The 144179-nt window shown below is 41.0% G+C and overlaps 1 protein-coding gene, 19 pseudogenes and 3 gene segments (V, D, J or C); 8 read left to right on the forward strand and 15 right to left on the reverse strand.

Annotated features, from left to right (window-relative positions):
- Positions 1-5140: 5140 nt before the first annotated feature.
- LOC144542942 (Ig kappa-b4 chain C region pseudogene) lies at positions 5141-5521 on the reverse strand (annotated as a pseudogene).
- Positions 5522-12290: 6769 nt separating this feature from the next.
- On the reverse strand, positions 12291-14182 carry LOC144542844 (Ig kappa-b4 chain C region pseudogene; annotated as a pseudogene).
- Positions 14183-14609: 427 nt separating this feature from the next.
- On the forward strand, positions 14610-15103 carry LOC144542938 (Ig kappa chain V region 3547 pseudogene; annotated as a pseudogene).
- A 5920-nt stretch (positions 15104-21023) lies between these two features.
- LOC144542944 (Ig kappa-b4 chain C region pseudogene) lies at positions 21024-21299 on the reverse strand (annotated as a pseudogene).
- A 6039-nt stretch (positions 21300-27338) lies between these two features.
- LOC144542845 (Ig kappa-b4 chain C region pseudogene) lies at positions 27339-29868 on the reverse strand (annotated as a pseudogene).
- Positions 29869-36363: 6495 nt separating this feature from the next.
- On the reverse strand, positions 36364-38863 carry LOC144542846 (Ig kappa-b4 chain C region pseudogene; annotated as a pseudogene).
- On the forward strand, positions 38862-39221 carry LOC144542925 (immunoglobulin kappa variable 3-20 pseudogene; annotated as a pseudogene).
- A 2738-nt stretch (positions 39222-41959) lies between these two features.
- On the reverse strand, positions 41960-43671 carry LOC144542847 (Ig kappa-b4 chain C region pseudogene; annotated as a pseudogene).
- A 542-nt stretch (positions 43672-44213) lies between these two features.
- LOC144542848 (immunoglobulin kappa variable 3-20 pseudogene) lies at positions 44214-44582 on the forward strand (annotated as a pseudogene).
- A 6261-nt stretch (positions 44583-50843) lies between these two features.
- Positions 50844-51330, reverse strand: LOC144542849 (Ig kappa-b4 chain C region pseudogene; annotated as a pseudogene).
- Positions 51331-62405: 11075 nt separating this feature from the next.
- On the reverse strand, positions 62406-63875 carry LOC144542850 (Ig kappa-b4 chain C region-like). The segment is given in 3 exon segments: positions 62406-62860; positions 63711-63788; positions 63872-63875. Coding segments are annotated over 3 exon segments (411 nt in total).
- Positions 63876-64298: 423 nt separating this feature from the next.
- On the forward strand, positions 64299-64795 carry LOC144542851 (Ig kappa chain V region K16-167 pseudogene; annotated as a pseudogene).
- A 12859-nt stretch (positions 64796-77654) lies between these two features.
- Positions 77655-79717, reverse strand: LOC144542852 (Ig kappa-b4 chain C region pseudogene; annotated as a pseudogene).
- Positions 79718-80102: 385 nt separating this feature from the next.
- LOC144542904 (Ig kappa chain V region 3381 pseudogene) lies at positions 80103-80462 on the forward strand (annotated as a pseudogene).
- Positions 80463-84682: 4220 nt separating this feature from the next.
- Positions 84683-86396, reverse strand: LOC144542853 (Ig kappa-b4 chain C region pseudogene; annotated as a pseudogene).
- A 5940-nt stretch (positions 86397-92336) lies between these two features.
- On the reverse strand, positions 92337-92708 carry LOC144542815 (Ig kappa-b4 chain C region pseudogene; annotated as a pseudogene).
- A 1921-nt stretch (positions 92709-94629) lies between these two features.
- LOC144542854 (uncharacterized) lies at positions 94630-97386 on the forward strand. Its single transcript, XM_078290201.1, has 3 exons — positions 94630-94994; positions 96849-97138; positions 97349-97386. Exons 1-3 carry the CDS (start codon positions 94630-94632, stop codon positions 97384-97386), a joined length of 693 nt encoding a protein of 230 aa, XP_078146327.1.
- Positions 97387-98948: 1562 nt separating this feature from the next.
- On the forward strand, positions 98949-99317 carry LOC144542918 (Ig kappa chain V region 3547 pseudogene; annotated as a pseudogene).
- Positions 99318-103956: 4639 nt separating this feature from the next.
- LOC144542855 (Ig kappa-b4 chain C region pseudogene) lies at positions 103957-105950 on the reverse strand (annotated as a pseudogene).
- A 3653-nt stretch (positions 105951-109603) lies between these two features.
- On the reverse strand, positions 109604-112942 carry LOC144542856 (Ig kappa-b4 chain C region pseudogene; annotated as a pseudogene).
- Positions 112943-126612: 13670 nt separating this feature from the next.
- On the reverse strand, positions 126613-129190 carry LOC144542857 (Ig kappa-b4 chain C region pseudogene; annotated as a pseudogene).
- Positions 129191-132256: 3066 nt separating this feature from the next.
- Positions 132257-144179, reverse strand: part of LOC139909949 (Ig kappa chain V-III region MOPC 63-like) — a 28909-nt gene continuing 16986 nt past the window's right edge. Inside the window, 2 exon segments of the V gene segment in view lie at positions 132257-132588; positions 140522-140563. Coding sequence covers positions 132257-132588; positions 140522-140563 — 374 coding nt within the window.
- The window catches only part of LOC144542936 (Ig kappa chain V-III region MOPC 63-like), a 12923-nt gene continuing 2744 nt past the window's right edge, over positions 134001-144179 (forward strand). Inside the window, 2 exon segments of the V gene segment in view lie at positions 134001-134052; positions 134160-134475. Of these exon segments, the coding sequence occupies positions 134001-134052; positions 134160-134475 (368 nt within the window).

Here is a 144179-nt window from a genome sequence, read left to right on the forward strand (position 1 = left end):
TGACATTAAAAGTTGTGATTTTTTTTTTTTAAAAGTTAGCAAATTCCTCACATTTTGCATCAGAGGCTTGGCTTAAAATGTCAGAGACAGGGGCAGGATTCAGCAGTTGGTCAGTGGTGGAAAACAGTATTCTAGGATCACTCCCGCTCTCTGTAATGATCTTTGAAAAATAGACTTTTCTTGCAGCATGTACAGCATTGTTAAATGCAGTTAATAATAATAATAATAATAATAATAATAATAATGCATTAGACTTGTATAGCACTTTTCTAGGTACTCAAAGACGCTTCACATACAGGGTAAAATCATTTAATAGGTACATTTATAATAATAAAAAAATAAAAGACAAGAATAAAAGTAGGTTAAAAACTAGAGGAATCATGAGATGGAGGGAAGGGAGAGGAGGTTAACAGGTGAAAGCAAGCTTGAAGAGATGGGTTTTGAGGGCCTGTTTGAAAGATGGTAGGGTCTTAGCCTGTCGGATGTGGATGGAGAGGGCGTTCCAGAGGGAGGGTGCAGCAACTGAAAAGGCCCTGTCACCCCAGGTCCGGAGCTTGGTCCTGGTGGTCTTTACAGTGGTTGCGTCCGCGGACCTGAGGCATCGGGTAGGGGTGTGGCGGGGGATGAGGTCGGAGAGGTATGGAGGGGCCAGGTTGTGTATGGCTTTGTAGGTGGTGAGTAGTATTTTAAAGTCAATCCTATATTGAACCGGGAGCCAGTGGAGGTCGTGAAGGACAGGGGTGATGTGATCTCGGCGGCGGGTGGAGGTGAGCATGCGGGCAGCGGGGTTCTGGACATATTGAAGTTTATTAAGGGTTTTGTTAGGTAAGCCGTAGAGGATGCTATTGCAGTAATCGAGTCTGGAAGTTATGAGGGCATGGATAAGTGTTTCGGCAGCGGCAAAGGACAGGGAGGGCCGGAGGCGGGCAATGTTCCTGAGGTGGAAGAAAGCAGTTTTTGTGACCTGGTTGACATGAGGTAGAAATGAGAGGGTGGGATCAAGGATGATTCTGAGGTTGCGGACCTGGGTGGAGGGGGTGACGATGGAGCCATCGATGTTGAGTGAGAAGGTCTGGGCGGAGCGGGTGAGGGAGTTTGGGCCGATGATGAGGATTTCGGATTTATTGCAGTTGAGTTTGAGAAAGTTCCATTGCATCCATGATTTTATGTCTGCAAGGCAGGTGGTGAGGGTGGAGTGGGTGGTTGAGGTGATGGTCTTGGAGGAGAGGTAAAGTTGAGTGTCATCGGCGTAGCAGTGGAAACGGAGGCCATGTCGGCGGAGGATCTGTCCAAGAGGAAGGATGTACAGGATGAAGAGGAGGGGACCAAGCACTGAACCCTGGGGGACACCATGGGTGACTGGGGCGGTGGAGGATTTGCAGTTGTTTATGGAGATGTATTGATGTCTATCAGAGAGATATGAGGTAAGCCAGGAGAGGGCGGTGCCGGTTATGCCGAGGGAGTGTTGAAGGCGTGTGAGGAGGATGGAATGGTTGATGGTATCAAAGGCGCCGCTGAGGTCAAGGAGGATGAGGATGGTGAGGAAGCCAGAGTCAGCAGAGAGTATGTCGTTGGTGATTTTCAGTAGGGCAGTTTCAGTGCTGTGTTTGGAGCGGAAGCCAGATTGGAAAGGTTCATAGAGGTTATTGGAGTCGAGGTGGGATTTGATTTGAGCAGCGACAACTCGCTCAAGGATTTTGGACAGAAAGGGGAGTTTGGAGATGGGCCGGTAGTTGTTGGGGATGTCAGGGTCAAGACCAGGTTAAGGATTCTTTATAAATGCTACGATGGACCTCAAGTCCAGATTTTCTCCACTTCCTTTCTGCTGCTCTACATGTTCTCTTGAGCTCACGGACAGAGTTATTTATCCATGGTGATATTTTGCCACTTAAACTCTTTTTGACCTTGAGTGGGGCCACTTTGTTCAGTGTATTACTCAGATTGTTACTGAAAGCATCATCCATTTCATGTACTGACCCGTTTATATGACATGAGTCCAATTCTCTTACAAGCTCTGAGAACTCAAGTTCTGCTGTTGCATCTCGGGACCGCTTTTGAACAACAATTTCTTTCAGCCTGTTCATTTAGCCTGTTCCTAGTCAAAACAGGAATGGGGCCAGCAAGAACACGGGGTCCCGGCTTGATATGGGAGCAGTCACGGGTGCCATCTCTACAGCAGCAGGGACCCTAAACATATCAGTTATGTTTTCTGGGTTTGATATCAGCACTGTTGGCTCGACACACAGTACTTGATGCAGCCTGTGAGGATAAACGCCAGGGAAGAGGAAGTGGGGGGGGGGGAGGCTGTTGTGGTGGTGTCTTGACCGGGGGGAGAGATGGAGCTGGGGGGCACAGCTTTGAGTGTGGAAGGGTGCTACATAGGAAGGAGCGGGCAATGGGTCGGGGGGTGAGTTTGATCCCAGCATCAACGAGTTCTTCCATTTTGTCGGTAAACCCTAGATGAGCGCCGGTGGGAGAAAGGATTAGGAAAGGGGGGAGGATGATCTGGAGGACTGGAGAGACTGGGGCCGACAGTTGTTGTCCAACGGCTCTGGCAGGTCACATGGAATATCTTGGCTCTGAGAGTGCTGCTGATCTGTTTGTTGTGGATAGACAGGAGGCAACTCAGTGTGGTTGACCTTGGGCTGCTGATATCGGGACTTCAGCGCATTAGGGCGGCGGGCAGATGGGAAGATTCCCCATTAGTAGTTTCTTCCCAAATCTGTTTGGATGTAGGCCATCAGGTTTGAAAAGGTTTTTGCGTGAAATTATCAGTAATGTTCAGTCCTTTTGAACTGCACGATGTGGAAAGCCATGAGTTCAGTGCTAGGAGTCTGCTGAACTTGTTGATTCCTCTGTCCACTGTTGGTAGGGGACCACTGATAAATGATTGCATCTTTAGTGCCGACATGCCCTCATTTTCTAATTCATGCAGATATTGTAAAGGTTCAAACCTGTTCTCCAGTCAGAAGGTTGATAGTGACTGCAGTCTCTGATTTTTTGCATCTTTAGTTGTCTGTCTGCTGGTGCAGGTGCCCGGTGTCGAATGAGCTGGCTTCCTTAGCTGTGTTCCATGCTGGACTACGGTTCTGCTTTTATTCTTGGGCTTTGCGCCAAACTTGTGCCAGCAGTTAGTATTCTCTTTATTCTCAGAGGCTTCCCTTGTACTGGTTCACTTTTACCAAGCTTTGGAAAAGTTATAGTATCATTTATACACAATTCTTCATTTGGAGCCTGCTTAGCTGTGCTAGGTTGTATCAGCTCACCGATAGGAGACATTTGTAGTGTGTCATGAAGTTCTCCAGCTTTTTCCAATGCGAGAATCCTGGTTTCAAGTACAGCAATCTTCTGAAACAGTCGAAAGCAGTCCGTGCATCTTGAAGACTCTGATCCGAGGGGAGCCATGTGTTTTCCACACTGCAGTTAACTATCCGGAAAGAAAGTTTGAAAATAAGTGATCATGACCTCTGATCACTTTAATCCTGTAGAATTAGTCATTAACAGGAACCCCCACTCATAGTTTTGAGCAATATTGCCAAAAATAGATAAGCAGGCAAGGAGCAAAGCAGAGAGCGTCTGATCGGGCAGAAAGCAGAAAGCAGTCCTGCTTTGTACCAGCTATCTTTCAGTCAAATATACTCAACAAAATCAAACTCAGTGTAGAATTACACTACAATTACAATTAATTTAATCTTTTAACATCAAATAATTTAATGCATAATGTCATAAGAAAAATATTGATTTCTATATATACATTTGTTAGTCAAACGTACTGAGTATCTCATAGTTAAAAAAAACAACCAACTCACTCATCACAATTTCTCAAAAAAAATTAAGACAATTTAATCCTTTCAGCCTCAGGTCAGAAATGTGAACAACATTCTGTCAATGATGATGTTTCCTTTTAATTTATAGGGAAGACTTCATGAAATGGATATAATTACTACATCATGTCCCGCAGGCCTCAGTATTTACAAATGGGTTACAATCTTCTAGCTTTTACTTGGACAGGGGGAAACATCAAGGGTTTCCTTTGTCACCACATGTTTTTGCCTCAGTGCTTGAACCCTTTGCAGAGACAGAACACTGACATGTAAATATTTCAGGGGTCAAAACTGGAGATCACACTCATGTTATATCACTTTATGCTGATGATATCCTGCTTTTTATTTCTAATCCTGAAATTTCTTTTACTACTTTTGTAGATTTATTACAAAGATTCAGCATATTATCTGGATACAGTATAAACATGACAACATCCGAAGCCTTACCAATAGGACACTTTGGTAATGAAGGATTATTGGGTTAAAACATTGTATTGCCTATGTAGGTGTAACCATACAGAGAAATTTGCAAACAATAAATGAGAGCAATGATGAAAGTGGTCTCCTTTCATCCTTACATCCACACCTAGCTCCTGCCTATCTTTAGGAAACCACTGGTAAACACAGTCACTGTCATGTGGCACTCACAGAGTTAATGAATGTGTGACAATGCATTACATAACCCATCATTTATTTTTAAATCATCACCAGTAAATATAAAATCCTAGTCACCTTACCCTGAGACAAGCTCAGTCTGTGTATTTAATGGAACAACTGTTACCATTAAGACAGCATCAAAGGATATCTGATATTTTTATAATAATATCCATGGAAACACAACTGATTTGGTGAAAAAGTATTTATTGTCTTAACATATCAAGAACATTGGCATTACTGCGAGCAAGAAAACATTACTATTTAAAGATGTAATGACTCCCGAGAGAGAGAGAGAGAGAGAGAGAGAGAGAGAGAGAGAGAGAGAGAGAGAGAGAGAGAGAGAGAGAGAGAGAGACTACAGTGCTGAGTGCAGACTGAGAGCAGTAGCAGAGATATGTGAGAAGAGAATTACATAATCCCATCGTTTCCTTCTCAGATCATCACCAGCATTTATAAAATCGTAGCAAATTTACCCTGAGACGAGTTCAGTCTCTGAATGGAACCACTGTTACCATTAAGACAGTATCATAAGACATCTTTTATTTTTATAATAATATTCATGGAAACAACTGATTTGGTGAAAAGATCTTTATTGTCTTAACATATCAAGAATAGCGGCTTTACTGCAATCAAGAAAACAATACTATTTAAAGATGTAATGACTCTGGTGAGAGAGTGAGAGAGAGAGAGAGAGAGAGAGAGAGAGAGACTACAGTACTGAGTGCAGACTGAGAGCAGTAGCAGAGTAAAACCAGTAGCAGAAGTCCCAGTGAGTCAGGTCAGGACTGGGAACACTGGTCTCTCCTCAGTGTCTCCGAGAGCGGAGACTGGGAGCCCTGGGTGGCCTCACAGGTCACAGAGCCCACCTTCCTCCACTGCTCTGCAGGGAGCCTCAGGGTGCTGCTCCAGCTGTAGCGGCCGTCCTTCTCCAGCACCCCGGGGCTCCTGCTCTCCTCCCAGCTGCTGCTGCTGCTGCTGCTGCCGTCCACCTTCCAGGCCAGCCTCCAGTCTGAGGGGAAGCCCTTGTTGGCCAGGCACATGAGCGTGGCCTTCCCCTGCTGCAGCTCCACGCTGGAGGGGGGCAGCACCGTCAGGGTGGGACGGACATCACCTAGGAGACACCGATCAGCTTAGAGGACAGGAAGGCTGCGGCTGTCAATCAATCACCGGGCGGTTTGACACCTTTACTGTGTGAGAGTGGATTTTCCCCTTTAAGGACTTTCTGTCAGATGGTTTTTATGCTCCACCAGTCACTCACTCACACATTGTTTCACTTCCCTTTAAGAAGCCTCTCATGCATATCAGCACAGAAAGAGTCCTCATATGACCACGAATATATTAAACTACGTTGGAAATAAATTAACAAATTCAAATTAGTTTTGTTCACTCACTGTGAAAAAACCCCCAAACTGATCGAAATCAGCCTCAGTTTGTAAAACATTAGCTAGCTCATGTAATAACTAGCTAAACTTTCAATTCATGCCCCAAATTTACAAGATTAATAACATTTTGTTTGTGTTTGTGCTCTTTTTAAAAAAATTTACCTTACATAAATGCTTAGTCAAGAGTTTGTTAAATTGATTGATCCATTTAGAAACAGCATCATCAGAGTAATCCAAGTCCCTGTTGGAGTCAGTCAGAGCATTTCCATAGAGAGCCACTTTGCATCAGCAGCACCATGCTCCAGTGCTCTGGGAGAGTTTATAGTCCTGAGAGTTGAACACTGGATGACTGACAGCTGTCCTTCATGACAACAGAAGCCACAGAAATCCTCCTCATCAAAACATGACTTTGATCTCCATCCTCATCTGGACTCTCCTCTGCTCCACTCAGGGTGAGAAAAAAAATCGATCTTTTTTCTATATTGTGAAAATCATTTGGAGTGTAGCTGAGTTTCACCTCTCCATCTCATGTCCAATGTTTCTTCTCTCTCCTCAGGGTCTTTTGGTCAAAACATTGTCTTGACTCAGCCAGCAGCAAAATCAGTTCAGCTTGGTCAAACTGTCTCTATGGACTGTAAGGCCAGTCCAAAAGTTAACCAGTACTCTGGCTCAAAATATTACCTTGCTTGGTACCATCAGAAAACTGGAGAAGCTCCTAAACTTCTGATCTACAGAACATCAGAGAGATTTTCGGGAATCTCCTCCAGGTTCACTGGAAGTGGAGGAGGGAATGGAGTTGACTTCACTCTGACCATCAGTGGAGTCCAGGCTGAAGACACGGGAGTTTATTACTGTCAGAGTTACCACTATATCAACAGTCAGGATCTGTTCACACAGTGATAAAGCATCGTACAAAAACCTCCCTCAGTCAGACTGAACTAACTGCTGCAGCTGGAAGCTACTGCAGGAACTGATACAGTTCACTGAGCACACACACATACACACACACACACACACACACAATTGATAATTCATGATGTTGTTCATAGTGTCTCTACCAGTTTTCCTTCTGAAGTTAAAACAGCCCACCTCCCACCTCAACAACCTGAAAGTTCCCCCAAATGAAGAGGACACTTCCTGTGAAGAAGCCCAGTCAGACCCATTAAAAGCACAACAACATCTAGCAAAGTAAGCTGTCCTGATGCCGACCCCCAAACCACTGCTGAATGATCCAAACAGCTTATCCACGCTGGTCCTGGAATATCTGGACTGTCAGGATCCAAACAGATCAGGAGGATCATTCAGTCAACTGGATCAGGAAGTTAGGGTTGGTCATGCCTTTGTAGCTGCCACGCTCACTCCTACTGTCAGCCCTGCTGACTCAGTTTCGAGCACTGGTCCTCTCCCCCAGACACCCTCCACTTCTCCTTCCAGCCAGTGCAGGAGAATGAGGTGCTTGGGGAGCTGCTCAAACTGGATCCTTATAAATCAGCTGGGCTCGATGCTCTAGACCCTTTCTTCTTGAAGTTACTGGCTCATATTATCTCAACTCCCATCACCTGTCTGTTCAACCTCTCCCTGCAGACCTATGAATTCCCCCAGGACTGGAAATCTGCTGCTGTCATCCCACTCTTCAAGGGAGGTGACAAGTTAGACCTCAGTTGTTACAGGCCCATATCCATCTTGCCTTGCCTCTCCAAAGTCTTTGAGAAATTGGTCAACAAACAGCTCACCCACCACCTGGAGTCCCACAGTATTCTCACCATCATGCAGTCTGGCTTTAGAACCGGCTATGGGTGTGTCTCTGCAACACTTAAAGTGTTAAACGACATCATATGTGCCATCGACAGCAAAGAGTACTGTGTGGCTGCATTTATTGACCTGGCAAAGGCTTTTGATTCTGTGGACCACTGTATCCTGCTTGACAGGCTCAAGGACATAGGATTCACAGAGGAATGTCTGGCATGGTTCAACAGCTACTTCTCTGGTCGTGTACAGTCTGTGAGAGCTGAGGGTTTCCTGTCTGACACACTGTCCCTGTCCATGGGTGTCCCTCAGGGGTCCATTCTAGGTCCAACCCTATTCAAGATCTACATAAATAATGTTGCTCATGCTGCTGGCAGCTCTCACATCCACCTGTATGCTGACGACACCATTTTGTACACATCCAGCCCCTCCCTGAACACTGCCCTGACTTCCCTGCAGCACAGCTTCAACAGTATCCAATTTGCCTTCTCCAACCTTCACCTTCTGCTAAATACTAAAAAAACAAAATGCATGGTCTTCAACCGGAACCTACCCCAAGTCGCCTGCCCCCTCAAAATCTCCTCCCTGGATGGGTCAGAACTTGAATTCGTCAACTCCTATAAATACCTGGGTATCTGGCTCAACAGTTCACTCTCCTTTCAAACTCACATCAACACACTGCTCTCCAAAGTCAGAGCAAGAATTGGTTTCCTGTACCGTAATAAAGCATCTTTCACCCATTCTGCAAAGCACACCCTGGTTAAGATGACCATTCTCCCAATCCTGGATTATGGCAACTTAATCTACAGGATTGCCCCCAAAAACCTTCTCAGTAAACTGGACGTCATCTACCACACTGCCATCCGCTTTGTCACCGGTTGCTTTTGACTTCTGGTCCATAGTACATAGATTTTTGTTGTTGTATATACTGTATATATTGTGATGTCTTAAATTTGACTAATGTTGTTATGTACTTGCTGTATTTATGTGTTAATGTCTTGCACCGACTTGCCTTCTGTTTCTGCCTCTTGGCCAGGTCGTCATTGTAAATGAGAATTGGTTCTCAATTGACTTATCTGGTTAAATAAAGGTGAAGTCTTTTTCTTGAAGGAAGGGAATAGTTGGGTGAACACATGTATCTATTGTACAGACACTGAGTCAGGCCAGAAGAGGGGAATGTGGTGTCAGACTGTAGAAGGAAACCTTGGCATCAGAAAACAAGGCAACAGTAAACATGTCGTCCCACATGAATTACGAAGTCCCCACCTCGGCCAATCACCTTGTTTTGAGCTGTAATTGTTCTTTTGCCCTTGGGTCAATCAATGTACTTTTGAATGCTGGAGTGCAGCAGATAGATGCATTAGTTTCCCAAGTTTGATCAAAATCAAATCAGTGATATCTGCAATTTTGTGTGTGACACATGGATGAGTGAACAAACCAGGTAATGTGTTCCCCCTTCAGCTGATCAGTGTCATTTTGAAAATGTGAGAATGCAGTGGTCAGATGCATCATTCCCCCAAATTTCCCTCAAAAAGCAAAATCCAACAAGTAAACATTGTAATGCCCTCCTTACTCCAGCACAATGTGAAAAATTCCAGAATGTTGTAATGAGACGCATCATTCCTTTAAATTTCCTGAAATTCTGATCAGCAGCGTCTGAAATATTGTGCGTGACGTACAATTAAACTAAGTTTATAGTGCCCCCCTGAGGCTGACCAATGTAATTATGGAAATGCTGGAATGGAGCAATAACATGCATCATCAACTGAGGTTTCATCAAAAACCAATCAGTGGCATCTGAGATATTGTGCATGATGGACGGACGGTCAAATGTACCGTCCTTAGTCCTTCCTCCAATTTCATTTTGGGGAACCGTAAAGCCAAGCCACTGGATTTAAAGACTAACTCCAAAAACAGGGAAACTCCTGAAGACATGGGAAACTCATTTGAAAGCAGTTTTTAAATCAGAGTTGCCGACAAAATAAAAACAAATACAACCCATTAAGATAAACAATGAAGATGCCAGGTTTTAATTTAAAAAGGGATTGTAGAAGAATCATACAGTCAAATTAAAAGCCTGTGTGTAATAAATAGTGTTTCTATCCTGATGGGAGTGTGGGAGTGGTCTCTTCTAGGATGACAACGCTCTGACACTTTATTAAGACCTTCTATTAATCTCATGAACATGAGGATCATTTAAATAGTCAATGCTCCCAGCACTGAGGGGGAAACACCATGATATGCTCAGGACAGCTACAGTTCACTGACTCTGTGTGTGTGTGTGTGTGTGTGTGTTTGCATATCAGTCCTGCCTCTCTGCTCTCCACCCGTTAAGAGGCCAGTGTTGATCAGTGGCTGTCCAGGCCTTTCAGAGCCACTGACACGCCGGCAGCACAATGATGATGTCACAGATTCTACTGCTGGGCACCCTGGGGCTCCTTGTTCAGGGTGAGACTCTCTTCTGAAAACTTTGCTTCAGGATGCAACCAGGTTTCCCAGAATGATGTTCTGCTATGATGGAGAAACACTGAAACAACCAGCATTTACCTTCTTCCATCTATTCTCCATGTTAAAGAAATTATACTCTTCTGTTTTGATATTGATCATCTTTCTCCAAGCTGTATTTGTCTCAATAACCCTTCTCTTCTTTTTCATATTTTTCAGATTCAACAGGAGAAATCATTCTGACTCAGTCTCCTGAATCTCAGTCTGTTGAACCAGGACAGACTGTCTCTATCAGATGTAAAACCAGTTCAGCTGTTACCTACCTCAGCTGGTACCTTCAGAAACCTGGAGAAACTCCTAAACTTCTGATTCATACTGCTACAACCCGTCAGTCTGGGGTTTCAGATCGTTTTAGTGGTAGTAGATCTGGGACTGACTACACTCTGACCATCAGTGGAGTCCAGACTGAAGATACAGGAGTTTACTACTGTCAGCAGGGTCAGAGCTTCCCGTTCACACAGTGATACAACGTCGTACAAAAACCTCCCTCAGCTGGAGAGGAACTGATCTGACTCAACAGCTGCAGAGAAATGAAAACATTAGAGGTTTGACTAAAATACAGTTCATAATAGCATACAAAAATTACATTTTCATCATGAAAACACTGTATTTAATACAGTTTTAATTATTATATTGTTGATATAGGATTTGAAACAGGATCACTGTTACAGTGAGTCTAAGTTTACTCAAAGTCAAACACATTTTAAGTATATAATTTCAATTGTCATAAAGCTAGATATTTTAATACAAATTATGAGACAGTGATACTTAATTAGCAATTTCAATAATACATATTGTAGAGGATTTTCATTATTTAACTGTTATTTTCTACTTCAGAGTATTTTTCAGACAAACTCAACAATCTCAGTGCAAAGTTACATTAAATAATTTCATCTCATCAAATAATATAATTTAATGCATAGTGTTCATAAAATTAATTCTGATTTCAATATAGGATTTTTTTGTCAAATATATTGAGTATTGTTTATTCCAAAATCATTACAATTCTCCAACAAAAGTAAAATTTGAATACAAACATACTGAGAGTCCTTCAGTAAAACAATTCTCGCAAGCTCAGAGTTGAACAGATTCAATGTAAATGTTTTCCAGTGAGTCAGATCCAGCTCTGTTTTTGTTTCATCTCCCCATGCTGACCTCCAACCTGTTGAAAGTCAACTTCCCAACCATCAGCTGTTCCTTCTCCACCCTCCAAAACCAAGACTGGGAAGACTGGTTCAGTCCAAACACAAACACACACTAGTTTTGTGGAGTTGTGCTCCACTCAACCTCAGGTCAGAAAACTGAACAACCCTCTGTCAGTGATGATGCTTCCTTTTTCATGAGGGATAATTTTATAAAATGGATACAATTATGATATCATATTCCCCAGGCCTCAGCATTTACAAATGTGTTATAGTCACTTTTTGGACCCTTGGAAAGGGTCAAAGGTGTCCTTTGTCACCACTTTTATTTGCCTCAGTGCTCGAACCCTTTGGAGAGACCGAAAACTCACATGGAAATTTTTCAGGGGTCAAAACTGGAGATCACACTCATGTTATATCACTTTATGCTGATGATATCCTGCTTCTTATTTCTGATCCTAAAAATGTATCTTACTAATTTTGCTGATTTATTACAAAGATTCAGCATTTTCTCTGGATATAAACTTGGCAAAATCAGAGGCCTTGTCAATATGACACTTTGGTAATGAGAGATCATTGGGCGATTTTCCATTTAAATGGTTAAAACATTGGATTTGTTTGTAACCATACAGAGAAATTTGCTCCAGTCATGAAAGCAGTGAGAAGCGATGTTTAAAAATGAAAATAGCTTCCTTTCATCCTTACAGCCACACCTACCTCATGTCTATCTTTTGGATACCACTGGTAAACACAATCACTTTCATGTGGCACTGACGGAGTTAATGAATGTGTGACAATACGTTACATAATCCTATCATTTATTCTCAAATCATCACCAGTATTTATACGATCCTAGTCACTTTACCCTGAGATGAGCTCAGTCTCTGTGGATTTAACGGAACCACTGTTACCATTAAGACAGCATCATAAGACATTAGTTATTTTTATAATAATATCCATGGAAACACAACTGATTTGGTGAAACGATATTTATTGTTTTAACATATCAAGAATATTGGCATTACTGCGAGCATGAAAACATTACTATTTAAAGATGTAATGATTCTGGAGAGAGAGAGAGAGAGAGAGAGAGAGAGAGAGAGAGAGAGAGAGAGACTACAGTACTGAGTGCAGACTGAGAGCAGTAGCAGAGTAAAACCAGTAGCAGAAGTCCCAGTGAGTCAGGTCAGGACTGGGAACACTGGTCTCTCCTCAGTGTCTCTGAGAGCGGAGACTGGGAGCCCTGGGTGGCCTCACAGGTCACAGAGCCCACCTTCCTCCACTGCTCTGCAGGGAGCCTCAGGGTGCTGCTCCAGCTGTAGCGGCCGTCCTTCTCCAGCACCCCGGGGCTCCTGCTCTCCTCCCAGCTGCTGCTGCTGCTGCTGCTGCTGCCGTCCACCTTCCAGGCCAGCCTCCAGTCTGAGGGGAAGCCCTTGTTGGCCAGGCACATGAGCGTGGCCTTCCCCTGCTGCAGCTCCACGCTGGAGGGGGGCAGCACCGTCAGGGTGGGACGGACATCACCTAGGAGACACCGATCAGCTTAGAGGACAGGAAGGCTGCGGCTGTCAATCAATCACCAGGCGGTTTGACACCTTTACTGTGTGAGAGTGGATTTTCCCCTTTAAGGACTTTCTGTCAGATGCTTTTTATGCTCCACCAGTCACTCACTCACACATTGTTTCACTTCCCTTTAAGAAGCCTCTCATGCATATCAGCACAGAAAGAGTCCTCATATGACCACGAATATATCAAACTACATAATAAAAGGAGTACAGATTTGGAAACATTTTAAAATTTCTTTTCTAAATCAGCAAACATTTCTAACTGTATTTTAAATTAAACTAGAAACTGGAAAAATTGCAAACAAATTGGATTACAAATACATTTTTAAATAGGATTTTTTTCTTGAGGTTTGTTGAAACATAACTCTACGTTTCTGTAAAGTTTAAACCAAAAAAAAACATGACCATAAAATTAGAAAATGTCGAAATAGCTTTTGAAACCGTACGCCTACTTGAAGCGACAAAATGAGAGATTTTCCTACATTTTCAAATATTCACAAGTTGTCAACAATCATTTAAGTGAAAATTGAAGATTAAAAAGCAATTTTGGAAAGTAGTAATGTTTTTCATTTATCTTTTCTAAAGGTCAAGTTGTTGACTTTTCACAGTATGTCTACAATGTGTAAAAACAAAAGTGTAGTCAAGCAGCTGTAAGTTAGACTCCATGGTTAAGGAGAGAAACAGAGAAAAGAAAGCTAACTGTAAGTGATGTAAGTCAACACACTGGATATTTATATCTACTTCTAAAATTCAGACACAGGAATAAAAGCCTTAATAAATAATATGATGTTTAAAATTTGTGCAGAAACTTACTTCCAACATCCAGTCTGGTTCCTCCACCAAAAGTGTACCACAGTGATACAAACTCATTGAGCCGCCGTACAAAAACCTCTCACTCTAGAGAGACACGGCTCTCTCACTTTGTCAGACAAAACTAAAACTACAAGCCCTCAAGAAGCAACTTTATAAAAATCGTTAGGAATACATACTTTCTCCTCTGGCCCAAGTCTCACGATTATTAAATTGGCCATTTGGATTCATTTAATTAAATTGTTTGTTCATTGGTGAAAGGAATTTCTCATTTAAAAAATACACATCAACATAGAAAATTAAATATGTAGCTTCATAAATTACATTGAATATGTAACAAATTAAAATGTAGCTCATGGATTACGAAAAACATGAGATAGGTTACTTACTTCCAACATCCAGTCTGGTTCCTCCACCAAAAGTCCACCACAGTGATACAAACTCATTGAGCCGCCGTACAAAAACCTCTCACTCTAGAGAGACACGGCTCTCTCACTTTGACAACAACAAACTCACCAAAATCAGGCTGAATTTGTAAAACCTAGCTAGCTCATGTAATAACTAGCTAAATTATCACAAATAGCACAACATTCCTACATTAATCACTTTTGGTTTGTATACTGTTAAATTTGTCTTGTAGTGATATTTATTTCTCTAGCAGTGAACTTAAACAAGACAAAATAAATTATTGAAAAACTCTTGTTTATAGACATCAAGCAAAATCTACATATTAATTAATTAATTACATTGGATGCATTGTTAATCAAGAGTTTGTTAAATTGATTGATCCATTTAGAAACAGCATCATCAGAGTAATCCAAGTCCCTGTTGGAGTCAGTCAGAGCATTTCCATAGAGAGCCACTTTGCATCAGCAGCACCATGCTCCAGTGCTCTGGGAGAGTTTATAGTCCTGAGAGTTGAACACTGGATGACTGACAGCTGTCCTTCATGACAACAGAAGCCACAGAAATCCTCCTCATCAAAACATGACTTTGATCTCCATCCTCATCTGGACTCTCCTCTGCTGCTGCTTCACAGGTAAAGTCCAGAGAATCAAACTCCTCTCCTCTATGAACATCCGTCCCTCTGAAATGAAGCGGAGAAAACCATGACGGTGGTTTATGTTTTTGTCTCTGTATCCTCAGAGTCCAGAGGCCAGGTCACAGTGACTCAGCCTGGAGCAGTGAGGTCTGCTCCGGGAGGCTCCGTCACCATCAGCTGTCGAACCAGTCCCAAGGTTTATGTTGGTAGCTACCACGAATTAGCCTGGTACCAACAGAGAGATGGAGAAGCTCCTAAACTTCTCATTTATGGTGCTAATAATCGAGCATCAGGGATTCCAGGTCGTTTTACAGGCAGTGGATCAGGGACTGACTTCACTCTGACCATCAGTGGAGTCCAGGCTGAAGATGCAGCAGTTTACTACTGTCAGAGTCACCACTATATCAACAGTCGAGCTCTGTTCACACAGTGATAAAGCGTCGTACAAAAACCTCCTTCAGTCAGACTGAACTGACTGCTGCAGCTGGAAGCTACTGCAGGAACTGATACAGTTCACTGAGGACACACACACACACACACACACACACACACACATACACACAGAGAGAGAGAGAGAGAGAGAACTTGTCTGTTGAGAATTTATAATAATAATAATAATAACCTTATTTATATAGCACTTACTAAAAATAGAGTTACAAAGTGCTTTACAAAGGCTAGATTAACAATCAGAAAAACAACAGAAAGTAAGAATTGAATTAAAACAATATGAGATATGCAAATGTAAAAACAAAAGAACACTAAAGCAATGAATCAGGTGTTAAAAGCAAGTCTCAAAAAGTGAGTTTTAAGAAGGGATTTGAAGGAGGCCGCTTTGCCCTCCTGATATCCTCAGGCAGGCAGTTCCAATGGGAAGGGGCCCTAATAGCAAAAGCACGACCACCTAGTGTCTTCAGCCTCCACCTAGGAACTGCCAGAAGGGCCTTGCCGGAGGATCTCAGGCTGCCCTCTGGTTCATATGGGCTTAAAAGGTCTGTGATGTCAGAGGGAGCTAGACCGAGCCGTGCTTTGAAAGTAATCAATAAAATCTTAAAATCGATTCTAAAACTAATGAGTAGCCAATGAAGAGAGGCTAAGATTGGGGTGATGTGTTCTGTTCTTCTTGTACAAGTTAAAAGCCTGGCTGCTGCATTTTGGACTAATTGTAAATGTAAAAGGTTTTTCTTATTGAGGGTGGAGTATAAAGAAATGCAGTAATCTAGGCGGGAAAAAATAAAAACGTGGATAACTGGGAGCTTCATTTAGAGCACAGTCGTCTTTTGGTTTAAGCCAGGTCCGCATCAGGAGGTCTACATTTTGTGAAGTGATTAAATCATTGCAGATAAAAGATTTGTTGTTCAAGGATCTCACATTCTGTAACATTAACTTGATAGCAACAGTTTTTGAAGCAACTGCAGTTGTGTTTTGGAGGGGGATACTGATCAGATGAGCTGGATTTACAGACCTGAAACCTGGCCTCAACATAGTGCTGGTATGTCTAACCCTACTAATGAACACTAGGATATGAATGGGATGGGATAGGGGTTCAGGGTCAACATCATTAGGGGGTGGATAACTACTGTCTCCTATCCTGCCATTTTGATGTGGTTCATAGTGTCTCTACCAGTTTTCCTTCTGAAGTTAAAACAGCCCACCTCCCACCTCAACAACCTGAAAGTTCCCCCAAATGAAGAGGACAGTTCCAGTGAAGAAGCCCAATCAGACCCATTAAAAGCACAACAACATCTAGCAAAGTAAGCTGTCCTGATGCCGACCCCCAAACCACTGCTGAATGATCCAAACAGCTTATCCACGCTGGTCCTGGAATATCTGGACTGTCAGGATCCAAACAGATCAGGAGGATCATTCAGTCAACTGGATCAGGAAGCCTTATTTAGATAGAGGAAAGTCAAGAGAGTCTTTTTCTTGAAGGAAGGGAATAGTTGGGTGAACACATGTATCTGTTGTACACATACAGTCGATCACAATATTCTTCTAAATCGCCTTGTGAACTACATTGGTATCCGAGGCCCTGCACTTTCATGATTTAAGTCTTATCTTTTCGATAGAATGCAGAATATATCTGACCACAGCATCATCTCTGAATGCTCCAATGTCAACTTTGGTGTACCACAAGGTTCAGTTCTAGACCCATTGCTATTCTCTATTCACATGCTATGATATAAATGTTCACTGCTATGCTGACAAAACTCAAATCTATAATGACTGCAATCAATCCTTTGGCGAACCGGGAGCCAATGACGCCAGAACAGGGGAAATGTGGTCTCTCTTTTTGGTACCAGTGAGAAGCCTTGCTGCAGTGTTCTGGACCTGCTGTAGGCGGGACAGGGAAGACTGACTGATACCAGTATACAAGGAGTCAGAGTTGTGGACTCGAGTCACATGACTTGGACTCGAGTCAGACTCGAGTCACAAATTTGATGACTTTAGACTCGACTTGACAAAATCAAAAAAGACTTGCAACTCGACTTGGACTTTAACATCAATGACTCGTGACTTCACTTGGACTTGAGCCTTTTAACTTGAAAAGACTTGATACCTTCCCCCAAACCCAAAGATTAAAAAGTATGTTATTTAAAAAGTGTGCCACGAATCAATTCATTTCCCTTCATTTCCTGAATCAACTAACGTTAACGCTATTCATTCCCAGCAAGTCGACACTTCATTTCCCAGATCCACTTTGTTTGAACCAATCTGACAGCATCCAATCAAGTTGCAAGAGAGAACCATGAAGAAGTAACGTTACGTTACGGAGCGCCAGTTAGAAAAAATGATACCAAAGATAATTTTGTTCGCGTACAAAAACTACGCGGTGGTCAACCAAAAACGAATTGCAGAATGCAAAACATGCGGGTCGAAAATTACAGACGGAGATGCAACAACTTCCAACTTCGTTCGACATTTGAAGCTGCACAAAGAACGATAAGTCGAGGCTAATATATTAACGTAATTAGCGAGCCAATGCTGAGCTAACGTTACAGCGGGTTCCCTCCCCGACTCGTACTTTGATGTTCACCCGAAACGAGATGACAAATCGGCTTCTAAAAAAGCATTCATGATTTGTGTAAATTTAATATATTATTACTCTGTTGTTAAAATGGCATTACATTTGGTGAAGAGCGCATTATGACTTGTTTAGGACTCGAAACTCAAAGTTTAGGACTTGGGACTTGACTTGGGACTTGTCAGTCTTGACTTGGGACTTGACTTGGGACTTGAGTGCAAAGACTTGAGACTTACTTGTGACTTGCAAAACAATGACTTGGTCCCACCTCTGCAAGGAGTTACAATAGTTGAAGCGACAGGAAATGAATGCATGTAAAACTATTTCTAGGTCATGAAAAGAAAGGAAGGACTTGACTTTGGAAATGGTTCTGACATTAAACTTCTTGATACTAAATGCCAACTAAAGATAGGTTAGTTGTAACAAAAAGATCTCGAGTCACTTTAAATTTGCGGGAGTCCCAAAGCTGAAAGCCTTGGCATTACATTTGATCCAATTCTCTCATTTGACTCACACATCAGAGATATCACAGGGATAGCCTTGATAGCCAATGAAATTCTTGTACATGCATTTGTTTCCTTGAGACCTGATTACTGTCATGTCTTTCTGGTCTGCCAAACTCCAGTGTTAAAACCCTTCTAGTTGTACAAAATGCTACAACTACAATATTAACTAAAACTAGAGAATTCAATCACATTACACCCATTGCGACCTCTGTTTACTGGCTCCCGATTCAAGCCGGATCTGATTTCAAAGTATTTCCACTAATGTACAAATTGTTATATGGGCTTGTGCCGTCATATTTATCTGACATAATCCCTTACATACATCCTCGTGTCCTCTGATCGCAGGACGCTGGTTACCGTCCCGATAATCAAGGAGAAATCAGCAGGCAGCAGACAAATTTCCTACAGAGGTCCCTGTCTTTGGAGTCAACTTACTCTTGCCATTAGAGAAGCTAATTCTTTGGAAATCTTCTATCCAAACAAAAAACCTATCTATTTTCACTGTCATAAGACCAACCCTTGCCCTGTTTATTTTGGGACCGATACAGTCTCTTCTTAATTCATAATTACTTTAATTTAGACAGCATTAATATGGGAACAGGCTGTTGGGAATCCAGTTTAGGGCTACCTCTTGGTCTGTCTGCATCATTACATTCACTGTCTGCATGCTGTCTGCATGAAGGTGTACGCATTTGAATATTTCTGCTCAGAGTGTGTGGATCATGCTTAGTTCACTTTATTAAGACCTTCTATTAATCTCATGTACATGAGGATCATTTAAATAGTCAATGCTCCCAGCACTGAGGGGGAAACACCATGATATGCTCAGGACAGCTACAGTTCACTGACTCTGTGTGTGTGTGTGTGTGTGTGTGTGTGTGTGTGTGTTTGCATATCAGTCCTGCCTCTCTGCTCTCCACCCGTTAAGAGGCCAGTGTTGATCAGTGGCTGTCCAGGCCTTTCAGAGCCACTGACACGCCGGCAGCACAATGATGATGTCACAGATTCTACTGCTGGGCACCCTGGGGCTCCTTGTTCAGGGTGAGACTCTTCTGAAAACTTTGCTTCAGGATGCAACCAGGTTTCCCAGAATGATGTTCTGCTATGATGGAGAAACACTGAAACAACCAGCATTTACCTTCTTCCATCTATTCTCCATGTTAAAGAAATGATACTCTTCTGTTTTGATATTGATCATCTTTCTCCAAGCTGTATTTGTCTCAATAACCCTTCTCCTCTTTTTCATATTTTCCAGATTCAACAGGAGAAATCATTCTGACTCAGTCTCCTGAATCTCAGTCTGTTGAACCAGGACAGACTGTCTCTATCAGATGTAAAGCCAGTACAAGTATTACTAACAACCTCAACTGGTACCTTCAGAAACCTGGAGAAACTACAAAACTTCTGATTAATTATGCTACAAACCGTCAGTCTGGGGTTTCAGATCGTTTTAGTGGTAGTGGGTCTGGGACTGACTTCACTCTGACCATCAGTGGAGTCCAGACTGAAGATACAGGAGTTTACTACTGTCAGCAGTTTAACAGCTGGCCGTTCACACAGTGATACAACGTCGTACAAAAACCTCCCTCAGCTGGAGAGGAACTGATCTGACTCAACAGCTGCAGAGAAACTAAAACATTAGAGGTTTGACTAAAATGACTGGTCAAAATAGGATGTAAATGTCACATCTTCAGAATGAAAATATTTTATTTAATTCAATGAATACTTACTTTTTACCTTATTTTAATAATTATGTTGTTGAAACAGGATATGTCTGTTACAGTGAGTCTAACAAAGTCAGAGCCAGACATTCTAAGGATTTAATTTCAACTGTCATGAATTAGGATATTTTACTTGAGATTATATGAGGCATTAATACTCAAGTAGTGATTTTAATAATATATATTAATAACAACTTTTGCTTTTTTAACAATTTTTTTTAGCTCAAACGTACTGAATATATTTCAAATATATTCAACAAACGACTCAAATCAAAGAATTTGAATTCTGAACAAAAGATCATTTAATTCATAATGTTATTAAATTAATATGAATTTCAATATATGATAGTTTAGTCAAACAGACTGAATATGTCTTTATGTGTTTAGTTCAATCATGCTGTGTGTTTCAGTCCAGCAATTCTCTCAGTGTCACAGTTGAAAAGTTTCAATGTAAACTATTTCCAGTGAGAGTGAATGTAATTCATTTAATGTTATTCATGAAGTAGAGATATATGTTCTTGTCTGTGTTTCCATATGTGTCAATCCAGCTCTGTTCATGTTTGACCTCCAACCTGTTGAAAGTCAACTTCCCCATTCAGCTGTTCCTTCTCCACCCTCTCAAACCAAGACTGGGAAGACTGGGAAGACTGGTTCAGTCCAAACACAAACACACACTAGACTTGTTGTGCGCCTTTCAGTCTCAGGTCAGAAAACAGAACAACACTCAGTGATGATGCTTTTAATGAGGGATAATTTTGTAAAATGGACACAACTACTATATTATGTCCCCCAGGCCTCAGTATTTACAAATGGGTTACTGTCTTATAGCTTATATTTGGAAAGTGGGACACATCAAGGGGGTCCTTTGTCGCCACTTTAATTGCCTCAAGGCTCAACTGATTTGGTGAAAAGATCTTTATTGTCTTAACATATCAAAAATATCAACAGTACTGCGAGCAAGAAAACAACTGAGAGCAAAAAAGAGAGAGACAGAGAGAGAGAGAGAGAGAGAGAGAGAGAGAGAGAGAGAGAGACTACAGTACTGAGTGCAGACTGAGAGCAGTAGCAGAGTAAAACCAGTAGCAGAAGTCCCAGTGAGTCAGGTCAGGACTGGGAACACCGGTCTCTCCTCAGTGTCTCCGAGAGCGGAGACTGGGAGCCCTGGGTGGCCTCACAGGTCACAGAGCCCACCTTCCTCCACTGGTCTGCAGGGAGCCTCAGGGTGCTGCTCCAGCTGTAGCGGCCGTCCTTCTCCAGCACCCCGGGGCTCCTGCTCTCCTCCCAGCTGCTGCTGCTGCTGCTGCTGCCGTCCACCTTCCAGGCCAGCCTCCAGTCTGAGGGGAAGCCCTTGTTGGCCAGGCACATGAGCGTGGCCTTCCCCTGCTGCAGCTCCACGCTGGAGGGGGGCAGCACCGTCAGGGTGGGACGGACATCACCTAGGAGACACCGATCAGCTTAGAGGACAGGAAGGCTGCGGCTGTCAATCAATCACCGGGCGGTTTGACACCTTTACTGTGTGAGAGTGGATTTTCCCCTTTAAGGACTTTCTGTCAGATGGTTTTTATGCTCCACCAGTCACTCACTCACACATTGTTTTACTTCCCTTTAAGAAGCCCACCTTCCTCACAGAGCCCACCTTCCTCCACTGCTCTGCAGGGAGCCTCAGGGTGCTGCTCCAGCACCCTGAGGCTGATACAGCACCCAGGAACTGATACAGTTCACTGAGGACACACACACACACACACACACTGTCACTACCAGTTCTCCTTCTGAAGTTAAAACAGCCCACCTCCCACCTCAACAACCTGAAAGTTCCCCCAAATGAAGAGGACAGTTCCAGTGAAGAAGCCCAATCAGACCCATTAAAAGCACAACAACATCTAGCAAAGTAAGCTGTCCTGATGCCGACCCCCAAACCACTGCTGAATGATCCAAACAGCTTATCCACGCTGGTCCTGGAATTTCTGGACTGTCAGGATCCAAACAGATCAGGAGGATCATTCAGTCAACTGGATCAGGAAGCCTTATTTAGATAGAGGAAAGTCAAGAGAGTCTTTTTCTTGAAGGAAGGGAATAGTTGGGTGAACACATGTATCTGTTGTACAGACAAAACAGTGAAAGAGCTAAACAATTACATGTAGTATGCAGTTTATTATACACATGAATAGTATCCCATTAATTAAGAGCATACCACTCATGTTGTGTGAAAATGATGCCTTATACCCATGGCCACCTTTGCTCAATATCCACAAAAGTCTCCTCAAACTACGGAAGTCTTGGCATCATTTTTAATCTGGATGAACACGTAAAGTTTGTGGTTGTAAATGCAAAAATTTACTTCACCCGTTGTGGGTCAAAATGACTAAGCAAGGTTCAAAAGTCTTCTGTGGATTCTTTATTCAGACATGCATGGTTCAGTTCAGTGTTCCAAACAAGCAACAAAGAAGTGACAAAGAACGGAGTGTAGGATCCACTTATATAGGTTAAAGTAAACAAAACTATAAATCTTGGCCCATAGCCAAACCTACTTGGCTCAAAACCAACCCACTAGTTCAGACTTTTAACTGCATGTCCACCTATAGAATCACTCAAAACCACACATAACCATATATAGTGATCATACATGCATTCAAGCACTGATTACATCATTATAGTAAGCAGGACAAAAAACACTCCACTTTCCAGGACAAAGGAAAGCAAGAACAGAGTGTACTATCCATATAAAAAAGCACATTATACATTTTATTTCTTACATGGTTCAGTCCTACTTCTTTCAATATAGGAGACATTAAAAAATCAGAGCATTTTTATTAATCTCCTAGAAACCGTTACACATGCTTTAACCTCCTCACATTTCGACTACTGTAACCATGGGCGTAGGAAGCATTGAAAATGTGGGTGGGACAATCTAACGGGGGTTCTGGGCGCCCTCCCCCAGAAAATTTGTAACAGAGTAGATGTCATTTCCTGTATTCTGGTGCCTTTTAACACATGGTTTGATACTTTTATCTGGCTATACTAGCATGAGAAAAATTATGGGTACATTTTGTAATTTCATCCAGAGGAAGTGGTTGGCCCCAGATCACAAATTTGAAGATATTAAAAAGCTTAAAGTACAGAAATTGATTCGATGACTAATTCAGAGCCATCTTTAATAATAACCACTCATTGTTTATTTAAACTTGAGGATCTCTTTATGCTTGCATGTAATTGCAATTTCTGTTAAATGAACTTCTTTAATGTTATCAAATCAATGAGTAAAGTGGAGAGGACAACTAGTCAAAGTGCCCCTATGCATTCTCCAATAAACTACATTCATCTTCAAATCATTTCTACTAATATGAAGAATCACCAAGACCTGAGGCCATGGGCCAGCCAGGCTTTTATTTGTCAAAACGGGGAGCGCCTGGTCATTACAAGGGACAACTATAACTATATTCTTGGTTCCATCTCAGAGCGATTTTTCTGGCGGTAGAGACAACGATAAAACATTTTCAACCAATCAAACTAAAGTTCTACAAAGAAGGGGTGGGAGAGTTCAGTAGTTCACTGCAGTGATGGAGCTGCTGAGGAACTGATGACAGAAGTCCAGAGGAACCCGGCGCTGTTTCACAAAGACCATCGCCTCTAAACATGTTGAACAGAAACGTGACATAGCGGTCGGGATCGGAACAGCTCTTGGGATTAGCGGTAAGGCAGTTTACTGGTTAAGTTAGTTAAATCGCTACCTTTTGCTAGCATGATGCTAAGAAAATAGCATAATCTCTTGGCCAATCTGACTGCAAATGCGCTATTATCCTATGTTTTCAATATGAGCGGGAGGGAACAACATGTGTCTCCAGTATCCTGTTGAAACCCGTTCAGCCACGGTGACGTTCAGGTGTTTCTCTCAACATGGTCTACAGGAGACTTTACTCTTTGATCCACAGTAGATGTGGTGTGCAGAGTCTCCTACTGTTAAAGAAATGAATAGCTTCATTTGGTGGCCATTAGTACCATTAGCTCTCCTATAAACAAAGCACAATAATGTTATGAAAGCGCCACAAAAGAGCATTATTATCTGCCATCTCCTCTCTCTTTTGCGGCAATGCATGAACCCAAATCCTTCGGCTATGTCGTTATTTACTTTAGCGAGCGAGTAAAATAAAAGCACGTCGGTAAAGTAATCATGCTCCATTTTTTCTCGGAATATTTGGCGCTGATATCGTTGTAGTGTGAAGGCTTGAGCGACAGCATATCGTTATAGTTTATAGTTATCTTTATAGTTGTCGCTCTAAGTGTGAATGGGCCTTAACTCAGCTACCTGGCATCAGGCATCAATGACTAGCTAACGTTAGCGGCGCGCTCGTGTTTATGTGTGTGCGTGCTATGTGAGAATCTGCCTGGGTGCAAGGTAGCAGTGAAGACGTGGTATGGAGTTTCATTGATTTGGGCATTCTCTCAATAAGCAAGCGGAATGGATTTAATAATGAAGCCCTGACACAGCGCTCTGAAAAGAGCCGAGTGGATAGACCGATGCACTGATTTTCGACATGGTAAAAACATGGTAAAAGTGGGGGGGTCTAAACTAATAATTTTAAAAAGTCCTCATATAATAGCTGCGACGCCCATGACTGTAACTCACTTTACTCCTGCTTCAGTCAGAAAAACGTTGCAAAAAAGTTGCAATTAGTCCAAAATGTTAAAGCCAAACTTCTTACAGCTTCAAAAAAATAGTCAACACATCTCACTTCTCTTCATTGGCTATCAATCAATTTCCGGATTAATTTCAAAAGGCGCAGGCCCAGGCGGCGCCCGAGATCCTCAGACAGGGGCCTGTTGGTCGTTCCTCAATCTAGGATGAAAACAAAAGGTGATAAAGCTTTTTCCATCAGGGCCCCAAGACTGTGGAATGATCTGCCAGAGGAGATCAGGCTAGCCAACTCAGGATCCTTCTTTAAATCACTTTAAAAAACACTTTTTTAGGCTTGTTTTTACCTGAATTATGTAGCCTTTTGTTCTTCAAAATGCTTCTCGAGCTACTTTTACTCTCACTGTGAGTGATGCCTTGTTTTTAGATTTTAATATCTCTTATTGTCTTTTTATGTCTTTTAATGTATTTTATTGTCTTATCCTTTCTGAAGCACTTTGAAAAGTGCTATGTAAATAGTTATTATTATTATTATTATTATTTAATATCTGTTGATCAGTGGCTGTCCAGGCCTTTCAGAGTCACTGACACGCCGGCAGCACAATGATGATGTCACAGATTCTACTGCTGGGCACCCTGGGGCTCCTTGTTCAGGGTGAGACTCTCTTCTGAAAACTTTGCTTCAGGATGCAACCAGGTTTACCAGAATGATGTTCTGCTATGATGGAGAAACACTGAAACAACCAGCATTTACCTTCTTCCATCTATTCTCCATGTTAAAGAAATTCTACTCTTCTGTTTTGATATTGATCATCTTTCTCCAAGCTGTATTTGTCTCAATAACCCTTCTCCTCTTTTTCATATTTTCTAGATTCAACAGGAGAAATCATTCTGACTCAGTCTCCTGAATCTCAGTCTGTTGAACCAGGACAGACTGTCTCTATCAGATGTAAAGCCAGTACAAGTATGAGTACCCACCTCCACTGGTACCTTCAGAAACCTGGAGAAACTCCTAAACTTCTGATTAATTATGCTACAAACCGTCAGTCTGGGGTTTCCGATCGTTTTAGTGGGAGTGGATCTGGGACTGACTTCACTCTGACCATCAGTGGAGTCCAGACTGAAGATACAGGAGTTTACTACTGTCAGCAGGGTGGTTACAGCTAGCCGTTCACACAGTGATACAACGTCGTACAAAAACCTCCCTCAGCTGGAGAGGAACTGATCTGACTCAACAGCTGCAGAGAAACTAAAACAACAATGGTTTGTCCAAAAAGACAGTTTATAATAGAATATAATAATTATGTTTTCATCATGAAAACATTATTTTTAATGTTGTTTTAATGATTATGTTGATGAAACAGGGTTTGAAACAGGATCACTGTTACAGCGAATCTAACTTTATTCAAAGTCAGAGTTAAACACATTTTAAGTATAGAATTTCATAAAGCAAGATATTTTAATACAGATTATGAAACATTGATACTTTATTTGAAATTTTAAAGGATTTTCATTATTTAACTATGTTCAAGTTCAAACATACTGAGTATTTTTCAGACAAACTCAACAATCTCAAACTCTGCAGAATTATAAAAACAAAAGATCACAAAAGATAATTTAATGCATAGTTTTAATCAGATTAATACTGATTTCAATATAGGAGTTTTTTAGTCAAATGAACTGAGTACCTTTTATTCCAAAAGACTCCACAAACTCAAACTCATTACAATTGTCCAACAACAGAAAATACTATTTAATTCATTGTGTTATTCAATATTATTTCAATATATTATATTTTAATACAAACATACTGAGAGTCTTTAGCAAAACAATTCTCACAAGCTGACAGTTGATGTAATTTCCAGTGAACCAAAATGCAATTAATTTGACATTATTTATGAATTAGATATGTATTTTATTGGCTGTGTTTCTAAGCATATCCATCCATCTCTGTTGGTCTTTGACCTCTCCATGCTGACCTCCAACCTGTTGAAAGTCAATTTTACAACCATTCAGCTGTTCCTTCCTCAGCCTCTTAAACCAAGACTGGGAAGACTGGGAACACTAGGAAGACTGGTTCAGTCCAAACACAAACACACACTAGACTTGTTGTGCTCCATTCAGCCTCAGAAAACTGAACGACATTCTGTTAATGACAATTTTTCCTTTTAATTTTTTATAGTCTTCTAGCTTTTACTTAGAAAGGGGGACACACCAAGGGTGTCTGTTGTCATCCTTTTTATTTGCCTCAGTGCTTGAGCGCTTTGCAGAGACAGAAGGATGACATGTAAATATTTCATGTTATATCCCTCTATGCTGACGATATCCTGCTTTTTACTTACTTACTTTACTCCTGAAAATGCTCTTACTACTTTTGTAAATTTATTACAAAGATTCAGCATATTTTCTGGATACATTATAAATTTGACACAGGCAGAGGATTTACCAATAGGACACTTTAGTAATGAGGGATCATTGAGTTAAAACATTGGATTATCTATCTACATGTAACCATAGAGAGAAATTTCCAAACAATACATGAGAGCAATTTTACTGCAGTCATGCAAAGAGTGATAAGAAATGGAAATAAAAATTGTCTCCTTTCATCCTAACATCCACACCTAGCTCCAGCATATCTTTAGGATATAACAGGTAAACATAATCACTTTCATGTTTCTGTCACAGAGTTAATGAATAATATAATAATAATATCCATGGAAACACAGCTGAGTCGGTAAACAGATTTTTTAATTTTTAAAGATGTAATGAGTCTGGTGAGAGAGAGAAAAAGAGAGAGAGAGAGAGAGAGAAAGAGAGAGAGACTACAGTGCTGAGTGCAGACTGAGAGCAGTAGCAGAGTAAAACCAGTAGCAGAAGTCCCAGTGAGTCAGGTCAGGACTGGGAACACCGGTCTCTCCTCAGTGTCTCCGAGAGCGGAGACTGGGAGCCCTGGGTGGCCTCACAGGTCACAGAGCCCACCTTCCTCCACCGGTCTGCAGGGAGCCTCAGGGTGCTGCTCCAGCTGTAGCGGCCGTCCTTCTCCAGCACCCCGGGGCTCCTGCTCTCCTCCCAGCTGCTGCTGCTGCTGCTGCTGCCGTCCACCTTCCAGGCCAGCCTCCAGTCTGAGGGGAAGCCCTTGTTGGCCAGGCACATGAGCGTGGCCTTCCCCTGCTGCAGCTCCACGCTGGAGGGGGGCAGCACCGTCAGGGTGGGGATGACTCGACCCACTGAGAGAGAGAGAGAGAGAGAGAGAGAGAGAGAGAGAGAGAGAGAGAGAGAATAGATAAAACGTTCATACAGGGGAAAATAAACTGTAAATCCTATTGATTATAGGTGAACAAAATGGAGGGGAGAGGAGGCTGCTAGTTCTGAGGATCTTTCTCAGAAGACTCAGCAGTGGGAGAGATTGGATGAAACTGATCTTCAATGTTTCACTTCCCTCTCTGAGCTCAGGAACCATGAAAACAGACAGGCATCACTACTGAACCATGGCAACAGACAGGTTTCACTACTGAAGATAAAAACCACACACTCTTCCTCCAGTGCATACATTTTAATTATTAAACTGAAATGTCAGTGTTTGATAATTACAAATTATGCACGGGAGCAAGAGTGTGAGTCTTTTTACTTTTTATCTTCCAGACTTCTTTGCTGAAACCAGTAAGTCGTAAGATATGTTGTGCGTTTGCTCTACTCATTTAAGCAGGTTTCACTAATGAACCAGGGCAGCAAACAGGCTTCATGACTGAAAAAGGCAGTTACAGAAATAGTTTTGTCAACTCACCTAATTAATCCTTGTACTACAGTATGTGATTAAAATTATACATTGATATTATATGATATTCATTGACGCAAATGAAGATGTCGCATGTCATTAAAATTATTAGACTGATAGAATGTTTTAGTGAAACATATAATAAACTTAATAAATGCTTTGCAGAACAGGAGATTTTTTTTGGCAACAATAGGCTCTACATTTAAAAATTTCAAGAACATTTTCTTTCAGTCTTAAAGAGGAAGTCTTTGTCAATAGACAAAACGATAAAATCAAAATATTATTTACATTAACCAAATCCATTTTGTAGAAAAAACTTAAATAACAAGAATCTACAAACAGTTAAAAATAATTTTTAGTGCAACCAAAGTTGCCAGTTTTTCATTAGTGTGGTTTTAGTTTATATTCGGAGACATGAAGAGTTTAGTGATCGCTGAAATAATATTAAAACCAAATCTAAACAGCAATATCTTTAAGTAAGGCCTACATTTATTAAATGAAAATAGAATGAATATTGAATATGAGCTCATGGAGAAATTAAAGATACTTACAGTCAACATCCAGTCTGGTTCCTCCACCAAAAGTCCTCCACAGTGATACAAACTCATTGAGCCGCCGTACAAAAACCTCTCACTCTAGAGAGACACGGCTCTCTCACTTTGACAACAACAAACTCACCAAAATCAGGCTGAATTTGTAAAATCTTGCTAGTTGACATAATAACTAGAAAACCGATCAAACTATGCTAAAAATTTCCAACATTTGTCACTTTTGGTTTATATATTTTTAAATTTATTATTTTATTTGGTAGTGATATTTATTTATCTAACAATAAACCACAACAAGACAGTATAAATTGTTAAAAGGGCCTTTTTTAATATATCCACCCAAGACTAGCTTAGATCTATTCTTAGTCAAGAGTTTGTTAAATTGATTGATCCATTTAGAAACAGCATCATCAGAGTAATCCAAGTCCCTGTTGGAGTCAGTCAGAGCATTTCCATAGAGAGCCACTTTGCATCAGCAGCACCATGCTCCAGTGCTCTGGGAGAGTTTATAGTCCTGAGAGTTGAACACTGGATGACTGACAGCTGTCCTTCATGACAACAGAAGCCACAGAAATCCTCCTCATCAAAACATGACTTTGATCTCCATCCTCATCTGGACTCTCCTCTGCTGCTGCTTCACAGGTAAAGTCCAGAGAATCAAACTCCTCTCCTCTATGAACATCCGTCCCTCTGAAATGAAGCGGAGAAAACGATGACGGTGGTTTATGTTTTTGTCTCTGTATCCTCAGAGTCCAGAGGCCAGGTCACAGTGACTCAGCCTGGAGCAGTGAGGTCTGCTCCGGGAGGCTCCGTCACCATCAGCTGTCGAACCAGTCCCAAGGTTTATAATTCGGGCAGCACCCATCTTTTATCCTGGTACCAACAGAGAAATGGAGAAACTCCTAAAGTCCTCATTTACTATGCTAATCAGAGAGCACCAGGGATTCCAGGTAGTATTACAGGCAGTGGATCAGGGACTGACTTCACTCTGACCATCAGTGGAGTCCAGGCTGAAGATGCAGCAGTTTACTACTGTCAGAGTTACCACTATATCAACAGTCAGCATCTGTTCACACAGTGATAAAGCGTCGTACAAAAACCTCCCTCAGTCAGACTGAACTGACTGCTGCAGCTGGAAGCTACTGCAGGAACTGATACAGTTCACTGAGGACACACACACACACACACACACACACACACACACACACACACACACACACACACACACACACACACACACACACACACACAATTGAGAATTGATGATTTTATTCATAGTGTCTCTACCAGTTTTCCTTCTGAAGTTAAAACAGCCCACCTCCCACCTCAACAACCTGAAAGTTCCCCCAAATGAAGAGGACAGTTACTGTGAAGAAGCCCAATCAGACCCATTAAAAGCACAACAACATCTAGCAAAGTAAGCTGTCCTGATGCCGACCCCCAAACCACTGCTGAATGATCCAAACAGCTTATCCACGCTGGTCCTGGAATATCTGGACTGTCAGGATCCAAACAGATCAGGAGGATCATTCAGTCAACTGGATCAGGAAGCCTTATTTAGATAGAGGAAAGTCAAGAGAGTCTTTACATTGTCATCTCAGATAAAGGCAGAATGGTAGACTGTTTCAATAAGCATTTTGTTAGGGTTGGTCATGCCTTTGTAGCTGCCACGCTCACTCCTACTGTCAGCCCTGCTGACTCAGTTTCGAGCACTGGTCCTCTCCCCCAGACACCCTCCACTTCTCCTTCCAGCCAGTGCAGGAGAATGAGGTGCTTGGGGAGCTGCTCAAACTGGATCCTTATAAATCAGCTGGGCTGGATGCTCTAGACCCTTTCTTCTTGAAGTTAGTGGCTCATATTACCTCAGCTCCCATCACCTTTTTGTTCAACCTCTCCCTGCAGACCTATAAATTCCCCCAGGACTGGAAATCTGCTGCTGTCATCCCACTCTTCAAGGGAGGCGACAAGTTAGACCTCAGTTGTTACAGGCCCATATCCATCTTGCCTTGCCTCTCCAAAGTCTTTGAGAAATTGGTCAACAAACAGCTCACCCACCACCTGGAGTCCCACAGTATTCTCACCATCATGCAGTCTGGCTTTAGAACCGGCTATGGGTGTGTCTCTGCAACACTTAAAGTGTTAAACGACATCATATGTGCCATCGACTGTGTGGCTGTATTTATTGACCTGGCAAAGGCTTTTGATTCTGTGGACCACTGTATCCTGCTTGACAGGCTCAAGGACATAGGATTCACAGAGGAATGTCTGGCATGGTTCAACAGCTACTTCTCTGGTCGTGTACAGTCTGTGAGAGCTGAGGGTTTCCTGCCTGACACACTGTCCCTGTCCATGGGTGTCCCTCAGGGGTCCATTCTAGGTCCAACCCTATTCAAGATCTACATAAATAATGTTGCTCATGCTGCTGGCAGCTCTCACATCCACCTGTATGCTGACGACACCATTTTGTACACATCCAGCCCCTCCCTGAACACTGCCCTGACTTCCCTGCAGCACAGCTTCAACAGTATCCAATACGTCTTCTCCAACCTTCACCTTCTCCTAAATACTAAAAAAACAAAATGCATGGTCTTCAACCGGAACCTACCCCAAGTCGCCTGCCCCCTCAAAATCTCCTCCCTGGATGGGTCAGAACTTGAATTCGTCAACTCCTATAAATACCTGGGTATCTGGCTCGACAGTTCACTCTCCTTTCAAACTCACATCAACACGCTGTCAGAGCAAGAATTGGTTTCCTGTACTGTAATAAAGCATCTTTCACCCATTCTGCAAAGCACACCCTGGTTAAGATGACCATTCTCCCAATCCTGGATTATGGTGACTTAATCTACAGGATTGCCCCCAAAAACCTTCTCAATAAACTGGACGTCATCTACCACACTGCCATCCGCTTTGTCACCGGTGCCCCTTTCAACATTCATCACTGTAACCTGTATTCTCTAGTCAACTGGTCATCACTCCATACCAGGCGGCAAATCCACTGGTATCAGTTCATTTATAAAACTATCACTGGCAAAACCCCCCCATACCTCCGCTCACTACTCAATATCTCCATCAGTAACCGCAATTTACGTTCTGGCAAATTCATTATTATGGTCATTCCTAAAGTCCGCACCTCCTTTGGCCGTCACTCATTCCAGTTTGCCGCTCCTAGTGACTGGAATGAGTTGCAGAAGATGCTAAAACTCCACACCTTCATTCCGTTACCCTCCTTTAATAACTCATTACAAGCGATAGTTTCTGATCACTGCACCTGCTTTTGACTTTTGGTCCATAGTACATAGATTTTTGTTGTTGTATATACTGTATATATTGTGATGTCTTAAATTTGACTAATGTTGTTATATACTTGCTGTATTTATGTGTTAATGTCTTGCACCGACTTGCCTTCTGTTTCTGCCTCTTGGCCAGAAAGAAATTGGTTCTCAATTGACTTATCTGGTTAAATAAAGGTGAAGTCTTTTTCTTGAAGGAAGGGAATAGTTGGGTGAACACATGTATCTATTGTACAGACACTGAGTCAGGCCAGAAGAGGGGAATGTGGTGTCAGACTGTAGAAGGAAACCTTGGCATCAGAAAACAAGGCAACAGTAAACATGTCGTCCCACATGAATTACGAAGTCCCCACCTCAGCCAATCACCTTGTTTTGAGCTGTAATTGTTCTTTTGCCCTTGGGTCAATCAATGTACTTTTGAATGCTGGAGTGCAGCAGATAGATGCATTAGTTTCCCAAGTTTTATCAAAATCATATCAGTGATATCTAAAATGTTGTGTGTGACACATGGATGAGTGAACAAACCAGGTAATGTGTTCCCCCTTCAGCTGATCAGTGTAATTTTGAAAATGTGAGAATGCAGTGGTCAGATGCATCATTCCCCCAAATTTCCCCCAAAAAGCAAAATCCAACAAGTAAACAAACATTGTAATGCCCTCCTTACTCCAGCACAATTTGAAAATTCCAGAATGTTGTAATGAGACGCATCATTTCTTTAAATTTCCTGAAATTCTGATCAGCAGCGTCTGAAATATTGTGCGTGACGTACAATTAAACTAAGTTTATAGTGCCCCCCTGAGGCTGACCAATGTAATTATGGAAATGCTGGAATGGAGCAATAACATGCATCATCAACTGAGGTTTCATCAAAACCAATCAGTGGCATCTGAGATATTGTGCATGATGGACGGACGGTCAAATGTACCGTCCTTAGTCCTTCCTCTTTACAGTCCTTCCTCCAATTTCATTTTGGGGAACCATAAAGCCAAGCCACGGGATTTAAAGACTAACTCCAAAAACAGGGAAACTCCTGAAGACATGGGAAACTCATTTGAAAGCAGTTTTTAAATCAGAGTTGCCGACAAAATAAAAACAAATACAACCCATTAAAATAAACAATGAAGATGCCAGGTTTTAATTTAAAAAGGAATTGTAGAAGAATCATAAAGTCAAAAACAAGAGGAATAGATAAAAACAAATTAAAAGCCTGTGTGTAATAAATAGTGTTTCTATCCTGATGGGAGTGTGGGAGTGGTCTCTTCTAGGATGACAACGCTCTGACACTTTATTAAGACCTTCTATTAATCTCATGAACATGAGGATCATTTAAATAGTCAATGCTCCCAGCACTGAGGGGGAAACACCATGATATGCTCAGGACAGCTACAGTTCACTGACTCTGTGTGTGTGTGTGTGTGTGTGTGTGTGTGTGTGTGTGTGTGTGTGTGTGTGTGTGTTTGCATATCAGTCCTGCCTCTCTGCTCTCCACCTGTTAAGAGGCCAGTGTTGATCAGTGGCTGTCCAGGCCTTTCAGAGCCACTGACACGCCGGCAGCACAATGATGATGTCACAGATTCTACTGCTGGGCACCCTGGGGCTCCTTGTTCAGGGTGAGACTCTCTTCTGAAAACTTTGCTTCAGGATGCAACCAGGTTTACCAGAATGATGTTCTGCTATGATGGAGAAACACTGAAACAACCAGCATTTACCTTCTTCCATCTATTCTCCATGTTAAAGAAATTATACTCTTCTGTTTTGATAATGATCATCTTTCTCCAAGCTGTATTTGTCTCAATAACCCTTCTCCTCTTTTTCATATTTTCTAGATTCAACAGGAGAAATCATTCTGACTCAGTCTCCTGAATCTCAGTCTGTTGAACCAGGACAGACTGTCTCTATCAGATGTAAAACCAGTTCAGATGTTAGTACCTACCTACACTGGTACCTTCAGAATGCTGGAAAATCTCCTAAACTTCTGATTTATCAAGCTACAAACCGTCAGTCTGGGGTTTCAGATCGTTTTAGTGGGAGTGGATCTGGGACTGACTACACTCTGACCATCAGTGGAGTCCAGACTGAAGATACAGGAGTTTACTACTGTCAGCAGGATTACAGCTCGTTCACACAGTGATACAACGTCGTACAAAAACCTCCCTCAGCTGGAGAGGAACTGATCTGACTCAACAGCTGCAGAGAAACTAAAACAACAATGGTTTGTCCAAAAAGACAGTTTATAATAGGATATAATAATTATGTTTTCATCATGAAAACATTCTTTTTAATGTTGTTTTAATGATTATGTTGATGAAACAGGGTTTGAAACAGGATCACTGTTACAGCGAATCTAACTTTATTCAAAGTCAGAGTTAAACACATTTTAAGTATAGAATTTCAACTGTCATAAAACAAGATATTTTAATACAGATTATGAAACATTGATACTTTATTTGAAATTTTAGAGGATTTTCATTTTTTAACTATGTTCAAGTTCAAACATACTGAGTATTTTTCAGACAAACTCAACAATCTCAAACTCTGCAGAATTACAAAAACAAAAGATCACAAAAAATCATTTCATGCATAGTTTTAATCAGATTAATACTGTTTTCAATATAGGAGTTTTTTAGTCAAATGAACTGAGTACCTTTTATTCCAAAAGACTCCACAAACTCAAACTCATTACAATTGTCCAACAACAGAAAAGACTATTTAATTCATTGTGTTATTCAATATTATTTCAATGTATTATATTTTAATACAAACATACTGAGAGTCCTTTAGCAAAACAATTCTCACAAGCTGACAGTTGATGTAATTTCCAGTGAACCAAAATGCAATTAATTTGACATTATTTATGAATTAGATATGTATTTTATTGGCTGTGTTTCTAAGCATATCCATCCATCTCTGTTGGTCTTTGACCTCTCCATGCTGACCTCCAACCTGTTGAAAGTCAATTTTACAACCATTCAGCTGTTCCTTCCTCACCCTCTTAAACCAAGACTGGGAAGACTGGGAAGACTGGTTCAGTGCAAACACAAACACACACTAGACTTGTTGTTCTCCATTCAGCCTCAAGTCAGAAATGTGAACAACATTCTGTCAATGATGATGTTTCCTTTGAATTTTTAGGGAAGACTTCATGAAATGGATATAATTACTACATCATGTCCCCCAGGCCTCAGTATTTACAAATGGGTTACAATCTTCTAGCTTTTACTTGGACAGGGGGAAACATCAAGGGTTTCCTTTGTCACCACATGTTTTTGCCTAAGTGCTTGAACCCTTTGCAGAGACAGAACACTGACATGTAAATATTTCAGGGGTCAAAACTGGAGATCACACTCATGTTATATCACTTTATGCTGATGTTATCCTGCTCTTTATTTCTAATCCTGAAATTTCTCATACTACTTTTGTAGATTTATTACAAAGATTCAGCATATTATATGGATCAGGATAAAATTGACAACATCCTAAGCCTTACCAATTGGACACTTTGGTAATGAAGGATTATTAGATTAAAACATTGTATTGCCTATGTAGGTGTAACCATACAGAGACATTTGCAAACAATAAATGAGAGTAATGATGAAAATAGTCTCCTTTCATCCTCACATCCACACCTAGCTCCTGCCTATCTTTAGGAAACTACTTGTAAACACAGTCACTGTCATGTTGCACTCACAGAGTTAATGACTGTGTGACAATATATTACATAAACCCATAATTTCTTCTTAAATCATCACCAGTATTTATAAAATCCTAGTCACTTTATCCTGAGATGAGCTCAGGCTCTGTGGATTTAATTGAACCACTGTTACTATTAAGACAGCATTTTATTTTTATTGTTTTAACATATCAAATATATCAGCATTACTGTGTGTGTGTGTGTGTGTGTGTGTGTGTGAGAGAGAGAGAGAGAGAGAGAGAGAGAGAGAGAGAGAGAGAGAGAGAGAGAGAGAGAGAGACTACAGTGCTGAGTGCAGACTGAGAGCAGTAGCAGAGATATGTGAGAAGAGAATTACATAATCCCATCTTTCCTTCTCAGATCATCACCAGCATTTATAAAATCGTAGCAAATTTACCCTGAGACAAGTTCAGTCTTTGAATGGAACCACTGTTACCATTAAGACAGCATCATAAGACATCTGTTATTTTTATAATAATATCCATGGAAACAACTGATTTGGTGAAAAGATCTTTATTGTCTTAACATATCAAAAATAGCGGCTTTACTGCAATCAAGAAAACAATACTATTTAAAGATGTAATGACTCCGGAGAGAGAGTGATAGAGAGAGAGAGAGAGAGAGAGAGAGAGAGAGAGAGAGAGAGAGAGAGAGAGAGAGAGACTGCAGTGCTGAGTGCAGACTGAGAGCAGTAGCAGAGTAAAACCAGTAGCAGAAGTCCCAGTGAGTCAGGTCAGGACTGGGAACACTGGTCTCTCGTCAGTGTCTCCGAGAGCGGAGACTGGGAGCCCTGGGTGGCCTCACAGGTCACAGAGCCCACCTTCCTCCACTGCTCTGCAGGGAGCCTCAGGGTGCTGCTCCAGCTGTAGCGGCCGTCCTTCTCCAGCACCCCGGGGCTCCTGCTCTCCTCCCAGCTGCTGCTGCTGCTGCTGCTGCCGTCCACCTTCCAGGCCAGCCTCCAGTCTGAGGGGAAGCCCTTGTTGGCCAGGCACATGAGCGTGGCCTTCCCCTGCTGCAGCTCCACGCTGGAGGGGGGCAGCACCGTCAGGGTGGGACGGACATCACCTAGGAGACACCGATCAGCTTAGAGGACAGGAAGGCTGCGGCTGTCAATCAATCACCGGGCGGTTTGACACCTTTACTGTGTGAGAGTCCATTTTCCCCTTTAAGGACTTTCTGTCAGATGCTTTTTATGCTCCACCAGTCACTCACTCACACATTGTTTCACTTCCCTTTAAGAAGCCTCTCATGCATATCAGCACAGAAAGAGTCCTCATATGACCACGAATATATCAAACTACATAATAAAAGGAGTACAGATTTGGATACATTTTAAAGTTTCTCATCTAAATCAGCAAACATTTCTAACTGTATTTTAAATTGAACTAGAAACTGGAAAAATTGCAAACAAATTGGATTACAAATACATTTTTAAATAGGATTTTTTTCTTGAGGTTTGTTGAAACATAACTCTGTGTTTCTGTAAAGTATAACCTAAAAACAAATCATAACCATAAAATTAGAAAATGTCGAAATAGCTTTTGAAACCGTACGCCTACTTGAAGCGACGAAATAAGACATTTGTCTACATTTTCAAATATTCACAAGTTGTCAACAATCATTTAAGTGAAAATTGAAGATTAAAAAGCAATTTTGGAAAGTAGTAATGTTTTTCATTCATCTTTTCTAAAGGTCAAGTTGTTGACTTTTCACAGTATGTCTACAATGTGTAAAAACAAAAGTGTAGTCAAGCAGCTGTAAGTTACACTCCATGGTTAAGGAGAGAAACAGAGAAAAGAAAGCTAACTGTAAGTGATGTAAGTCAACACACTGGATATTTATATCTACTTCTAAAATTCAGACACAGGAATAAAAGCCTTAATAAATTATATGATGTTTAAAATTTGTGCAGAAACTTACTTCCAACATCCAGTCTGGTTCCTCCACCAAAAGTGTACCACAGTGATACAAACTCATTGAGCCGCCGTACAAAAACCTCTCACTCTAGAGAGACACGGCTCTCTCACTTTGTCAAACAAAACTAAAACTACAAGCCCTCAAGAAGCAACTTTAGATTAATCGTTAGGAATACATACTTTCTCCTCTGGCCCAAGTCTCATAATTATTAAATTGGCCATTTGGATTCATTTAATTAAATTGTTTGTTCATTGGTGAAAGGAATTTCTCATTTACAAAATACACATCAACATAGAAAATTGAATATGTAGCTTTCTAAATTACACTGAATATGTAACAAATTAAAATGTAGCTCATGGATTACGGAAAACATGAGATAGGTTACTTACTTCCAACATCCAGTCTGGTTCCTCCACCAAAAGTCCACCACAGTGATACAAACTCATTGAGCCGCCGTACAAAAACCTCTCACTCTAGAGAGACACGGCTCTCTCACTTTGACAACAACAAACTCACCAAAATCAGGCTGAATTTGTAAAACCTAGCTAGCTCATGTAATAACTAGCTAAATTATCACAAATAGCACAACATTCCTACATTAATTATTTTTGGTTTGTATACTGTTAAATTTGTCTGGCAGTGATATTTATTTCTCTAGCAGTGAACTTAAACAAGACAAAATAAATTCTTGAAAAACACTTGTTTATAGACATCAAGTCAAATCTACATATTAATTACATTGGATGCATTGTTAATCAAGAGTTTGTTAAATTGATTGATCCATTTAGAAACAGCATCATCAGAGTAATCCAAGTCCCTGTTGGATTTCCATAGAGAGCCACTTTGCATCAGCAGCACCATGCTCCAGTGCTCTGGGAGAGTTTATAGTCCTGAGAGTTGAACACTGGATGACTGACAGCTGTCCTTCATGACAACAGAAGCCACAGAAATCCTCCTCATCAAAACATGACTTTGATCTCCATCCTCATCTGGACTCTCCTCTGCTGCTGCTTCACAGGTAAAGTCCAGAGAATCAAACTCCTCTCCTCTATGAACATCCGTCCCTCTGAAATGAAGCGGAGAAAACCATGACGGTGGTTTACGTTTTTGTCTCTGTATCCTCAGAGTCCAGAGGCCAGGTCACAGTGACTCAGCCTGGAGCAGTGAGGTCTGCTCCGGGAGGCTCCGTCACCATCAGCTGTCGAACCAGTCAGAGTGTTCATGGTGGTAGCTATTTAGCCTGGTACCAACAGAGAGATGGAGAAGCTCCTAAACTTCTCATTTACTATGCTAATCTGAGAGCATCAGGGATTCCAGATCGTTTTACAGGCAGTGGATCAGGGACTGACTTCACTCTGACCATCAGTGGAGTCCAGGCTGAAGATGCAGCAGTTTACTACTGTCAGAGTTTCCACATTATCAACAGTCAAGCTCTGTTCACACAGTGATAAAACGTCGTACAAAAACCTCCCTCAGTCAGACTGAACTGACTGCTGCAGCTGGAAGCTACTGCAGGAATTGATACAGTTCACTGAGGACACACACACACACACACACACACACACACACACAGAGAGAGAGAGAGAGAGAGAGAACTTGTCTGTTGAGCAATTATAATAATAATAATAATAATAATAACTTTATTTATATAGCACTTACTAAAAATAGAGTTACAAAGTGCTTTACAAAGACTAGAGTAACAATCAGAAAAACAACAGAAAGTAAGAATTGAATTAAAACAACATGAAATATGCAAATGTAAAAACAAAAGAACACAAAAGCAATGAATCAGGTTTTAAAAGCAAGTCTCAAAAAGTGAGTTTTAAGAAGGGATTTGAAGGAGGCCGCTTTGCCCTCCTGATATCCTCAGGCAGGCAGTTACAATGGGAAGGGGCCCTAATAGCAAAAGCACGACCACCTAGTGTCTTCAGCCTCCACCTAGGAACTGCCAGAAGGGCCTTGCCGGAGGATCTCAGGCTGCCCTCTGGTTCATACGGGGTTAAAAGGTCTGTGATGTCAGAGGGAGCTAGACCGAGCCGTGCTTTGAAAGTAATCAATAAAATCTTCAAATCGATTCTAAAACTAATGAGTAGCCAATGAAGAGAGGCTAAGATTGGGGTGATGTGTTCTGTTCTTCTTGTACAAGTTAAAAGCCTGGCTGATGCATTTTGGACTAATTGTAAATGTAAAAGGTTTTTCTTATTGAGGGTGGAGTATAAAGAAATGCAGTAATCTAGGCGGGAAAAAATAAAAACGTGGATAACTGGGAGCTTCATTTAGAGCACAGTCGTCTTTTGGTTTAAGCCAGGTCCGCATCAGGAGGTCTACATTTTGTGAAGTGATTAAATCACTGCAGATAAAAGATTGTTCAAGGATCTCACTTTCTGTAACATTAACTTGATAGCAACAGTTTTTGAAGCAACTGCAGTTGTGTTTTGGAGGGGGATACTGATCAGATTAGCTGGATTTACAGACCTGAAACCTGGCCTCAACATAGTGCTGGTATGTCTAACCCTACTAATGAACACTAGGATATGAATGGGATGGGATAGGGGTTCAGGGTCAACATCATTAGGGGGTGGATAACTACTGTCTCTTATCCTGCCATTTTGATGTGGTTCATAGTGTCTCTACCAGTTTTCCTTCTGAAGTTAAAACAGCCCACCTCCCACCTCAACAACCTGAAAGTTCCCCCAAATGAAGAGGACAGTTCCAGTGAAGAAGCCCAATCAGACCCATTAAAAGCACAACAACATCTAGCAAAGTAAGCTGTCCTGACAAAGGCAGGAGATCCTATCCATGTTGTCATCATTGTCTCTAAAGCACAGTGAGCATGTCAGAAACCTGGGTGTTATTATGGACGCCAATCTTAACTTCCAGCATCACATCACCAATATTACGAGGACAGCCTTTTACCATTTAAAAAACATTTCCAAACTTAGGAGCTTCCTGTCCCAGTCTGACTCTGAAAAACTGGTCCATGCATTTATTTCCAGCAGATTAGATTACTGTAATGCCCTTTTTGCAGGACTTCCCAAAAAGACAGTAGGTAGGCTCCAGCTCATCCAGAATGCTGCAGCCAGAGTGCTAACTGGGACTAGGAAAATAGAACACATTACTCCTGTACTGAGAACACTTCACTGGCTCCCGGTACAGTATACAATTGATTTCAAAGTATTACTGCTTGTTTACAAGGCCCTAAATGGTTTTGCTCCTAAATACATTTCCGACCTGCTCACCGGCATGCGCACGCAGCGACCGGCAGTGAGAGTTTGGCGTCCTCGTGTTGGTGTTTTATACTTGTTTTGAAGGTTTTATGTGTCCTTCCCAACCACTCAGCTGTTCCATCTCCATCCTCTCAAACCAAGACTGGGAAGACTGGGAAGACTGGTTCAGTACAAACACAAACACACACTAGACTTGTTGTGATTCATTCAGACTCAGAAAACTGAACATTCTGTTAGTAATCATTTTTCCTTTTAATTTTGAAGGAAGTCTTCTAGCTTTTACTTGGAAAGGGGGACACGCCAAGGGTGTCCGTTGTCATCCTTTTTATTTGCCTCAGTGCTTGAGCCCTTTGCACAGACAGAAGGATGATATGTAAATATTTCAGGGGTCAAACCTTAAGTTCACACTCATGTTATATCCCTCTATGCTGACGATATCCTGCTTTTTATTTCTACTCCTGAAAATGCTCTTACTACTTTTGTAGATTTATTACAAAGATTCAGCATATTTTCTGGATACACTATAAACTTGACACAGGCAGAGGATTTACCAATAGGACACTTTAGTAATGAGGGATCATTGGGTTAAAACATTGGATTATCTATCTACGTGTAACCATAGAGAGAAATTTCCAAACAATACATGAGAGCAATTTTACTCCAGTCATGCAAAGAGTGATAAGAAATGGAAATTAAAATTGTCTCCTTTCATCTTAACATCCACACCTAGCTCCTGCCTATCTTTAGGATATCACAGGTAAACATAATCACTTTCATGTTTCTGTCACAGAGTTAATGAATAATATAATAATAATATCCATGGAAACACAGCTGAGTTGGTAAACAGATCTTTATTGTCTTAACATATCAAGAATCATATCTGCAAGCAGGAAAACATTACTTGTTTACTTTTTAAAGTTGAAATGAGTCTGGTGAGAGAGAGAGAGAGAGAGAGAGAAAGAGCGAGAGAGAGAGAGAGAGACTACAGTGCTGAGTGCAGACTGAGAGCAGTAGCAGAGTAAAACCAGTAGCAGAAGTCCCAGTGAGTCAGGTCAGGACTGGGAACACCGGTCTCTCCTCAGTGTCTCCAAGAGCGGAGCCTGGGAGCCCTGGGTGGCCTCACAGGTCACAGAGCCCACCTTCCTCCACTGCTCTGCAGGGAGCCTCAGGGTGCTGCTCCAGCTGTAGCGGCCGTCCTTCTCCGGCACCCCGGGGCTCCTGCTCTCCTCCCAGCTGCTGCTGCTGCTGCTGCTGCCGTCCACCTTCCAGGCCAGCCTCCAGTCTGAGGGGAAGCCCTTGTTGGCCAGGCACATGAGCGTGGCCTTCCCCTGCTGCAGCTCCACGCTGGAGGGGGGCAGCACCGTCAGGGTGGGGATGACTCGACCCACTGAGAGAGAGAGAGAGAGAGAGAGAGAGAGAGAGAGAGAGAGAGAGAGAGAGAGAGAGAGAGAGAGAGAGAATAAAACAAGTGCATACAAGTGAAAATAAACTACATCCTGTGGATTGCAGGCACTCATATGAACAAAATGGAGTGGAGAGGACCCTGCTAGTTCTGAGGATCTTTCTCAGAAGACTCAGCAGTGGCAGAGATTGGATGAAACTGATCTTCAATGTTTCACTTCCCTCTCTGAGCTCAGGAACCATGAAAACAGACAGGCATCACTACTGAACCATGGCAACAGACAGGCTTCACTACTGAAGATAAAAACCACACACTCCTGCTCCAATGCATACATTTTAATTATTAAACTGAAATGTCAGTGTTTGATAATTACAAATTATGCACTGGAGCAAGAGTGTGAGTCTTTTTACTTTTTATCTTCCAGACTTCTTTGCTGAAACCAGTAAGTCGTAAGATATGTTGTGCGTTTGCTCTACTCATTTACGCAGGTTTCACTAATGAACCAGGGCAGAAAACAGGCTTCATGACTGAAAAAGGCAGTTACAGAAATAGTTTTGTCAACTCACCTAATTAATCCTTGTACTACAGTATGTGATTAAAATTATACATTGATATGATATGATATTCATTGACGCTAATGAAGACGTGGCATGTCATTAAATGTATTAGACTGATAGAATGTTTTAGTGAAACAATAAACTTAATAAATGCTTTGCAGAATATAGGAGATTGTTTTTGGCAACAATAGGCTCTACATTTAAAAATTTCAAGAACATTTTCTTTCAGTCTTAAAGAGGAAGTCTTTGTCATTAGAAAAAACGATAAAATCAAAATATTATCTACATTAACCAAATCCATTTTGTAGGAAAAACTTAAATGACAAGAATCTACAAACAGTTAAAAATCATTTTCAGTGCAACCAAACAGTTTTTCATTAGTGTGGTTTTAGTTTACATTAGGAGACATGAAGAGTTTAGTGATCGCTGAAATAATATTAAATTCCAAATCTAAACAGCAATATCTTCAAGTAAGGCCTACATTTATTGACTGAAAATAGAATGAATATTGAATATGAGATCATGGAGAAATTAAAGGTACTTACAGTCAACATCCAGTCTGGTTCCTCCACCAAAAGTGAACCACAGTGATACAAACTCATTGAGCCGCCGTACAAAAACCTCTCACTCTAGAGAGACACGGCTCTCTCACTTTGACAACAACAAACTCACCAAAATCACTCTCAGTTTGTAAAATCTTGCTAGTTGCCATAATAACTAGAAAACCGATCAAACTATGCCAAAAATTTCCAACATTTGTCACTTTTGGGTTATATATTTTTAAATTTATTATTTTATTTGGTAGTGATATTTATTTCTCTAGCAGTAAACCAGAACAAGACAGAATAAATTGTTAAAAGGGCCTTTTTTAATATATCCACCCAAGACTAGCTTAGATCTATTCTTAGTCAAGAGTTTGTTAAATTGATTGATCCATTTAGAAACAGCATCATCAGAGTAATCCAAGTCCCTGTTGGAGTCAGTCAGAGCATTTCCATAGAGAGCCACTTTGCATCAGCAGCACCATGCTCCAGTGCTCTGGGAGAGTTTATAGTCCTGAGAGTTGAACACTGGATGACTGACAGCTGTCCTTCATGACAACAGAAGCCACAGAAATCCTCCTCATCAAAACATGACTTTGATCTCCATCCTCATCTGGACTCTCCTCTGCTGCTGCTTCACAGGTAAAGTCCAGAGAATCAAACTCCTCTCCTCTATGAACATCCGTCCCTCTGAAATGAAGCGGAGAAAACCATGACGGTGGTTTATGTTTTTGTCTCTGTATCCTCAGAGTCCAGAGGCCAGGTCACAGTGACTCAGCCTGGAGCAGTGAGGTCTGCTCCGGGAGGCTCCGTCACCATCAGCTGTCGAACCAGTCCCAAGGTTTATGTTTATAGCGGCAACCACTATTTATCCTGGTACCAACAGAGAGATGGAGAAACTACTAAACTGCTCATTTATGGTGCTAATAATCGAGCATCAGGGATTCCAGGTCGTTTTACAGGCAGTGGATCAGGGACTGACTTCACTCTGACCATCAGTGGAGTCCAGGCTGAAGATGCAGCAGTTTACTACTGTCAGAGTTACCATGCTATCAACAGTCAAGCTCTGTTCACACAGTGATAAAGCGTCGTACAAAAACCTCCCTCAGTCAGACTGAACTGACTGCTGCAGCTGGAAGCTACTGCAGGAACTGATACAGTTCACTGAGCACACACACACACACACACACACACACACACACACACAAAATTGAGAATTGATGATGTGGTTCATAGTGTCTCTACCAGTTTTCCTTCTGAAGTTAAAACAGCCCACCTCCCACCTCAACAACCTGAAAGTTCCCCCAAATGAAGAGGACAGTTCCAGTGAAGAAGCCCAATCAGACCCATTAAAAGCACAACAACATCTAGCAAAGTAAGCTGTCCTGATGCCGACCCCCAAACCACTGCTGAATGATCCAAACAGCTTATCCACGCTGGTCCTGGAATATCTGGACTGTCAGGATCCAAACAGATCAGGAGGATCATTCAGTCAACTGGATCAGGAAGCCTTATTTAGATAGAGGAAAGTCAAGAGAGTCTTTTTCTTGAAGGAAGGGAATAGTTGGGTGAACACATGTATCTATTGTACAGACACTGAGTCCGGCCAGAAGAGGGGAATGTGGTGTCAGACTGTAGAAGGAAACCTTGGCATCAGAAAATAAAGACAAGCCACTGGAAATACAGACAAGCACCAAGAACAAGGAAACTCCTGAGGAAATGAGGGAAACTAAATATACTGAATATTGACATGGTGTAATAATAAATCACATTAAACTTTATTGTATAGCACTTTTCAAAACAGAACTATAAACTAAATAACAATGAACTAAAACCATTAAAGGATAACGATGGTGTTTTTTAATGCTTTTCTTACCGTCAACAAATCCTATGAAAATAACAAAATCAACAATGCTTTTGCTCTACTCCCGTTACTTTCCCACTTCCCACGTTCCCTTTTTATCCTTCAAACTGGAAGTCATTGGCTCCAATTTAAGCTAAAACCTTTAAATACAGCTCACAAAGACATGGTTTGAATTTTAAAAATCGCTAACTGTTACCATGAAAAGTCAGGCTGTTGTAGTTATTACCAAATCAAATTCAAATGGGAACAAATTCTTCATTACGCCGGGGACTATTTTCTGTGCTACGGAACTACTTTCCTGAGATGGAAAACGTGTTTACGGTCGGCTTATTAAGTTGTTTGAGGAAAAAGTCGGCCGGCCCGGTGCATCGTGATGATGAAATATGCTGCAGAGCAGCAGCATGGCTCTGTGACGGGTTTTTTTTAATAGTTTTTTTAATACAATGGAGTTCTATGGCTGCTGGGACATGAGGCTTTACTGGGCACCGGCTACATGGACGAGACTTGTTAGCGAAACAAATTCATTGCTGATTTTGTTATTTTCATAGGATTTGCTGACGGTAAGAAATGCATTAAAAAACACCAGCCTTATCCTTTAAGATGAAAGATGATGATCAACTCCCAGGATAATTATAAGGGTTAATAAATAACAGGATTACAGAAGAATAAGAAAAACAAGATTAATAGGTAAAAACAAATGACATTAAAAGTTGTGATTTTGTTTTTAAAAAAGTTAGCAAATTCCTCACATTTTGCATCAGAGGCTTGGCTTAAAATGACAGGTGCAGGATTCAGCAGTTGGTCAGTGGTGGAAAACAGTATTCTAGGATCACTCCCGCTCTCTGGAATGATCTTTGAAAAATAGGCTTTTCTTGCAGCATGTACAGCATTGTTAAATGCAGTTAATAATAATAATAATAATAATAATAATGCATTAGACTTGTATAGTGCTTTTCTAGGTACTCAAAGACGCTTCACATACAGGGTAAAATCATATAATAGGTACATTTATAATAATAAAAAAATAAAAGACAAGAATAAAAGTAGGTTAAAAACTAGAGGAATCATGAGATGGAGGGAAGGGAGAGGAGGTTAACAGGTGAAAGCAAGCTTGAAGAGGTGGGTTTTGAGGGCCTGTTTGAAAGATGGTAGGCTCTTAGCCTGTCGGATGTGGATGGAGAGGGCGTTCCAGAGGGAGGGTGCAGCAACTGAAAAGGCCCTGTCACCCCAGGTCCGGAGCTTGGTCCTGGTGGTCTTTACAGTGGTTGCGTCCGCGGACCTGAGGCATCGGGTAGGGGTGTGGCGGGGGATGAGGTTGGAGAGGTATGGAGGGGCCAGGTTGTGTATGGCTTTGTAGGTGGTGAGTAGTATTTTAAAGTCAATCCTATATTGAACCGGGAGCCAGTGGAGGTTGTGAAGGACAGGGGTGATGTGATCTCTGCGGCGGGTGGAGGTGAGCATGCGGGCAGCGGGGTTCTGGACATATTGAAGTTTATTAAGGGTTTTGTTAGGTAAGCCGTAGAGGATGCTATTGCAGTAATCGAGTCTGGAAGTTATGAGGGCATGGATAAGTGTTTCGGCAGCGGCAAAGGACAGGGAGGGCCGGAGGCGGGCAATGTTCCTGAGGTGGAAGAAGGCAGTTTTTGTGACCTGGTTGACATGAGGTAGAAATGAGAGGGTGGGGTCAAGGATGATTCCGAGGTTGCGGACCTGGGTGGAGCGGGTGACGATGGAGCCATCTATGTTGAGTGAGAAGGTCTGGGCGGAGCGGGTGAGGGAGTTTGGGCCGATGATGAGGATTTCGGATTTATTGCAGTTGAGTTTGAGAAAGTTACGTTGCATCCATGATTTTATGTCTGCAAGGCAGGTGGTGAGGGTGGAGTGGGTGGTTGAGGTGATGGTTTTGGAGGAGAGGTAGAGCTGAGTGTCATCGGCGTAGCAGTGGAAACGGAGGCCATGTCGGCGGCGGATCTGTCCAAGAGGAAGGATGTACAGGATGAAGAGGAGGGGACCAAGCACTGAATCCTGGGGGACACCATGGGTGACTGGGGCGGTGGAGGATTTGCAGTTGTTTATGGAGATGTATTGATGTCTATCAGAGAGATATGAGGTAAGCCAGGAGAGGGCAGTGCCGGTTATGCCGAGGGAGTGTTGAAGGCGTGTGAGGAGGATGGAATGGTTGATGGTATCAAAGGCGGCGCTGAGGTCAAGGAGGATGAGGATGGTGAGGAAGCCAGAGTCAGCAGAGAGTTTCAGTGCTGTGTTTGGAGCGGAAGCTGGATTGGAAAGGTTCGTAGAGGTTATTGGAGTCGAGGTGGGATTTGATTTGAGCAGCGACAACTCGCTCAAGGATTTTGGACAGAAAGGGGAGTTTGGAGATGGGCCGGTAGTTGTTGGGGATGTCAGGGTCAAGACCAGGTTAAGGATTCTTTATAAATGCTACGATGGACCTCAAGTCCAGATTTTCTCCACTTCCTTTCTGCTGCTCTACATGTTCTCTTGAGCTCACGGACAGAGTTATTTATCCATGGTGATATTTTGCCACTTAAACTCTTTTTGACCTTGAGTGGGGCCACTTTGTTCAGTGTATTACTCAGATTGTTACTGAAAGCATCATCCATTTCATGTACCCACCAGTTTATATGACATGAGTCCAATTCTCTTACAAGCTCTGAGAACTCAAGTTCTGCTGTTGCATCTCGGGACCGCTTTTGAACAACAATTTCTTTCAGCCTGTTCATTTAGCCTGTTCCTAGTCAAAACAGGAATGGGGCCAGCAAGAACACTGGGTCCCGGCTTGATATGGGAGCAGTCACGGGTGCCATCTCTACAGCAGCAGGGACCCTGAACATATCAGTTATGTTTTCTGGGGTTGATATCAGCACTGTTGGCTCGACACACAGTACTTGATGCAGCCGGTGAGGATGAACGCCGGGGAAGAGGAAGTGAGGGGGGGGGGAGGCTGTTGTGGTGGTGTCTTGACCGGGGGGAGAGATGGAGCTGGGAGGCACAGCTTTGAGTGTGGAAGGGTGCTACATAGGAAGGAGCGGGCAATGGGTCGGGGGGTGAGTTTGATCCCTGCATCAACGAGTTCTTCCATTTTGTCGGTGAACCCTAGATGAGCGCCGGTGGGAGAAAGGAGAGGGAAAAAGCAGAGGAAAGGGGGGAGGATGATCTGGAGGACTGGAGAGACTGGGGCCGACAGTTGTTGTCCAACGGCTCTGGCAGGTCACATGGAATATCCTGGCTCTGAGAGTGCTGCTGATCTGTTTGTTGTGGATAGACAGGAGGCAACTCAGTGTGGTTGACCTTGGGCTGCTGATATCGGGACTTCAGCGCATTAGGGCGGCGGGCAGATGGGAAGATTCCCCATTAGTAGTTTCATCCCAAATCTGTTTGGATGTAGGCCATCAGGTTTGAAAAGGTTTTTGCGTCCCCAGAACAGATTGAAATTATCAGTAATGTTCAGTCCTTTTGAACTGCACGATGTGGAAAGCCATGAGTTCAGTGCTAGGAGTCTGCTGAACTTGTTGATTCCTCTGTCCACTGTTGGTAGGGGACCACTGATAAATGATTGCATCTTTAGTGCCCACATACCCTTATTTTCTAATTCATGCAGATATTGTAAAGGTTCAAACCTGTTCTCCAGTCGTAAGGTTGATGGTGACTGCAGTCTCTGATGGCTTCCTTAGCTGTGTTCCATGCTGGACTACGGTTCTGCTTTTATTCTTGGGCTTTGCGCCAAACTTGTGCCAGCAGTTAGTATTCTCTTTATTCTCAGAGGGCTTCCCTTGTACTGGTTCAGTTTTACCAAGCTTTGGAAAAGTTATAGTATCATTTATACACAATTCTTCATTTGGAGCCTGCTTAGCTGTGCTAGGTTGTATCAGCTCACCAATAGGAGACATTTGTAGTGTGTCATGAAGTTCTCCAGCTTTTTCCAATGCGAGAATCCTGGTTTCAAGTACAGCAATCTTCTGTAACAGTCGAAAGCAGTCCGTGCATCTTGAAGACTCTGATCCGAGGGGAGCCATGTGTTTTCCACACTGCAGTTAACTATCCGGAAAGAAAGTTTGAAAATAAGTGATCACGACCTCTGATCACTTTAATCCTGTAGAAGTAGTCGTTAACAGGAACCCCCACTCATAGTTTTGAGTAATATTGCCAAAAATAGATAAGCAGGCAAGGAGCAAAGCAGAGAGCGTCTGATCGGGCAGAAAGCAGAAAGCAGTCCTGCTTTCTAGCAGCTATCTTTCAGTCAAATATACTCAACAAAATCAAACTCAGTGTAGAATTACATTACAATTACAATTAATTTAATCTTTTAATATCAGATAATTTAATGCATAATAAGAAAAATATTGATTTATATATATACATTTTTTAGTCAAACGTACTGAGTATCTCATAGTTAAAAAAAACAACCAACTCATTCATTACAATTTCTCAAAAAAATTGAAGACAATTTAATCCATTCAGCCTCAGGTCAGAAATGTGAACAACATTCTATCAATGATGATGTTTCCTTTTAATTTTTAGAGAAGACTTCATGAAATGGATATAATTACTACATCATGTCCCCCAGGCCTCAGTATTTACAAATGGGTTACAATCTTCTAGCTTTTACTTGGACAGGGGGAAACATCAAGGGTTTCCTTTGTCACCACATGTTTTTGCCTCAGTGCTTGAACCCTTTGCAGAGACAGAACACTGACATGTAAATATTTCAGGGGTCAAAACTGGAGATCACACTCATGTTATATCACTTTATGCTGATGATATCCTGCTTTTTATTTCTAATCCTGAAATTTCTCATACTACTTTTGTAGATTTATTACAAAGATTCAGCATATTATCTGGATACAGTATAAACATGACAACATCCAAAGCCTTACCAATAGGACACTTTGGTAATGAAGGATTATTGGGTTAAAACATTGTATTGCCTATGTAGGTGTAACCATACAGAGAAATTTGCAAAAAGTAAATGAGAGTAATGATGAAAATAGTCTCCTTTCATCGTTACATCCACACCTAGCTCCTGCCTATCTTTACGATACCACAGGTAAACACAGTCACTGTCATGTTGCACTCACAGAGTTAATGACTGTGTGACAATGCCTTACATAACCCATCATCACCAGTAAATATAAAATCCTAGTCACTTTACCCTGAGACAAGCTCAGTCTGTGTATTTAATGGAACCACTGTTACCATTAAGACAGCATCAAAGGATATTTGATATTTTTATAATAATATCCATGGAAACACAACTGATTTGGTGAAAAGATCTTTATTGTCTTAACATATCAAGAACATTGGCATTACTGCGAGCAAGAAAACATTACTATTTAAAGATGTAATGATTCTGAGTCAGAGAGAGAGAGAGAGAGAGAGAGAGAGAGAGACTACAGTACTGAGTGCAGACTGAGAGCAGTAGCAGAGTAAAACCAGTAGCAGAAGTCCCAGTGAGTCAGCTCAGGACTGGGAACACCGGTCTCTCCTCAGTGTCTCCGAGAGCGGAGACTGGGAGCCCTGGGTGGCCTCACAGGTCACAGAGCCCACCTTCCTCCACTGCTCTGCAGGGAGCCTCAGGGTGCTGCTCCAGCTGTAGCGGCCGTCCTTCTCCGGCACCCCGGGGCTCCTGCTCTCCTCCCAGCTGCTGCTGCTGCTGCTGCTGCCGTCCACCTTCCAGGCCAGCCTCCAGTCTGAGGGGAAGCCCTTGTTGGCCAGGCACATGAGCGTGGCCTTCCCCTGCTGCAGCTCCACGCTGGAGGGGGGCAGCACCGTCAGGGTGGGACGGACATCACCTAGGAGACACCGATCAGCTTAGAGGACAGGAAGGCTGCGGCTGTCAATCAATCACCAGGCGGTTTGACACCTTTACTGTGTGAGAGTCCATTTTCCCCTTTAAGGACTTTCTGTCAGATGCTTTTTATGCTCCACCAGTCACTCACTCACACATTGTTTCACTTCCCTTTAAGAAGCCTCTCATGCATATCAGCACAGAAAGAGTCCTCATATGACCACGAATATATCAAACTACATAATAAAAGGAGCATAGATTTGGATACATTTTAAAATTTCTCATCTAAATCAGCAAACATTTCTAACTGTATTTTAAATTAAACTAGAAACTGGACAAGACAAGACAAAATAAATTCTTGAAGACAACTTGTTTATAGACATCAAGCCAAATCTAAATATTAATTAGATGAGATACATTGTTAATAAAGAGTTTGTTAAATTGATTGATCCATTTAGAAACAGCATCATCAGAGTAATCCAAGTCCCTGTTGGAGTCAGTCAGAGCATTTCCATAGAGAGCCACTTTGCATCAGCAGCACCATGCTCCAGTGCTCTGGGAGAGTTTATAGTCCTGAGAGTTGAACACTGGATGACTGACAGCTGTCCTTCATGACAACAGAAGCCACAGAAATCCTCCTCATCAAAACATGACTTTGATCTCCATCCTCATCTGGACTCTCCTCTGCTGCTGCTTCACAGGTAAAGTCCAGAGAATCAAACTCCTCTCCTCTATGAACATCCGTCCCTCTGAAATGAAGCGGAGAAAACGATGACGGTGGTTTATGTTTTTGTCTCTGTATCCTCAGAGTCCAGAGGCCAGGTCACAGTAACTCAGCCTGGAGCAGTGAGGTCTGCTCCGGGAGGCTCCGTCACCATCAGCTGTCGAACCAGTCCCAAGGTTTATTTTAGTACCTACCACCGTTTAGCCTGGTACCAACAGAGAGATGGAGAAACTCCTAAACTGCTTATTTACTGGGCTAATACTCGAGCATCAGGGATTCCAGATCGTTTTACAGGCAGTGGATCAGGGACTGACTTCACTCTGACCATCAGTGGAGTCCAGGCTGAAGATGCAGCAGTTTACTACTGTCAGAGTTACCATGAAATCAACAGTCAAGCTCTGTTCACACAGTGATAAAGCGTCATACAAAAACCTCCCTCAGTCAGACTGAACTGACTGCTGCAGCTGGAAGCTACTGCAGGAACTGATACAGTTCACTGAGGACACACACACACACACACACACACACACACACACACACACACACACAGAGCATCCCAACAGGGAACAACTCACCCTGTTTCTGTGGAAATTATTTTCTGATATGAAATGTTATTGTCTTTTTACTATTATGCAGAGGTGGAAAGTAACTAAGTATATTTACTCAAGTACTGTACTTAAGTACAATTTTGAGGTTGTGGCACTTTACTTGAGTATTTCCATTTTGTGAGACTTTCTACTTTTTCCTCCACTACATTTATCTGACGGCTGTAGTTACTAGTTATATATAATTATATCTATTAACTACATGTATAGATATATAGTTATAGTTATATATAGTTATGTAACTTATACTTTGCAGAATAAGATGCAAAACATATGACAAGCTTAGAAAATATGTTGCATTGTTAGAGTTTAAACTCCCCAACAGTCCGTGGCGGCCGGCCCATTGGAGCGCAGTGGGCGGCGCACCAGTTTATTGACAGGTAAAAAATATATATATTATATATATATGTGAAGAGTTTTCCTATAATAATGAAATCGGCAATGAGGAAATATGACTTAATTTCTCTATATGAAACTAAGAGTGAATTTATAATTTAGACTAATATGTAGTAGTAGTTTGTATTATCATTTATGTTTTGTCAATCAATGAGGTGAGGTGATCTGGATCCTTGGAGTAACAGTATGAAATATTTTCAGTAAGTAATTCAAATCTATAACTGCATAGAAAGACTTTTATTTAAATTCATTACAGAAGACCGAATTTGAGCATACAATGCAAAAATGAATTAAAATACACAAATATTAATCATAGAGCACACCTCATCAAGAATATACACAACACCATTAAATTCAAAACAAACATGTCTTTTTCTCTCTCAGAACACACACACACACACACACACACACACACACACGCACACATAAACAGTCAAACAACTTCTCCAAGTAGAAGTTATGGACCCTGAAACATCTGATGATGAACATCTGACTGTGTATGAAAGAAACTCTGTACAAAATGGTCAAATCAAATGTATTTATAGAGCACATTTCTAATGGTGCAACCCAACATGATTTAAAGCTGCAATAAGTGACATTTTCTGACCACTAGAGGGCGACAAGAACAGCAACACATTTGTAAATAAACTCTCAGCAAAGCCACGTCTCCCTCCCTCCACTGCACTAGAGGCAAGACAATTATTATAATAAAGCACAAGAAAGGCAATATAAAATTATGCAACAAATACATTTGATTCTGATTCCGTTTTTTTTTTTACCATCATATGAATACAGCATTATACCAGTCAAGCCCACCTTATTGGATGTGGATGTGTTTACTGGATGTGTGATGATGCATTACATAATCCCTCCCATCCATAGAACCCCCGCAAAGCAGCCGGGCCAGACTCTGTCTCTCCATCCACCCTGAAGCACTGTGCTGATCAGCTGTCTCCGGTGTTCACAGACATTTTCAACACCTCACTGGAGACATGCCACGTACCAGCCTGCTTCAAGACCTCCACCATCATCCCCGTCCCCAAAAAGCCAAGGACCACAGGACGTAACGACTACAGACCCGTGGCCCTGACATCTGTGGTGATGAAGTCATTTGAGCGCCTTGTGCTGTCACACCTCAAAAACATCACTGACCCACTCCTGGACCCCCTGCAGTTCGCCTACAGAGCCAACAGGTCTGTAGGCGATGCAGTAAACATGGCCCTCCACTTCATCCTCCAGCACCTGGACTCCTCAGGAACCTACGCCAGGATCCTGTTTGACAGGAAGCAGCACGTGAAGCTGGGAAAACACGTCTCTGACTCCCGGACCATCAGCACCGGTTCCCCTCAAGGCTGCGTTCTTTCCCCTCTACTCTTCTCCCTGTACACCAACAGCTGCACCTCCAGTCATCAGTCTGTCAAGCTCTTGAAGTTCGCGGACGACACCACCCTCATTGGGCTCATCTCTGGTGGGACCCTGAGGCGAGCAGGAACGATTGTGGACGACCCCTCCCACCCTGGACACAAACTTTTTGAAAAACTCCCCTCTGGCAGGAGGCTGCGGTCCATCAGGACCAAAACCTCACGCCACAAGAACAGTTTCTTCCCGTCTGCAGCCGGCCTCATCAACAAGGCCCGGGACCCCCACTGACACGGACCCTTGCCCCCTCCCCCCATAGGCACTACACGCTACAGTAACCACAGTCTCCACATCTGACTCAATGCGTTCATTTATGCATTCTGTACAGTAAACATTCCTCTGGTCAATATTTTGCACATCCCTGCACTAACTGTACAGCTTTTCCATTTCACTTCAATAGCAGATATATTGCACATTTTTTTATTATATTTTTTCATATTCTGTATTGTAAATATCTCTTTTTGTTTTTTATATTTATATTCTTGACTTTGACCTACAGTACTTGTTGTGTTTTTTTACTTCTACTTTCTATTTTTCTCCATGTTTATTGTATGCACCTACATACCAAGGCAAATTCCTTGTATTGTGAACTTTACTTGGCAATAAACCTGATTCTGATTCTGATTCTGATTCTGATCATTACATAACTGTCTCAAACTATCACCAGTAATTGTGAACTCCTAGTCACTTTACCCTGAGACAAGCTCAGTCTCTGTGGATTTAATGGAACCACTGTTACCATTAAGAAAGCAACATAAAACATCTGTTATTTTTATATTAATATCCATGCATGGAGACACAACTGATTTTGTGGAAAAGTCTTTATTGTCTTAACATATTAAGAATAGTGGCGTTACTGTTGTTGCTGTCCAGGCACATGAGGGTGACCTTCATCAGCTTAGAGGACAGGAAGGCTGCAGCTGTCAATCAATCACCAGGCGGTTTGACACCTTTACTGTGTGAGAGTCGATTTTCCCCTTTAAGGAGTTTCTGTCAGATGGTTTTTATGCTCCACCAGTCACTCACTCACACATTGTTTTAGCCTGATATTCAGACTGAACGGCCATTTCGTTCCCACTTCATTATTCAGTCTGACATTTCCTCCTTGTTAGCCGTTTTCTGAGTGGGGGGGTTTGATTTTCCCCGAACCGATCACTAGTGACTGACAATCTGAAGAGTGGGCGGTTCGCGATTCAGGAGTCGGGAACCAGGCTAACATTGTTTCACTTCCCTTTAAGAAGCCTCTCATGCATATCAGCACAGAAAGAGTCCTCATATGACCACGAATATATTAAACTACGTTGGAAATAAATTAACAAATTCAAATTAGTTTTGTTCACTCACTGTGAAAAAAACCCCAAACTGATCGAAATCAGCCTCAGTTTGTAAAACATTACCTAGCTGATGTAATAACTAGCTAAACTTTCAATTTATGCCCCAAATTTACAAGATTAATAACTTTTTCTTTGTGTTTGTGTTCGTTTGTAAAAATGTAGCTTACATAAATGCTTAGTCAAGAGTTTGTTAAATTGATTGATCCATTTAGAAACAGCATCATCAGAGTAATCCAAGTCCCTGTTGGAGTCAGTCAGAGCATTTCCATAGAGAGCCACTTTGCATCAGCAGCACCATGCTCCAGTGCTCTGGGAGAGTTTATAGTCCTGAGAGTTGAACACTGGATGACTGACAGCTGTCCTTCATGACAACAGAAGCCACAGAAATCCTCCTCATCAAAACATGACTTTGATCTCCATCCTCATCTGGACTCTCCTCTGCTCCACTCAGGGTGAGAAAAAAAAAATCTATTTTTTCTATATTGTGAAAATCATTTGGAGTGTAGCTGAGTTTCACCTCTCCATCTTATGTCCAATGTTTCTTCTCTCTCCTCAGGGTCTTTTGGTCAAAACGTTGTCTTGACTCAGCCAGCAGCAAAATCAGTCCAGCTTGGTCAAACTGTCTCTATGGACTGTAAGGCCAGTCCAAAAGTTACACACTACTCTGGCTCAAAATATTACCTTGCTTGGTACCATCAGAAAACTGGAGAAGCTCCTAAACTTCTGATCTACCTAACATCAGACAGATTTTCTGGAATCTCCTCCAGATTCACTGGAAGTGGAGGAGGGAATGGAGTTGACTTCACTCTGACCATCAGTGGAGTCCAGGCTGAAGATGCAGCAGTTTACTACTGTCAGAGTCGCCACTCTATCAACAGTCAAGCTCTGTTCACACAGTGATAAAGCGTCGTACAAAAACCTCCCTCAGTCAGACTGAACTGACTGCTGCAGCTGGAAGCTACTGCAGGAACTGATACAGTTCACTGAGGACACACACACACACACACACACACACACACAATTGAGAATTTATGATGTTGTTCATGGTGTCTCTACCAGTTTTCCTTCTGAAGTTAAAACAGCCCACCTCCCACCTCAACAACCTGAAAGTTCCTCCAAATGAAGAGGACAGTTCCAGTGAAGAAGCCCAATCAGACCCATTAAAAGCACAACAACATCTAGCAAAGTAAGCTGTCCTGATGCCGACCCCCAAACCACTGCTGAATGATCCAAACAGCTTATCCACGCTGGTCCTGGAATATCTGGACTGTCAGGATCCAAACAGATCAGGAGGATCATTCAGTCAACTGGATCAGGAAGCCTTATTTAGATAGAGGAAAGTCAAGAGAGTCTTTACATTGTCATCTCAGATAAAGGCAGAATGGTAGATTGTTTCAATAAGCATTTTGTTAGGGTTGGTCATGCCTTTGTAGCTGCCACGCTCACTCCTACTGTCAGCCCTGCTGACTCAGTTTCGAGCACTGGTCCTCTCCCCCAGACACCCTCCACTTCTCCTTCCAGCCAGTGTAGAAGAATGAGGGGCTTGGGGAGCTGCTCAGACTGGATCCTTATAAATCAGCTGGGCTGGATGCTCTAGACCCTTTCTTCTTGAAGTTAGCGGCTCATATTATCTCAGCCTCCATCACCTGTCTGTTCAACCTCTCCCTGCAGACCTATGAATTCCCCCAGGACTGGAAATCTGCTGCTGTCATCCCACTCTTCAAGGGAGGCGACAAGTTAGACCTCAGTTGTTACAGGCCCATATCCATCTTGCCTTGCCTCTCCAAAGGCTTTGAGAAATTGGACAACAAACAGCTCACCCACCACCTGGAGTCCCACAGTATTCTCACCATCATGCAGTCTGGCTTTAGAACCGGCTATGGGTGTCTCTGCAACACTTAAAGTGTTAAACGACATCATATGTGCCATCGACAGCAAAGAGTACTGTGTGGCTGTATTTATTGACCTGGCAAAGGCTTTTGATTCTGTGGACCACTGTATCCTGCTTGACAGGCTCAAGGACATAGGATTCACAGAGGAATATCTGGCATGGTTCAACAGCTACTTCTCTGGTCGTATACAGTCTGTGAGAGCTGAGGGTTTCCTGCCTGACACACTGTCCCTGTCCATGGGTGTCCCTCAGGGGTCCATTCTAGGTCCAATCCTATTCAAGATCTACATAAATAATGTTGCTCATGCTGCTGGCAGCTCTCACATCCACCTGTATGCTGACGACACCATTTTGTACACATCCAGCCCCTCCCTGAACACTGCCCTGACTTCCCTGCAGCACAGCTTCAACAGTATCCAATACGCCTTCTCCAACCTTCACCTTCTCCTAAATACTAAAAAAACAAAATGCATGGTCTTCAACCGGAACCTACCCCAAGTCGCCTGCCCCCTCAAAATCTCCTCCCTGGATGGGTCACAACTTGAATTCGTCAACTCCTATAAATACCTGGGTATCTGGCTCGACAGTTCACTCTCCTTTCAAACTCACATCAACACGCTGCTCTCCAAAGTCAGAGCAAGAATTGGTTTCCTGTACCGTAATAAAGCATCTTTCACCCATTCTGCAAAGCACACCCTGGTTAAGATGACCATTCTCCCAATCCTGGATTATGGCGACTTAATCTACAGGATTGCCCCCAAAAACCTTCTCAATAAACTGGACGTCATCTACCACACTGCCATCCGCTTTGTCACCGGTGCCCCTTTCAACACTCATCACTGTAACCTGTATTCTCTAGTCAACTGGTCATCACTCCATACCAGGCGGCAAATCCACTGGTATCAGTTCATTTATAAAACTATCACTGGCAAAACCCCCCCCATACCTCCGCTCACTACTCAATATCTCCATCAGTAACCGCAATTTACGTTCTGGCAAATTCATTATTATGGTCATTCCTAAAGTCCGCACCTCCTTTGGCCGTCACTCATTCCAGTTTGACGCTCCTAGTGACTGGAATGAGTTGCAAAAGATGATAAAACTCCACACCTTCATTCCGTTACCCTCCTTTAATGACTCATTACAAGTGATAGTTTCTGATCACTGCACCTGCTTTTGACTTCTGGTCCATAGTACATAGATTTTTGTTGTTGTATATACTGTATATATTGTGATGTCTTAAATTTGACTAATGTTGTTATGTACTTGCTGTATTTATGTGTTAATGTCTTGCACCGACTTGCCTTCTGTTTCTGCCTCTTGGCCAGGTCGTCATTGTAAATGAGAATTGGTTCTCAATTGACTTATCTGGTTAAATAAAGGTGAAGTCTTTTTCTTGAAGGAAGGGAATAGTTGGGTGAACACATGTATCTATTGTACAGACACTGAGTCAGGCCAGAAGAGGGGAATGTGGTGTCAGACTGTAGAAGGAAACCTTGGCATCAGAAAACAAGGCAACAGTAAACATGTCGTCCCACATGAATTACGAAGTCCCCACCTCGGCCAATCACCTTGTTTTGAGCTGTAATTGTTCTTTTGCCCTTGGGTCAATCAATGTACTTTTGAATGCTGGAGTGCAGCAGATAGATGCATTAGTTTCCCAAGTTTTATCAAAATCATATCAGTGATATCTGCAATTTTGTGTGGGACACATGGATGAGTGAACAAACCAGGTAATGTGTTCCCCCTTCAGCTGATCAGTGTAATTTTGAAAATGTGAGAATGCAGTGGTCAGATGCATCATTCCCCCAAATTTCCCCCAAAAAGCAAAATCCAATAAGTAAACAAACATTGTAATGCCCTCCTTACTCCAGCACAATGTGAAAAATTCCAGAATGTTGTAATGAGACGCATCATTCCTTTAAATTTCCTGAATATTCTGATCAGCAGCGTCTGAAATATTGTGCGTGACGTACAATTAAACTAAGTTTATAGTGCCCCCCTGAGGCTGACCAATGTAATTATGGAAATGCTGGAATGGAGCAATAACATGCATCATCAACTGAGGTTTCATCAAAAACCAATCAGTGGCATCTGAGATATTGTGCATGATGGACGGACGGTCAAATGTACCGTCCTTAGTCCTTCCTCCAATTTCATTTTGGGGAACCATAAAGCCAAGCCACTGGATTTAAAGACTAACTCCAAAAACAGGGAAACTCCTGAAGACATGGGAAACTCATTTGAAAGCAGTTTTTAAATCAGAGTTGCCGACAAAATAAAAACAAATACAACCCATTAAGATAAACAATGAAGATGCCAGATTTTAATTTAAAAAGGGATTGTAGAAGAATCATAAAGTCAAAAACAAGAGGAACAGGTAAAAACAAATTAAAAGAATGTGTGTAAAAAATAGTGTTTCTATCCTGATGGGAGTGTGGGAGTGGTCTCTTCTAGGATGACAACACTCTGACACTTTATTAAGACCTTATATTAATCTCATGAACATGAGGATCATTTAAATAGTCAATGCTCCCAGCACTGAGGGGGAAACACCATGATATGCTCAGGACAGCTACAGTTCACTGACTCTGAGTGTGTGTGTGTGTGTGTGTGTGTGTGTGTGTGTGTGTGTGTGTTTGCATATCAGTCCTGCCTCTCTGCTCTCCACCCGTTAAGAGGCCAGTGTTGATCAGTGGCTGTCCAGGCCTTTCAGAGCCACTGACACGCTGGCAGCACAATGATGATGTCACAGATTCTACTGCTGGGCACCCTGGGGCTCCTTGTTCAGGGTGAGACTCTCTTCTGAAAACTTTGCTTCAGGATGCAACCAGGTTTACCAGAATGATGTTCTGCTATGATGGAGAAACACTGAAACAACCAGCATTTACCTTCTTCCATCTATTCTCCATGTTAAAGAAATTATACTCTTCTGTTTTGATATTGATCATCTTTCTCCAAGCTGTATTTGTCTCAATAACCCTTCTCCTCTTTTTCATATTTACCAGATTCAACAGGAGAAATCATTCTGACTCAGTCTCCTGAATCTCAGTCTGTTGAACCAGGACAGACTGTCTCTATCAGATGTAAAACCAGTACAAGTGTTAGTAGCTACCTCCACTGGTACCTTCAGAAACCTGGAGAAACTCCTAAACTCCTGATTTATAATGCTGGATCCCGTCAGTCTGGAGTTTCAGATCGTTTTAGTGGGAGTGGATCTGGGTCTGACTACACTCTGACCATCAGTGGAGTCCAGACTGAAGATACAGGAGTTTACTACTGTCAGCAGGGTTACAGCTTCCCGTTCACACAGTGATACAACGTCGTACAAAAACCTCCCTCAGCTGGAGAGGAACTGATCTGACTCAACAGCTGCAGACAAACTAAAACATTAGAGGTCTCACCACAAGGGCAGTTCATTATTTCTAAAGATCACTATTAAATAATGTATAAATTAATACTTTAGTTAACATGAACACCATTAGTAAATGATTACCAGACACATTAATTAACTGTTAGTTAAGGGTTAGTTAATGCTTATTAAGCATTAACTAACCCTTAATTAATGTACCCTTATTGTAAAGTGTTACCGATTTAATTTTAACTGTCATGAATAAGGATATTTTTTCAGAGAGTTAAAGGCATAAATAGTCAATTAGTGATTTTAATAATATATATTAATAAGACCTTTCATATTTGAGCTACAAGATCCTGAACATATTTCAGTCAAATAAACTCAACAAATTCAACTCTAATCAAAGAAGTTTAACTCTTTTAACTCTAAAACTTAAGATTTAATTCCTAACATTATGAGATTAATATTGATTTTACCATACTTTATTCAACAGACTGTCTTCCTCATACAAACTCAACAAGCCTAAAGTCATTAAACTCATTACAATTATGCAATAACAGAAATGACAATCTAACGCATTATTAAATTCAACCATATTGTTAATATACAGTATATTAATAATATCAATATATTATATTTTTGTTCAATCATACTGTGTTTCAGTCAAACAATTCGCTGAAGCTCACAGTTGAACAGATTCTATATGAACCAGTAAGTTTCCAGTGAGTCTGAATATAATTCATTTGATGTTATTTAGTAAGTAGAGATGTATATTCTTTGCTGTTTGTATGTCCGTTAGTCCAGCTCTGTTCATGTTTGACCTCCCCATGCTGACCTCTGACCTGTTGAAAGTCAACTTCCCAACCATTCAGCTGTTCCTTCTCCACCCTCTCAAACCAAGAAGAAGATTGGAAGATTGGGAAGACTGGTTCAGTCCAAACACAAATACACACTAGACTTGTTGTGCTCCAATCAGCGCCAGAAAACCTAACAACATTGTCAATAATGTTTTCTTTACATTTTTAAGGAAGTCTTCTAGCTTTTACTTGGAAAGTGGGACACACAAGGGTGTCTGTTGTCACCCCTTTTATTTGCCTCAGTGCTTGAGCCCTTTGCAGAGACAGAACGCTCACATTTAAATGTTTCAAGGATCAAAACTAGAGATCACACTAACGTTATATCCCTCTACGCTGATGATATCCGGCTTCTTATTTCTGATACTGAAATTTCTCTTACTACTTTTGTAGATTTATTAAAAAGATGCAACATGTTTTCTGGAACCCTAATCCTGTAAACCTAAAAACATTGGATTCTATCTAGATGTAACTATACAGAGAAATTAAGACAGCATCATAAGATAATAGTTTTATAATAATAGTTTCATAATAATACCCATGGAAAAAACTGATTTGGTCAAAAGGTCTTTATTGTCTCAATGTATCAAGAATATCAGCATTACTGTGAGCAAGACAACATTACTTTTTAAAGATGTAATGAGTCTGGTGACAGAGAGAGAGAGAGAGAGAGAGAGAGAGAGAGAGAGAGAGAGAGAGAGAGAGAGAGAGACTACAGTGCTGAGTGCAGACTGAGAGCAGTAGCAGAGTAAAACCAGTAGCAGAAGTCCCAGTGAGTCAGGTCAGGACTGGGAACACTGGTCTCTCCTCAGTGTCTCTGAGAGCGGAGACTGGGAGCCCTGGGTGGCCTCACAGGTCACAGAGCCCACCTTCCTCCACTGCTCTGCAGGGAGCCTCAGGGTGCTGCTCCAGCTGTAGCGGCCGTCCTTCTCCGGCACCCCGGGGCTCCTGCTCTCCTCCCAGCTGCTGCTGCTGCTGCTGCCGTCCACCTTCCAGGCCAGCCTCCAGTCTGAGGGGAAGCCCTTGTTGGCCAGGCACATGAGCGTGGCCTTCCCCTGCTGCAGCTCCACGCTGGAGGGGGGCAGCACCGTCAGGGTGGGACGGACATCACCTAGGAGACACCGATCAGCTTAGAGGACAGGAAGGCTGCGGCTGTCAATCAATCACCGGGCGGTTTGACACCTTTACTGTGTGAGAGTCCATTTTCCCCTTTAAGGACTTTCTGTCAGATGCTTTTTATGCTCCACCAGTCACTCACTCACACATTGTTTCACTTCCCTTTAAGAAGCCTCTCATGCATATCAGCACAGAAAGAGTCCTCATATGACCACGAATATATCAAACTACATAATAAAAGGAGAACAGATTTGGCTATGTTTTAAAATTTCTTTTCTAAATCAGCAAACATTTCTAACTGTATTTTAAATTAAACTAGAAACTGGAAAAATTGCAAACAAATTGGATTACAAATACATTTTTAAATAGGATTTTTTTCTTGAGGTTTGTTGAAACATAACTCTGTGTTTCTGTAAAGTATAAGCTAAAAACAAATCATGACCATAAAATTAGAAAATGTTGAAATAGCTTTTGAAACCGTACGCCTACTTGAAGCGACAAAATAAGACATTTGTCTACATTTTCAGATATTCACAAGTTGTCAACAATCATTTAAGTGAAAATTGAAGATTATGGATTTTGGAAAGTAGTAATGTTTTTCATTCATCTTTTCTAAAGGTCAAGTTGTTGACTTTTCACAGTATGTCTACAATGTGTAAAAACAAAAGTGTAGTCAAGCAGCTGTAAGTTAGACTCCATGGTTAAGGAGAGAAACAGAGAAAAGAAAGCTAACTGTAAGTGATGTAAGTCAACACACTGGATATTTATATCTACTTCTAAAATTCAGACACAGGAATAAAAGCCTTAATAAATAATATGATGTTTAAAATTAGTGCAGAACTTACTTCCAACATCCAGTCTGGTTCCTCCACCAAAAGTGTACCACAGTGATACAAACTCATTGAGCCGCCGTACAAAAACCTCTCACTCTAGAGAGACACGGCTCTCTCACTTTGACAACAACAAACTCACCAAAATCAGGCTGAATTTGTAAAACCTAGCTAGCTCATGTAATAACTAGCTAAATTATCACAAATAGCACAACATTCCTACATTAATCACTTTTGGTTTGTATACTGTTAAATTTGTCTTGTAGTGATATTTATTTCTCTAGCAGTGAACTTAAACAAGACAAAAAAAATAAATTCTTGAAGACAACTTGTTTATAGACATCAAGCCAAATCTACATATTAATTACATTGAATGCATTGATAATCAAGAGTTTGTTAAATTGATTGATCCATTTAGAAACAGCATCATCAGAGTAATCCAAGTCCCTGTTGGAGTCAGTCAGAGCATTTCCATAGAGAGCCACTTTGCATCAGCAGCACCATGCTCCAGTGCTCTGGGAGAGTTTATAGTCCTGAGAGTTGAACACTGGATGACTGACAGCTGTCCTTCATGACAACAGAAGCCACAGAAATCCTCCTCATCAAAACATGACTTTGATCTCCATCCTCATCTGGACTCTCCTCTGCTGCTGCTTCACAGGTAAAGTCCAGAGAATCAAACTCCTCTCCTCTATGAACATCCGTCCCTCTGAAATGAAGCGGAGAAAACCATGACGGTGGTTTATGTTTTTGTCTCTGTATCCTCAGAGTCCAGAGGCCAGGTCACAGTGACTCAGCCTGGAGCAGTGAGGTCTGCTCCGGGAGGCTCCGTCACCATCAGCTGTCGAACCAGTCCCAAGGTTTATGTTAATAGCGGCAACCACTATTTAGCCTGGTACCAACAGAGAGATGGAGAAACTCCTAAACTGCTCATTTACAGGGCTAATCAGAGAGCATCAGGGATTCCAGGTCGTTTTACAGGCAGTGGATCAGGGACTGACTTCACTCTGACCATCAGTGGAGTCCAGGCTGAAGATGCAGCAGTTTACTACTGTCAGAGTTTCCATGCTATCAACAGTCAGAATCTGTTCACACAGTGATAAAGCGTCGTACAAAAACCTCCCTCAGTCAGACTGAACTGACTGCTGCAGCTGGAAGCTACTGCAGGAACTGATACAGTTCACTGAGGACACACACACACACACACACACACACACACACACACAGAACTTGTCTGTTGAGAATTTATAATAATAATAATAATAATGATAATAACTTCAAAAACAGACTGCTTTACAAAGACTAGATTAACAATCAGAACAACAGAAAGTAAGAATTGAATTAAAACAACATGAGATATGCAAATGTAAAAACAAAAGAACACTAAAGCAATGAATCAGGTATTAAAAGCAAGTCTCAAAAAGTGAGTTTTAAGAAGGGATTTGAAGGAGGCCGCTTTGCCCTCCTGATATCCTCAGGCAGGCAGTTCCAATGGGAAGGGGCCCTAATAGCAAAAGCACGACCACCTAGTGTCTTCAGCCTCGACCTAGGAACTGCCAGAAGGGCCTTGCCGGAGGATCTCAGGCTGCCCTCTGGTTCATACGGGGTTAAAAGGTCTGTGATGTCAGAGGGAGCTAGACCGAGCCGTGCTTTGAAAGTAATCAATAAAATCTTAAAATCAATTCTAAAACTAATGAGTAGCTGGGGAAGAGCTTTCGATCAGATCATTCCACAACTACTGCTTTATTAAAACTTACAAATGATATTTTCTCTGCATCTAACGATAGTAAATTAACAGGTGCAATTTTTATTGATTTGACCAAGGCTTTTGATCTGGTCGATCACTACCTTCTGTTAGATAAACTTTACTCTGTTGGTCTGTCACGTAATGCTTTACTTTGGTTCAATTCCTATCTTCATAACAGAAAACAATGTGTTGTCATACAAGGAAGCAAATCTGATACATTAGTACAACAACGAGGCGTGCCTCAAGGCTCAACTCTTGGTCCACTTCTTTTTTCCATTTTTATTAATGACCTCCCCTCGATTTGTTCTGAATGTTGTTCAGCTTTATGCGGACGATACGGTAATATACACATCTAAAACTAATTTAATACAGATTGACTCAGCTTTGCAGTCTGATTTTAATATCCTACAACACTGGCTTGCAGTTAATAAATTACTACTCAATAAATCTAAATCTCACACTATGATTTTTGGTACTCGTCAAAACATTAAATCCAAATCTAAAGCTTATTCATGTGTTATTGCCTGTCTTGATGGTACGCCACTGCAAATAATTGAACACACTAAATACCTGGGCCTATTGCTAGACTCAGAGCTCTCATTTAAATGTCATATTAATTATATTGTGAAGAAAATGAACTTCGGTATTGGTGTTCTTTACCATGCCAGAAACTGCTTTTCATTTACTGTTAGAAAGAAGCTTGCGCTACAACTCATCTTACCAATCTTAGATTATGCTGATTTGGAATATCAGGCTGCATCCCAAACTAATCTTCTTCCTCTCAATATAGTTTATAATAGACTATGCAGATTTGTTCTTGGCTGTCCTTTCATAACTCATCATTGTACAATGTATGAAACTCTTAATTTGCCCTCTCCCATCATAAGAGGACAGCGACATTGACTGCAGTTTATTTTTAAATGTATACATTTCAATTACCCTCACTATTTAAAACAGTTTATGGCACAATTCTCCTCTGATTATCAATTGAGACACTCTATACAGCTCTTTTTTTCTGTTCCTGCAGTCTCTAAGTCAATAGCTAAGAAAGCCTTTATGTTTAAAGCTCCCTCTGATTGGAATAATCTACCTGTAAATATTCTGTCCATATCATCTTTCCACCTGTTCAAAAATACCCTGTCTTCTTATTATGGGATCAGTTGTACTTGTCCATAATAACATCTCTATAATTATGTTTTATAACTTTATTACTTAATGCTATCACTGACATTAATACTTTAATACTTTTCTATAATCTATGAATGAATGATCCATTTTTCATGCTCTGCTTGAAGTATGATCTCCTGATTTTGTATGTCTTATTATTTGATATTTATTGTTTTTATTTTTTTTTTTTGGGGGGGGGGGGGGGGGGGGGGTTTGTTGTTAAATGTTTTGTCTGTTTATATTGTGTTTTTGTCATTTAGGACCCCCTTGAAAACGAGATGGTACATCTCAAGGGGTTATTCCTAATGAAGTATTTCCATAAATAAGAGAGGCTAAGATTGGGGTGATGTGTTCTGTTCTTCTTGTACAAGTTAAAAGCCTGGCTGCTGCATTTTGGACTAATTGTAAATGTAAAAGGTTTTTCTTATGGAGGGTGGAGTATAAAGAAATGCAGTAATCTAGGCGGAAAAAAATAAAAACGTGGATAACTGGGAGCTTCATTTAGAGCACAGTCGTCTTTTGGTTTAAGCCAGGTCCGCATCAGGAGGTCTACATTTTGTGAAGTGATTAAATCACTGCAGATAAAAGATTTGTTGTTCAAGGATCTCACATTCTGTAACATTAACTTGATAGCAACAGTTTTTGAAGCAACTGCAGTTGTGTTTTGGAGGGGGATACTGATCAGATTAGCTGGATTTACAGACCTGAAACCTGGCCTCAACATAGTGCTGGTATGTCTAGCCCTACTAATGAACACTAGGATATGAATGGGATGGGATAGGGGTTCAGGGTCAACATCATTAGGGGGTGGATAACTACTGTCTCCTATCCTGCCATTTTGATGTGGTTCATAGTGTCTCTACCAGTTTTCCTTCTGAAGTTAAAACAGCCCACCTCCCACCTCAACAACCTGAAAGTTCCCCCAAATGAAGAGGACAGTTCCAGTGAAGAAGCCCAATCAGACCCATTAAAAGCACAACAACATCTAGCAAAGTAAGCTGTCCTGACAAAGGCAGGAGATCCTATCCATGTTGTCATCATTGTCTCTAAAGCACAGTGAGCATGTCAGAAACCTGGGTGTTATTATGGACGCCAATCTTAACTTCCAGCATCACATCACCAATATTACGAGGACAGCCTTTTACCATTTAAAAAACATTTCCAAACTTAGGAGCTTCCTGTCCCCGTCTGACTCTGAAAAACTGGTCCATGCATTTATTTCCAGCAGATTAGATTACTGTAATGCCCTTTTTGCAGGACTTCCCAAAAAGACAGTAGGTAGGCTCCAGCTCATCCAGAATGCTGCAGCCAGAGTGCTAACTGGGACTAGGAAAATAGAGCACATTACTCCTGTACTGAGAACACTTCACTGGCTCCCGGTACAGTATACAATTGATTTCAAAGTATTACTGCTTGTTTACAAGGCCCTAAATGGTTTAACTCCTAAATACATTTCCGACCTGCTCACTGGCATGCGCACGCAGCGACTGGCAGTGCGAGTTTGGCGTCCTCGTGTTGGTGTTTTATACTTGTTTTGAAGGTTTTATGTGTCCTTCCCAAGACTGGGAAGACTGGTTCAGTCCAAACACAAACACACACTAGACTTGTTGTGATTCATTCAGCCTCAGAAAACTGAACAACATTCTGTTAGTGATCATTTTTCCTTTTAATTTTTAAGGAAGTCTTCTAGCTTTTACTTGGAAAGGGGGACACACCAAGGGTGTCTGTTGTCATCCTTTTTATTTGCCTCAGTGCTTGAGCCCTTTGCACAGACAGAAGGATGACATGTAAATATTTCAGGGGTCAAACCTTAAGTTCACACTCATGTTATATCACTTTATGCTGATGATATCCTGCTTTTTATTTCTACTCCTGAAAATGCTCTTACTACTTTTGTAGATTTATTACAAAGATTCAGCATATTTTCTGGATACATTATAAACTTGACACAGGCAGAGGCTTTACCAATAGGATACTTTAGTAATGAGGGATCATTGGGTTAAAACATTGGATTATCTATCTACGTGTAACCATAGAGAGAAATTTCCAAACAATACATGAGAGCAATTTTACTGCAGTCATGCAAAGAGTGATAAGAAATGGAAATGAAAATTGCCTCCTTTCATCTTAACATCCACGCCTAGCTCCTGCCTATCTTTAGGATATCACAGGTAAACATAATCACTTTCATGTTTCTGTCACAGAGTTAATGAATAATATAATAATAATATCCATGGAAACACAGCTGAGTTGGTAAACAGATCTTTATTGTCTTAACATATCAAGAATCATATCTGCAAGCAGGAAAACATTACTTTTTTAATTTTTAAAGATGTAATGAGTCTGGTGAGAGAGAGAGAGAGAAAGAGAGAGAGAGGGAGACAGAGAGAGAGAGAGAGAGAGAGAGAGAGAGAGAGAGAGAGAGAGAGAGAGAGAGAGAGAGAGAGAGAGAGAGAGAGAGAGAATAGATAAAACACGTTCATACAGGGGAAAATAAACTGTAAATCCTATTGATTATAGGTGAACAAAATGGAGTGGAGAGGAGGCTGCTAGTTCTGAGGATCTTTCTCAGAAGACTCAGCAGTGGGAGAGATTGGATGAAACTGATCTTCAATGTTTCACTTCCCTCTCTGAGCTCAGGAACCATGAAAACAGACAGGCATCACTACTGAACCATGGCAACAGACAGGTTTCACCACTGAAGATAAAAACCACACACTCCTGCTCCAATGCATACATTTTAATTATTAAACTGAAATTTCAGTATTTGATAATTACAAATTCTGCACTGGAGCAAGTGTGTGAGTCTTTTTACTTTTTATCTTCCAGACTTCTTTGCTGAAACCAGTAAGTCGTAAGATATGTTGTGCGTTTGCTCTACTCATTTACGCAGGTTTCACTAATGAACCAGGGCAGCAAACAGGCTTCATGACTGAAAAAGGCAGTTACAGAAATAGTTTTGTCAACTCACCTAATTAATCCTTGTACTACAGTATGTGATTGAAATTATACATTGATATGATATGATATTCATTGACGCTAATGAAGATGTCGCATGTCATTAAAATTATTAGACTGATAGAATGTTTTAGTGAAACATATAATAAACTTAATAAATGCTTTGCAGAACATAGGAGATTTTTTTTGGCAACAGTAGGCTGTACATTTAAAAATTTCAAGAACATTTTCTTTCAGTCTTAAAGAGGAAGTCTTTGTCAATAGACAAAACGATAAAATCAAAATATTATCTACATTAACCAAATCCATTTTGTAGGAAAAACTTAAATGACAAGAATCTACAAACAGTTAAAAATCATTTTCAGTGCAACCAAACAGTTTTTCATTAGTGTGGTTTTAGTTTAAATTAGGAGACATGAAGAGTTTAGTGATCGCTGAAATAATATTAAATTCCAAATCTAAACAGCAATATCTTCAAGTAAGGCCTACATTTACTGACTGAAAATAGAATGGATATTGAATATGAGATCATGGAGAAATTAAAGATACTTACAGTCAACATCCAGTCTGGTTCCTCCACCAAAAGTCAACCACAGTGATACAAACTCATTGAGCCGCCGTACAAAAACCTCTCACTCTAGAGAGACACGGCTCTCTCACTTTGACAACAACAAACTCACTCTCAGTTTGTAAAATCTTGCTAGTTGCCATAATAACTAGAAAATCGATCAAACTATGCCACAAATTTCCAACATTTGTCACTTTTGGTTTATATATTTTTAAATGTATTATTTTATTTGGTAGTGATATTTATTTCTCTAGCAGTAAACCAGAACAAGACTGAATAAACTGTTAAAAGGGCCTTTTTTAATATATCAACACGAGATTAGCTTAGATCTATTCTTAGTCAAGAGTTTGTTAAATTGATTGATCCATTTAGAAACAGCATCATCAGAGTAATCCAAGTCCCTGTTGGAGTCAGTCAGAGCATTTCCATAGAGAGCCACTTTGCATCAGCAGCACCATGCTCCAGTGCTCTGGGAGAGTTTATAGTCCTGAGAGTTGAACACTGGATGACTGACAGCTGTCCTTCATGACAACAGAAGCCACAGAAATCCTCCTCATCAAAACATGACTTTGATCTCCATCCTCATCTGGACTCTCCTCTGCTGCTGCTTCACAGGTAAAGTCCAGAGAATCAAACTCCTCTCCTCTATGAACATCCGTCCCTCTGAAATGAAGCGGAGAAAACCATGACGGTGGTTTATGTTTTTGTCTCTGTATCCTCAGAGTCCAGAGGCCAGGTCACAGTGACTCAGCCTGGAGCAGTGAGCTCTGCTCCGGGAGGCTCCGTCACCATCAGCTGTCGAACCAGTCCAGAGGTTCGGGTGTGGAGCAACTACCACATTTTAGCCTGGTTCCAACAGAGAGATGGAGAAACTCCTAAACTTCTCATTTACTTTGCTAATCAGAGAGCATCAGGGATTCCAGGTCGTTTTACAGGCAGTGGATCAGGGACTGACTTCACTCTGACCATCAGTGGAGTCCAGGCTGAAGATGCAGCAGTTTACTACTGTCTGAGTGAACACTATATCAACAGTCAGCATCTGTTCACACAGTGATAAAGCGTCGTACAAAAACCTCCCTCAGTCAGACTGAACTGACTGCTGCAGCTGGAAGCTACTGCAGGGACTGATACAGTTCACTGAGGACACACACACACACACACACACACACACACACACAATTGAGAATTGATGATGTTGTTCATAGTGTCTCTACCAGTTTTCCTTCTGAAGTTAAAACAGCCCACCTCCCACCTCAACAACCTGAAAGTTCCCCCACATGAAGAGGACAGTTCCAGTGAAGAAGCCCAATCAGACCCATTAAAAGCACAACAACATCTAGCAAAGTAAGCTGTCCTGATGCCGACCCCCAAACCACTGCTGAATGATCCAAACAGCTTATCCACGCTGGTCCTGGAATATCTGGACTGTCAGGATCCAAACAGATCAGGAGGATCATTCAGTCAACTGGATCAGGAAGCCTTATTTAGATGGGAATGTGGTGTCAGACTGTAGAAGGAAACCTTGGCATCAGAAAATAAAGACAAGCCACTGGAAATACAGACAAGCACCAAGAACAAGGAAACTCCTGAGGAAATGAGGGAAACTAAATATACTGAATATTGACATGGTGTAATAATAAATCACATTAAACTTTATTGTATAGCACTTTTCAAAACAGAACTATAAACTAAATAACAATGAACCAAAACCATTAAAGGATAACGATGGTGTTTTTTAATGCTTTTCATACCGTCAACAAATCCTATGAAAATAACAAAATCAACAATGCGTTTGCTCTACTCCCGTTACTTTCTGCCTTCCCACGTTCCCTTTTTAGCCTTCAAACCGGAAGTCATTGGCTCCAATTGTAAGCTAAAAACCTTTAAATACAGCTCACAAAGACATGGTTTGAATTTGAAAAATCTCTAACTGTTACCATGAAAAGTCAGACTGTTGTAGTTATTACCAAATCAAATTCAAATGGGAACAAATTCTTCATTACGCCGGGGACTATTTTCTGTGCTACGGAACTACTTTCCTGAGATGGAAAACGTGTTTACGGTCGGCTTATTAAGTTGTTTGAGGAAAAAGTCGTCCGGCCCGGTGCATTGTGATGATGAAATATGCTGCAGAGCAGCAGCATGGCTCTGTGACGGGTTTTTTATAGTTTTTTTAATACAATGGAGTTCTATGGCTGCTGGGACATGAGGCTTTACTGGGCACCGGCTACATGGACGAGACTTGTTAGCAAATCAAATTCATTGCTGATTTTGTTATTTTCATAGGATTTGCTGACGGTAAGAAATGCATTAAAAAACACCAGCCTTATCCTTTAAGATGAAAGATGATGATCAACTCCCAGGATAATTATAAGGGTTAATAAATAACAGGATTACAGAAGAATAAGAAAAACAAGATGAATAGGTAAAAACAAATGACATTAAAAGTTGTGATTTTGTTTTTAAAAAAGTTAGCAAATTCCTCACATTTTGCATCAGAGGCTTGGCTTAAAATGTCAGAGACAGGTGCAGGATTCAGCAGTTGGTCAGTGGTGGAAAACAGTATTCTAGGATCACTCCCGCTCTCTGGAATGATCTTTGAAAAATGGGCTTTTCTTGCAGCATGTACAGCATTGTTAAATGCAGTTAAGGATTCTTTATAAATGCTACGATGGACCTCAGGTCCAGATTTTCTCCACTTCCTTTCTGCTGCTCTACATGTTCTCTTGAGCTCACGGACAGAGTTATTTATCCATGGTGATATTTTGCCACTTAAACTCTTTTTGACCTTGAGTGGGGCCACTTTGTTCAGTGTATTACTCAGATTGTTACTGAAAGCATCATCCATTTCATGTACTGACCAGTTTATATGACATGAGTCCAATTCTCTTACAAGCTCTGAGAACTCAAGTTCTGCTGTTGCATCTCGGAACCGCTTTTGAGCAACAATTTCTTTCATGTTCCTGGTTACAATCAAATGAGCATCAAAGAATACACAGTAGTGGTCGGAAACAGAGACATTAGACACCGATACATTGTCAATCGTTAACCCTGTCGTCACGACCAGGTCGAGTGTGTTACCATGTTGGTGTGTAGCCTCAGTGACATGTTGACTTAGTTCTAAACTGTCCAGTAGGTTGATGAATTCCATAGCCTTCGAATCGGACATATTATTTATGTGAATGTTTAGATCACCATTCAAAATTATTCTATCGTATCTGGTGATAATATGTGATGCCAATTCAGATAATTCTGGGAGAAAAAATGATAGTTGCCTAGGTGGCCGATAGAGTGTTAAAATAAGTACTGGAGCTTCAGCCTTGAGGACAAAGGCCAGATACGCAAAAGACGAAAACTCTCCTATGTCAACCTTTGTACAGTTAAACTGATCTGAGTAGATTGCAGCTATTCCACCCCCTCGTCTGCCCTGTCTGACTGACTGATAGAAGTTGTAATTTGGAGGACATCCTTCAATAAGTGTAGCATTGCTTCCAAGATTTACAAAGGTCTTATAATCTTCCGGGCACTTCTTTCTTTTTTTTACCTACAGTTGCGTGCAGCAATGCGTGCTCAAGGTGTCCCATGGGGCACTGATTTGGAAACTCACCCCCTTCATTTGATATTGGCACCAAAGGTAAAAACAATGGTATTGTCTCTGACCTTTATAAATGTATAACTGAGTCCTCATATAAACCTTTGCCACTTAACAGACTGTGGAAGAGAGATATCAATACTTCCTCAGATCTGGATTGGCACACTATATGGTCAAATATATCCCTGTCATCCAGAAATCCAAACCATCAAATGATACACTATAAATTTATTCACAGGTCTTATTTTACACCACGAAGATTACAACAAATGAAACTCAGAGCTAATCCATATTGCGACTTTTGTTCAGACAATACCGTTGGCACTTTTCTTCATATGGTCTGGCAGTGCCCGGAGGTTAATAGATTTTGGGAAAATGTCTCAAGTATTATGTCTAGTATTATTGAGAGAGCCATCCCTCACTCACAGTGTCTGCTATTACTTAATGACACCTCCTCTTTGGAGCTAACTACAAAGGATAGATGCCACTTGTTAGCTGGTCTCACAGCTGCTGAAAGGATGGTAGCTTGTCGCTGGAAACCACCACATGCACTGTCGGTGAGGGAATGGCTCTCTTCCTACCGGGATATTGCACAGTTGGAGCTTTCTACAGCACGATTACATTATGCCAAAACACAAAATATTATTTGCTGGTCAAAGCTACTAGAAAAAAATTGTGTTTTATTATAAATATTTGTGGTATCTTTTTCAGCTGTGCTTTCATGTATTTGCTTGCTTGCTTACTTGTTTAGAATATTATATATACTGTATATACTTTATGTACATTCTTTGGTTACTTCATATATATACATATATTTTATGTATACTCTTGGCTATTTCTGTGGATATTATCATGGATGAAATGAGCATAATTATCTAATTTCTTTGTGTCTGAATGCTGCTGGTTTATGTCTATAATGATCATGGGATTCCTGGGTAGCAGGGGGGTGGGGTTGGGAGGAATGGGGGGTTGTACTGGTAGTTTTGTTGATGTTTGTTTTGCTGTTTTTGTGTCTGTTTTTGTGTTTTTGTGTTTTTATCTATGTACACTGCCTTGGTCCATCATGTTAGGGGTTAGAGGGTGGGGATGGAATGGGTTGGTGGGAGGGTATTTTCATCTAACCAAGTTGCCGTTAAAAACATGAAATGATTTGTTTGTTAGTGACCTAACATTTAGCAAAGCTAATTTTGAAGTTTTGACAGGGCCTGAAACCGATTTTGAGTGATGAGGGACACATATCAAATTCGATAGGTTTGCAGAGTGGGTTAAGTACATCTTATTTAGCCTGTTCCTAGTCAAAACAGGAATGGGGCCAGCAAGAACACTGGGTCCCGGCTTGATATGGGAGCAGTCACGGGTGCCACCTCTACAGCAGCAGGGACCCTGAACATATCAGTTATGTTTTCTGGGGTTGATATCAGCACTGTTGGCCTGACACACAGTATTTGATGCAGCCGGTGAGGATGAACGCCGGGGAAGAGGAAGTGGGGGGGGAGGCTGTTGTGGTGGTGTCTTGACCGGGGGGAGAGATGGAGCTGGGGGGCACAGCTTTGAGTGTGGAAGGGTGCTACATAGGAAGGAGCAGGCAATGGGTCGGGAGGTGAGTTTGATCCCAGCATCAACGAGTTCTTCCATTTTGTCGGTGAACCCTAGATGAGCGCCGGTGGGAGAAAGGAGAGGAAAGGGGGGAGGATGATCTGGAGGACTGGAGAGACTGGGGCCGACAGTTGTTGTCCAACGGCTCTGGCAGGTCACATGGAATATCCTGGCTCTGAGAGTGCTGCTGATCTGTTTGTTGTGGATAGACAGGAGGCAACTCAGTGTGGTTGACCTTGGGCTGCTGATATCGGGACTTCAGTGCATTAGGGCGGCGGGCAGATGGGAAGATTCCCCATTAGTAGTTTCTTCCCAAATCTGTTTGGATGTAGGCCATCAGGTTTGAAAGGGTTTTTGCGTCCCCAGAACAGAAACACTGAAATTATCAGTAATGTTCAGTCCTTTTGAACTGCACAATGTGGAAAGCCATGAGTTCAGTGCTAGGAGTCTGCTGAACTTGTTGATTCCTCCACTGTTGGTAGGGGACCACTGATAAATGATTGCATCTTTAGTGCCCACATACCCTCATTTTCTAATTCATGCAGATATTGTAAAGGTTCAAACCTGTTCTCCAGTTGTAAGGTTGATGGTGACTGCAGTCTCTGATTTTTTGCATCTTTAGTTGTCTGTCTGCTGGTGCAGGTGTACGGTGTCGAATGAGCTGGCTTCCTTAGCTGTGTTCCATGCTGGACTACGGTTCTGCTTTTATTCTTGGGCTTTGCGCCAAACTTGTGCCAGCAGTTAGTATTCTCTTTATTCTCAGAGGGCTTCCCTTGTACTGGCTCACTTTTACCAAGCTTTGGAAAAGTTATAGTATCATTTATACACAATTCTTCATTTGGAGCCTGCTTAGCTGTGCTAGGTTGTATCAGCTCACCGATAGGAGACATTTGTAGTGTGTCATGAAGTTCTCCAGCTTTTTCCAATGCGAGAATCCTGGTTTCAAGTACAGCAATCTTCTGTAACAGTCGAAAGCAGTCCGTGCATCTTGAAGACTCTGATCCGAGGGGAGCCATGTGTTATCCACACACCACACTGCAGTTAACTATCCGGAAAGAAAGTTTGAAAATAAGTGATCACGACCTCTGATCACTTTAATCCTGTAGAATTAGTCGTTAACAGGAACCCCCACTCATAGTTTTGAGCAATATTGCCAAAAATAGATAAGCAGGTAAGGAGCAAAGCAGAGAGCGTCTGATCGGGCAGAAAGCAGAAAGCAGTCCTGCTTTCTACCAGCTATCTTTCAGTCAAATATACTCAACAAAATCAAACTCAGTGTAGAATTACATTACAATTACAATTAATTTAATCTTTTAATATGAGATAATTTAATGCATAATGTCATAAGAAAAATATTGATTTCTATATATACATTTGTTAGTCAAACGTACTGAGTATCTCATAGTTAAAAAAAAACAACCAACTCACTCATTACAATTTCTCAAACAAATTGAAGACAATTTAATCCTTTCAGCCTCAGGTCAGAAATGTGAACAACATTCTGTCAATGATGATGTTTCCTTCATGAAATGGATATAATTACTACATCATGTCCCCCAGGCCTCAGTATTTACAAATGGGTTACAATCTTCTAGCTTTTACTTGGACAGGGGGAAACATCAAGGGTTTCCTTTGTCACCACATGTTTTTGCCTCAGTGCTTGAACCCTTTGCAGAGACAGAACACTGACATGTAAATATTTCAGGGGTCAAAACTGGAGATCACACACATGTTATATCACTTTATGCTGATGATATCCTGCTTTTTATTTCTAATCCTGAAATTTCTCATACTACTTTTGTAGATTTATTACAAAGATTCAGCATATTTTCTGGATACAGTATAAACATGACAACATCCGAAGCCTTACCAATAGGACACTTTGGTAATGAAGGATTATTGGGTCAAAACATTGTATTGCCTATGTAGGTGTAACCATACAGAGAAATTTGCAAACAATAAATGAGAGCAATGATGAAAAGTGGTCTCCTTTCATCCTTACATCCACACCTAGCTCCTGCCTATCTTTAGGAAACCACTGGTAAACACAATCACTGTCATGTTGCACTCACAGAGTTAATGACTGTGTGACAATATATTACATAAATCCATAATTTCTTCTTAAATCATCACCAGTATTTATAAAATCCTAGTCACTTTATCCTGAGACGAGCTCAGTCTCTGTGGATTTAATGGAACCACTGTTACCATTAAGACAGCATCATAAGACATTAGTTATTTTTATAATAATATCCATGGAAACACAACTGATTTGGTGAAACGATATTTATTGTTTTAACATATCAAGAATATTGGCATTACTGCGAGCATGAAAACATTACTATTTAAAGATGTAATGATTCTGGAGAGAGAAAGAGAGAGAGAGAGAGAGAGAGAGAGAGAGAGAGAGAGAGAGAGAGAGAGAGAGAGAGTACAGTACTGAGTGCAGACTGAGAGCAGTAGCAGAATAAGACCAGTAGCAGAAGTCCCAGTGAGTCAGCTCAGGACTGGGAACACTGGTCTCTCCTCAGTGTCTCCGAGAGCGGAGACTGGGAGCCCTGGGTGGCCTCACAGGTCACAGAGCCCACCTTCCTCCACCGGTCTGCAGGGAGCCTCAGGGTGCTGCTCCAGCTGTAGCGGCCGTCCTTCTCCAGCACCCCGGGGCTCCTGCTCTCCTCCCAGCTGCTGCTGCTGCTGCTGCCGTCCACCTTCCAGGCCAGCCTCCAGTCTGAGGGGAAGCCCTTGTTGGCCAGGCACATGAGCGTGGCCTTCCCCTGCTGCAGCTCCACGCTGGAGGGGGGCAGCACCGTCAGGGTGGGACGGACATCACCTAGGAGACACCGATCAGCTTAGAGGACAGGAAGGCTGCGGCTGTCAATCAATCACCGGGCGGTTTGACACCTTTACTGTGTGAGAGTCCATTTTCCCCTTTAAGGACTTTCTGTCAGATGCTTTTTATGCTCCACCAGTCACTCACTCACACATTGTTTCACTTCCCTTTAAGAAGCCTCTCATGCATATCAGCACAGAAAGAGTCCTCATATGACCACGAATATATCAAACTACATAATAAAAGGAGTACAGATTTGGATACATTTTAAAATTTCTTTTCTAAATCAGCAAACATTTCTAACTGTATTTTAAATTAAACTAGAAACTGGAAAAATTGCAAACAAATTGGATTACAAAAACATTTTTAAATAGGATTTTTTTCTTGAGGTTTGTTGAAACATAACTCTGTGTTTCTGTAAAGTATAAACCAAAAAAAAACATGACCATAAAATTAGAAAATGTCGAAATAGCTTTTGAAACCGTACGCCTACTTGAAGCGACAAAATAAGACATTTGTCTACATTTTCAAATATTCACAAGTTGTCAACAATCATTTAAGTGAAAATTGAAGATTAAAAAGCAATTTTGGAAAGTAGTAATGTTTTTCATTCATCTTTTCTAAAGGTCAAGTTGTTGACTTTTCACAGTATGTCTACAATGTGTAAAAACAAAACTGTAGTCAAGCAGCTGTAAGTTAGACTCCATGGTTAAGGAGAGAAACAGAGAAAAGAAAGCTAACTGTAAGTGATGTAAGTCAACACACTGGATATTTATATCTACTTCTAAAATTCAGACACAGGAATAAAAGCCTTAATAAATAATATGATGTTTAAAATTTGTGCAGAAACTTACTTCCAACATCCAGTCTGGTTCCTCCACCAAAAGTCCACCACAGTGATACAAACTCATTGAGCCGCCGTACAAAAACCTCTCACTCTAGAGAGACACGGCTCTCTCACTTTGTCAGACAAAACTAAAACTACAAGCCCTCAAGAAGCAACTTTATATTAATCGTTAGGAATACATACTTTCTCCTCTGGCCCAAGTCTCATAATTATTAGATTGGCCATTTGGATTCATTTAATTAAATTGTTTGTTCATTGGTGAAAGGAATTGTTCATTTACAAAATACATACCAACATAGAAAATTAAATACATAGTTTCCTAAATTACACTGATTATGTAACACATTAAAATGTAGCTCATGGATTACGAAAAACATGAGATAGGTTACTTACTTCCAACATCCAGTCTGGTTCCTCCACCAAAAGTGTTCCACAGTGATACAAACTCATTGAGCCGCCGTACAAAAACCTCTCACTCTAGAGAGACACGGCTCTCTCACTTTGACAACAACAAACTCACCAAAATCAGGCTGAATTTGTAAAACCTAGCTAGCTCATGTAATAACTAGCTAAATTATCACAAATAGCACAACATTCCTACATTAATCACTTTTGGTTTGTATACTGTTAAATTTGTCTGGCAGTGATATTTATTTCTCTAGCAGTGAACTTAAAAAAGATAAAAGAAATTCTTGAAAAACACTTGTTTACAGACATCAAGCCAAATCTACATATTAATAACATTGGATATATTTATAATCAAGAGTTTGTTAAATTGATTGATCCATTTAGAAACAGCATCATCAGAGTAATCCAAGTCCCTGTTGGAGTCAGTCAGAGCATTTCCATAGAGAGCCACTTTGCATCAGCAGCACCATGCTCCAGTGCTCTGGGAGAGTTTATAGTCCTGAGAGAACACTGGATGACTGACAGCTGTCCTTCATGACAACAGAAGCCACAGAAATCCTCCTCATCAAAACATGACTTTGATCTCCATCCTCATCTGGACTCTCCTCTGCTGCTGCTTCACAGGTAAAGTCCAGAGAATCAAACTCCTCTCCTCTATGAACATCCGTCCCTCTGAAATGAAGCGGAGAAAACGATGACGGTGGTTTATGTTTTTGTCTCTGTATCCTCAGAGTCCAGAGGCCAGGTCACAGTGACTCAGCCTGGAGCAGTGAGGTCTGCTCCGGGAGGCTCCGTCACCATCAGCTGTCGAACCAGTCAGCAGGTTCATGGTAGTAACTGGTTAGCCTGGTACCAACAGAGAGATGGAGAAACTCCTAAACTTCTCATTTACTTGGCTAATACTCGAGCATCAGGGATTCCAGATCGTTTTACAGGCAGTGGATCAGGGACTGACTTCACTCTGACCATCAGTGGAGTCCAGGCTGAAGATGCAGCAGTTTACTACTGTCAGAGTCAACACTATCTCAACAGTCGGTATCTGTTCACACAGTGATAAAGCGTCGTACAAAAACCTCCCTCAGTCAGACTGAACTGACTGCTGCAGCTGGAAGCTACTGCAGGAACTGATACAGTTCACTGAGGACACACACACACACACACACACACAGAGAGAGAGAGAGAGAGAGAGAACTTGTCTGTTGAGAATTTATAATAATAATAATAATAACCTTATTTATATAGCACTTACTAAAAACAGAGTTACAAAGTGCTTTACAAAGACTAGAGTAACAATCAGAAAAACAACAGAAAGTAAGAATTGAATTAAAACAACATGAGATATGCAAATGCAAAAACAAAAGAACACAAAAGCAATGAATCAGCTTTTAAAAGCAAGTCTCAAAAAGTGAGTTTTAAGAAGGGATTTGAAGGAGGCCGCTTTGCCCTCCTGATATCCTCAGGCAGGCAGTTCCAATGGGAAGGGGCCCTAATAGCAAAAGCACGACCACCTAGTGTCTTCAGCCTCGACCTAGGAACTGCCAGAAGGGCCTTGCCGGAGGATCTCAGGCTGCCCTCTGGTTCATACGGGGTTAAAAGGTCTGTGATGTCAGAGGGAGCTAGACCGAGCCGTGCTTTGAAAGTAATCAATAAAATCTTAAAATCAATTCTAAAACTAATGAGTAGCTGGGGAAGAGCTTTCGATCAGATCATTCCACAATTACTGCTTTATTAAAACTTACAAATGATATTTTCTCTGCATCTAACGATAGTAAATTAACAGGTGCAATTTTCGTTGATTTGACCAAGGCTTTTGATCTGGTCAATCACTACCTTCTTTTAGATAAACTTTACTCTGTTGGTCTGTCACGTAATGCTTTACTTTGGTTCAATTCCTATCTTCATAACAGAAAACAATGTGTTGTCATACAAGGAAGCAAATCTGATACATTAGTACAACAACGAGGCGTGCCTCAAGGCTCAACTCTTGGTCCACTTCTTTTTTCCATTTTTATTAATGACCTCCCCTCGATTTGTTCTGAATGTTGTTCAGCTTTATGCGGACGATACGGTAATATACACATCTAAAACTAATTTAATACAGATTGACTCAGCTTTGCAGTCTGATTTTAATATCCTACAACACTGGCTTGCAGTTAATAAATTACTACTCAATAAATCTAAATCTCACACTATGATTTTTGGTACTCGTCAAAACATTAAATCCAAATCTAAAGCTTATTCATGTGTTATTGCCTGTCTTGATGGTACGCCACTGCAAAGAATTGAACACACTAAATACCTGGGCCTATTGCTAGACTCAGAGCTCTCATTTAAATGTCATATTAATTATATTGTGAAGAAAATGAACTTCGGTATTGGTGTTCTTTACCATGCCAGAAACTGCTTTTCATTTACTATTAGAAAGAACTCATCTTACCAATCTTAGATTATGCTGATGTTGTATATCAGGCTGCATCCCAAACTAATCTTCTTCCTCTCAATATAGTTTATAATAGACTATGCAGATTTGTTCTTGGCTGTCCTTTCATAACTCATCATTGTACAATGTATGAAACTCTTAATTTGCCCTCTCCCATCATAAGAAGACAGCGACATTGGCTGCAGTTTATTTTTAAATGTATACATTTCAATTACCCTCACTATTTAAAACAGTTTATGGCACCCTTCTCCTCTGATTATCAATTGAGACACTCTATATAGCTCTTTTTTTCTGTTCCTGCAGTCTCTAAGTCAATAGCTAAGAAAGCCTTTATGTTTAAAGCTCCCTCTGATTGGAATAATCTACCTGTAAATATTCTGTCCATATCATCTTTCCACCTGTTCAAAAATACCCTGTCTTCTTATTATGGGATCAGTTGTACTTGTCCATAATAACATCTCTATAATTATGTTGTATAACTTTATTACTTAATGCTATCACTGACATTAATACTTTAATACTTTTCTATAATCTATGAATGAATGATCCATTTTTCATGCTCTGCTTGAAGTATGATCTCCTGATTTTGTATGTCTTATTATTTGATATTTATTGGTTGTTTTTTTTTTTTTGGGGGGGGGGGGTTGTTGTTAAATGTTTTGTCTGTTTATATTGTGTTTTTGTCATTTAGGACCCCCTTGAAAACGAGATGGTACATCTCAAGGGGTTATTCCTAATGAAGTATTTCCATAAATAAGAGAGGCTAAGATTGGGGTGATGTGTTCTGTTCTTCTTGTACAAGTTAAAAGCCTGGCTGCTGCATTTTGGACTAATTGTAAATGTAAAAGGTTTTTCTTATTGAGGGTGGAGTATAAAGAAATGCAGTAATCTTGGCGGGAAAAAATAAAAACGTGGATAACTGGGAGCTTCATTTAGAGCACAGTCGTCTTTTGGTTTAAGCCAGGTCCGCATCAGGAGGTCTACATTTTGTGAAGTGATTAAATCACTGCAGATAAAAGATTTGCTGTTCAAGGATCTCACATTCTGTAACATTAACTTGATAGCACCATTTTTGGAAGCAACTGCAGTTGTGTTTTGGAGGGGGATACTGATCAGATTAGCTGGATTTACAGACCTGAAACCTGGCCTCAACATAGTGCCGGTATGTCTAGCCCTACTAATGAACACTAGGATATGAATGGGATGGGATAGGGGTTCAAGGTCAACATCATTAGGGGGTGGATAACTACTGTCTCCTATCCTGCCATTTTGATGTGGTTCATAGTGTCTCTACCAGTTTTCCTTCTGAAGTTAAAACAGCCCACCTCCCACCTCAACAACCTGAAAGTTCCCCCAAATGAAGAGGACAGTTCCAGTGAAGAAGCCCAATCAGACCCATTAAAAGCACAACAACATCTAGCAAAGTAAGCTGTCCTGACAAAGGCAGGAGATCCTATCCATGTTGTCATCATTGTCTCTAAAGCACAGTGAGCATGTCAGAAACCTGGGTGTTATTATGGACGCCAATCTTAACTTCCAGCATCACATCACCAATATTACCAAGACAGCCTTTTACCATTTAAAAAACATTTCCAAACTTAGGAGCTTCCTGTCCCAGTCTGACTCTGAAAAACTGGTCCATGCATTTATTTCCAGCAGATTAGATTACTGTAATGCCCTTTTTGCAGGACTTCCCAAAAAGACAGTAGGTAGGCTCCAGCTCATCCAGACTGCTGCAGCCAGAGTGCTAACTGGGACTAGGAAAATAGAACACATTACTCCTGTACTGAGAACACTTCACTGGCTCCCGGTACAGTATACAATTGATTTCAAAGTATTACTGCTTGTTTACAAGGCCCTAAATGGTTTCGCTCCTAAATACATTTCCGACCTGCTCACTGGCATGCGCACGCAGCGACCGGCAGTGAGAGTTTGGCGTCCTCGTGTTGGTGTTTTATACTTGTTTTGAAGGTTTTATGTGTCCTTCCCAACCACTCAGCTGTTCCATCTCCATCCTGTCAAACCAAGACTGGGAACACTGGGAAGACTGGTTCAGTACAAACACAAACACACACTAGACTTGTTGTGATTCATTCAGCCTCAGAAAACTGAACATTCTGTTAGTAATAATTTTTCCTTTTAATTTTTAAGGAAGTCTTCTAGCTTTTACTTGGAAAGGGGGACACACCAAGGGTGTCCGTTGTCATCCTTTTTATTTGCCTCAGTGTTTGAGCCCTTTGCACAGACAGAAGGATGACATGTAAATATTTCAGGGGTCAAAACTTAAGTTCGCACTCATGTTATATCCCTCTATGCTGACGATATCCTGCTTTTTATTTCTACTCCTGAAAATGCTCTTACTACTTTTGTGGATTTATTACAAAGATTCAGCATATTTTCTGGATACACTATAAACTTGACACAGGCAGAGGCTTTACCAATAGGACACTTTAGTAATGAGGGATCATTGGGTTAAAACATTGGATTATCTATCTACGTGTAACCATAGAGAGAAATTTCCAAACAATACATTAGAGCAATTTTACTCCATTCATGCAAAGAGTGATAAGAAATGGAAATGAAAATTGCCTCCTTTCATCCTAACATCCACACCTAGCTCCTGCCTATCTTTAGGATATCACAGGTAAACATAATCACTTTCATGTTTCTGTCACAGAGTTAATGCATAATATAATAATAATATCCATGGAAACACAGCTGAGTTGGTAAACAGATCTTTATTGTCTTAACATATCAAGAATCATATCTGCGAGCAGGAAAACATTACTTTTTTACTTTTTAAAGATGTAATAAGTCTGGTGAGAGAGAGAGAAAGAGAGAGAGAGAAAGAGAGAGAGAGAGAGAGAGAGAGAGAGAGAGAGAGAGAGAGAGAGAGAGAGACTACAGTGCTGAGTGCAGACTGAGAGCAGTAGCAGAGTAAAACCAGTAGCAGAAGTCCCAGTGAGTCAGGTCAGGACTGGGAACACTGGTCTCTCCTCAGTGTCTCTGAGAGCGGAGACTGGGAGCCCTGGGTGGCCTCACAGGTCACAGAGCCCACCTTCCTCCACCGGTCTGCAGGGAGCCTCAGGGTGCTGCTCCAGCTGTAGCGGCCGTCCTTCTCCAGCACCCCGGGGCTCCTGCTCTCCTCCCAGCTGCTGCTGCTGCTGCTGCTGCTGCCGTCCACCTTCCAGGCCAGCCTCCAGTCTGAGGGGAAGCCCTTGTTGGCCAGGCACATGAGCGTGGCCTTCCCCTGCTGCAGCTCCACGCTGGAGGGGGGCAGCACCGTCAGGGTGGGACGGACATCACCTAGGAGACACCGATCAGCTTAGAGGACAGGAAGGCTGCGGCTGTCAATCAATCACCGGGCGGTTTGACACCTTTACTGTGTGAGAGTCCATTTTCCCCTTTAAGGACTTTCTGTCAGATGCTTTTTATGCTCCACCAGTCACTCACTCACACATTGTTTCACTTCCCTTTAAGAAGCCTCTCATGCATATCAGCACAGAAAGAGTCCTCATATGACCACGAATATATCAAACTACATAATAAAAGGAGTACAGATTTGGATACATTTTAAAATTTCTTTTCTAAATCAGCAAACATTTCTAACTGTATTTTAAATTAAACTAGAAACTGGAAAAATTGCAAACAAATTGGATTACAAATACATTTTTAAATAGGATTTTTTTCTTGAGGTTTGTTGAAACATAACTCTGTGTTTCTGTAAAGTATAAACCAAAAAAAAACATGACCATAAAATTAGAAAATGTCGAAATAGCTTTTGAAACCGTACGCCTACTTGAAGCGACAAAATAAGACATTTGTCTACATTTTCAAATAATCACAAGTTGTTAACAATCATTTAAGTGAAAATTGAAGATTAAAAAGCAATTTTGGAAATGTTTTTCATTCATCTTTTCTAAAGGTCAAGTTGTTGACTTTTCACAGTATGTCTACAATGTGTAAAAACAAAAGTGTAGTCAAGCAGCTGTAAGTTAGACTCCATGGTTAAGGACAGAAACAGAGAAAAGAAAGCTAACTGTAAGTGATGTAAGTCAACACACTGGATATTTATATCTACTTCTAAAATTCAGACACAGGAATAAAAGCCTTAATAAATAATATGATGTTTAAAATTTGTGCAGAAACTTACTTCCAACATCCAGTCTGGTTCCTCCACCAAAAGTGTACCACAGTGATACAAACTCATTGAGCCGCCGTACAAAAACCTCTCACTCTAGAGAGACACGGCTCTCTCACTTTGTCAGACAAAACTAAAACTACAAGCCCTCATGAAGCAACTTTATATTAATCGTTAGGAATACATACTTTCTCCTCTTGCCCAAGATTTATAATTATTAGATTGGCCATTTGGATTCATTTAATTAAATTGTTTGTTCATTGGTGAAAGGAATTTCTCATTTAAAAAATACACATCAACATAGAAAATGAAATACATAGTTTCCTAAATTACACTGAATATGTAACACATTAAAATGTAGCTCATGGATTACGAAAAACATGAGATAGGTTACTTACTTCCAACATCCAGTCTGGTTCCTCCACCAAAAGTGTTCCACAGTGATACAAACTCATTGAGCCGCCGTACAAAAACCTCTCACTCTAGAGAGACACGGCTCTCTCACTTTGACAACAACAAACTCACCAAAATTAGTCTCAGTTTGTAAAATCTTGCTAGTTGACATAATAACTAGAAAAAATATCAAACTATGCCACAAATTTCCAACATTTGTCACTTTTGGTTTATATATTTTTACATTTATTATTTCATTTGTAAACTTAAAAAAAGACAGAAACATTTGTTAAAAAGGACCTTTTTTAATATATCCAGCCAAGACTAGCTTAGATCAATTATTTGTCAAGAGTTTGTTAAATTGATTGATCCATTTAGAAACAGCATCATCAGAGTAATCCAAGTCCCTGTTGGAGTCAGTCAGAGCATTTCCATAGAGAGCCACTTTGCATCAGCAGCACCATGCTCCAGTGCTCTGGGAGAGTTTATAGTCCTGAGAGTTGAACACTGGATGACTGACAGCTGTCCTTCATGACAACAGAAGCCACAGAAATCCTCCTCATCAAAACATGACTTTGATCTCCATCCTCATCTGGACTCTCCTCTGCTCCACTCAGGGTGAGAAAAAAAATCTATTTTTTCTCTGTTGTGAAAATCATTTGGAGTGTAGCTGAGTTTCACCTCTCCATCTCATGTCCAATGTTTCTTCTCTCTCCTCAGGGTCTTTTGGTCAAAACATTGTCTTGACTCAGCCAGCAGCAAAATCAGTTCAGCTTGGTCAAGCTGTCTCTATGGACTGTAAGGCCAGTCCAAAAGTTACACACTACTCTGGCTCACAATATTACCTTGCTTGGTACCATCAGAAAACTGGAGAAGCTCCTAAACCTCTGATCTACAGAACATCAGACAGATTTTCTGGAATCTCCTCCAGATTCACTGGAAGTGGAGGAGGGAATGGAGTTGACTTCACTCTGACCATCAGTGGAGTCCAGGCTGAAGATGCAGCAGTTTACTACTGTCAGAGTTTCCACTTTATCAACAGTCAGTATCTGTTCACACAGTGATAAAGCGTCGTACAAAAACCTCCCTCAGTCAGACTGAACTGACTGCTGCAGCTGGAAGCTACTGCAGGAACTGATACAGTTCACTGAGGACACACACACACACACACACACACACACACACACACACACACACACACACACACACACACACACACACAAACACACAATTTGGTTGGTGAGAATTTATGATGTTGTTCATAGTGTTTCTACCAGTTTTCCTTCTGAAGTTAAAACAGCCCACCTCCCACCTCAACAACCTGAAAGTTCCCCCAAATGAAGAGGACAGTTCCAGTGAAGAAGCCCAATCAGACCCATTAAAAGCACAACAACATCTAGCAAAGTAAGCTGTCCTGATGCCGACCCCCAAACCACTGCTGAATGATCCAAACAGCTTATCCACGCTGGTCCTGGAATATCTGGACTGTCAGGATCCAAACAGATCAGGAGGATCATTCAGTCAACTGGATCAGGAAGCCTTATTTAGATAGAGGAAAGTCAAGAGAGTCTTTTTCTTGAAGGAAGGGAATAGTTGGGTGAACACATGTATCTGTTGTACAGACACTGAGTCAGGCCAGAAGAGGGGAATGTGGTGTCAGACTGTAGAAGGAAACCTTGGCATCAGAAAATAAAGACAAGCCACTGGAAATACAGACAAGCACCAAGAACAAGGAAACTCCTGAGGAAATGAGGGAAACTAAATATACTGAAAACAGGTTGGAGAATTCTACTGACATGGACTGATAATAAATAATATTAAACTTCATTGAATATCACTTTTTAAGACAGAGTTATATAGACAAACAACGACTCAAAACCATTTAGATGAACAATAAAAATTCCAGAATTTAATTAAAAACATAATTAAAGGCTAAAACAAGAGGAATAGATGGAAACAAATGACATTAAAAGCCTGTAGTTAGTTTTTCTATCCTGATGGGAGTGTGGGAGTGGTCTCTTCTAGGACAATAACGCCCTGACTCTTTATTAAAACCTTTTATTAAGTTGATACATAACCCATTCAAACCCCATAGAATACATAACCTGGGTCCAAAAATAAGCATTTGAGCTGTGATTTGGATCATACAGAAAGGTTTCAATGTTTGAAATATGCTTGACTTTTCAGCAGATGTCATGCCAATTAAATCATTGCCATAATATTTCAATGTAAAAAGGCAGCAGATATCCTTATACCTGTTGAGCCTCACTGTGGTCTGGTACACTGGATTTTGCAGTGGATCTAAAATCATCTCCTACATAGACAAATCCCAGCTTGTTCTCCACCAGCAAGGAGTGTCAAAACCTCTAAATTGGTGCATTTGAGCATCTCTTCAATGATGAAACATCTCCCGGACATCTTTGTGGGACACAGCAGCTGGTCCTGGTGCAGGTCTGGGAAGCTCCTCAGGATGATATGGGTTCTCGCTCTGCCTTCAGAGGGATGAAGCTCACTCTGATAAAACCCCTGTAGACTTGATCTATCAGACTGATTCTGACTTTCCTCTTCAGAAGTCTCATCAGAAGAGTCTTCTGTCTGTTTATCTAGGAGAGTTTGACTCTCAGGTGGATCCACAACCAGCTTGTCCCTGTCTCTCATAGTCCAAGTCAGCAGCATCAGAAATGTCAGAATCTGAATCAGGACCAGCAATAGCCTCCTCATCCAGCATCTGTTGATCTGGTATCTGGTCCTCAGTCAGCATCTGTGACACTTTCTGCTGTATATCTGAACTATTGTGACCAGAAGGATGAAGCAAAACAAAAGAAAATTTATTTAATTTGAAATGCACATAAATCAACTGATGCATTAGTTGATATGTGACTGTAACTGAGCAATATTCAATCTCTAGATAAATAACAAGGTTTAAGTGCACCTGTCAACATTAGTAAATCTCTAAACTAGCTAATTATTATATTCTGTTATACTAGTTATGTCAACAGTACATCCACAACAGCTATCTTGGTAGTAGTTTTGGACAGATTTGTTTCTCACTATAGTAAGGGATATGTAAATATTATGTAACATAATCTATTACAAGACATCAGAAAAGTAGAATATAACTTACATATATTAGATGCATGAGTATTGTTGCAGAGTTGTGAAATTATGTTACATGTAAAAAAATATGTTCCTGACTATAAACAATTGCAAAAGATCAAAGGTCTATAACAAATTCCATAGAGAATATATGCAGGTCATTTGGGATAAAAATGCAAAAAGTATCATTGCTCAAAAAGTAATAAAGATGAAAAGAAAAAAAACATTCAGAACATGAAGAACGAGACATTTAATGATAAAATACATTGATTTAAAAGATACAGCAAAGAAACATCCAGCTAAGTCACCTTGACCCCTGCAATGCATCAAATTCAATAGATAGATAAATCATTTATGACCCATGTTATGGAAACTTGGGCTAGTAATGCAAAAACTCTCATGAACATGAGGATCATTTAAATAGTCAATGCTCCCAGCACTGAGGGGGAAACACCATGATATGCTCAGGACAGCTACAGTTCACTGACTCTGTGTGTGTGTGTGTGTGTGTGTGTGTTTGCATATCAGTCCTGCCTCTCTGCTCTCCACCCGTTAAGAGGCCAGTGTTGATCAGTGGCTGTCCAGGCCTTTCAGAGCCACTGACACGCCGGCAGCACAATGATGATGTCACGGATTCTATTACTGGGCACCCTGGGGCTCCTTGTTCAGGGTGAGACTCTCTTCTGAAAACTTTGCTTCAGGATGCAACCAGGTTTACCAGAATGATGTTCTGCTATGATGGAGAAACACTGAAACAACCAGCATTTACCTTCTTCCATCTATTCTCCATGTTAAAGAAATGATACTCTTCTGTTTTGATATTGATCATCTTTCTCCAAGCTGTATTTGTCTCAATAACCCTTCTCCTCTTTTTCATATTTTCCAGATTCAACAGGAGAAATCATTCTGACTCAGTCTCCTGAATCTCAGTCTGTTGAACCAGGACAGACTGTCTCTATCAGATGTAAAACCAGTACAAGTGTTAGTAGCTGCCTCAACTGGTACCTTCAGAAACCTGGAGAATCTCCTAAACTTCTGATTTATTATGCTGCAAACCGTCAGTCTGGGGTTTCAGATCGTTTTAGTGGGAGTGGATCTGGGTCTGACTACACTCTGACCATCAGTGGAGTCCAGACTGAAGATACAGGAGTTTACTACTGTCAGCAGTGTAACAGCTGGCCGTTCACACAGTGATACAACGTCGTACAAAAACCTCCCTCAGCTGGAGAGGAACTGATCTGACTCAACAGCTGCAGAGAAACTAAAACATTAGAGGTTTGACTAAAATGACTGGTCAAAATAGCATGTAAATGTAACATTTTCAGAATGAAAATATTTTATTCAATTCAATGAAATTCATACTTTTTACCTTTTTTTTTAATAATTCTGTTGTTGAAACAGGATGTGTCTGTTACAGTGAGTCTAACAAAGTCAGAGCCAGACATTCTAAGGATTTAATTTCAACTGTCATGAATTAATGATATTTTGCTTGAGATTATATGAGGCATTAAAACTCAAGTAGTGATTTTAAAAATATATATTAATAACAACTTTCGCTTTTTTAACAATTTTTTTTAGCTCAAACGTACTGAATATATTTCAAATATATTCAACAAATGACTCAAATCAAAGAATTTGAATTCTGAACAAAAGATCATTTAATTCATAATGTTATTAAATTAATATGAATTTCAATATATGATAGTTTAGTCAAACAGACTGAATATGTCTTTATGTGTTTAGTTCAATCATGCTGTGTGTTTCAGTCACAATTCTCTCAGTGTCACAGTTGAAGAGTTTCAATGTAAACTATTCCCAGTGAGAGTGAATGTAATTCATTTAATGTTATTCATGAAGTAGAGATGTATGTTCTTGTCTGTGTTTCCATATGTGTCAATCCAGCTCTGTTCATGTTTGACCTCCCCATGCTGACCTCCAACCTGTTGAAAGTCAACTTCCCCATTCAGCTGTTCCTTCTCCACCCTCTCAAACCAAGACTGGGAAGACTGGGAAGACTGGTTCAGTCCAAACACAAACACACACTAGACTTGTTGTGCTCCTTTCAGTCTCAGGTCAGAAAACAGAACAACACTCAGTGATGATGCTTTTAATGAGGGATAATTTTGTAAAATGGACACAACTACTATATTATGTCCCCCAGGCCTCAGTATTTACAAATGGGTTACTGTCTTATATCTTATACTTGGAAAGTGGGACACATAAAGGGGGTCCTTCGTCGCCACTTTAATTGCCTCAATGCTCAAGCCGTTTGCAGAGGTCAAATGTAAATATTTCAAGGATTAAAACTAGAGATCACACTCATGTTATATCTCTTTATGCTGATGATATCCTGATATTTACTTATAATCCTCAAATTTCTAGTACTACTTTTATTGATTTATTACAAAGATTCAACATATTTTCTGGATACAATATAAACTTGACAAAATCAGAAGCCTTAGCAACAGACAGGACAATTTGGTAATGAGAGATCACTGGGTGGTTTTCCATTTAAATGGTTACAACATTGGATTTGCTATCTAGCTGTGCAAACAATTAATAAGATTAATTTTGCTGAAGTCATGCAAACAGTGATGAGAGATCTTTACAATAATTTATTTCTCAAATCATCACCACTATTTATAAAATCCTAGTCACTTTACCCTGAGACGAGCTCAGTCTCTGAGGATTTAATGGAACCATTAAGACAGCATCACCAGACATCTGTTATTATTATAATAATATCCATGGAAACACAACTGATTTGGTGAAAAGATCTTTATTGTCTTAACATATCAAAAATATCAACAGTACTGCGAGCAAGAAAACAACTGTGAGCAAAAAAGAGACAGAGACAGAGAGAGAGAGAGAGAGAGATAGAGAGAGAGAGAGAGAGAGAGACTAGAGTGTTGAGTGCAGATAGAGCAGTAGCAGAGTAAAACCAGTAGCAGAAGTCCCAGTGAGTCAGGTCAGGACTGGGAACACCGGTCTCTCCTCAGTGTCTCCGAGAGCGGAGACTGGGAGCCCTGGGTGGCCTCACAGGTCACAGAGCCCACCTTCCTCCACCGGTCCGCAGGGAGCCTCAGGGTGCTGCTCCAGCTGTAGCGGCCGTCCTTCTCAAGCACCCCGGGGCTCCTGCTCTCCTCCCAGCTGCTGCTGCTGCTGCTGCTGCCGTCCACCTTCCAGGCCAGCCTCCAGTCTGAGGGGAAGCCCTTGTTGGCCAGGCACATGAGCGTGGCCTTCCCCTGCTGCAGCTCCACGCTGGAGGGGGGCAGCAGGGGACGTCCACACCGTCAGGGTGGGGACGACTCGACCCACTGAGAGAGAGAGAGAGAGAGAGAGAGAGAGAGAGAGAGAGAATAGATAAAACACGTTCATACAGGGGAAAATAAACTGTAAATCCTATTGATTACAGGTGAACAAAATGGAGTGGAGAGGAGGCTGCTAGTTCTGAGGATCTTTCTCAGAAGACTCAGCAGTGGGAGAGATTGGATGAAACTGATCTTCAATGTTTCACTTCCCTCTCTGAGCTCAGGAACCATGAAAACAGACAGGCATCACTACTGAACCATGGCAACAGACAGGTTTCACTACTGAAGATAAAAACCTCACACTCCTGCTCCAATGCATACATTTTAATTATTAAACTGAAGTTATCAGTGTTTGATAATTACAAATTATGCACTGGAGCAAGAGTGTGAGTCTTTGTACTTTTTATCTTCCAGACTTCTTTGCTGAAACCAGTAAGTTGTAAGATATGTTGTGCGTTTGCTCTACTCATTTACGCAGGTTTCACTAATGAACCAGGGCAGCAAACAGGCTTCATGACTGAAAAAGGCAGTTACAGAAATAGTTTTGTCAACTCACCTAATTAATCCTTGTACTACAGTATGTGATTAAAATTATACATTGATATTATATGATATTCATTGATGCTAATGAAGACGTGGCATGCCATTAAAATCTAATTATTTTATCAATCTAATGATTAGACTGATAAAATGTTTGAATAAAACATATAATGAACTTACTAAATGCTTTGCAGAACATAGGACATTTTTTTTTGGCAACAATTAGGCTCTACATTTAAAAATTTCAAGAACATTTTCATTCAGACTTAAATTCAGATTTCAGACTTCAGTCTTAAAGAGGAAGTATTTGTCAATAGACAGAAAGATAAAATCAAAATATTGCCTACATTAACAACATTTGTTTTTCAGGAAAAACTTAAAAGACATGAATCTACAAACAGTCAAAAATTATTTTCAGTGCAAGCAAACCGTTTTTCATTGGTGTAGTTTAAGTTTATATTAGGAGACATGAAGACTGAAATAATATTAAATTCCAAATCACAGCAAAATCTTCAAGTAAGGGCTACATTTATTGAATGAAAATAGAATGAATATTGAATATGAACTCATGGAGAAATTAAAGATACTTACAGTCAACATCCAGTCTGGTTCCTCCACCAAAAGTCAACCACAGTGATACAAACTCATTGAGCCGCCGTACAAAAACCTCTCACTCTAGAGAGACACGGCTCTCTCACTTTGACAACAACAAACTCACCAGAATCACTCTCAGTTTGTAAAATCTTGCTAGTTGACATAATAACTAGAAAACCGATCAAACTATGCCACAAATTTCCAACATTTGTCACTTTTGGTTTATATATTTTTAAATTTATTATTTTATTTGGTAGTGATATTTATTTATCTAACAGTAAACCACAACAAGACAGAATAAATTGTTAAAAGGGCCTTTTTTAATATATCCACCCGAGATTATCTTAGATCACTTCTTAGTCAAGAGTTTGTTAAATTGATTGATCCATTTAGAAACAGCATCATCAGAGTAATCCAAGTCCCTGTTGGAGTCAGTCAGAGCATTTCCATAGAGAGCCACTTTGCATCAGCAGCACCATGCTCCAGTGCTCTGGGAGAGTTTATAGTCCTGAGAGTTGAACACTGGATGACTGACAGCTGTCCTTCATGACAACAGAAGCCACAGAAATCCTCCTCATCAAAACATGACTTTGATCTCCATCCTCATCTGGACTCTCCTCTGCTGCTGCTTCACAGGTAAAGTCCAGAGAATCAAACTCCTCTCCTCTATGAACATCCGTCCCTCTGAAATGAAGCAGAGAAAACGATGACGGTGGTTTATGTTTTTGTCTCTGTATCCTCAGAGTCCAGAGGCCAGGTCACAGTGACTCAGCCTGGAGCAGTGAGCTCTGCTCCGGGAGGCTCCGTCACCATCAGCTGTCGAACCAGTCCCAAGGTTCACGTTTGGAGCATCTACCACTATTTAGCCTGGTACCAACAGAGAAATGGAGAAACTCCTAAACTTCTCATTTATGCTGCTAATACTCGAGCATCAGGGATTCCAGGTCGTTTTACAGGCAGTGGATCAGGGACTGACTTCACTCTGACCATCAGTGGAGTCCAGGCTGAAGATGCAGCAGTTTACTACTGTCAGAGTTACCACTATATCAACAGTCAATCTCTGTTCACACAGTGATAAAGCGTCGTACAAAAACCTCCCTCAGTCAGACTGAACTGACTGCTGCAGCTGGAAGCTACTGCAGGAACTGATACAGTTCACTGAGGACACACACACACACACACACACACACACACACACACACACACACACACAGCATCCCAACAGGGAATAACTCACCCTGTTTCTGTGGAAATTATTTTCTGATATGAAATGCTATTGTCTTTTTACTGTTATGCAGAGGTGGAAAGTAACTAAGTATATTTACTCAAGTACTGTACTTAAGTACAATTTTGAGGTTCTGGCACTTTACTTGAGTATTTCCATTTTGTGAGACTTTCTACTTTTTCCTCCACTACATTTATCTGACGGCTGTAGTTACTAGTTATATATAGTTATATCTATTAACTAGTTATATAGTTATAGTTATATATAGTTATGTAACTTATACTTTGCAGCATAAGATGCAAAACATATGATAAGCTTATAAAATATGTTGCATTGTTAGAGTTTAAACTCCCCAACAGTCCGTGGCGGCCGGCCCATTGGAGCGCAGTGGGTGGCGCACCAGTTGATTGACAGGCAGAAAATATATATATTATATATATATGGGAAGAGTTTTCCTATAATAATGAAATCGGCAATGAGGAAATATGACTTAATTTCGCTATATGAAACTAAGAGTGAATTTATAATTTAGACTAATATGTAGTAATAGTTTGTATTATCATTTATGTTTTGTCAATCAATGAGGTGAGGTGATCTGGATCCTTGGAGTAACAGTATGAAATATTTTCAGTAAGTAATTCAAATCTATAACTGCATAGAAAGACTTTTATTTAAATTCATTACAGAAGATCGAATTTGAGCATACAATGCAAAAATGAATGAAAATACACAAATATTAATCATAGAGCACACCTCATCAAGAATATACACAACACCATTAAATTCAAAACAAACATGTCTTTTTCTCTCTCAGAAGACACACACACACACACACATAAACAGTCAAACAACTCCTCCAAGTAGAAGTTATGGACCCTGAAACATCTGATGATGAACATCTGACTGTTTATGAAAGAAACTCTGTACAAAATGGTCAAATCAAATGTATTTATAGAGCACATTTCTAATGGTGCAACCCAACATGATTTAAAGCTGCAATAAGTGACATTTTCTGACCACTAGAGGGCGACAAGAACAGCAACACATTTGTAAATAAACTCTCAGCAAAGCCACGTCTCCCTCCCTCCACTGCACTAGAGGCAAGACAATTATTATAATAAAGCACAAGAAAGGCAATATAAAATTATGCAACAAATACATTTGATTCTGATTCCGTTTTTTTTTTTTACCATCATATGAATACAGCATTATACCAGTCAAGCCCACCTTATTGGATGTGGATGTGTTTACTGGATGTGTGATGATGCATTACATAATCCCTCCCATCCATAGAATCCCCGCAAAGCAGCCGGGCCAGACTCTGTCTCTCCATCCACCCTGAAGCACTGTGCGGATCAGCTGTCTCCGGTGTTCACAGACATTTTCAACACCTCACTGGAGACATGCCACGTACCAGCCTGCTTCAAGACCTCCACCATCATCCCCGTCCCCAAAAAGCCAAGGACCACAGGACGTAACGACTACAGACCCGTCGCCCTGACATCTGTGGTGATGAAGTCATTTGAGCGCCTTGTGCTGTCACACCTCAAAAACATCACTGACCCACTCCTGGACCCCCTGCAGTTCGCCTACAGAGCCAACAGGTCTGTAGACGATGCAGTAAACATGGCCCTCCACTTCATCCTCCAGCACCTGGACTCCTCAGGAACCTACGCCAGGATCCTGTTTGTGGACTTCAGCTCTGCCTTTAACACGATCATCCCGGCTCTGCTACAGGACAAGCTCTCCCAGCTGAGTGTGCCTGACTCCACCTGCAGCTGGATCACAGACTTCCTGTCGGACAGGAAGCAGCACGTGAAGCTGGGAAAACACGTCTCTGACTCCCGGACCATCAGCACCGGTTCCCCTCAAGGCTGCGTTCTTTCCCCTCTACTCTTCTCCCTGTACACCAACAGCTGCACCTCCAGTCATCAGTCTGTCAAGCTCTTGAAGTTCGCGGATGACACCACCCTCATTGGGCTCATCTCTGGTGGGACCCTGAGGCGAGCAGGAACGATTGTGGACGACCCCTCCCACCCTGGACACAAACTCTTTGAAAAACTCCCCTCTGGCAGGAGGCTGCGGTCCATCAGGACCAAAACCTCACGCCACAAGAACAGTTTCTTCCCGTCTGCAGCCGGCCTCATCAACAAGGCCCGGGACCCCCACTGACACGGACCCTTGCCCCCTCCCCCCATAGGCACTACACGCTACAGTAACCACAGTCTCCACATCTGACTCAATGCGTTCATTTACGCATTCTGTACAGTAAACATTCCTCTGGTCAATATTTTGCACATCCCTACACTAACTGTACAGCTTTTCCATTTCACTTCAATAGCAGATACATTGCACATTTTTTTATTATATTTTTTCATATTCTGTATTGTAAATATCTCTTTTTGTTTTTTATATTTATATTCTTGACTTTGACTTACAGTACTTGTTGTGTTTTTTTACTTCTACTTTCTATTTTTCTCCATGTTTATTGTATGCACCTACATACCAAGGCAAATTCCTTGTATTGTGAACTTTACTTGGCAATAAACCTGATTCTGATTCTGATTCTGATTCTGATCATTACATAACTGTCTCAAACTATCACCAGTAATTGTAAACTCCTAGTCACTTTACCCTGAGACAAGCTCAGTCTCTGTGGATTTAATGGAACCACTGTTACCATTAAGATAGCAACATAAAACATCTGTTATTTTTATATTAATATCCATGCATGGAGACACAACTGATTTTGTGGAAAAGTCTTTATTGTCTTAACATATTAAGAATAGCGGCGTTACTGTTGTTGCTGTCCAGGCACATGAGGGTGACCTTCATCAGCTTAGAGGACAGGAAGGCTGCAGCTGTCAATCAATCACCAGGCGGTTTGACACCTTTACTGTGTGAGAGTCGATTTTCCCCTTTAAGGAGTTTCTGTCAGATGGTTTTTATGCTCCACCAGTCACTCACTCACACATTGTTTTAGCCTGATATTCAGACTGAACGGCCATTTCGTTCCCACTTCATTATTGAGTCTGACATTTCCTCCTTGTTAGCCGTTTTCTGTGTGGGGGGGTTTGATTTTCCCCGAACCGATCACTAGTGACTGACAATCTGAAGAGTGGGCGGGTCGCGATTCAGGAGTCGGGAACCAGGCTAACATTGTTTCACTTCCCTTTAAGAAGCCTCTCATGCATATCAGCACAGACAGAGTCCTCATATGATCACGAATATATTAAACTACGTTGGAAATAAATAAAACAAATTCAAATTACTTTTGTTCACTCACTGTGAAAAAATCCCCAAACTGATCGAAATCAGTCTCAGTTTGTAAAACATTACCTAGCTGAGTAATAACTAGCTAAACTTTCAATTTATGGCCCAAATTTACAAGATGAATAACTTTTTGTTTGAGTTTGTGTTTGTTTATAAAAATGTAGCTTACATAAATGCTTAGTCAAGAGTTTGTTAAATTGATTGATCCATTTAGAAACAGCATCATCAGAGTAATCCAAGTCCCTGTTGGAGTCAGTCAGAGCATTTCCATAGAGAGCCACTTTGCATCAGCAGCACCATGCTCCAGTGCTCTGGGAGAGTTTATAGTCCTGAGAGTTGAACACTGGATGACTGACAGCTGTCCTTCATGACAACAGAAGCCACAGAAATCCTCCTCATCAAAACATGACTTTGATCTCCATCCTCATCTGGACTCTCCTCTGCTGCTGCTTCACAGGTAAAGTCCAGAGAATCAAACTCCTCTCCTCTATGAACATCCGTCCCTCTGAAATGAAGCGGAGAAAACGATGACGGTGGTTTATGTTTTTGTCTCTGTATCCTCAGAGTCCAGAGGCCAGGTCACAGTGACTCAGCCTGGAGCAGTGAGGTCTGCTCCGGGAGGCTCCGTCACCATCAGCTGTCGAACCAGTCCTGAGGTTTATCTATCGGGTAGCGACCACTGTTTAGCCTGGTACCAACAGAGAGATGGAGAAACTCCTAAACTCCTCATTTACTATGCCACTCAGAGAGCATCAGGGATTCCAGGTCGTTTTACAGGCAGTGGATCAGGGACTGACTTCACTCTGACCATCAGTGGAGTCCAGGCTGAAGATGCAGCAGTTTACTACTGTCAGAGTTTCCACTCTATCAACAGTCAGTATCTGTTCACACAGTGATAAAGCGTCGTACAAAAACCTCCCTCAGTCAGACTGAACTGACTGCTGCAGCTGGAAGCTACTGCATGGACTGATACAGTTCACTGAACACACACACACACACACACACACACACACACACACACACACACTGTCTCTACCAGTTTTCCTTCTGAAGTTAAAACAGCCCACCTCCCACCTCAACAACCTGAAAGTTCCCCCAAATGAAGAGGACAGTTCCAGTGAAGAAGCCCAATCAGACCCATTAAAAGCACAACAACATCTAGCAAAGTAAGCTGTCCTGATGCCGACCCCCAAACCACTGCTGAATGATCCAAACAGCTTATCCACGCTGGTCCTGGAATATCTGGACTGTCAGGATCCAAACAGATCAGGAGGATCATTCAGTCAACTGGATCAGGAAGCCTTATTTAGATAGAGGAAAGTCAAGAGAGTCTTTTTCTTGAAGGAAGGGAATAGTTGGGTGAACACATGTATCTATTGTACAGACACTGAGTCCGGCCAGAAGAGGGGAATGTGGTGTCAGACTGTAGAAGGAAACCTTGGCATCAGAAAATAAAGACAAGCCACTGGAAATACAGACAAGCACCAAGAACAAGGAAACTCCTGAGGAAATGAGGGAAACTAAATATACTGAAAACAGGTTGGGGAATTCTACTGACATGGACTGATAATAAATAATATTAAACTTCATTGAATATCACTTTTAAAGACAGAGTTATATAGAAAAACAACGACTCAAAACCATTTAGATGAACAATAATAATTCCACAATTTAATTAAAAACGTAATTAAAGGCTAAAACAAGAGGAATAGATGGAAACAAATGACATTAAAAGCCTGTAGTTAGTTTTTCTATCCTGATGGGAGTGTGGGAGTGGTCTCTTCTAGGACAACAACGCCCTGACTATTTATTAAAACCTTTTATTAAGTTGATACATAACCCATTCAAACCCCATAGAATACATAACCTGGGTCAAAAAATAGGCATTTGAGCTGTGATGTGGATCATACAGGAAGGTTTCGATGTTTGAAATGGACTTTTCAGCAGATGTCATGCCAATTAAATCATAAAAATCGTAAAAAGGCAGCAGATATCCTTATACCTGTTGAGCCTCACTGTGGTCTGGTACACTGGATTTTGCAGTGGATCTAAAATCATCTCCTACATAGACAAATCCCAGCTCTGTTCTCCACCAGCAAGGAGTGTCAAAACCTCTAAATTGGTGCATTTGAGCATCTCTTCAATGATGAAACATCTCCCAGACATCTTTGTGGGACACAGCAGCTGGTCCTGGTGCAGGTCTGGGAAGCTCCTCAGGATGATATGGGTTCTCGCTCTGCCTTCAGAGGGACGAAGCTCACTCTGATAAAACCCCTGTAGACTTGATCTATCAGACTGATTCTGACTTTCCTCTTCAGAAGTCTCATCAGAAGAGTCTTCTGTCTGTTTATCTAGGAGAGTTTGACTCTCAGGTGGATCCACAACCAGCTTGTCCCTGTCTCTCATAGTCCAAGTCAGCAGCATCAGAAATGTCAGAATCTGAATCAGGACCAGCAATAGCCTCCTCATCCAGCATCTGTTGATCTGGTATCTGGTCCTCAGTCAGCATCTATGACACTTTCTGCTGTATATCTGGAACTATTGTGACCAGAAGGATGAAGCAAAACAAAAGAAAAGGTATTTATTTTAAATGCACATAAAGCAGTTGATGCATTAGTTGATATGTGACTGTAACTGAGCAATATTCAATCTCTAAATAAATAACAAGGTTTAAGTGCACCTGTCAACATTAGTAAATCTCTAAACTAGCTAATTATTACATTCTAATATACTAGTTATGTCAACAGTACATCCACAACAGCTATCTTGGTAGTAGCTTTGGACAGATTTGTTTCTCACTATAGTAAGGGATATGTAAATATTATGTAACATAATCTATTACAAGACATCAGAAAAGTAGAATATAACTTACATATATTAGATGCATGAGTATTGTTGCAGAGTTGTGAAATTATGTTACATGTAAAAAAAAATATGTTCCTGACTATAAAAAATTGCAAAACATCAAAGGTCTCTAACAAATTCCATAGAGAATATATGCAGGTCATTTGGGATAAAAATGCAAAAAGTATCATTGCTCAAAAAGTAATAAAGATGAAAAGAAAAAAAAACATTCAGAACATCAAGAACGAGACATTTAATGATAAAATACATTGATTTAAAAGATACAGCAAAGAAACACCCAGCTAAGTCACCTTGACCCATGCAATGCATCAAATTCAATATATAGCTAAATCATTTATGACCCATGTTATGGAAACTTGGGCTAGTAATGCAAAAACTCTCATGAACATGAGGATCATTTAAATAGTCAATGCTCCCAGCACTGAGGGGGAAACACCATGATATGCTCAGGACAGCTACAGTTCACTGACTCTGAGTGTGTGTGTGTGTGTGTGTGTGTGTGTGTGTGTGTTTGCATATCAGTCCTGCCTCTCTGCTCTCCACCCGTTAAGAGGCCAGTGTTGATCAGTGGCTGTCCAGGCCTTTCAGAGCCACTGACACGCCGGCAGCACAATGATGATGTCACAGATTCTACTGCTGGGCACCCTGGGGCTCCTTGTTCAGGGTGAGACTCTCTTCTGAAAACTTTGCTTCAGGATGCAACCAGGTTTACCAGAATGATGTTCTGCTATGATGGAGAAACACTGAAACAACCAGCATTTACCTTCTTCCATCTATTCTCCATGTTAAAGAAATGATACTCTTCTGTTTTGATATTGATCATCTTTCTCCAAGCTGTATTTGTCTCAATAACCCTTCTCCTCTTTTTCATATTTTCTAGATTCAACAGGAGAAATCATTGTGACTCAGTCTCCTGAATCTCAGTCTGTTGAACCAGGACAGACTGTCTCTATCAGATGTAAAACCAGTTCAAGTGTTAGTAACTACCTCAGCTGGTACCTTCAGAAACCTGGAGAAGCTCCTAAACTTCTGATTTATTATGCTACAACCCGTCAGTCTGGGATTTCAGATCGTTTTAGTGGGAGTGGATCTGGGTCTGACTACACTCTGACCATCAGTGGAGTCCAGACTGAAGATACAGGAGTTTACTACTGTCAGCAGGGTTACAGCTTCCCGTTCACACAGTGATACAACGTCGTACAAAAACCTCCCTCAGCTGGAGAGGAACTGATCTGACTCAACAGCTGCAGAGAAACTAAAACATTAGAGGTCTCACCACAAGGGCAGTTCATTATTTCTAAAGATCACTATTAAATAATGTATAAATCAATACTTTAGTTAACATGAACACCATTAGTAAATGATTACCAGACACATTAGTTAACTGTTAGTTAAGGGTTAGTTAATGCTTATTAAGCATTAACTAACCCTTAATTAATGTACCCTTATTGTAAAGTGTTACCGATTTAATTTTAACTGTCATGAATAAGGATATTTTCCCTGAGAGTTTGAGGCATAAACACTCATAGTGATTTTAATAATATATATTAATAAGACCTTTCATATTTGAGCTACAAGATCCTGAACATATTTCAGTCAAATAAACTCAACAAATTCAACTCTAATCAAAGAAGTTTAACTCTTTTAACTCTAAAACTTAAGATTTAATTCCTAATGTTATGAGATTAATATTGATTTTACCATACTTTATTCAACAAACTCTCTTACTCATACAAACTCAACAAGCCTAAAGTCATTAAACTCATTACAATTATGCAATAACAGAAATGACAATCTAACGCACTATTAAATTCAACCACATTGTTAATATACAGTATATTGATAATATCAATATATTATATTTTTGTTCAATCATACTGTGTTTCAGTCAAACAATTCGCTGAAGCTCACAGTTGAACAGATTCCATATGAACCAGTGAGTTTCCAGTGAGTCTGAATATAATTCATTTGATGTTATTTAGTAAGTAGAGATGTATATTCTTTGCTGTTTGTATGTCCGTTAGTCCAGCTCTGTTCATGTTTGACCTCCCCATGCTGACCTCTGACCTGTTGAAAGTCAACTTCCCAACCATTCAGCTGTTCCTTCTCCACCCTCTCAAACCAAGAAGAAGATTGGAAGATTGGGAAGACTGGTTCAGTCCAAACACAAATACACACTAGACTTGTTGTGCTCTAATCAGCGTCAGAAAATCTAACAACATTGTCAATAATGTTTTCTTTACATTTTTAAGGAAGTCTTCTAGCTTTTACTTGGAAAGTGGGACACACAAGGGTGTCTGTTGTCATCCCTTTTATTTGCCTCAGTGCTTGAGCCCTTTGCAGAGACAGAACGCTCACATTTAAATGTTTCAAGGATCAAAACTAGATATCACACTAACGTTATATCCCTCTACGTTGATGATATCCGGCTTCTTATTTCTGATACTGAAATTTCTCTTACTACTTTTGTAGATTTATTAAAAAGATGCAACATGTTTTCTGGAACCCTAATCCTGTAAACCTAAAAACATTGGATTCTATCTAGATGTAACTATACAGAGAAATTAAGACAGCATCATAAGATAATAATTTTATAATAATAGTTTCATAATAATACCCATGGAAAAAACTGATTTGGTCAAAAGGTCTTTATTGTCTCAATGTATCAAGAATATCGGCATTACTGCAAGCAAGACAACATTACTATTTAAACATGTAATGAGTCTGGTGACAGAGAGAGAGAGAGAGAGAGAGAGAGAGAGAGAGAGAGAGAGAGAGAGAGAGAGAGAGAGAGAGAGAGAGAGACTACAGTGCTGAGTGCAGACTGAGAGCAGTAGCAGAGTAAAACCAGTAGCAGAAGTCCCAGTGAGTCAGGTCAGGACTGGGAACACTGGTCTCTCCTCAGTGTCTCCGAGAGCGGAGACTGGGAGCCCTGGGTGGCCTCACAGGTCACAGAGCCCACCTTCCTCCACCGGTCCGCAGGGAGCCTCAGGGTGCTGCTCCAGCTGTAGCGGCCGTCCTTCTCCAGCACCCCGGGGCTCCTGCTCTCCTCCCAGCTGCTGCTGCTGCTGCTGCTGCCGTCCACCTTCCAGGCCAGCCTCCAGTCTGAGGGGAAGCCCTTGTTGGCCAGGCACATGAGCGTGGCCTTCCCCTGCTGCAGCTCCACGCTGGAGGGGGGCAGCACCGTCAGGGTGGGACGGACATCACCTAGGAGACACCGATCAGCTTAGAGGACAGGAAGGCTGCGGCTGTCAATCAATCACCGGGCGGTTTGACACCTTTACTGTGTGAGAGTCCATTTTCCCCTTTAAGGACTTTCTGTCACATGCTTTTTATGCTCCACCAGTCACTCACTCACACATTGTTTCACTTCCCTTTAAGAAGCCTCTCATGCATATCAGCACAGAAAGAGTCCTCATATGACCACGAATATATCAAACTACATAATAAAAGGAGCATAGATTTGGATACATTTTAAAATTTCTCATCTAAATAAGCAAACATTTCTAACTGTATTTTAAATTGAACTAGAAACTGGAAAAATTGCAAACAAATTGGATTACAAATACATTTTTAAATAGGATTTTTTTCTTGAGGTTTGTTGAAACATAACTCTGTGTTTCTGTAAAGTATAAACCAAAAAAAAACATGACCATAAAATTAGAAAATGTTGAAATAGCTTTTGAAACTGTACGTCTACTTGAAGCGACAAAATAAGACATTTGTCTACATTTTCAAATATTCACAAGTTGTCAACAATCATTTAAGTGAAAATTGAAGATTAAAAAGCAATTTTGGAAAGTAGTAATGTTTTTCATTCATCTTTTCTAAAGGTCAAGTTGTTGACTTTTCACAGTATGTCTACAATGTGTAAAAACAAAAGTGTAGTCAAGCAGCTGTAAGTTAGACTCCATGGTTAAGGAGAGAAACAGAGAAAAGAAAGCTAACTGTAAGTGATGTAAGTCAACACACTGGATATTTATATCTACTTCTAAAATTCAGACACAGGAATAAAAGCCTTAATAAATAATATGATGTTCAAAATTTGTGCAGAAACTTACTTCCAACATCCAGTCTGGTTCCTCCACCAAAAGTCCACCACAGTGATACAAACTCATTGAGCCGCCGTACAAAAACCTCTCACTCTAGAGAGACACGGCTCTCTCACTTTGTCAGACAAAACTAAAACTACAAGCCCTCAAGAAGCAACTTTATAATAATCGTTAGGAATACATACTTTCTCCTCTGGCCCAATACTCATAATTATTAAATTGGCTATTTGGATTCATTTAATTAAATTGTTTGTTCATTGGTGAAAGGAATTTCTCATTTACAAAATACATATCAACATAGAAAATTGAATACTTATTTTCCTAAATTACACTGAATATGTAACACATTAAAATGTAGCTCATGGATTACGAAAAACATGAGATAGGTTACTTACTTCCAACGTCCAGTCTGGTTCCTCCACCAAAAGTCCACCACAGTGATACAAACTCATTGAGCCGCCGTACAAAAACCTCTCACTCTAGAGAGACACGGCTCTCTCACTTTGACAACAACAAACTCACCAAAATCAGGCTGAATTTGTAAAACCTAGCTAGCTCATGTAATAACTAGCTAAATTATCAAAAATAGCACAACATTCCTACATTAATCATTTTTGGTTTGTATACTGTTAAATTTGTCTTGTAGTGATATTTATTTCTCTAGCAGTGAACTTAAACAAGACAAAATAAATTCTTGAAGACAACTTGTTTATAGACATCAAGCCAAATATACATATTAAATAGATTGGATACATTGTTAATCAAGAGTTTGTTAAATTGATTGATCCATTTAGAAACAGCATCATCAGAGTAATCCAAGTCCCTGTTGGAGTCAGTCAGAGCATTTCCATAGAGAGCCACTTTGCATCAGCAGCACCATGCTCCAGTGCTCTGGGAGAGTTTATAGTCCTGAGAGTTGAACACTGGATGACTGACAGCTGTCCTTCATGACAACAGAAGCCACAGAAATCCTCCTCATCAAAACATGACTTTGATCTCCATCCTCATCTGGACTCTCCTCTGCTGCTGCTTCACAGGTAAAGTCCAGAGAATCAAACTCCTCTCCTCTATGAACATCCGTCCCTCTGAAATGAAGCGGAGAAAACCATGACGGTGGTTTATGTTTTTGTCTCTGTATCCTCAGAGTCCAGAGGCCAGGTCACAGTGACTCAGCCTGGAGCAGTGAGGTCTGCTCCGGGAGGCTCCGTCACCATCAGCTGTCGAACCAGTCCTGAGGTTCAGGTGTGGAGCAACTACCACCTTTTATCCTGGTACCAACAGAGAGATGGAGAAACTCCTAAACTTCTCATTTACTGGGCTAATACTCGAGCATCAGGGATTCCAGGTCGTTTTACAGGCAGTGGATCAGGGACTGACTTCACTCTGACCATCAGTGGAGTCCAGGCTGAAGATGCAGCAGTTTACTACTGTCAGAGTCAACACTATCTCAACAGTCGGTATCTGTTCACACAGTGATAAAGCGTCGTACAAAAACCTCCCTCAGTCAGACTGAACTGACTGCTGCAGCTGGAAGCTACTGCAGGAACTGATACAGTTCACTGAGGACACACACACACACACATACACACACACACACACACAGACACAGACACAGAACTTGTCTGTTGAGAATTTATAATAATAATAATAATAATGATAATAACTTCAAAAACAGACTGCTTTACAAAGACTAGATTAACAATCAGAACAACAGAAAGTAAGAATTGAATTAAAACAACATGAAATATGCAAATGCAAAAACAAAAGAACACAAAAGCAATGAATCAGCTTTTAAAAGCAAGTCTCAAAAAGTGAGTTTTAAGAAGGGATTTGAAGGAGGCCGCTTTGCCCTCCTGATATCCTCAGGCAGGCAGTTCCAATGGGAAGGGGCCCTAATAGCAAAAGCACGACCACCTAGTGTCTTCAGCCTCGACCTAGGAACTGCCAGAAGGGCCTTGCCGGAGGATCTCAGGCTGCCCTCTGGTTCATACGGGGTTAAAAGTTCTGTGATGTCAGAGGGAGCTAGACCGAGCCGTGCTTTGAAAGTAATCAATAAAATCTTAAAATCAATTCTAAAACTAATGAGTAGCCAATGAAGAGAGGCTAAGATTGGGGTGATATGTTCTGTTCTTCTTGTACAAGTTAAAAGCCTGGCTGATGCATTTTGGACTAATTGTAAATGTAAAGGTTTTTCTTATTGAGGGTGGAGTATAAAGAAATGCAGTAATCTAGGCAGGAAAAAATAAAAACGTGGATAACTGGGAGCTTCATTTAGAGCACAGTCGTCTTTTGGTTTAAGCCAGGTCCGCATCAGGAGGTCTACATTTTGTGAAGTGATTAAAGCATTGCAGATAAAAGATTTGTTGATCAAGGATCTCACATTCTGTAACATTAACTTGATAGCAACAGTTTTTGAAGCAACTGCAGTTGTGTTTTGGAGGGGGATACTGATCAGATTAGCTGGATTTACAGACCTGAAACCTGGCCTCAACATAGTGCTGGTTTGTCTAGCCCTACTAATGAACACTAGGATATGAATGGGATGGGGTAGGGGTTCAGGGTCAACATCATTAGGGGGTGGATAACTACTGTCTCCTATCCTGCCATTTTGATGTGGTTCATAGTGTCTCTACCAGTTTTCCTTCTGAAGTTAAAACAGCCCACCTCCCACCTCAACAACCTGAAAGTTCCCCCAAATGAAGAGGACAGTTCCAGTGAAGAAGTCCAATCAGACCCATTAAAAGCACAACAACATCTAGCAAAGTAAGCTGTCCTGACAAAGGCAGGAGATCCTATCCATGTTGTCATCATTGTCTCTAAAGCACAGTGAGCATGTCAGAAACCTGGGTGTTATTATGGACGCCAATCTTAACTTCCAGCATCACATCACCAATATTACGAGGACAGCCTTTTACCATTTAAAAAACATTTCCAAACTTAGGAGCTTCCTGTCCCAGTCTGACTCTGAAAAACTGGTCCATGCATTTATTTCCAGCAGATTAGATTACTGTAATGCCCTTTTTGCAGGACTTCCCAAAAAGACAGTAGGTAGGCTCCAGCTCATCCAGAATGCTGCAGCCAGAGTGCTAACTGGGACTAGGAAAATAGAGCACATTACTCCTGTACTGAGAACACTTCACTGGCTCCCGGTACAGTATACAATTGATTTCAAAGTATTACTGCTTGTTTACAAGGCCCTAAATGGTTTAACTCCTAAATACATTTCCGACCTGCTCACTGGCATGCGCACGCAGCGACCGGCAGTGAGAGTTTGGCGTCCTCGTGTTGGTGTTTTATACTTGTTTTGAAGGTTTTATGTGTCCTTCCCAACCACTCAGCTGTTCCATCTCCATCCTCTCAAACCAAGACTGGGAAGCCTGGGAAGACTGGTTCAGTACAAACACAAACACACACTAGACTTGTTGTGATTCATTCAGCCTCAGAAAACTGAACAACATTCTGTTAGTGATCATTTTTCCTTTTAATTTTTAAGGAAGTCTTCTAGCTTTTACTTGGAAAGGGGGACACGCAAAGGGTGTCTGTTGTCATCCTTTTTATTTGCCTCAGTGCTTGAGCGCTTTGCAGAGACAGAAGGATGATATGTAAATATTTCATGTTATATCCCTCTATGCTGACGACATCCTGCTTTTTATTTCTACTCCTGAAAATGCTCTTACTACTTTTGTAGATTTATTACAAAGATTCAGCATATTTTCTGGATACACTATAAACTTGACACAGGCAGAGGATTTACCAATAGGACACTTTAGTAATGAGGGATCATTGGGTTAAAACATTGGACTATCTATCTACGTGTAACCATAGAGAGAAATGTCCAAACAATACATGAGAGCAATTTTACTCCAGTCATGCAAAGAGTGATAAGAAATGGAAATTAAAATTGCCTCTTTTCATCTGAACATCCACACCTAGCTCCTGCCTATCTTTAGGATATCACAGGTAAACATAATCACTTTCATGTTTCTGTCACAGAGTTAATGAATAATATAATATTAATATCCATGGAAACACAGCTGAGTTGGTAAACAGATCTTTATTGTCTTAACATATCAAGAATCATATCTGCAAGCAGGAAAACATTACTTTTTTACTTTTTAAAGATGTAATGAGTCTGGTGAGAGAGAGAGAAAGAGAGGGAGAGAGAGAGAGAGAAAGAGAGAGAGAGAGAGAGAGACTACAGTGCTGAGTGCAGAGTGAGAGCAGTAGCAGAGTAAAACCAGCAGCAGAAGTCCCAGTGAGTCAGCTCAGGACTGGGAACACCGGTCTCTCCTCAGTGTCTCCGAGAGCGGAGACTGGGAGCCCTGGGTGGCCTCACAGGTCACAGAGCCCACCTTCCTCCACAGGTCCGCAGGGAGCCTCAGGGTGCTGCTCCAGCTGTAGCGGCCGTCCTTCTCCAGCACCCCGGGGCTCCTGCTCTCCTCCCAGCTGCTGCTGCTGCTGCTGCTGCCGTCCACCTTCCAGGCCAGCCTCCAGTCTGAGGGGAAGCCCTTGTTGGCCAGGCACATGAGCGTGGCCTTCCCCTGCTGCAGCTCCACGCTGGAGGGGGGCAGCACCGTCAGGGTGGGACGGACATCACCTAGGAGACACCGATCAGCTTAGAGGACAGGAAGGCTGCGGCTGTCAATCAATCACCGGGCGGTTTGACACCTTTACTGTGTGAGAGTCCATTTTCCCCTTTAAGGACTTTCTGTCAGATGCTTTTTATGCTCCACCAGTCACTCACTCACACATTGTTTCACTTCCCTTTAAGAAGCCTCTCATGCATATCAGCACAGAAAGAGTCCTCATATGACCACGAATATATCAAACTACATAATAAAAGGAGTACAGATTTGGATACATTTTAAAATTTCTTTTCTAAATCAGCAAACATTTCTAACTGTATTTTAAATTAAACTAGAAACTGGAAAAATTGCAAACAAATTGGATTACAAATACATTTTTAAATAGGATTTTTTTCTTGAGGTTTGTTGAAACATAACTCTGTGTTTCTGTAAAGTATAAACCAAAAAAAAACATGACCATAAAATTTGAAATTGTTGAAATAGCTTTTGAAACCGTACGCCTACTTGAAGCGACAAAATAATACATTTGCCTACATTTTAAAATAATCGCAAGTTGTCAACAATTTAAGTGAATATTGAAGATTAAAAAGCAATTTTGGAAAGTAGTAATGTTTTTCATTCATCTTTTCTAAAGGTCAAGTTGTTGACTTTTCACAGTATGTCTACAATGTGTAAAAACAAAAGTGTAGTCAAGCAGCTGTAAGTTAGACTCCATGGTTAAGGAGAGAAACAGAGAAAAGAAAGCTAACTGTAAGTGATGTAAGTCAACACACTGGATATTTATATCTACTTCTAAAATTCAGACACAGGAATAAAAGCCTTAATAAATAATATGATGTTTAAAATTTGTGCAGAAACTTACTTCCAACATCCAGTCTGGTTCCTCCACCAAAAGTCTCCCACAGTGATACAAATTCATTGAGCCGCCGTACAAAAACCTCTCACTCTAGAGAGACACGGCTCTCTCACTTTGTCAGACAAAACTAAAACTACAAGCCCTCAAGAAGCAACTTTATAATAATCGTTAGGAATACATACTTTCTCCTCTGGCCCAAGACTCATAATTATTAGATTGGCCATTTGGATTCATTTAATTAAATTGTTTGTTCATTGGTGAAAGGAATTTATCATTTACAAAATACATATCAACATAGAAAATTGAATACGTAGCTTTCTAAATTACACTGAATATGTAACAAATTAAAATGTAACTCATGGATTACGAAAAACATGAGATAGGTTACTTACTTCCAACATCCAGTCTGGTTCCTCCACCAAAAGTCCACCACAGTGATACAAACTCATTGAGCCGCCGTACAAAAACCTCTCACTCTAGAGAGACACGGCTCTCTCACTTTGACAACAACAAACTCACCAAAATCAGGCTGAATTTGTAAAACCTAGCTAGCTCATGTAATAACTAGCTAAATTATCACAAATAACACAACATTCCTACATTAATCACTTTTGGTTTGTATACTGTTAAACTTGTCTTGTAGTGATATTTATTTCTCTAGCAGTGAACTTAAACAAGACAAAATAAATTCTTGAAGACAACTTGTTTATAGACATCAAGCCAAATCTAAATATTAATTAGATGAGATACATTGATAATCAAGAGTTTGTTAAATTGATTGATCCATTTAGAAACAGCATCATCAGAGTAATCCAAGTCCCTGTTGGAGTCAGTCAGAGCATTTCCATAGAGAGCCACTTTGCATCAGCAGCACCATGCTCCAGTGCTCTGGGAGAGTTTATAGTCCTGAGAGTTGAACACTGGATGACTGACAGCTGTCCTTCATGACAACAGAAGCCACAGAAATCCTCCTCATCAAAACATGACTTTGATCTCCATCCTCATCTGGACTCTCCTCTGCTGCTGCTTCACAGGTAAAGTCCAGAGAATCAAACTCCTCTCCTCTATGAACATCCGTCCCTCTGAAATGAAGCGGAGAAAACGATGACGGTGGTTTATGTTTTTGTCTCTGTATCCTCAGAGTCCAGAGGCCAGGTCACAGTGACTCAGCCTGGAGCAGTGAGGTCTGCTCCGGGAGGCTCCGTCACCATCAGCTGTCGAACCAGTCCCAAGGTTCACGTTTGGAGCAGCAACCAACTTTTAGCCTGGTTCCAACAGAGAGATCGAGAAACTCCTAAACTCCTCATTTACTTTGCTAATCAGAGAGCATCAGGGATTCCAGGTCGTTTTACAGGCAGTGGATCAGGGACTGACTTCACTCTGACCATCAGTGGAGTCCAGGCTGAAGATGCAGCAGTTTACTACTGTCTGAGTGAACACTTTATCAACAGTCAGCATCTGTTCACACAGTGATAAAGCGTCGTACAAAAACCTCCCTCAGTCAGACTGAACTGACTGCTGCAGCTGGAAGCTACTGCAGGAACTGATACAGTTCACTGAGGACACACACACACACACACACACACTCACACAAAATTGATAATTCATGATGTTGTTCATAGTGTCTCTACCAGTTTTCCTTCTGAAGTTAAAACAGCCCACCTCCCACCTCAACAACCTGAAAGTTCCCCCAAATGAAGAGGACAGTTCCAGTGAAGAAGCCCAATCAGACCCATTAAAAGCACAACAACATCTAGCAAAGTAAGCTGTCCTGATGCCGACCCCCAAACCACTGCTGAATGATCCAAACAGCTTATCCACGCTGGTCCTGGAATATCTGGACTGTCAGGATCCAAACAGATCAGGAGGATCATTCAGTCAACTGGATCAGGAAGCCTTATTTAGATAGAGGAAAGTCAAGAGAGTCTTTTTCTTGAAGGAAGGGAATAGTTGGGTGAACACATGTATCTGTTGTACACATACAGTCGATCACAATATTCTTCTAAATCGCCTTGTGAACTACATTGGTATCCGAGGCCCTGCACTTTCATGATTTAAGTTTTATCTTTTCGATAGAATGCAGAATGTATCTGACCACAGCATCATCTCTGAATGCTCCAATGTGAACTGTGGTGTACCACTAGGTTCAGTTCTAGACCCATTGCTATTCTCTATTCACATGCTATGATATAAATGTTCACTGCTATGCTGACAAAACTCAAATCTATAATGACTGCAATCAATCCTTTGGCGAACCGGGAGCCAATGACGCCAGACCAGGGGAAATGTGGTCTCTCTTTTTGGTACCAGTGAGAAGCCTTGCGGCAGTGTTCTGGACCTGCTGTAGGCGGGACAGGGAAGACTGACTGATACCAGTATACAAGGAGTTACAGTAGTTGAAGCGACAGGAAATGAATGCATGTAAAACTATTTCTAGGTCGTGAAAAGAAAGGAAGGACTTGACTTTGGAAATGGTTCTGACATTAAACTTCTTGATACTAAATGCCAACAAAAGATAGGTTAGTTGTAACAAAAAGATCTCGAGTCACTTTAAATTTGCGGGAGTCCCAAAGCTGAAAACCTTGGCATTACATTTGATCCAATTCTCTCATTTGACTCACACATCAGAGATATCACAGGGATAGCCTTGATAGCCAATGAAATTCTTGTACATGCATTTGTTTCCTTGAGACCTGATTACTGTCATGTCTTTCTGGTCTGCCAAACTCCAGTGTTAAAACCCTTCTAGTTGTACAAAATGCTGCAACTACAATATTAACTAAAACTAGAGAATTCAATCACATTACACCCATTGCGACCTCTGTTTACTGGCTCCCGATTCAAGCCGGATCTGATTTCAAAGTATTTCCACTAATGTACAAATTGTTATATGGGCTTGTGCCGTCATATTTATCTGACATAATCCCTTACATACCTCCTCGTGTCCTCTGATCGCAGGACGCTGGTTACCGTCCCGATAATCAAGGAGAAATCAGCAGGCAGCAGACACATTTCCTACAGAGGTCCCTGTCTTTGGAGTCAACTTACTCTTGCCATTAGGGAAGCTAATTCTTTGGAAATCTTCTATCCAAACAAAAAACCTATCTATTTTCACTGTCATAAGACCAACCCTCGCCCTGTTTATTTTGGGACCGATACAGTCTCTTCTTAATTTATAATTACTTTAATTTAGACAGCATTAATATGGGAACAGGCTGTTGGGAATCCAGTTTAGGGCTACGTCTTGGTCTGTCTGCATCATTACACTCACTGTCTGCATGCTGTCTGCATGAAGGTGTACGCATTTGAACATTTCTGCTCAGAGTGTGTGGATCGTGCTTAGTTCACTTTATTAAGACCTTCTATTAATCTCATGTACATGAGGATCATTTAAATAGTCAATGCTCCCAGCACTGAGGGGGAAACACCATGATATGCTCAGGACAGCTACACTTCACTGACTCTGTTTGTGTGTGTGTGTGTGTGTGTGTGTGTGTTTGCATATCAGCCCTGCCTCTCTGCTCTCCACCCGTTAAGAGGCCAGTGTTGATCAGTGGCTGTCCAGGCCTTTCAGAGCCACTGACACGCCGGCAGCACAATGATGATGTCACAGATTCTACTGCTGGGCACCCTGGGGCTCCTTGTTCAGGGTGAGACTCTCTTCTGAAAACTTTGCTTCAGGATGCAACCAGGTTTACCAGAATGATGTTCTGCTATGATGGAGAAACACTGAAACAACCAGCATTTACCTTCTTCCATCTATTCTCCATGTTAAAGAAATTCTACTCTTCTGTTTTGATATTGATCATCTTTCTCCAAGCTGTATTTGTCTCAATAACCCTTCTCCTCTTTTTCATACTTTCCAGATTCGTTGGGACAAATGATTGTTACTCAGTCTCCTGAATCTCAGTCTGTTGAACCAGGACAGACTGTCTCTATCAGATGTAAAACCAGTTCAGCTGTTACCTACCTCAGCTGGTACCTTCAGAAACCTGGAGAAACTCCTAAACTCCTGATTCATACTGCTACAACCCGTCAGTCTGGGGTTTCAGATCGTTTTAGTGGGAGTGGATCTGGGACTGACTTCACTCTGACCATCAGTGGAGTCCAGACTGAAGATACAGGAGTTTACTACTGTCAGGAGTGTAGCAGCTTGTTCACACAGTGATACAACGTCGTACAAAAACCTCCCTCAGCTGGAGAGGAACTGATCTGACTCAACAGCTGCAGACAAACTAAAACACTGGAGAAATCTCATAAAACAAGATAACTTAATACAGGTTATAACACATTAATACTGAAACAGTAATTATGTTGATAATTATTTGTTAACAAGGACTTTCATATTTTACTGTTATGTTATATTTCACACATACCAACTATCTTTCAGTCAAATTTATGCAACAAAATCAAACTCAGTGTCGAACTACATCAAAAAATGTAATCTTTTAACATGAGATAATTTAATGCATAATGTCATAAGAAAAATATTGATTTCTAGACATATATTTCACACATATATCTCGTAGTATCTCGTAGTCCAAAAAAACCAACCAACTCACTCATTACAATTTCTCAAAAAAGTAAAAGACAATTTAATGCATTGTGTAATTCACTAATATTCTTTAAATATGTTATATTTTAGTTCAAACATACTGAGTGTCCTTTAATGAAACAATAATCTCACGCTCACAGTTGAAAAGTTTTGATGTTATTTCCAGTGAGTCTGAATGTAATTCATTTGATAATATTTATGAAGTAGCAATGTATTTTCTTGGCTGTGTTTCTATGTGTGTCAATCCAACTCTATTCATGTTTGATCTCTCCATGCTGACCTCCAACCTGTTGAAAGTCAACTTCCCCATTCAGCTGTTCCTTCTCCACCCTCTCAAACCAAGACTGGGAAGACTGGGAAGACTGGTTCAGTCCAAACACAAACACACACTAGACTTGTTGTTCTCCAGCCTCAAGTCAGAAATGTGAACAACATTCTGTCAATGATGATGTTTCCTTTGAATTTTTAGAGAAGACTTCATGAAATGGATATAATTACTACATCATGTCCCCCAGGCCTCAGTATTTACAAATGGGTTACAATCTTCTAGCTTTTACTTGGACAGGGGGAAACATCAAGGGTTTCCTTTGTCACCACATGTTTTTGCCTCAGTGCTTGAACCCTTTGCAGAGACAGAACACTGACATGTAAATATTTCAGGGGTCAAAACTGGAGATCACACTCATGTTATATCACTCTATGCTGATGATATCCTGCAATTTCTCATACTACTTTTGTAGATTTATTACAAAGATTCAGCATATCATCTGGATCAGGATAAAATTTACAACATCCTAAACCTTACCAATAGGACACTTTGGTAATGAAGGATTATTAGATTAAAACATTGTATTGCCTATGTAGGTGTAACCATACAGAGAAATTTGCAAAAAATAAATGAGAGCAATGATGAAAATAGTCTCCTTTCATCCTTACATCCACACCTAGCTCCTGCCTATCTTTAGGATACCACAGGTAAACACAGTCACTGTCATGTTGCACTCACAGAGTTAATGACTGTGTGACAATACATTACATAATCCCATAATTTCTTCTTAAATCATCACCAGTATTTATAAAATCCTAGTCACTTTACCCTGAGACAAGCTAAGGCTCTGTGAATTTAATTGAACCACTGTTAACATTAAGATAGCATCATAAGACATCTGTTATTTTTATAATAATATCCATGGAAACACAACTGATTAGGTGAAAAGATCTTTATTGTCTCAATGTATCAAGAATATCAGCATTACTGTGAGCATGAAAACTTTTTAAAGATTTAACGATTCTGGTGAGACAGACAGAGAGAGAGAGAGAGAGAGAGAGAGAGAGAGAGAGAGAGAGAGAGAGAGAGAGACTACAGTGCTGAGTGCAGACTGAGAGCAGTAGCAGAGTAAAACCAGTAGCAGAAGTCCCAGTGAGTCAGGTCAGGACTGGTCAAAACATTGTCTTGACTCAGCCAGCAGCAAAATCAGTCCAGCTTGGTCAAACTGTCTCTGTGGACTGTAAGGCCAGTCCAAAAGTTAGCCAGTACTCTGGCTCACAATATTACCTTGCTTGGTACCATCAGAAAACTGGAGAAGCTCCTAAACTTCTGATCTACCTAACGTCAGACAGATTTTCGGGAATCTCCTCCAGATTCACTGGAAGTGGAGGAGGGAATGGAGTTGACTTCACTCTGACCATCAGTGGAGTCCAGGCTGAAGACACAGGAGTTTACTACTGTCAGAGTTACCACTATATCAACAGTCAAGCTCTGTTCACACAGTGATAAAGCGTCATACAAAAACCTCCCTCAGTCAGGCTGAACTGACTGCTGCAGCTGGAAGCTACTGCAGGAACTGATACAGTTCACTGAGGACACACACACACTCAAACAAAATGTATAATTCATGATGTTGTTCATAGTGTCTCTACCAGTTTTCCTTCTGAAGTTAAAACAGCCCACCTCCCACCTCAACAACCTGAAAGTTCCCCCAAATGAAGAGGACAGTTCCAGTGAAGAAGCCCAATCAGACCCATTAAAAGCACAACAACATCTAGCAAAGTAAGCTGTCCTGATGCCGACCCCCAAACCACTGCTGAATGATCCAAACAGCTTATCCACGCTGGTCCTGGAATATCTGGACTGTCAGGATCCAAACAGATCAGGAGGATCATTCAGTCAACTGGATCAGGAAACCTTATTTAGATAGAGGAAAGTCAAGAGAGTCTTTACATTGTCATCTCAGATAAAGGCAGAATGGTAGACTGTTTCAATAAGCATTTTGTTAGGGCTGGTCATGCCTTTGTAGCTGCCATGCTCACTCCTACTGTCAGCCCTGCTGACTCAGTTTCGAGCACTGGTCCTCTTCCCCAGACACCCTCCACTTCTCCTTCCAGCCAGTGCAGGAGAATGAGGTGCTTGGGGAGCTGCTCAAACTGGATCCTTATAAATCAGCTGGGCTGGATGCTCTAGACCCTTTCTTCTTGAAGTTATCGGCTCATATTATCTCAGCTCCCATCACCTGTCTGTTCAACCTCTCCCTGCAGACCTATGAATTCCCCCAGGACTGGAAATCTGCTGCTGTCATCCCACTCTTCAAGGGAGGCGACAAGTTAGACCTCAGTTGTTACAGGCCCATATTCATCTTGCCTTGCCTCTCCAGAGTCTTTGAGAAATTGGTCAACAAACAGCTCACCCACCACCTGGAGTCCCACAGTATTCTTACCATCATGCAGTCTGGCTTTAGAACCGGCTATGGGTGTGCCTCTGCAACACTTAAAGTGTTAAACGACATCATATGTGCCATCGACAGCAAAGAGTACTGTGTGGCTGTATTTATTGACCTGGCAAAGGCTTTTGATTCTGTGGACCACTGTATCCTGCTTGACAGGCTCAAGGACATAGGATTCACAGAGGAATGTCTGGCATGGTTCAACAGCTACTTCTCTGGTCGTGTACAGTCTGTGAGAGCTGAGGGTTTCCTGTCTGACCCACTGTCCCTGTCCATGGGTGTCCCTCAGGGGTCCATTCTAGGTCCAACCCTATTCAATATCTACATAAATAATGTTGCTCATGCTGCTGGCAGCTCTCACATCCACCTGTATGCTGACGACACCATTTTGTACACATCCAGCCCCTCCCTGAACACTGCCCTGACTTCCCTGCAGCACAGCTTCAACAGTATCCAATTTGCCTTCTCCAACCTTCACCTTCTCCTAAATACTAAAAAAAACAAAATGCATGGTCTTCAACCGGAACCTACCGCAAGTCGCCTGCCCCCTCAAAATCTCCTCCCTGGATGGGTCAGAACTTGAATTCGTCAACTCCTATAAATACCTGGGTATCTGGCTCGACAGTTCACTCTCCTTTCAAAGTCACATCAACACGCTGCTCTCCAAAGTCAGAGCAAGAATTGGTTTCCTGTACCGTAATAAAGCATCTTTCACCCATTCTGCAAAGCACACCCTGGTTAAGATGACCATTCTCCCAATCCTGGATTATGGTGACTTAATCTACAGGATTGCCCCCAAAAACCTTCTCAATAAACTGGACGTCATCTACCACACTGCCATCCGCTTTGTCACCGGTGCCCCTTTCAACACTCATCACTGTAACCTGTATTCTCTAGTCAACTGGTCATCACTCCATACCAGGCGGCAAATCCACTGGTATCAGTTCATTTATAAAACTATCACTGGCAAAACCCCCCCATACCTCCGCTCACTACTCAATATCTCCATCAGTAACCGCAATTTACGTTCTGGCAAATTCATTATTATGGTCATTCCTAAAGTCCGCACCTCCTTTGGCCATCACTCATTCCAGTTTGCCGCTCCTAGTGACTGGAATGAGTTGCAGAAGATGCTAAAACTCCACACCTTCATTCCGTTACCCTCCTTTAATAACTCATTACAAGCGATAGTTTCTGATCACTGCACCTGCTTTTGACTTTTGGTCCATAGTACATAGATTTTTGTTGTTGTATATACTGTATATATTGTGATGTCTTAAATTTGACTAATGTTGTTGTGTTCTTGCTGTATTTATGTGTTAATGTCTTGCACCGACTTGCCTTCTGTTTCTGCCTCTTGGCCAGGTCGTCATTGTAAATGAGAATTGGTTCTCAATTGACTTATTTGGTTAAATAAAGGTGAAGTCTTTTTCTTGAAGGAAGGGAATAGTTGGGTGAACACATGTATCTGTTGTACAGACACTGAGTCAGGCCAGAAGAGGGGAATGTGGTGTCAGACTGTAGAAGGAAACCTTGGCATCAGAAAATAAAGACAAGCCACTGGAAATACAGACAAGCACCAAGAACAAGGAAACTCCTGAGGAAATGAGGGAAACGTAATATACTGAAAGCAGGTTGGGATATTTTACTGACATGGACTGATAATAAATAATATTAAACTTCATTGAATATCACTTTTTAAGACAATTATATAGACAAACAACGACTCAAAACCATTTAGATGAACAATAAAAAGCCCAGGATTTAATAAAAATATAATTGTCATTGGATGCATTGTTAATCAAGAGTTTGTTAAATTGATTGATCCATTTAGAAACAGCATCATCAGAGTAATCCAAGTCCCTGTTGGAGTCAGTCAGAGCATTTCCATAGAGAGCCACTTTGCATCAGCAGCACCATGCTCCAGTGCTCTGGGAGAGTTTATAGTCCTGAGAGTTGAACACTGGATGACTGACAGCTGTCCTTCATGACAACAGAAGCCACAGAAATCCTCCTCATCAAAACATGACTTTGATCTCCATCCTCATCTGGACTCTCCTCTGCTGCTGCTTCACAGGTAAAGTCCAGAGAATCAAACTCCTCTCCTCTATGAACATCCGTCCCTCTGAAATGAAGCGGAGAAAACCATGACGGTGGTTTATGTTTTTGTCTCTGTATCCTCAGAGTCCAGAGGCCAGGTCACAGTGACTCAGCCTGGAGCAGTGAGGTCTGCTCCGGGAGGCTCCGTCACCATCAGCTGTAGAACCAGTCAGCAGGTTGGCACTTGTAGCGGTGACCAATGTTTAGCCTGGTTCCAACAGAGAAATGGAGAAACTCCTAAACTGCTCATTTATAGGGGTTATCACAGACCATCAGGGATTCCAGGTCGTTTTACAGGCAGTGGATCAGGGACTGATTTCACTCTGACCATCAGTGGAGTCCAGGCTGAAGATGCAGCAGTTTACTACTGTCAGAGTGAACACTATATTAACAGTCAGCATCTGTTCACACAGTGATAAAGCGTCGTACAAAAACCTCCCTCAGTCAGACTGAACTGACTGCTGCAGCTGGAAGCTACTGCAGGAACTGATACAGTTCACTGAGGACACACACACACACACACACACACTGTCACGAACCGGGTCTGCTAAGTGACAAAAAGGGAGTCCACACATTAATCCAAATTCAAAAAGTAATTTATTTTAACTTAATTAAACTCAAGTGAACCAAAAGGCATCAGTGGGCATAATGTAAACCATCAGTCATGTCTGCAATGTATGGATGAGTGAAGTGTAATGTGTGTGAATGTTGAAAGTGCAAAAAGAACACAGGCTTAGCCCCACATGGCAGGTGGAGACCTGGAACCAAACACAAAGGTGAGTAGGAAGAGAAAAGAGAGAGCTGTTAGCTTAGCACAACAGCTTAAATACCCTGAGCCCCAACTACCCAGGTGAGACGAATTGGCTGACCTGCCCTACTCTGCCAATAACTTCCCATGAAGGGAAACAAGACAGCCAGTAAGCAGGCAGAGGGGGAGGGCCGTCACACACACACACACACACACACACACACACACACACAATTGAGAATTCATGATGTTGTTCATAGTGTCTGTGTTCACAGACCAAGACTGGGAAGACTGGGAAGACTGGTTCAGTCCAAACTCAAACACACAGTAGTCTTGTTGTGCTCCATTCAGCCTCAGGTCAGAAAACTGAACAACACTCTGTCAATCATGATGTTTCCTTTTAATGTTCAGGGACGACTTTATAAAATGGAAACATCATGCTCCACCGGCAGTACTTACAGGGTTACAGTCTTATAGCTTTTATTTGGAATTTGAATGAATTTTGAATTAAATGAATGAATAAATTGTATTTATTAAAAGTGTCCTGCACCGGTTGGATGCCCAGCCCACATGGGCTTACAAGACAGAAAAGAAAAATGATAAAATGAATTATTTTTTCAACCTGAGACTCACTGACCTTGGCTCATTTTCTGTGAAGAACATGTAAAAGAACACATTTTCATTGAGTGCACACTGTGCACCCCCATACACATTTATATTACATATGTGGTGATCAGGTCCACTGGACCCGAGGGTAATACAAGTGTGGAAAAGTGTGTGTGTAGGTGAAAACAAGTAAAAATGAAATAAAAAGGTTTGCTGTGTGCCTTCACTCTGCCTGCTGTTTCAACACAGCACCAAGAACCTGTCTGCTCCTGCTTTATCCGCACTCTTTACCCTCTGCAGTGTGTGAAACTACACTAAATCTTGTGGGAACCTGCACAGTGTTATTTTGAAACATTTTAACTCTACTACTTTACTCTACTAACTTAGAGGAGACACACAACACATAAACAGCTTTGCGTGTGTTACCGCAATCGATCAGTATGGTAAAAAGACTCTCTGCTCAGAGGGCCTTAGAAATCATTTTTGCAGAGAGAGAAGCTCGTGTGGAAGGAGCGTCTTCCACTTTGGAAGATGAAGAATTTTCCAAATATGAGGATCATGTCTCTGTCAATTCGGAGTCTGACAGTGAGTTGGAAGAAGAGGATGAGATTGACCCTATTTTTACATAAATTGTTATGGCTGTATTGTTTTAAAAACCCAATAATGTTGTGGGTCCACCAGACCCGCAAACATTGGGTGAATAACAAAAACATGAACGGCACACAAGGGTGGAGAGAACTTAGGGGTACAAGAAATCCTGCCCTCTCTTCCACGCTCTCTCCAGAAATCTCACCAAAACAAAAACCTCTTCCTTGAACAGCCACCTCAACATATCACCCTCACAAGACCAGAACAAATCAGGGTTTTTCTCTTGCATTATTTTAAACAAAAGATTTCTCAGGTCACTGTACCTTGTAGAATAAAAAAAAAGAATGAAAGTTGTCCTCAACAACACCCAAATCACAAAAATAACTTTAGTACTGTCATGTTACTGTCATGTTGCACTCACAGAGTTACTGGACATGTGAGAAGAGAATTAAATAATCCCATCTTTTCTTTTTTTTAAATCCCAGCAAATTAACCCTGAGACATGTTCAGTCTCTGTGGATTTAATGGAACCACTGTTACCATTAAGACAGCATCATGAGACATCTGTTATTTTTATATTGAATCAAACTCCTCTCCTCTATGAACATCCGTCCCTCTGAAATGAAGCAGAGAAAACCATGACGGTGGTTTATGTTTTTGTCTCTGTATCCTCAGAGTCCAGAGGCCAGGTCACAGTGACTCAGCCTGGAGCAGTGAGGTCTGCTCCGGGAGGCTCCGTCACCATCAGCTGTCGATCCAGTCCCAAGGTTTATGTTTGGAGCAGCTACCACCAATTAGCCTGGTACCAACAGAGAGATGGAGAAACTCCTAAACTCCTCATTTACTTTGCTAATCAGAGAGCATCAGGGATTCCAGCTCGTTTTACAGGCAGTGGATCAGGGACTGACTTCACTCTGACCATCAGTGGAGTCCAGGCTGAAGATGCAGCAGTTTACTACTGTCAGAGTTTCCATGTTATCAGTAGTCAGTATCTGTTCACACAGTGATAAAGCGTCGTACAAAAACCTCCCTCAGTCAGACTGAACTGACTGCTGCAGCTGGAAGCTACTGCAGGAACTGATACAGTTCACTGAACACACACACACACACACACACACACACACACACACACACACCCACACACACACACACACACTGTCACTACCAGTTTTCCTTCTGAAGTTAAAACAGCCCACCTCCCACCTCAACACCCTGAAAGTTCCCCCAAATGAAGAGGACAGTTCCAGTGAAGAAGCCCAATCAGACCCATTAAAAGCACAACAACATCTAGCAAAGTAAGCTGTCCTGATGCCGACCCCCAAACCACTGCTGAATGATCCAAACAGCTTATCCACGCTGGTCCTGGAATATCTGGACTGTCAGGATCCAAACAGATCAGGAGGATCATTCAGTCAACTGGATCAGGAAGCCTTATTTAGATAGAGGAAAGTCAAGAGAGTCTTTTTCTTGAAGGAAGGGAATAGTTGGGTGAACACATGTATCTATTGTACAGACACTGAGTCAGGCCAGAAGAGGGGAATGTGGTGTCAGACTGTAGAAGGAAACCTTGGCATCAGAAAATAAAGACAAGCCACTGGAAATACAGACAAGCACCAAGAACAAGGAAACTCCTGAGGAAATGAGGGAAACTAAATATACTGAAAACAGGTTGCGGCATTTTACTGACATGGTGTAATAAAAATACTATTAGACATTTTTGTATAGCATTTTTCAAGACAAAAACGGACTTATAGACAGACTAACAAAGACTCAAAACAATTAAGATGAACAATGACGATCCCAGGATTTAATCACAAAACAGGATTATAGAAGAATCATACAGGAAAAAACAAGAGGAATAGGTGAAAACAAATGACATTAAAAGCCTGTGTGTAATAAATAGTGTTTCTATACTGATGGGAGTGTGGGAGTGGTCTCTTCTAGGATGACAACGCTCTGACACTTTATTAAGAACTTCTATTAATCTCATGAACATGAGGATCATTTAAATAGTCAATGCTCCCAGCACTGAGGGGGAAACACCATGATATGCTCAGGACAGCTACAGTTCACTGACTCTGTGTGCGTGTGTGTGTGTGTGTGTGTGTGTGTGTGTGTGTGTGCGTGTGTGTGTGTGTGTGTGTTTGCATATCAGTCCTGCCTCTCTGCTCTCCACCCTTTAAGAGGCCAGTGTTGATCAGTGGCTGTCCAGGCCTTTCAGAGCCACTGACACGCCGGCAGCACAATGATGATGTCACAGATTCTACTGCTGGGCACCCTGGGGCTCCTTGTTCAGGGTGAGACTCTCTTCTGAAAACTTTGCTTCAGGATGCAACCAGGTTTACCAGAATGATGTTCTGCTATGATGGAGAAACACTGAAACAACCAGCATTTACCTTCTTCCATCTATTCTCCATGTTAAAGAAATGATACTCTTCTGTTTTGATATTGATCATCTTTTTCCAAGCTGTATTTGTCTCAATAACCCTTCTGCTCTTTTTCATATTTTCTAGATTCAACAGGAGAAATCATTCTGACTCAGTCTCCTGAATCTCAGTCTGTTGAACCAGGACAGACTGTCTCTATCAGATGTAAAGCCAGTACAAGTATGGGTAGCAACCTCCACTGGTACCTTCAGAAACCTGGAGAAACTCCTAAACTTCTGATTTATTATGCTACAAACCGTCAGTCTGGGGTTTCAGATCGTTTTAGTGGGAGTGGATCTGGGTCTGACTTCACTCTGACCATCAGTGGAGTCCAGACTGAAGATACCGGAGTTTACTACTGTCAGCAGGGTTACAGCTGGCCGTTCACACAGTGATACAACGTCGTACAAAAACCTCCCTCAGCTGGAGAGGAACTGATCTGACTCAACAGCTGCAGAGAAACTAAAACATTAGAGGTTTGACTAAAATACAGTTCATAATAGCATACAAAAATTACATTTTCATCATGAAAACACTGTATTTAATACAGTTTTAATTATTATATTGTTGATATAGGGTTTGAAACAGGATCACTGTTACAGTGAGTCTAAGTTTACTCAAAGTCAAACACATTTTAAGTATATAATTTCAATTGTCATAAAGCTAGATATTTGAATACAAATTATGAGACAGTGATACTTAATTAGCAATTTCAATAATACATATTGTAGAGGATTTTCATTATTTAACTATTATTTTCTACTTCAGATTATTTTTCAGACAAACTCAACAATCTCACTCAGTGCAAAGTTACATTAAATAATTTCATCTCATCAAATAATATAATTTAATGCATAGTGTTCATAAAATTAATACTGATTTCAATATAGGATTTTTTAGTCAAATATATTGAGTATTGTTTATTCCAAAATCATTACAATTCTCCAACAAAAGTAACATTTGAATACAAACATACTGAGAGTCCTTCAGTAAAACAATTCTCCCAAGCTCAGAGTTGAACAGATTCAATGTAAATGTTTTCCAGTGAGTCAGATCCAGCTCTGTTTTTGTTTCATCTCCCCATGCTGACCTCCAACCTGTTGAAAGTCAACTTCCCAACCATCAGCTGTTCCTTCTCCACCCTCCAAAACCAAGACTGGGAAGACTGGTTCAGTCCAAACACAAACACACACTAGAGTTGTGCTCCACTCAACCTCAGGTCAGAAAACTGAACAACCCTCTGTCAGTGATGCTGCTTCCTTTTTCATGAGGGATAATTTTATAAAATGGATACAATTATGACATCATATTCCCCAGGCCTCAGCATTTACAAATGTGTTACAGTCGCTTTTTGGACCCTTGGAAAGGGTCAAAGGTGTCCTTTGTCACCACTTTTATTTGCCTCAGTGCTCGAACCCTTTGGAGAGACCGAAAACTCACATGGAAATTTTTCAGGGGTCAAAACTGGAGATCACACTCATGTTATATCACTTTATGCTGATGATATCCTGCTTCTTATTTCTGATCCTAAAAATGTATCTTACTAATTTTGTAGATTTATTACAAAAATTCAGCATTTTCTCTGGATATAAACTTGGCAAAATCAGAGGCCTTGTCAATATGACACTTTGGTAATGAGAGATCATTGGGCGATTTTCCATTTAAATGGTTAAAACATTGGATTTGTTTGTAACCATACAGAGAAATTTGCTCCAGTCATAAAAGCAGTGACAAGCGATGTTTAAAAATGAAAATGGCTTCCTTTCATCCTTACAGCCACACCTACCTCCTGTCTATCTTTAGGATACCACTGGTAAACACAATCACTTTCATGTGGCACTGACGGAGATAATGAATGTGTGACAATACGTTAAATAATCCCATCATTTATTCTCAAATCATCACCAGTATTTATACGATCCTACTCACTTTACCCTGAGATGAGCTCAGTCTGTGTATTTAATGGAACAACTGTTACCATTAAGACAGCATCAAAGGATATCTGATATTTTTATAATAATATCCATGGAAACACAACTGATTTGGTGAAAAAGTATTTATTGTCTTAACATATCAAGAACATTGGCATTACTGCGAGCAAGAAAACATTACTATTTAAAGATGAGAAGAGAGAGAGAGAGAGAGAGAGAGAGAGAGAGAGAGAGAGAGAGAGAGAGAGAGAGAGACTACAGTGCTGAGTGCAGACTGAGAGCAGTAGCAGAGTAAAACCAGTAGCAGAAGTCCCAGTGAGTCAGGTCAGGACTGGGAACACCGGTCTCTCCTCAGTGTCTCCGAGAGCGGAGACTGGGAGCCCTGGGTGGCCTCACAGGTCACAGAGCCCACCTTCCTCCACTGCTCTGCAGGGAGCCTCAGGGTGCTGCTCCAGCTGTAGCGGCCGTCCTTCTCCAGCACCCCGGGGCTCCTGCTCTCCTCCCAGCTGCTGCTGCTGCTGCTGCTGCCGTCCACCTTCCAGGCCAGCCTCCAGTCTGAGGGGAAGCCCTTGTTGGCCAGGCACATGAGCGTGGCCTTCCCCTGCTGCAGCTCCACGCTGGAGGGGGGCAGCACCGTCAGGGTGGGACGGACATCACCTAGGAGACACCGATCAGCTTAGAGGACAGGAAGGCTGCGGCTGTCAATCAATCACCGGGCGGTTTGACACCTTTACTGTGTGAGAGTCCATTTTCCCCTTTAAGGACTTTCTGTCAGATGCTTTTTATGCTCCACCAGTCACTCACTCACACATTGTTTCACTTCCCTTTAAGAAGCCTCTCATGCATATCAGCACAGAAAGAGTCCTCATATGACCACGAATATATAAAACTATATAATAAAAGGAGAACAGATTTGGCTACATTTTAAAATTTCTCATCTAAATCAGCAAACATTTCTAACTGTATTTTAAATTAAACTAGAAACTGGAAAAATTGGAAACAAATTGGATTACAAATACATTTTTAAATAGGATTTTTTTCTTGAGGTTTGTTGAAACATAACTCTGTGTTTCTGTAAAGTATAAGCTAAAAACAAATCATGACCATAAAATTAGAAAATGTCGAAATAGCTTTTGAAACCGTACGCCTACTTGTAGCGACAAAATAAGACATTTGTCTACATTTTCAAATATTCACAAGTTGTCAACAATCATTTAAGTGAAAAGTGAACATTAAAAAGCAATTTTGGAAAGTAGTAATGTTTTTCATTCATCTTTTCTAAAGGTCAAGTTGTTGACTTTTCACAGTATGTCTACAATGTGTAAAAACAAAAGTGTAGTCAAGCAGCTGTAAGTTAGACTCCATGGTTAAGGAGAGAAACAGAGAAAAGAAAGCTAACTGTAAGTGATGTAAGTCAACACACTGGATATTTATATCTACTTCTAAAATTCAGACACAGGAATAAAAGCCTTAATAAATAATATGATGTTTAAAATTTGTGCAGAAACTTACTTCCAACATCCAGTCTGGTTCCTCCACCAAAAGTCAACCACAGTGATACAAACTCATTAAGCCGCCGTACAAAAACCTCTCACTCTAGAGAGACACGGCTCTCTCACTTTGACAGACAAAACTAAAACTACAAGCCCTCAAGAAGCAACTTTATAATAATCGTTAGGAATACATACTTCTCCAAGTCTCATGATTATTAAATTGGCTATTTGGATTCATTTTATTAAATTGTTTGTTCATTGGTGAAAGGAATTTCTCATTTACAAAATACATATCAACATAGAAAATTGAATACGTAGCTTTCTAAATTACACTGAATATGTAACACATTAAAATGTAGCTCATGGATTACGAAAAACATGAGATAGGTTACTTACTTCCAACATCCAGTCTGGTTCCTCCACCAAAAGTCCACCACAGTGATACAAACTCATTGAGCCGCCGTACAAAAACCTCTCACTCTAGAGAGACACGGCTCTCTCACTTTGACAACAACAAACTCACCAAAATCAGGCTGAATTTGTAAAACCTAGCTAGCTCATGTAATAACTAGCTAAATTATCACAAATAGCACAACATTCCAAAATTAATCATTTTTGGTTTGTATACTGTTAAATTTGTCTTGTAGTGATATTTATTTCTCTAGCAGTGAACTTAAACAAGACAAAAGAAATTCTTGAAGAAAACTTGTTTATAGACATCAAGCCAAATCTACATATTAATTACATTGGATGCATTGTTAATCAAGAGTTTGGTAAATTGATTGATCCATTTAGAAACAGCATCATCAGAGTAATCCAAGTCCCTGTTGGAGTCAGTCAGAGCATTTCCATAGAGAGCCACTTTGCATCAGCAGCACCATGCTCCAGTGCTCTGGGAGAGTTTATAGTCCTGAGAGTTGAACACTGGATGACTGACAGCTGTCCTTCATGACAACAGAAGCCACAGAAATCCTCCTCATCAAAACATGACTTTGATCTCCATCCTCATCTGGACTCTCCTCTGCTGCTGCTTCACAGGTAAAGTCCAGAGAATCAAACTCCTCTCCTCTATGAACATCCGTCCCTCTGAAATGAAGCGGAGAAAACCATGACGGTGGTTTATGTTTTTGTCTCTGTATCCTCAGAGTCCAGAGGCCAGGTCACAGTGACTCAGCCTGGAGCAGTGAGGTCTGCTCCGGGAGGCTCCGTCACCATCAGCTGTCGAACCAGTCAGCAGGTTCATGGTAGTAACTGGTTAGCCTGGTACCAACAGAGAGATGGAGAAACTCCTAAACTTCTCATTTACTTGGCTAATACTCGAGCATCAGGGATTCCAGATCGTTTTACAGGCAGTGGATCAGGGACTGACTTCACTCTGACCATCAGTGGAGTCCAGGCTGAAGATGCAGCAGTTTACTACTGTCAGAGTTTCCATGTTATCAGCAGTCAGTATGTGTTCACACAGTGATAAAGCGTCGTACAAAAACCTCCCTCAGTCAGACTGAACTGACTGCTGCAGCTGGAAGCTACTGCAGGAACTGATACAGTTCACTGAGGACACACACACACACACACACACACACACACACACACACAGAGAGAGAGAGAGAGAGAGAGAGAGAGAGAGAGAGAGAGAACTTGTCTGTTGAGAATTTATAATAATAATAATAATAACCTTATTTATATAGCACTTACTAAAAATAGAGTTACAAAGTGCTTTACAAAGGCTAGATTAACAATCAGAAAAACAACACTAAGTAAGAATTGAATTAAAACAACATGAGATATGCAAATGTAAAAAACAAACACTAAAGCAATGAATCAGGTGTTAAAAGCAAGTCTCAAAAAGTGAGTTTTAAGAAGGGATTTGAAGGAGGCCGCTTTGCCCTCCTGATATCCTCAGGCAGGCAGTTCCAATGGGAAGGGGCCCTAATAGCAAAAGCACGACCACCTAGTGTCTTCAGCCTCCACCTAGGAACTGCCAGAAGGGCCTTGCCGGAGGATCTCAGGCTGCCCTCTGGTTCATACGGGGTTAAAAGGTCTGTGATGTCAGAGGGAGCTAGACCGAGCCGTGCTTTGAAAGTAATCAATAAAATCTTAAAATCAATTCTAAAACTAATGAGTAGCCAATGAAGAGAGGCTAAGATTGGGGTGATGTGTTCTGTTCTTCTTGTACAAGTTAAAAGCCTGGCTGCTGCATTTTGGACTAATTGTAAATGTAAAAGGTTTTTCTTATTGAGGGTGGAGTATAAAGAAATGCAGTAATCTAGGCGGGAAAAAATAAAAATGTGGATAACTGGGAGCTTCATTTAGAGCACAGTCGTCTTTTGGTTTAAGCCAGGTCCGCATCAGGAGGTCTACATTTTGTGAAGTGATTAAATCATTGCAGATAAAAGATTTGTTGTTCAAGGATCTCACATTCTGTAACATTAACTTGATAGCAACAGTTTTTGAAGCAACTGCAGTTGTGTTTTGGAGGGGGATACTGATCAGATTAGCTGGATTTACAGACCTGAAACCTGGCCTCAACATAGTGCTGGTATGTCTAGCCCTACTAATGAACACTAGGATATGAATGGGATAGGATAGGGGTTCAGGGTCAACATCATTAGGGGGTGGATAACTACTGTTTCCTATCCTGCCATTTTGATGTGGTTCATAGTGTCTCTACCAGTTTTCCTTCTGAAGTTAAAACAGCCCACCTCCCACCTCAACAACCTGAAAGTTCCCCCAAATGAAGAGGACAGTTCCAGTGAAGAAGCCCAATCAGACCCATTAAAAGCACAACAACATCTAGCAAAGTAAGCTGTCCTGACAAAGGCAGGAGATCCTATCCATGTTGTCATCATTGTCTCTAAAGCACAGTGAGCATGTCAGAAACCTGGGTGTTATTATGGACGCCAATCTTAACTTCCAGCATCACATCACCAATATTACGAAGACAGCCTTTTACCATTTAAAAAACATTTCCAAACTTAGGAGCTTCCTGTCCCCGTCTGACTCTGAAAAACTGGTCCATGCATTTATTTCCAGCAGATTAGATTACTGTAATGCCCTTTTTGCAGGACTTCCCAAAAAGACAGTAGGTAGGCTCCAGCTCATCCAGAATGCTGCAGCAGAGTGCTAACTGGGACTAGGAAAATAGAGCACATTACTCCTGTACTGAGAACACTTCACTGGCTCCCGGTACAGTATACAATTGATTTCAAAGTATTACTGCTTGTTTACAAGGCCCTAAATGGTTTAACTCCTAAATACATTTCCGACCTGCTCACTGGCATGCGCACGCAGCGACCGGCAGTGAGAGTTTGGCGTCCTCGTGTTGGTGTTTTATACTTGTTTTGAAGGTTTTATGTGTCCTTCCCAACCACTCAGCTGTTCCATCTCCATCCTCTCAAACCAAGACTGGGAAGCCTGGGAAGACTGGTTCAGTGCAAATACAAACACACACTAGACTTGTTGTGATTCATTCAGTCTCAGAAAACTGAATATTCTGTTAGTAATAATTTTTCCTTTGAATTTTTAAAGAAGTCTTCTAGCTTTTACTTGGAAAGGGGGACACGCCAAGGGTGTCTGTTGTCATCCTTTTTATTTGCCTCAGTGCTTGAGCGCTTTGCAGAGACAGAAGGATGATATGTAAATATTTCATGTTATATCCCTCTATGCTGACGACATCCTGCTTTTTATTTCTACTCCTGAAAATGCTCTTACTACTTTTGTAGATTTATTACAAAGATTCAGCATATTTTCTGGATACACTATAAACTTGACACAGGCAGAGGATTTACCATAGGACACTTAAGTAATGAGGGATCATTGGGTTAAAACATTGGATTATCTATCTACGTGTAACCATAGAGAGAAATTTCCAAACAATACATGAGAGCAATTTTACTCCAGTCATGCAAAGAGTGATAAGAAATGGAAATGAAAATTGCCTCCTTTCATCCTAACATCCACACCTAGCTCCTGCATATCTTTAGGATATCACAGGTAAACATGATCACTTTCATGTTTCTGTCACAGAGTTAATGAATAATATAATATTAATATCCATGGAAACACAGCTGAGTTGGTAAACAGATCTTTATTGTCTTAACATATCAAGAATCATATCTGCAAGCAGGAAAACATTACTTTTTAACTTTTTAAAGATGTAATAAGTCTGGTGAGAGAGAGAAAGAGAGGGAGAGAAAGAGAGAGAGAGAGAGAGAGAGAGAGAGAGAGAGAGAGAGAGAGAGAGAGACTACAGTGCAGAGTGAGAGCAGTAGCAGAGTAAAACCAGTAGCAGAAGTCCCAGTGAGTCAGGTCAGGACTGGGAACACCGGTCTCTCCTCAGTGTCTCCGAGAGCGGAGACTGGGAGCCCTGGGTGGCCTCACAGGTCACAGAGCCCACCTTCCTCCACTGCTCTGCAGGGAGCCTCAGGGTGCTGCTCCAGCTGTAGCGGCCGTCCTTCTCCAGCACCCCGGGGCTCCTGCTCTCCTCCCAGCTGCTGCTGCTGCTGCTGCTGCCGTCCACCTTCCAGGCCAGCCTCCAGTCTGAGGGGAAGCCCTTGTTGGCCAGGCACATGAGCGTGGCCTTCCCCTGCTGCAGCTCCACGCTGGAGGGGGGCAGCACCGTCAGGGTGGGACGGACATCACCTAGGAGACACCGATCAGCTTAGAGGACAGGAAGGCTGCGGCTGTCAATCAATCACCGGGCGGTTTGACACCTTTACTGTGTGAGAGTCCATTTTCCCCTTTAAGGACTTTCTGTCAGATGCTTTTTATGCTCCACCAGTCACTCACTCACACATTGTTTCACTTCCCTTTAAGAAGCCTCTCATGCATATCAGCACAGAAAGAGTCCTCATATGACCACGAATATATCAAACTATATAATAAAAGGAGTACAGATTTGGATACATTTTTAAATTTCTTTTCTAAATAAGCAAACATTTCTAACTGTATTTTAAATTAAACTAGAAACTGGAAAAATTGCAAACAAATTGGATTACAAATACATTTTGAAATAGGATTTTTTTCTTGAGGTTTGTTGAAACATAACTCTGTGTTTCTGTAAAGTATAAACCAAAAAAAAACATGACCATAAAATTAGAAAATGTCGAAATAGCTTGTGAAACCGTACGTCTACTTGAAGCGACAAAATAAGACATTTGACTACATTTTCAAATATTCACAAGTTGTCAACAATCATTTAAGTGAAAATTGAAGATTAAAAAGCAATTTTGGAAAGTAGTAATGTTTTTCATTCATCTTTTCTAAAGGTCGTTGACTTTTCACAGTATGTCTACAATGTGTAAAAACAAAAGTGTAGTCAAGCAGCTGTAAGTTAGACTCCATGGTTAAGGAGAGAAACAGAGAAAAGAAAGCTAACTGTAAGTGATGTAAGTCAACACACTGGATACAGGAATAAAAGCCTTAATAAATAATATGATGTTTAAAATTTGTGCAGAAACTTACTTCCAACATCCAGTCTGGTTCCTCCACCAAAAGTCAACCACAGTGATACAAACTCATTGAGCCGCCGTACAAAAACCTCTCACTCTAGAGAGACACGGCTCTCTCACTTTGACAACAACAAACTCACCAAAATCAGGCTGAATTTGTAAAACCTAGCTAGCTCATGTAATAACTAGCTAAATTATCACAAATAACACAACATTCCTACATTAATCACTTTTGGTTTGTATACTGTTAAATTTGTCTTGTAGTGATATTTATTTCTCTAGCAGTGAACTTAAACAAGACAAAATAAATTCTTGAAGAAAACTTGTTTATAGACATCAAGCCAAATCTAAATATTAATTAGATGAGATACATTGTTAATCAAGAGTTTGTTAAATTGATTGATCCATTTAGAAACAGCATCATCAGAGTAATCCAAGTCCCTGTTGGAGTCAGTCAGAGCATTTCCATAGAGAGCCACTTTGCATCAGCAGCACCATGCTCCAGTGCTCTGGGAGAGTTTATAGTCCTGAGAGTTGAACACTGGATGACTGACAGCTGTCCTTCATGACAACAGAAGCCACAGAAATCCTCCTCATCAAAACATGACTTTGATCTCCATCCTCATCTGGACTCTCCTCTGCTGCTGCTTCACAGGTAAAGTCCAGAGAATCAAACTCCTCTCCTCTATGAACATCCGTCCCTCTGAAATGAAGCGGAGAAAACCATGACGGTGGTTTATGTTTTTGTCTCTGTATCCTCAGAGTCCAGAGGCCAGGTCACAGTGACTCAGCCTGGAGCAGTGAGGTCTGCTCCGGGAGGCTCCGTCACCATCAGCTGTCGAACCAGTCCCAAGGTTTATCTATCGGGTAGCGACCACTGTTTAGCCTGGTACCAACAGAGAGATGGAGAAACTCCTAAACTCCTCATTTACTATGCCACTCAGAGAGCATCAGGGATTCCAGGTCGTTTTACAGGCAGTGGATCAGGGACTGACTTCACTCTGACCATCAGTGGAGTCCAGGCTGAAGATGCAGCAGTTTACTACTGTCAGAGTTTCCACTATCTCAACAGTCAGCATCTGTTCACACAGTGATAAAGCGTCGTACAAAAACCTCCCTCAGTCAGACTGAACTGACTGCTGCAGCTGGAAGCTACTGCATGGACTGATACAGTTCACTGAACACACACACACACACACACACACACACACACACACACACACACACACACACACACACACACACACTGTCTCTACCAGTTTTCCTTCTGAAGTTAAAACAGCCCACCTCCCACCTCAACAACCTGAAAGTTCCCCCAAATGAAGAGGACAGTTCCAGTGAAGAAGCCCAATCAGACCCATTAAAAGCACAACAACATCTAGCAAAGTAAGCTGTCCTGATGCCGACCCCCAAACCACTGCTGAATGATCCAAACAGCTTATCCACGCTGGTCCTGGAATATCTGGACTGTCAGGATCCAAACAGATCAGGAGGATCATTCAGTCAACTGGATCAGGAAGCCTTATTTAGATAGAGGAAAGTCAAGAGAGTCTTTTTCTTGAAGGAAGGGAATAGTTGGGTGAACACATGTATCTATTGTACAGACACTGAGTCCGGCCAGAAGAGGGGAATGTGGTGTCAGACTGTAGAAGGAAACCTTGGCATCAGAAAATAAAGACAAGCCACTGGAAATACAGACAAGCACCAAGAACAAGGAAACTCCTGAGGAAATGAGGGAAACTAAATATACTGAAAACAGGTTGGGGAATTCTACTGACATGGACTGATAATAAATAATATTAAACTTCATTGAATATCACTTTTAAAGACAGAGTTATATAGAAAAACAACGACTCAAAACCATTTAGATGAACAATAATAATTCCACAATTTAATTAAAAACGTAATTAAAGGCTAAAACAAGAGGAATAGATGGAAACAAATGACATTAAAAGCCTGTAGTTAGTTTTTCTATCCTGATGGGAGTGTGGGAGTGGTCTCTTCTAGGACAACAACGCCCTGACTATTTATTAAAACCTTTTATTAAGTTGATACATAACCCATTCAAACCCCATAGAATACATAACCTGGGTCAAAAAATAGGCATTTGAGCTGTGATGTGGATCATACAGGAAGGTTTCGATGTTTGAAATGGACTTTTCAGCAGATGTCATGCCAATTAAATCATAAAAATCGTAAAAAGGCAGCAGATATCCTTATACCTGTTGAGCCTCACTGTGGTCTGGTACACTGGATTTTGCAGTGGATCTAAAAACATCTCCTACATAGACAAATCCCAGCTCTGTTCTCCACCAGCAAGGAGTGTCAAAACCTCTAAATTGGTGCATTTGAGCATCTCTTCAATGATGAAACATCTCCCAGACATCTTTGTGGGACACAGCAGCTGGTCCTGGTGCAGGTCTGGGAAGCTCCTCAGGATGATATGGGTTCTCGCTCTGCCTTCAGAGGGACGAAGCTCACTCTGATAAAACCCCTGTAGACTTGATCTATCAGACTGATTCTGACTTTCCTCTTCAGAAGTCTCATCAGAAGAGTCTTCTGTCTGTTTATCTAGGAGAGTTTGACTCTCAGGTGGATCCACAACCAGCTTGTCCCTGTCTCTCATAGTCCAAGTCAGCAGCATCAGAAATGTCAGAATCTGAATCAGGACCAGCAATAGCCTCCTCATCCAGCATCTGTTGATCTGGTAGCTGGTCCTCAGTCAGCATCTATGACACTTTCTGCTGTATATCTGGAACTATTGTGACCAGAAGGATGAAGCAAAACAAAAGAAAAGGTATTTATTTTAAATGCACATAAAGCAGTTGATGCATTAGTTGATATGTGACTGTAACTGAGCAATATTCAATCTCTAAATAAATAACAAGGTTTAAGTGCACCTGTCAACATTAGTAAATCTCTAAACTAGCTAATTATTACATTCTAATATACTAGTTATGTCAACAGTACATCCACAACAGCTATCTTGGTAGTAGCTTTGGACAGATTTGTTTCTCACTATAGTAAGGGATATGTAAATATTATGTAACATAATCTATTACAAGACATCAGAAAAGTAGAATATAACTTACATATATTAGATGCATGAGTATTGTTGCAGAGTTGTGAAATTATGTTACATGTAAAAAAAAATATGTTCCTGACTATAAAAAATTGCAAAACATCAAAGGTCTCTAACAAATTCCATAGAGAATATATGCAGGTCATTTGGGATAAAAATGCAAAAAGTATCATTGCTCAAAAAGTAATAAAGATGAAAAGAAAAAAAATCATTCAGAACATCAAGAACGAGACATTTAATGATAAAATACATTGATTTAAAAGATACAGCAAAGAAACACCCAGCTAAGTCACCTTGACCCATGCAATGCATCAAATTCAATATATAGCTAAATCATTTATGACCCATGTTATGGAAACTTGGGCTAGTAATGCAAAAACTCTCATGAACATGAGGATCATTTAAATAGTCAATGCTCCCAGCACTGAGGGGGAAACACCATGATATGCTCAGGACAGCTACAGTTCACTGACTCTGAGTGTGTGTGTGTGTGTGTGTGTGTGTGTGTGTTTGCATATCAGTCCTGCCTCTCTGCTCTCCACCCGTTAAGAGGCCAGTGTTGATCAGTGGCTGTCCAGGCCTTTCAGAGCCACTGACACGCCGGCAGCACAATGATGATGTCACAGATTCTACTGCTGGGCACCCTGGGGCTCCTTGTTCAGGGTGAGACTCTCTTCTGAAAACTTTGCTTCAGGATGCAACCAGGTTTACCAGAATGATGTTCTGCTATGATGGAGAAACACTGAAACAACCAGCATTTACCTTCTTCCATCTATTCTCCATGTTAAAGAAATGATACTCTTCTGTTTTGATATTGATCATCTTTCTCCAAGCTGTATTTGTCTCAATAACCCTTCTCCTCTTTTTCATATTTTCTAGATTCAACAGGAGAAATCATTGTGACTCAGTCTCCTGAATCTCAGTCTGTTGAACCAGGACAGACTGTCTCTATCAGATGTAAAACCAGTTCAAGTGTTAGTAACTACCTCAGCTGGTACCTTCAGAAACCTGGAGAAGCTCCTAAACTTCTGATTTATTATGCAACAACCCGTCAGTCTGGGGTTTCAGATCGTTTTAGTGGGAGTGGATCTGGGTCTGACTACACTCTGACCATCAGTGGAGTCCAGACTGAAGATACAGGAGTTTACTACTGTCAGCAGGGTTACAGCTTCCCGTTCACACAGTGATACAACGTCGTACAAAAACCTCCCTCAGCTGGAGAGGAACTGATCTGACTCAACAGCTGCAGAGAAACTAAAACATTAGAGGTCTCACCACAAGGGCAGTTCATTATTTCTAAAGATCACTATTAAATAATGTATAAATCAATACTTTAGTTAACATGAACACCATTAGTAAATGATTACCAGACACATTAGTTAACTGTTAGTTAAGGGTTAGTTAATGCTTATTAAGCATTAACTAACCCTTAATTAATGTACCCTTATTGTAAAGTGTTACCGATTTAATTTTAACTGTCATGAATAAGGATATTTTCCCTGAGAGTTTGAGGCATAAACACTCATAGTGATTTTAATAATATATATTAATAAGACCTTTCATATTTGAGCTACAAGATCCTGAACATATTTCAGTCAAATAAACTCAACAAATTCAACTCTAATCAAAGAAGTTTAACTCTTTTAACTCTAAAACTTAAGATTTAATTCCTAATGTTATGAGATTAATATTGATTTTACCATACTTTATTCAACAAACTCTCTTACTCATACAAACTCAACAAGCCTAAAGTCATTAAACTCATTACAATTATGCAATAACAGAAATGACAATCTAACGCACTATTAAATTCAACCATATTGTTAATATACAGTATATTGATAATATCAATATATTATATTTTTGTTCAATCATACTGTGTTTCAGTCAAACAATTCGCTGAAGCTCACAGTTGAACAGATTCCATATGAACCAGTGAGTTTCCAGTGAGTCTGAATATAATTCATTTGATGTTATTTAGTAAGTAGAGATGTATATTCTTTGCTGTTTGTATGTCCGTTAGTCCAGCTCTGTTCATGTTTGACCTCCCCATGCTGACCTCTGACCTGTTGAAAGTCAACTTCCCAACCATTCAGCTGTTCCTTCTCCACCCTCTCAAACCAAGAAGAAGATTGGAAGATTGGGAAGACTGGTTCAGTCCAAACACAAATACACACTAGACTTGTTGTGCTCTAATCAGCGTCAGAAAATCTAACAACATTGTCAATAATGTTTTCTTTACATTTTTAAGGAAGTCTTCTAGCTTTTACTTGGAAAGTGGGACACACAAGGGTGTCTGTTGTCATCCCTTTTATTTGCCTCAGTGCTTGAGCCCTTTGCAGAGACAGAACGCTCACATTTAAATGTTTCAAGGATCAAAACTAGATATCACACTAACGTTATATCCCTCTACGTTGATGATATCCGGCTTCTTATTTCTGATACTGAAATTTCTCTTACTACTTTTGTAGATTTATTAAAAAGATGCAACATGTTTTCTGGAACCCTAATCCTGTAAACCTAAAAATATTGGATTCTATCTAGATGTAACTATACAGAGAAATTAAGACAGCATCATAAGATAATAATTTTATAATAATAGTTTCATAATAATACCCATGGAAAAAACTGATTTGGTCAAAAGGTCTTTATTGTCTCAATGTATCAAGAATATCGGCATTACTGCAAGCAAGACAACATTACTATTTAAACATGTAATGAGTCTGGTGACAGAGAGAGAGAGAGAGAGAGAGAGAGAGAGAGAGAGAGAGAGAGAGAGAGAGAGACTACAGTGCTGAGTGCAGACTGAGAGCAGTAGCAGAGTAAAACCAGTAGCAGAAGTCCCAGTGAGTCAGGTCAGGACTGGGAACACCGGTCTCTCCTCAGTGTCTCCGAGAGCGGAGACTGGGAGCCCTGGGTGGCCTCACAGGTCACAGAGCCCACCTTCCTCCACCGGTCCGCAGGGAGCCTCAGGGTGCTGCTCCAGCTGTAGCGGCCGTCCTTCTCCAGCACCCCGGGGCTCCTGCTCTCCTCCCAGCTGCTGCTGCTGCTGCTGCTGCCGTCCACCTTCCAGGCCAGCCTCCAGTCTGAGGGGAAGCCCTTGTTGGCCAGGCACATGAGCGTGGCCTTCCCCTGCTGCAGCTCCACGCTGGAGGGGGGCAGCACCGTCAGGGTGGGACGGACATCACCTAGGAGACACCGATCAGCTTAGAGGACAGGAAGGCTGCGGCTGTCAATCAATCACCGGGCGGTTTGACACCTTTACTGTGTGAGAGTCCATTTTCCCCTTTAAGGACTTTCTGTCACATGCTTTTTATGCTCCACCAGTCACTCACTCACACATTGTTTCACTTCCCTTTAAGAAGCCTCTCATGCATATCAGCACAGAAAGAGTCCTCATATGACCACGAATATATCAAACTACATAATAAAAGGAGCATAGATTTGGATACATTTTAAAATTTCTCATCTAAATAAGCAAACATTTCTAACTGTATTTTAAATTGAACTAGAAACTGCAAAAATTTCAAACAAATTGGATTACAAATACATTTTTAAATAGGATTTTTTTCTTGAGGTTTGTTGAAACATAACTCTGTGTTTCTGTAAAGTATAAACCAAAAAAAAACATGACCATAAAATTAGAAAATGTTGAAATAGCTTTTGAAACTGTACGTCTACTTGAAGCGACAAAATAAGACATTTGTCTACATTTTCAAATATTCACAAGTTGTCAACAATCATTTAAGTGAAAATTGAAGATTAAAAAGCAATTTTGGAAAGTAGTAATGTTTTTCATTCATCTTTTCTAAAGGTCAAGTTGTTGACTTTTCACAGTATGTCTACAATGTGTAAAAACAAAAGTGTAGTCAAGCAGCTGTAAGTTAGACTCCATGGTTAAGGAGAGAAACAGAGAAAAGAAAGCTAACTGTAAGTGATGTAAGTCAACACACTGGATATTTATATCTACTTCTAAAATTCAGACACAGGAATAAAAGCCTTAATAAATAATATGATGTTCAAAATTTGTGCAGAAACTTACTTCCAACATCCAGTCTGGTTCCTCCACCAAAAGTGTACCACAGTGATACAAACTCATTGAGCCGCCGTACAAAAACCTCTCACTCTAGAGAGACACGGCTCTCTCACTTTGTCAGACAAAACTAAAACTACAAGCCCTCAAGAAGCAACTTTATAATAATCGTTAGGAATACATACTTTCTCCTCTGGCCCAATACTCATAATTATTAGACTGGCCATTTGGATTCATTTAATTAAATTGTTTGTTCATTGGTGAAAGGAATTTCTCATTTACAAAATACATATCAACATAGAAAATTGAATACTTATTTTCCTAAATTACACTGAATATGTAACAAATTAAAATGTAACTCATGGATTACGAAAAACATGAGATAGGTTACTTACTTCCAACATCCAGTCTGGTTCCTCCACCAAAAGTCCACCACAGTGATACAAACTCATTGAGCCGCCGTACAAAAACCTCTCACTCTAGAGAGACACGGCTCTCTCACTTTGACAACAACAAACTCACCAAAATCAGGCTGAATTTGTAAAACCTAGCTAGCTCATGTAATAACTAGCTAAATTATCACAAATAGCACAACATTCCAAAATTAATCACTTTTGGTTTGTATACTGTTAAATTTGTCTTGTAGTGATATTTATTTCTCTAGCATTGAACTTAAACAAGACAAAATAAATTCTTGAAAAACACTTGTTTATAGACATCAAGCCAAATCTACATATTAATTACATTGGATGCATTGTTAATCAAGAGTTTGTTAAATTGATTGATCCATTTAGAAACAGCATCATCAGAGTAATCCAAGTCCCTGTTGGAGTCAGTCAGAGCATTTCCATAGAGAGCCACTTTGCATCAGCAGCACCATGCTCCAGTGCTCTGGGAGAGTTTATAGTCCTGAGAGTTGAACACTGGATGACTGACAGCTGTCCTTCATGACAACAGAAGCCACAGAAATCCTCCTCATCAAAACATGACTTTGATCTCCATCCTCATCTGGACTCTCCTCTGCTGCTGCTTCACAGGTAAAGTCCAGAGAATCAAACTCCTCTCCTCTATGAACATCCGTCCCTCTGAAATGAAGCGGAGAAAACCATGACGGTGGTTTATGTTTTTGTCTCTGTATCCTCAGAGTCCAGAGGCCAGGTCACAGTGACTCAGCCTGGAGCAGTGAGGTCTGCTCCGGGAGGCTCCGTCACCATCAGCTGTCGAACCAGTCCCAAGGTTCACGTTTGGAGCAGCAACCAACTTTTAGCCTGGTTCCAACAGAGAGATCGAGAAACTCCTAAACTCCTCATTTACTTTGCTAATCAGAGAGCATCAGGGATTCCAGGTCGTTTTACAGGCAGTGGATCAGGGACTGACTTCACTCTGACCATCAGTGGAGTCCAGGCTGAAGATGCAGCAGTTTACTACTGTCTGAGTGAACACTTTATCAACAGTCAGCATCTGTTCACACAGTGATAAAGCGTCGTACAAAAACCTCCCTCAGTCAGACTGAACTGACTGCTGCAGCTGGAAGCTACTGCAGGAACTGATACAGTTCACTGAGGACACACACACACACACACACACACTCACACAAAATTGATAATTCATGATGTTGTTCATAGTGTCTCTACCAGTTTTCCTTCTGAAGTTAAAACAGCCCACCTCCCACCTCAACAACCTGAAAGTTCCCCCAAATGAAGAGGACAGTTCCAGTGAAGAAGCCCAATCAGACCCATTAAAAGCACAACAACATCTAGCAAAGTAAGCTGTCCTGATGCCGACCCCCAAACCACTGCTGAATGATCCAAACAGCTTATCCACGCTGGTCCTGGAATATCTGGACTGTCAGGATCCAAACAGATCAGGAGGATCATTCAGTCAACTGGATCAGGAAGCCTTATTTAGATAGAGGAAAGTCAAGAGAGTCTTTTTCTTGAAGGAAGGGAATAGTTGGGTGAACACATGTATCTGTTGTACACATACAGTCGATCACAATATTCTTCTAAATCCCCTTGTGAACTACATTGGTATCCGAGGCCCTGCACTTTCATGATTTAAGTTTTATCTTTTCGATAGAATGCAGAATGTATCTGACCACAGCATCATCTCTGAATGCTCCAATGTGAACTTTGGTGTACCACAAGGTTCAGTTCTAGACCCATTGCTATTCTCTATTCACATGCTATGATATAAATGTTCACTGCTATGCTGACAAAACTCAAATCTATAATGACTGCAATCAATCCTTTGGCGAACCGGGAGCCAATGACGCCAGAACAGGGGAAATGTGGTCTCTCTTTTTGGTACCAGTGAGAAGCCTTGCGGCAGTGTTCTGGACCTGCTGTAGGCGGGACAGGGAAGACTGACTGATACCAGAATACAAGGAGTTACAATAGTTGAAGCAGGACAGGAAATGAATGCATGTAAAACTATTTCTAGGTCGTGAAAAGAAAGGAAGGACTTGACTTTGGAAATGATTCTGACATTAAACTTCTTGATATTAAATGCCAACTAAAGATAGGTTAGTTGTAACAAAAAGATCTCGAGTCACTTTAAATTTGCGGGAGTCCCAAAGCTGAAAGCCTTGGCATTACATTTGATCCAATTCTCTCATTTGACTCACACATCAGAGATATCACAGGGATAGCCTTGATAGCCAATGAAATTCTTGTACATGCATTTGTTTCCTCGAGACCTGATTACTGTCATGTCTTTCTGGTCTGCCAAACTCCAGTGTTAAAACCCTTCTAGTTGTACAAAATGCTGCAACTACAATATTAACTAAAACTAGAGAATTCAATCACATTACACCCATTGCGACCTCTGCTTACTGGCTCCCGATTCAAGCCAGATCTGATTTCAAAGTATTTCCACTAATGTACAAATTGTTATATGGGCTTGTGCCGTCATATTTATCTGACATAATCCCTTACATACCTCCTCGTGTCCTCTGATCGCAGGACGCTGGTTACCGTCCCGATAATCAAGGAGAAATCAGCAGGCAGCAGACAAATTTCCTACAGAGGTCCCTGTCTTTGGAGTCAACTTACTCTTGCCATTAGGGAAGCTAATTCTTTGGAAATCTTCTATCCAAACAAAAAACCTATCTATTTTCACTGTCATAAGACCAACCCTCGCCCTGTTTATTTTGGGACCGATACAGTCTCTTCTTAATTCATAATTACTTTAATTTAGACAGCATTAATATGGGAACAGGCTGTTGGGAATCCAGTTTAGGGCTACCTCTTGGTCTGTCTGCATCATTACACTCACTGTCTGCATGCTGTCTGCATGAAGGTGTACGCATTTGAACATTTCTGCTCAGAGTGTGTGGATCGTGCTTAGTTCACTTTATTAAGACCTTCTATTAACCTCATGTACATGAGGATTATTTAAATAGTCAATGCTACCAGCACTGAGGGGGAAACACCATGATATGCTCAGGACAGCTACAGTTCACTGACTGTGTGTGTGTGTGTGTGTCTGTGTGTGTGTGTGTGTGTGTGTGTTTGCATATCAGTCCTGCCTCTCTGCTCTCCACCCGTTAAGAGGCCAGTGTTGATCAGTGGCTGTCCAGGCCTTTCAGAGCCATTGACACGCCGGCAGCACAATGATGATGTCACAGATTCTACTGCTGGGCACCCTGGGGCTCCTTGTTCAGGGT

Source organism: Centroberyx gerrardi, chromosome 19 (assembly GCF_048128805.1).
Source record: "Centroberyx gerrardi isolate f3 chromosome 19, fCenGer3.hap1.cur.20231027, whole genome shotgun sequence".
Lineage (NCBI taxonomy): Eukaryota > Metazoa > Chordata > Actinopteri > Beryciformes > Berycidae > Centroberyx > Centroberyx gerrardi.

What these genes read in the sequence shown, in the direction of transcription:
- LOC144542854 (XM_078290201.1), top strand. Translation starts at nt 94,630, where the DNA reads ATGACGGTGGTTTATGTTTTTGTCTCTGTATCCTCAGAGTCCAGAGGC. An exon ending in AGTCAATCTCTGTTCACACA is followed by an intron (nt 94,995 to 96,848) that starts GTGATAAAGCGT and finishes TGTGGACTTCAG; the next exon opens with CTCTGCCTTTAACACGATCA. An exon ending in CCTCATTGGGCTCATCTCTG is followed by an intron (nt 97,139 to 97,348) that starts GTGGGACCCTGA and finishes CTCCCCCCATAG; the next exon opens with GCACTACACGCTACAGTAAC.